This window comes from Buteo buteo, chromosome 12, assembly GCF_964188355.1.
Source record: "Buteo buteo chromosome 12, bButBut1.hap1.1, whole genome shotgun sequence".
NCBI classification, from domain to species: domain Eukaryota; kingdom Metazoa; phylum Chordata; class Aves; order Accipitriformes; family Accipitridae; genus Buteo; species Buteo buteo.
In genome coordinates this window covers 6,743,513-6,866,888 of record NC_134182.1, presented here as the reverse complement: position 1 = coordinate 6,866,888, position 123,376 = coordinate 6,743,513, and the positions used below count along the sequence as shown (strand labels likewise).

Here is a 123,376-nt window from a genome sequence, read left to right as displayed (position 1 = left end):
TAAATGGAGTAGCTTGTCACAGAGAAAACTAATGCTAGACAAAATGTGATCACATCCTTTTGATGCCAAGCAGTTCATAGCTATCTACTAAAAATCAAGGAAGACTTGTCTTGGAGCATCCAGAACCATAAAAATATAAACGGTGAGCAACTGAGACTTAACTGAATTGAGATGTCACTTCTGTCTACTTGATAACAACCTTATTAAACTTGCTATAAATGTATTTCAGTATAATTAACTACTTGTTTTGTCCTGTACTTCAGAATTCTGTTTCATGCATCAGTCAACAATGCTGCAACCACCTACACAAAAAGGTAATTAGGCTGATTTTTTTTTTTTTTAATAACTTACAATTGAAGTATTGATAAGGAACTAAATTTTCTCTTCCTTAGCTATATTAGAAAAACAAATCTAGAGATTTTGGTACTCAAATGAAATATTGAGCTCTTCTCTTAAAAGAGAACTGGGGTGAGGAATATCCCAGTTTAACTGACAATGCAGTTAAACTGTCCACGGCAGAAGAATTCATAACGGAAGATGGGATCAGGAATCTGCAGGTGCCAACATTTAAGTGTGCAGAGGTATACCTGCAGGTTAAGGATAAACTTTGCCTCTGAGACTGTTGGTTGTGATGGTTGTGGTCCTAGAGATGCCATGTGAATCCTGTTAGTGATTAGCTGTCTGTGTCTTATTGATACCAGGTCTTGTCTTGGTTTTATTCCTGAGGAATCTTAGGGTATTACTTCTCTGCTCCTTGTTTGTTTTTTCAAGCATGATAGATTTTCATTCTTCAGACTTTTCCACTGTTTTGCTGAGCAAATAACTTAATCTCTAGCTTTCTCACCCCCTGCCCTGAGTGCACTATCTTTTTGTCTTTACTGTGCAGCAGCATGAAAATAAGAGCAATTAAATCATCAGCTTTTGTTAAGAACTGCTTTTTTAAAATTGCCAGAATAGTCAGGTGCCAGTCCAATTTTGGATGGATCTTCTACTTGATGCTGTTTAATGTTAATGGAGGAAGGGGAGTGTAAAAGGTGACCTTACTTTTTTTTTTTTTTTTATGCTGAGAGTTTAGTTATTTGGGGTTATATGGTTGGGTTTTTTCCCAGCAGATTTTGGAAGCTATCTGTCTAAATATTGTTGGCATAACTCATCCAGAGTTGACAGTTCACTTGCACCTGGGAGCTTCTCAAAGACAGGCTTTGCAATACAGAAAGAGCAAAACAAAAAGGTGGGGATTGGTGTTAATACAAAAGCTGCAGAGGAGGAACAACAAGACCATCTACAGTTCCTGTTTAATCAGCTTTTTTCCTTGTGTAGTAGCATTCCTGCAAAAACGTTTTTGGGAAGTGGTGGAGGGACAGAAGGGCTACATAGCACTGGAGATCCACAGTTAGGGCACACGTGGATTGTTAGAGAAGGTGGGATACAGCGTGTTATTTAGAGTTAAGTTTTAAGCTGCTTATGTTGTGATGCTGGCGCTCCCTTCGGTCACTTCAGGATTACAGGTTCCTGCTCCCTCGGGTGAAGAAGAGTGGACAAAATAGTTCTGATCCAGTTACATGCAGTGGTGTAGTTTAAAAATAACTGAAGAAATGTGTTTTGCTCAATGCCATTTCCCCATTTCGCACATTGCCACGTGTCCGTCGTGCTGTTTGGAGTGAGCAGTAACCGCTGGTGGCCCTGTTAGCTGTCTGCATATGCAGGTTTGGGCATCAGCTAAGAAGAAAATCAGCCTGTAGTCCAAAGTCTGCAGGCATTTACTGAGTAGGTATTGCAGCTTGTCTTAGTCTCCTGGGCTGCTTCCTCTGGAGCTGACAGGTGGGGAAATGAGTCATGGGGGGAATTAGCTGACCTACAGGATGGCAATCTACTACATTTTATTGTTTTTGGGTGTCCTGAATGTTCTTCTGATAAAACAAGGGGTGCTCCTCTCAGAACTGTATATGCCTGCTTGTTGGGTGAGATCGTTTTTGAGGAAACTATTGACAAACAAATACTAATGGATTTAAAGTGACTTAAGGGTTTGTTGTTGGTTGGTTTGGGTTTTTTTGTTGTTGTTTTTTAGAGGAGCACAATTTTCCTCAGCCAGTTTTGCAAGCACTGTTTAAAGTGTTACAAGATTCTTAGTATCTACAGTTGCCGTACGTCAAAGAAATTGTAATATTTAAAAATGTAAATTTCTATGAAATTGTGGTGTTTGGGAGTTGTAGGGAAAGGGAATACCATCAAACTTGAATGTGGGCTAATTTAACAGTGACAGAAAAAGAAATCTGCTTAAGTCACATGTGCTGTGTTCTCTGCAAAAAGAAATGGTTTACACACACGAGAGAGATGTAATAATGTTTTAAAGCATTCTCATTCTGTGGAAGAAGTGGCTTCAGGTTCCTGTTTCACATCTGAAAAAGAAGTAGGCTGAACTTTACTTTCGAAAATAGTTTACCTTTTTTTCCCCATAACAATTATGCTATTTCCTGGCCAATTCAGTTGTGTCTGAGATTTTGAATACTAGAAACAAGTTGTGGTCATGTGGACATCCTCCTGGGGAGGAGTTTAACTGTACTGGGTGGAGGGATGGATGTGACGTGGCTCCTTACTTGTTAGTGACAAACATACTCAAAAGTTGAACATCTGTTTAAGGCATATCTTTGCATGTATGTCCACACTTCAATTTCTGAATTATTTTGTGAAGCCCTTTATAAGGGGTATGTGATAAGCTGTTTTTTAGGTCTTTGTTGTAGACTTGTAGTGTTAACAGCTGTATTTACTTGGTGTTTTCTGGAGTAGATACAAAACCTTATTTTTTCTTAAGTTGGGTGCTTTGTATTAGCAACACAAAAAGCAAGCTTGCCTACCCGAGTCAAAAATTAATGTGCTGGGAGATAACTTCAGACACAAGATCAGTCTCTCTCATGTGGCTGTATCAAATTCAGCTGGTATTTATTGAGAGCTTGACTAAAGTTGAGCTTAAACCCAGCATTTCAGATTTTGTTTAGAAAAGTAACTTGCTCAATATGAAGTAACTAATATTACTGTACCTGTGTTTAAGTGATGCATGGGTGAGCTGGGTTCATCCAGCCCTTTATCCCATCTGGCAGCAGTCTGTCCAGGGACCAGGTTCATTAATGCCTGCTCTGTGACAGGTTGTAGCACCTACCTGAAATTAGTAATGCCATTTTGTTCAGGATGGAGAATAAGTGCAACTATTTCTGTTAAAATAACTGCTCACTAACAGTCTTTTACACTGGTGAATTTTTGGGATGCATTTTGTAATTTGGGATTGCTGTCCCAGGATGTGCATTCTTGCCCTATGGCTTTCATGGGGTTTTGTGACCACTTAGTGATTTGAATCCACTTTTTGATGTGACTAACCAGTGTGTTTCACACACATACTTCCTGTACCGCTGGTTTTGGTCAATTAGCCAAATAATTTGACTCAGCATATCCCCGTGATCTGAAGCGACAGAGCAGGCAGGAGACTAGGACTATCCATTTCCCTAGCAGTATACAGTTTAGGTTCAGTTTCACAATCTGCTTAATCCAAATTTACACCTGTGCTACCATTCTAATACCAGCTTTTCCTGCCTCACTTGCCTGTCTTGAGACTGTGATGGGTTACTTCAGTTTATCTTCTGGAGCTTAATTTTGAATTCAAGGTTTAATGAAGTACAGGCAGTGTTCAGATTGAAGATGTTGATTGCATTGTTTACTGCAATTTTGTTTCTTACTATAGCAAACACACACATGCAACTTTTCTTGGTCTTCATAATGAGTAAGGAGTTAAAAACACTTTTCATATTACTTGGCTTCAAAGGCTTGAATTCAGAGGAGGAATTCTAGTGTCAGGAGAGTTTTTCCTGGGTCCAGATCACCCTGTTTATATTGAGGAGCTGTTGGCTCAGCTTTTACTTGTGTATTATTCCCATCACCATGTATAATGAGTCATCCTCAGTGATGAGATTTTTTTTTTGCACTAAGTGGATGTTGCAGACTTGTTTATGGCAGGTTTGCCTACAAACAGGCAAGTATTTTGCTGAACAAAAAGCCACTGTTTATGTATTACTATTTTTTTTTTTAATCTGAGAAGGCTTTGTTATCTTCTGACCTGGGTAATACGATGCCAAAAAAACTAGCTCAGTGTGTGAAAAACACTACATCTATCAATAGCAGAATTAAAAAGGGGCTGTTATGACTGCATAGGCTGATCTGCTTAATGTAAACTACTGAATTTTATCAAATGGTACCTAATCCAGTTCATATTGTCTTTTTTAATTTAAAACATATGATGCTTAGCAGTGCACGTAGCAGAGGCTAAAGACTTGCTATAAAAGACTGTGTGCAGCAAAAACCTCTAGGGAATGCAAAGGGACTGTCTGGTTTCTGTTTGGGACAGCTACTGTCACATAGTTGAGGCAAGAAATCTCTCTCAGAAAAACCCCACAAACTGTAAGAATTTATTACTTTTTACATATGTTTTGGAAGGGTGCCTCAGCACATCATGAGTCCTCTTTTGAGCATTATATTTTAAGTAGTGATTGCCTGGTTGGGGGAGCAGACCCCCCCTTTTTGCCTGGTCTTATATGGTTGGACAGCTCTTACTCAAAATGCATCTCTCCCCTGCTATCCGGATGAGAATAAAGTAAGTTGAGCCAGAAGAGTTCTGGTGTATGGGCAAGTATCTACTCCAAAGGAGATGAGTTGGTGATATTTCAGGGGCTACAAATGGAAAAGAAGGATTGAGGAGGGACATGCAGGTAAGGACGTGTCTTTTTCTTCCCTTGCCCTTGTAGCTGGATTTCTCACTTCTCACTGGACAGAAGTTGTGACCTATTTTGGAGGGACTTTCTGTATAGAAAGTTGGTTTCTGGATATTGTCCCAGAGGCAGCTGTTTTATCTGTTTGTTTGTGGGGGTTTTTTTCTGATTCATACCACCCCTTCCCATCTTCCTGGCCCATGTGTGGGGGTAGTAATAATAAAAAAAAACAAAAAAAAAAAACAAACACCAACAACCCACAAAAAACCACCACCAACAACAAATCTGATCCTTGTAGGAGATAGGTACCACCTTTTCTTTATCCAAGAATTTTCCATATATGCCTGGCAGTGAATACTTCTGAATAAAGGGGGAAGGACAGCATGAATTGTAGCTGTAAGAGTGAGGGGCTTTTTGGTTGCCTCCTGCCTGTCATGCCTGGGAATACTACCTGTTACATGATCACAACTAAATAAATATACAAGAAATGATTTATTTAAAATGGAGAGTATTGTCTAATTGTGAGAAATGGCTGCAAAATGCTGAGGCTTAGGAATGCTCTCAGTTGCAGCATGCCTAGATGGAAGCCACCTGCTTTTTCCTTGATGGTGGTGCTTACTCTCCCTGTGCAGCAGGAACACTGATGATCCAGAGACTGGGGTAAAATCCCACAAGAGATGAGGTTGGGGTCAAAGGAAGGTACGGTATGCGCTCTCCAAATCAGCATCTCAGTCGCTCTTGAGTAGGAAATAAGCCTAGATTTCTGTCCATCTCTCTTGATAACACATTTGTAGGCTTACATGTAGCTTGTGGTTTGAGACGTGCGCACGTATTCTCTGCTGTGTTGTCCCCTGCCGACAGCATCCCCTTCATCTACTTGTGTAGGCACGCCATTACACACAGCAGGATCTCTAACAGCAGGGATGCTTTATGTTACTAGAAGCTCCTGTGAAGTCAAGAAAGATGTAAGAAAAAAAATCAACAACCTGAAAAAGAAAAAAATCCAAACATCCCTACAGCTCTGGAAACCACTTGTGTCTCTTGACGGTGTTAGGACTGAGCGTTCTTGTCCCCCTACCCCGAGAGGAGCCTGTCCTTCCCTCATTGCATGATGTTGGTGTTTATGCTGTTGCGTGGAAGTGTCCTAAGTAAAACCCGACTGGAAAACGTCTATTGCGTATACATCCTGCAGTGACTGTGAGCTGAATCCATATGCCTCAGTGATAAATGTTAACCCTTGGTTTTGCCCCCGGCACCCTTTGCTCATGAACAATTAGGCTAGTTTATCCCCTCTCCTTCCAACCTAGATTTGTGAAAGATTTTTGCGAGTTCAACCACTTTTGAGTTTTCCTTAGCGGAAAGTTGCTGAGGAGTATCATTATCTCTTCTGCCTTTACCTTGCGGGCTGCTTTGAGGAGACGGCAGGCTGAGATGCCGGCAGGTGAGAGACGCTCCGTTCTTTCCTCCGTACCGGAGGAGGAGGCGGGCTGAAGAAATGGTATTTATGGTCCTGCTCAGGCCTCCTGTCTAAATGCATCACTGCCTGGCAGCTGAGCCCCTGTCAAGCAGCCCGTGGGTGGGAAGGCTGCCAGGTGAACACATGGGCACGGATGCTGGCCGGGAGGAGCACGAGCAAGAACTGTGGAGGGCAGGATGGGCATCCCAGCTGGGCGCATCCCCGGGACCAGTTACCGCTGAGGAGCTGCGTGTCCCTACATCTAGAGGCTGGAGTGACTTCAAACGGTCTCCGTGCCGGCTAATTCGGGGCACGGGAGAGTTGCCAGGCCGAGGCGTGCGTAGCCCCGAGACCCGAGGCTTCGGCTCGGCCGCGGAGCGGGTAGGGAGTTGGCAGCGGCGACGCGACTTTCCGCGTGCTTTGCCCGGAGGGGCTGTCTCCGCGGGCGGGTGGATGATGGCTTTTTCTTTGTGCCTCCGTCCATCTGCACCCCGCTGAGGCTGAGGGCAGGGGAAGATGTGCAGAGGAGGGGGGACCTCCACGGCAGGTCCTGGGACCTGGGCTGGGGGGGGAAGCTCAGGTGTTTCCCGAGACACGTGGCACCAACCGAGGGACGGCGTTACGTGATGTGCGGACCTGGAATAGTTGTTGTTGGCTCCCTCCAGCCCCCTTCTTCAGGTCTACGTGTGCAAAAAATGAGCAAAAGCCTTTTTCTTTGCCTGAGTTGTTGAGGAAGAGAAATGCTTTAAATTGATGGGTACTTTCCCTTGTTCTGAAGTTATGGAGCTGGCTCTTTGATATAACTGCCAGCTCTGCTGCGCAGCTCAGACGTAGTGAAGTTAAGAGATGTTTTCTGCCTGGTGTCAGCTTGAAGCCTCGCAGACACCGAATCCCTCTAGAGGAGGGCACATCTGTTCAGGAATCTGATCTCATTTCTGCCTTATACATTCTCCAACTAAATGGACCATTTGCTTTCATGAAAGTAATTGCTTTGAATGCTGTGGAAAAAAGAAGCCAAAGCCACAGACAGTATCTAACCTCGCTAGTGTTTATTCAATAAATTAATAAAATAAACACTAATAGGGTAGCATTCAAGTTCACAACAGTGCCGTAATCTATTTTTAAGCCGCCGTGGCTATTGGTAGCAGAGCACACCACGCAGCAGCCGCTATCCGTAATGTAAAAAATCTGACTATGGGCGCAGATAGCGGTTATAGTGCACCCATGAGCATCGTGGAGCCGGGGCGTAACAGCTCCATAGAAACACATCTGTTCCCTGCCACGCTGATGGGGAGCTGCTCTGGTTCCGTTGCCTGCTGCTGCCGGCGCTGAATTTGTCCCCCTGGTCTTAGTTACCTGAGCTGCAGGAGATCCTGTAAAATACGATGCTAATACCGGGGGGCCGTTGACCTTGGCACCTTGTTCCTGAAGCTGCTCTGACCTTCCTCCTGCCTGGCTGTTGTCAATACGACTTGTGTGCTCTCTCTACAAATAAGCAAGCCGTAATTACATTCTTGCTGTAACGCTTCTTCCCTTCCCTGCTACATCACCCTGCCCGTCTCTGCCACAGCCGTAGCCTTCCTCCTCCCTACCCGCCGTAAAACAGCAATTCTGCTGCACACCCTGTCTGAAAGGAGCAGCGGGTACATCCTTCCTCTTGCACAGACTCCGTTACCTTCCTCTCCTGCCACCGCATCCACCCGGTTCCCGGCCTTTCGATGCAAGATGGCCTTTCGTGTGGCAGGGAAGATATGCTTTATTTCTGCGGGTACCACAGCTGCTGCAGGGACTTGGCTGGCTAAGGCCATGTCCTCTAAAGCTGGCGGCATCCTTCCCTCATAGTACTCGATTCCCCTCACCTTCTGACTTTGGCATGAGGTTGGGCAGATGCTTTTTTATATGCTTAAATAATAATATACATTATTTACCATAAGTATATAATAATAATATATTATTAATTATATATTATATATAAATAATAAATGTTCTTTAAGCATATGTTTATTGTAACTATATTATTATGAATAATATATTATTTTATATAATTATACATGCGTGCATATATAAAATATATAATAATGTTATTATTTAAGCATATGAGGTTGGGCAGATGCTTTTTATATGCTTAAATAATAATATATTATTTATTATAAATATATATTTAGGCATATTAAAAAGCATCTCCTCAACCTCATACCAAAGTCACAAGGTGAGAGAAGTTGAGTACTATGATGGAAGGCTGCTGTTAGCTTTATATGTCTATATATCTTTTTTTTTTTCCCCCTGGAGGGCTGGTAAAGGTAGGTTGCCTTAGGTTTATTTGCTAATGTTGCTTTTTCTGTATTTTTGTTTTAAGAAGCAGCAGAAGTTAAGTGGATTCTTCAGAAAGAAGAGACATTTTTACAGACATACAGCTATTCAAATGGCCCTAACAAAACCGTGGAGCTCATCGCTATTACTCAGGCCGCAGCCAGCGGGGGCCAGCCCAGGCACTTTCTTTAGGGGGTGTGATGTGCTGCAAGGCAGAGAAGTCTGATTTCTCTCCCTCTCGTGCATGTACCTGCTCTCTCCTGCCCTCTCCTCACCTCCTCCGAAGCTGCCTTTGCAGTTTTGAGGCGGATGCGACGCAGTCCTGACGATGACCTCTTCCTTGGGTATCTTTCATGAGATGCTAGAGAACGCATTTTCATTTCCCTATCGGCCTGCCATCCCGCTGAGATTCCAGCACGTGCTCTGCAGAGCAGCTCAGAGTCAAGGTGTTTGCCTTGCAGGTTCCAGCTTGCGGAGACGGTGCGCGAGGGAGGTGAGGAATGGGGTACGGTAACGCTGGTGGCAGAGCACGTCTCCAGTTTCAGCAGGTCTCCCGGGTTCGTTTGCTGTCGTGCAAAGATGTGGTGTCTCCTCGTGCCAGCAAAGGTTTTGCTGGGTGGTTCTGGATTTTACTGCCAGATGGATGAAGATGGCTCTAGCTGGGGACCAGGAGGTCTTCCAGCTTGAGGAATATGCGTATCCATCCCCAAGCTGGAGCTTGTGTGAGGAGTTGTGGGGGAACCTCGGGTGTTTCTTGAGACACATAGAACCAACCCGAGGACTCCATGTCTCCCTCCCATTCCATGTCCCTGCCCAATACACGTGAGGGGAAGGCAGTGCTGTCAGTTTAAACTGTTAAACCCACACAAAGGGTCTTTGTCACATGAAAAATGGTAAAAATTAGGAGGAAAAAGTGATTTTGTTCTGGGCTTCCAGAAACATACAACACCAAGCTAAAGCGACCTCCTCAATACTTGACCAGTGGAAGAGCCTTGTCCCCAGCCAGCCTGGCTAAGGTGGTACCAGTAAAACCGAGAGGTCACCCTCGATGTAAGATGCGTGTGCTTGCTGTGAGGTCCAGCCGAACCCAGTCCTGCCCCCATTTCTGCTTTGCTGAGGGCATGTCTGCAGTCAGCTTTGCCCCGGGGCTGTGGGGTCACAGCAAATGGTCCCTCCAACACCCTCCCAGCGCCCACCCCAGCACCCTTTTGCCAAGCAGCCGGGTGATGGCTGCTCCTGTGGGCTGGCCCAGAGAACGGCTTGTGGAGCTCTCAGTCCAGCAACAACTGCAGGAGACCAAGGCAAGGCCACCCATGGCTTGCACAGCATCAAAACATCACCTACCGGGTACTGGGAAATAGTGGGAGAGGGATGGTGCGGGCTGTGTTTGTGATTCCTGAGCTCTGAAATCCTGTTTTACCACTCATTTTTTCTGTATATCTCTCTCCTCACCACATCCGTACTGCTTTTCTTCCCGAGAACAGCTTAGGCAGCCTCTGCCAGGAGGGAGAAATATTGGATGCCTTCTGGAGCTTGCTTTTAAGCAAGGTAAACAGGGAGCAGACAAGGTCCACAGTAAGCCATTTGGCACCACGTAGAACTGCCTTTATTTAGCACCACGGTGCTTCTGTCATCTTCAGGATGTAGCCTGGCACTAATCGCTTCTCCGGTTGGATTAATTATGATACATTGGTCCCAAGATGCTGCTGCTTTTATACCAGTAATGTGACGATTCACACAGTACCTGTTGCTACATCCCATGGGTGCTGGGAGCTGCTGGTCCAAGGTGCCAAATCTCAGCTCCTGAGTAAAACTTAGTAGGATGCTGAGCCATAGCTTTGGGGTGCAGGCAGCCAAAATAAAATTAAACAAGCCTCTACCCATCAGTACTTATACAATGCCACGGTTGTGACTAGTGCTTCACAGGTTGAGGAAGAGTATGTTGGAAGCATTTCTGTATCAAATAAACCCAGACCCAAGTACAACAAACCACAGGGTGGAGCAGGGAGATGCAAACAAGCAGAAGATGAGGACTGGGGATGAACTGCCCTGAGATGCAGTCAGCAGTGGGGAGACAGACACCCAAACTCACGCTCTGAGCCCAGGAGCAGGCTTTCCCTTCCCAGTCTTGCCCTGAGAATGACTTTCTCAACAGCTTTGGGCAAATTACATCACTTCTGGACTTCCCTTTTCTCTCCTAAAAATGAAGTTGCTGCTTTTGTGCCTTTGCAGCGGTGCTGGGAGGACTGTTACTGTTTGCAATGTGCTCCAAAGAGCCACCAACCGCTATGTGAGATTTACCCTGGAGATGAGGGGGTTAGCCCCCAAAACACACCCTCCTCCTATTACAAGTCCTGTGAAAGCTGGAATAGATGCTCCGCTGTTGGCAGAGCAGGAATTCAGGTGGGACCGTAGAGGAGGTCTCTCCTGGGCAGCTCAGAGAGGAGCACACTCTTGCTGATGGAAATCTGCTTTCAGCAACGTCGCTGAACTCCCTGCTGCTTTAAATGCTAGCCTAGATGTTAATAATGATATTATTACACTGCTGAACAGATTCGAACAGCGGGAAATACACCCACCTTATTTAAAGGCAGCTAAATAAGCATATTTTATTTAATAAAGTGTCATAAAGCTCTTTTGGCATTAGACCTGTCCTCAATGTCACCCCTGTTGGTTCCTGTGCCTATGCTGGGTATAGGGTTGTGCGGTGCTGACGTCAGCAGCCAAAATTTTTTTTTTAATGAGGAACCAACATCTTTGGCTGAGGATTTTGGCTCCACTTTGTGCGTGCAATCAGCCAGTGACGGTTGAAGATTATGACATTAAAAATATATTTTTTTAACTACAGTTAATTGATTCTCATGGGAAATTAGTATGCAATGGGCCATTTACTCTCTATTTATCTCCACACTTTGCTAAACGAACTCAGCACTGCTCTCTGCTACTGTATCTCCAGTCTGATCGGTGAATCTCCTCGTACCTCGGTGATGCCGGGCTCTGATTTTGGAAGACAGGCTAATCCCAGCTGGGGCAGGCAGCAGCCACCCAGCTCTGTGGATGCCACTGGAGGACAAACGCTGCCGAATGGTTTCATGGAGGCTGTGCCGTACCCTGCATCCCCATATTTCTTACTGCTGCTTTCCTTTTCCTGCCCCACTGCAGCTCCGTCTGGGAAGCCGGAGCCATGTGCGTGTCTCCAGGCTATACATCAAAACTAGGCTTTCTGTGACCGTGGCTCTGCAATAAACAAGGAGGAGAGCATGTCCCTGCTTGACTGGTACGTTAAGCAGATGTTCAGTATCTAGACCTCATTTCAGGCAGGCAGAAAAGAGAAGGAAGGAGAAGAGGATGATTTTTCTCTCCTTCCTAACAGCCAATGATGCCCTTGCAAACCTTCTGCGTTTGCGACGCCAGCCTGCAAATTCGGCGTTAACAGCTGTTCTTGAGCTGCTGGTTGGATTGCAGAGATGCTACCTCCCAGGATATTTGAGCGTGTGTGAAGCTGGCTCCAGCTGCAGAGATGGAAAGGGCTAAAAGGATGCTTTAGAACCACTGAAGAAATGCTGAAAGAATATGCTGGAAGCTTGGGGGTTATTGGACTGTGTCACATCTGAGCTGACTGCTTTAACTCTCCTTCGAGCTAGACTCCTTTATATTTATTTCTTACAGAAGCAGCTCAATTTTTCATAACTTCCCTGTGTGAAAGGCTTATTACTATCTGTTGTTGTTATTATTCTCCAAGGTTACACAGCATCTCTGTGGTAGAAATGCAGCCTGAAGAATGACCTGAGCCATCTTGGCTCTTGGTCCTGTTTTTGCATCCATCCAGACACCTTTGTCCTCACCCACAGTCAGCAGCAACGGGGAAATGTCCCAATGGCAGAGAGATGTAATAAGCGTTATTAATATAACAGGGATTTCTAGGCACAAAGCAAGAGCTAATTGATGTGTAAATGTGAGCTAGTTAATTGGGGAGACTATAAATACCACTCTACCTGGGCTGGACACAGTTAAGATGCTGTGGCTTGCTCTGTTTCATCTGGGTGAGGAGCAGAGCGGGAGGTTCCCATCCCTGTGCTCCAGCTAAGAGGTCAGCCTTCCCCTTGCCGGGTTAATCACCCCCTTCCCACCTTCATCTATGCAAACAGTTGTTAAAATAACCCCTCGTGTTCCTATTTAATTTGTTTTAAATGCACAAATGACTTCGATGTAGGTACAAGAAAGACAGCAGTCAAAATTAACACTGATGGCTACTTGGAGAGCAGAGCATCCGTGCAGCAGGCTGGTAAATTCTGAGTATTTCGTGGAAGAAAATGGAAGGGCAGTGGTGCCCTTTTCAAGCTGCTCCAGAATAAATCCATCACTGAGCAGAAGTGCTTTAATCCGCATGCTTCATAAGGAAAAATTTCCTTTCAGCAGCAGCACAATGGTCACCGCAATGGGATGCTCGTAGTAAAAACCATCTCAGGGCTGCGCCAGGCACAGGCTGCGTTTCACAGGATGCCGTGGGAGAGACAGTCACCAGGCTGGTTTCCTCCGCTCGGACACTGAAAAAATCAGAGCATCAGTTGTGGAGACAATGGTGGAAGCTGTTTTGGGTAAATGCTTCAACTTCCCACCATATTAAAGGGTTTCTCCTACACTAAGGTTTCTCCTACACTAAGGTTTCTCCTTTGTCCTACGTCCACACGGAATAGTGTCACTGGATCCAGGCAATGAGGCGATGCGACTTCACTGGGCATGAGGGACTGAGTTCGGACCCCACTGAAGGAGGCAATGGCTCTCGTGGCTTCCACTTGTCCCCCCCTCTCTGCATTTCAGGAAAGAATAAACATTTTACAAGTTGAGGAAGAAGGAAAAGAAAAAAAAAACCAAAAACCTTTTAGATTATTATGCTAGAGTAGTTGAAAACTGCTCCTGCCCATTATGCAACTATTCCCGGAGCAGTGATACCGAGGAATTTAGCAAGGAGTTGAAATCAGCTATTTGGTGTGCACAGGGGCAGTTTGGGCAGTTTTCTATTCTTTTATCAATAAGGCAAAAAGAATTGGGGGTGAAGGACTCACGTGGGAGGAAAGCTGCCCGGGGTGCAGAGTCAATTCAGAGAGGTAGAGTGCCTGTGCACAGGACAAAAAGTGATTTAACAGAACACAGGGCTCCATTTCCAAAAATGTGGAATACCTCGAGCCCGGGGGGAGGTTTTCACAGGAGCTCGCCCCTTTGGCAGTGCTTCTGAGGGCAGCGGCCATCCCAGCACCCGCCTGGCCGGGCTCCGGCTGCCGTGGTGCCAGGCAGCGAGAGACAGCGATGGCCATTGCGCCTTTGCCAGAGCACCCAGCGCTGATCGCTTGCCCGGAGAAACCAGCAACCGGGGCTGAAAAGGAGGAGGTGAAGGGAAGGGGAGGCGATTTTGGGTAGTGGGGGGAGAAACCGAGGGTGTTTGCTCAGCAGATGTGCTGAGGCTGCCCGGCACAGTGAAAGCTGGATCCCTTCCTTCCTCTGAGCCGGTCTCATCAAATGAAAACAAGAGGCCAGAGGCTGAGGTTTATGGCTGGTATGTCTGAAACAAATCAAAGAAAGAATATTTGGCTTGCCTGAGCATGGCAGGGAGCATGCCAAGTCTTTCATGTGGGAGCACGGCCGAGGTGTTGCTGTGTGCTGGGTCGGGGGTGGCAGGTCCTGATGGGCAGGGACTGATGGCGGCAGCAAGGGACGGGCCAGGAATCACAGATATTGGACCAGAGTTTAAAAAAAAAAAGAATAAACTATATAGCTCAGTGAGACAGGGTTGGGAAAGGAAGGCTGGATGTCACCCCAGGGGGCTGCGGTCCCCTTTAGGGACCTCCAGTTGCACTGTGCTGCTTGTGTCCTGCCTTCCCAGCCCCTTCCCCGTCCCACCTCCCTCCTGCGGCAGAAGTTGGTTATATAAAAGGGCAGGATTTCGGAGACGAGATGAAAATGGTCTTTTATCTCCTTCCATCTGTGTTTTCTCGTTCAGTTGTCTGCCTGACTTTCTAAGTCAGAATTTAGCACCTATCACCTCTCCCTCCCACCCTCCTAATTTCCCTGCCTTGTGATTTGGGTTTTCCCTTGGCATTTTCCTTCACAGGCAGGGACGGCACTGCAGCCTGATCCCGCTGTGCTGGGCCAGCTTTGGGATGGAGATGGGTACGGGGCTGGAGGAAAACATCTCTCCTCATCTCTCCTTGGGCAAGGTGCTAGAGGAGCAGCAGAAACTCCTGCACGAGCTGAACCAGACAGAAAGAAGCATTGCCATCTCTATTTTAGGATTTTGTGCTGCTGCTCCTGGCCATCCCATCCAAATACATCCCTTTAATGGATGTCACCCGGGAGGAAGCACATACATTCTCCTGTGAGAGGGTGCCTGTGCCCATAAGCCTGTTTCCCCAACACTATAAATCGGTCCTATAAAAGATGTTACCTCTCCCTGCCTCTCCTTAATAACTAGGTGCTGTGGCTGTAACAACACTTGGCTGCCATCCTATTTTTCACCAGGACTCCAGTCCCCTCTCTTTTTTTCCTCCTGGGTACTGAACAGCTCTAAGCAAAACCAGGAGTTCAGCATCCCAGCACCCCAGCCCCAGTGGCAGCTGCTGGGTAGGGCAGGAGTGGTTGGGCACATGGATGTGGACAGAGGGGTCTGGTGAGGATGTTTTGGGAAGAGGTGGGAGGCTGGGCACAGGGGGGAGGGCAGCAGCGATGGAGCCACATGAATATTTGGGAGGCGGATGCGGATGGGGATGGCTCAGGTGTGTTATCGTGTGGTCCAGCGCAGCCCTCCTTGGACCTGGCTCTGCACTCACATGGGTATAACCGCTGTGTTTTTTTAAATTCTCCCTCCTGGGAGAATCTCTCTGTCACCATGCCACGGTGCCCTGTGGGGAGCCCAGCCCTGAGACAGGAGCTGCGGTGGGACGATACGGGCTCGTCCTTGGGGACTCAGCATTCCTTCTGTGTGAGGAGCATCTTCGCTGCCCTCATTAAGCAAAGGCAATCAGTGCCTGCCTGGTGGCAGGTGCTGCCCTGTGCCAAACCCTCCTGACAGTGCAAATCTCAGGGAGAGACGGAGCAGCAAGGGCACTCGGCTGGTGCTGGGGCAGCCCATCTCCTTCCCATTCCAGCCCCTGTGCGCCTGTGGAGAGCACCACAGACCCTGCTGATGGCCCCGGCAACTCAGAAGGGGAGGGGAAAGGGCGACTTTCAGTTTTATTTAAAAACAGTAAATCCCTGCCTCCCCCCCCTCAAGTGACCAAGCAGGGAAGTGCTCATCTGCACCCAGTTTCCTCCCATCCAGCACCACTGGGACCAGTAGCAGAGTCAGGTCCTCTCTGCATGGCAGGCACCCAAGTAGTGGTACCTGCCAGGTCTTCACGTAGCTGCTACGTCGGGCTGCTCCTCTTCCTTGCACATGTGCACGGGGAATGTAGCAACCAAATTGCATCTGAAAGTTCATGTTTCCAGATGTCTTTTCCCCGAGGACCTTAGAGCCCTTTCATTGAACACTAAAGATGCAGCATGTGCTTCTTTAAAAATAGGTGTAATCCTTGGATGCACAGCATTTAAGCAGAGTACAATGTGGTTGCTGAAAATCTGTTCAAACCCAGTATCAGGGCATTATATATTACAATAATTAAGGTTTAAAATAAATCCTTAGAGGTTACTTTTACAGCGGAAACCTTGAGGTATCCTTCACTGGGTAAAGCCTTGGGAGGGACTTTCAGTCGTGGTTCACCTCTTCTTGGCTCATGCTTATGCATGGCTGGGTGCCTTAGGGGTAACGTGGGGTGGCTATATGCTACCAAGGATTCATATTTCTGGGGTCCATCGCATCTTCATACCTAGAAACGGGACTTAAACATGTTGATCCTCTTTGCTGTTCATTGCGTGAAGGAAAAGGGGAACATTTAAAAGGCAACAAATCTTATCAGCTCCCAGTTGGCGTGTCCTGGCCAACAGGTTGAGCAAAACCAAGCGGCTGAAACGTCGGCTCTCTCACTTGAGCCTAGATTTTTTACAGAAGATCCCACCCTCTTGCCATACATTCACTCCCTCTCAGCTAAGCTGTGAATGTGAGACTCTCCTGCTGCAAAGCTGCACTAAGTTGCCATCAAGAGCAGCCTCCTTGCTTTATGCTATTATGGTAAAGCATGGCCAAGTAGTTGCATGATGGCAGTTTTAATGAGCTAGTGTTCTGACGATGCATATAATTTTGTCATCTTCCTGACAAATTAATGCTTAAAAAAAAAAAACCAACTTTTTAACTAGCTAAAACGTTAACCATTATTGCCCCAGGGCTTATTAATATTTTGGTGTACAGTAGCAACACTGGAATAATGCCAGGAAGTTGTAGGTATTAATGCTTCTTTGCCTGTCAGGGTATTTAAGTCTTAGGTGTGGGATGTGGGTGATTTAAATAATTCCCATAGATTCATCAGCTTCCCTTGTCACATGTATGGGGACAGGAGAAATCACACGTACAAGCGTGCTTAACGAATGAGCTGTCTAATGAAGCGCTTTCGTCTACAGGCATTAATCGTCTACTGTCAAACAGATCAGGGAAAAAAAAACCCCAGGCATAATGCCATGTCAAAGTTTTGTACTGTGTCCCGCTGTCTTTCAGGACGGCAGCTGGTCCCACCCCTCATGGGAGAGGTGCTCCCAACATCACATCAGTGTTCAATGCTTTCAGCCACCAGCGAAACGTAAGGGTCCTGAGTAAAGCAAACCTGGTTAGCGGGAAGCTGGTGAATAACAGGAATAATGTAAAGAAAAAAACCATTATAGAGTCTGATAGATGGAGGCTTATTTAACAAATCCCAAATAAATGCTTAATTTAGCAGCCTTGAGCAGTGGATTGCCAGCCACACAAACCAGAAGAAACTCAAAATAAATAGCCCCCCAAATGAGGAGAAATTTAATATAGGAACAAAACAGTCACAATTTTTCATAGTTTCATGTACTAAACAGAGGCTTTCAAAAAGATGCTCTGACAACACACCTTTTCAATATGTAATGGTCAAATATTTGCAATGCCAGACCCTGCCTCTGCAGCAGGGCTCGCCAGCCGCCGGCACTGCCTGCAGCCAGGAAACCAATGTGCCGGGCAGAGCTGCTTCCTAACAGCACAGGTAAACCCCAACATTTCCATGGAAGCAGGAAAAACGCTGCCTATGATTTGCCCACAACCTGTGCATGGGTCAGCAGTGCTTTTGGGACGTGCAGAATGTCACCTGGTGCTGTTGGATGGGGGGAACCACCATCCAGCTCCTCCCCGCTTGCTGCAAGCAATTCAGAAGCATCTCGTGGGGCTCCAGCCTTTTTGCCCCTTGGGTTGGGACCGAGTTATTTATCCATGCATGGTATCTATGTTTGTCATTCCCAAATCCAGGGCTTGACAGGTCAGGTGGGATTTTTACCGTGGATGTGGGCTGTGAGTTTCCATCTATTTCCCTGTGCTTTAACCTATTTCCCTGGAGGCTGTTTGGGGCCCCAGCCCTGCTCAGCCCTGGCTGGGCATCTCTCCCATCAATGTTTCCTGGCTCCCCACGTGCGGGAAGTGGTTTTGGGGGATGTTGCGGAAATTCTTTGTCTCCACTTCCTATTTCTTTTCCTGCTCGCCTCCCCCAGCCAGGCGTGTGCGCTGCCGGCTCGGACGGCCCTGTGCGCCTTGTTTTGGTCCATATCTGGTCATTTATACTTTATAAAAGATGGAAAGGACTGGGGTTTTTTTAATAGCTGGTTTTAGACTGGGCAATACCCCGTGCGCTCGGGTATGCCCAGGCGCTGGTGTGGCTGTCCCTGGTGAAGCACGGCAGCTTTCGGTCAGGCTGCTCCGTCCTTCCCAGAGATCAGGGTGGCCCATGCTCTGCAAAATATCCTCCCCTTTGGGTGGCAGGGGTGCGGCGTGGGTTTGGGTGCAGGCTGAGGGCCTGACTCCTTCTTCTACATGGCGAAATGGCTTTATTCCCACAAATAATGGGAGGTGGCACGCTGCCAGCGCTGCCAAAATCCTGTCCGTTTCTGACAGCATTGTGGCTTTTCCGCCGGTTTTCTTTGTTTGGGATTAAAAGATCAATCATAAAAAATAAAAGAAATAAAATAACTTTCTGGACTAGCTGGTGCTCTAGAAACACCCCCAAGTGGCATGTGGTGAGCATGAGCCACAAAGAAAAGGCTGTGGCCAACATTTTCCCACCGTGACCTGTTTTTGGCAGCTGCCTGCCCTGCTTGACCTGACTTACATGATAAGCACTATGCCTTAGTGAGCCAAAAAATAAAAAGCCTTGAAAGCTGGTATCCCTCGGTGTCTCAAATGAACCTTTAAAACCGGTGGGAACTTCTTGAGCTGTTGACTCCTGTGTCGCGGGTGCAGGTCGAGGTCTCTGCTCGCCCCCACCGAGGGAAGATGCTCACCCCGCAGCCCCAGGAGGGACCCTCTTTCCCTCACCCTGGCTAGAGCTGAGGCTGCTCCCGGTTTCCTTCTCCTGCCGTAAAAAGAAATGACAATATGGTTTTAGGGTCGGGATTTTTTTAAGCACAAAACTCCTGGGGAAACGCGAGGTTTGTTTCCATGAGCTGCAGTGCCAGCCGCTGCTGAGAGGGCAGCAGCTTCCCGAGTTTGCTCAATAGGCACTTAAGCAGAGTAAGAGCAAGTTCCCCTGCTGGTAAGGCAGCCTTTAAAGCAAATTTCTTTCTTACTGCTTAAGGTAAGGAAGGGACTTAATTTTCCTCCTGCAGATAACCCCCCCTTGCCCGCGCTCTGGGCCGCAGGCATCGCGCTCGCCATGTGCCTCTATTGCCTTACCAGCAGCTCCTGCTGACAGCTCTGGCTCAGGGATGGGGTGGGATGGGATGGAGTGGGGTGGGTGGGACAGATATATCTGAAATCCATGGCTTTGCCTTGTCAATTTTAATGAAAGAAAGGAATTCCTTTTTCTTTTGCCTAGAAGAAGCTGCCGTGGGAGCAGAAAGCCAGCAGCTATTCCTGGGCACTCGTATTCTCGAAGGGGGAAAGGGCTGGAACTAAACTGCGTGTTAGGCAGTAATCATAATGGAAAGTGGATTTCTGCTATGCAGAATGCAGCTGTGCAGGGAGGAGGCCAGTGGCCATGCTTGCCTTGACAGCGATCAGGTAAGTGTGGCTCTGGGCTGGGAAAAGATGGGCACGTACATCGGTCCCACCCCATGAAGCTGGGAGCGTGGCACCAAGCTGCGGCCTCGGTGCAGTCCATCGGGTACGACCTGCCTGCTGCTTTGTGGGCAAAATGTTACAATTCACTGGGAACCTGCTTGGGAATAAAGTAAAATATTTATGGAAAGTAGGCAATATCAAGAGGGATGTGTTTGGCAGCCTGATGGCATGGAGCACTTTTTGTTTTTTATGGCTTATAATCCAGTAGTTACCGTACTGTGGTAGGAGAGATGCTAATGCTGCTGTGCACCATGAAGCCACCTGAACTTGTGTGTGAACAGAAATGGGGTGGTCTCATGGCAAAGGGGTCTCACTGTGGCTTGGTGAACCCTGGGCAAGCTCTGCTCCGTGTCTCATCCCCTTCATCAGTGCCATGGAAATGCTGATGCCCCTGGGGGTTGCTAGGCTTGGTATCATTTTGGAGCTTCAAAGTCTTCGGCTGGATTATTATACTTTTTTCTAAGCATTTAGCCAGTACCTGAAGCTTTGACGGTTATCTAGTTTAGGTCAGAAATCAATGAGGCTGAGCCTTTCCGTAAGCCACAAGGAGCCCATGGGCAGATGAGCACCAGGCATCTGCCTTTGCTGGTGGTCTTTCCCATTTCTGTGCTCTGTGTACTGCACCAGGGAAAAACGGGGGGTATTACAGAGGAATTAATTAGGATGGATAAACTTCGCAGCAACAGGCGTGGACACAGGCAATTTGGTAACTTCTCCCAACCACAGCTTCCCACGGGCTGTGTAGGACTCCTGTTCCTCCTGCCATGCCTCTGCGGCCAACAGCGGGATGGAAGCAGGGATGGCCAATACTTACCTGCTGCCCCTGGGCAAGTCCCACCTGGAGTCCGAAATATAATTTACAAATCCAAATTCTTTAACTATAGCCCCATCTAATGGTACGATCCCAGCCACTCCCTGTACAACCCTGGTGTTTGGGTGGGTGCGAATCCTCCTCCGGAGTTGGGAGTTTCCCGCTGTCGTGGTGTGCCAGCGGCATTGCTGGGCCAAATCCAGCCTGCCAAATGTTTCTGGTGGGGGACGCAGCACCTCGGGGGCTGCTACTGTCACCACGCTTGGGCATGCTGGGGGCTCTGGCTGTACCCCAGTATGGTTTTTCCCCATTTTTCTCTCCCTCTCTCCCTTTTTACTGGCGTAAAAAAATCAGCAGCACCTGCGGCCTCTTTGGTGAGGCATGCTGGGCTCCGGCTCCTGCCGCCGGAGTTCCTGCCGCCAGGCTCGGCTCGGGAGCCGACGCGCGTGGCTGTTGGGAGCAGCAGGATTTGTGCTGCGGGAGCCTTGTGCCGGCTCTCCCCGAAGGGTCCTCCGAGGTCGTCTTCTGTGCCCAGGCTGGTGTCTGGCACATCTTCTGATGGATGCTCATACCGGAGCGATGCAGAGCTGAGGGTATGAGCAGCTTGATGCTGCCACTGCTCCCGCACAAGCCGTGGGGAAGGCGCGGGGTGCCCGGCAGGGTGGGCATTAGGTGCTCCTGCGTGCATGTAAGCAGCGCTGCCATTAATGGAAAGCATTTAAGGGAAAGCCCTGCCACCCCTTCTCTGGAAGGTCCCCTGCATGCACATCAGCAGCAGCCCCGTGGGACACGCCGTCCTGTCCCCAACACATGCCCTGGCTGCCGGGGGGGCCGGGGCACTGCTTGCATCCCAGGCAGAGCTGAGGGGGGCTCGGCTGCCTCCCAGCCCTTTCCAGTAAGGAAAATGGGCAGGAAACCCATGGAGTGGGCCCCAGGGCATAAAGCCCGTATAGCCACCAGCTTCCCCGGGGTTGCCTGCTCCTGGACCGAACCGCTGTAGCCATGCGGAGCTACGCACTAATGTCCTAATAGTAACAGAAAGTTCAGTTTAATTGAATTTAAGCTCTACCTAGGGTTAAGGTATGAAAGGCCGTGAGAACTGAGGGCAGTGGTGCTTGTTTTGCAAGGTCTGTCTGCTGCCTAGAGGACAGGGTCCTGCATCTGCTTCGTGCCTTGCTGGCTGAAGCATCCCTCTCCCCCACTTCTGCAGGCTGGGGTATGGTGATGGTGGTACTGGTGCTGGGTATGGGGGTGCTGGTAGGGACTGCCCTGAGCCCATGGTGAGTGTTACTGTGGCCTTTGGAGAACAGTTTACTTGCTGTTTTGGGTTTGGTGGGGTGGGGTTTTGTTTGTTTGTTTGTTTGTTTTTGCAGCTGCATTTGCAGCTATCTTCAAATGTCAGTGGTGGCTGAAACCCAACCCCTGCAGCCAGATGCGGCTGACCTTGTCATCCAGAACCAAATTGTGCTGTTACAATGATCTAAAAGCAGGCTGGAAAGCCCGGCTGCTCTGCTGCATCTGCCCAGGGGAAGAGGAGGGTGGGCGAGAGGTGTCCTGCTGCCCTCCACGACAGTGGAGGGATGCTTTAGCTGTGTTAGCCTCACGTCTCAAGGGGTGTGCTGGCCCGGTGCATGCATCCACAGCCCCCCTGTATGTTACCTGGCCTGCCTGGGTAAGTTCATTAAGGACTTGGGCTGCTAACGGTGTGGAGATGGCAAATACTGAGGCTGGATGCCCAACAGGCACCCAGCTGCTGGGCTGCAGCTCCCCTCCCTAAAAACCACTGCAGGGTTGCAGCCAGGAGTGGTGTTTTTCCAAACCTGGCTGAGAGAAATGCTCCTACTGCTGGGCAAAGCAGCTCCTCTGTGAGAGAGGAGGTTTTCTACACCACTTCCAGTTGTGGTGGGTTTTTCCCTTCCCGCCACCACTTTCTCCACGCATGAGGTTGTGCCCTGATGTCCTGTGTGACACGGTCCCCCGAGACCCTCGTGCTGGCTGAGTCTGAGCAGGGATGGTGGTGTTGGGGCTCTCGGAGAGCCCTGGGGACGTGTGGGCACTGGGAGGGAGGTGGCATCCTCAGGCATCATTGGGCAACATCCCTTTGGCTCTGGACCATGCACCACGGTGAGAGCGAGCACCGTCTCTCCCACAGCCCGACCCCAGCTCTGAGTTCCTTGCTAGCCCCCAAAAGCACAGAAATACGGCATCGTGGCCGCTGCAAGCCCCACCAGTGAGGCTGGGGAGGGAAACCTGGCACAGCTCCCAGTGGGCTGGCTGGTTTCAGGGGGGAGCAGAAAGCAGCTCTTTGTGGGGTCCCTTCTGCTGGGAGAGGGAACTCACCGCCCCAGCCCCCTTGTTTATCCAGCACCGGCGGGCTGGCTACAAAAGACTACCTGTAAAAATTAGTTTTGGCACAAGCATCCCGGTGAGCGCCTTTGCCAAGGAAAAATATTGTCGACGGGCTCTAGGAAAACAGCGTTACTCATCTGGGGGGAAAATAACCAAGCCAGGTTGAGCAACCTGCATGGATATATTCGGCACAGCTTTACCTCCGACTGGCAGTGGGACACCTGCAAAAGGATGGTGCTTTTCCTTGGTGCTACCCCATGCCACCCAGCTTGCCTCGCCTCGGGTTGGTGCAGGTTAAGGGCGGGTGGGGGGGACATTTGTGGGATGTAGGTGGCTGGGGCAGGGGGTGATTTTATCCTGGGGTGCTGGAGGTGTTCCCGGTGCTCTGCTGTGCCAGGGCAAAGCCCAGCCCCTGGGTGCTGGCGGGGGGCAGCTGAGCTTGGCAATGGGAATGGCTGAAACTGGCATTAAAACATTTCCCACCCTGTTCTTCCCATCACCAGGCCTGCACTGAAGTCACTTCCCCGTGCGTAAGAAGCAATACAAGGCTTAATGACTTTTTTTTTTTTAGACATTAAAAACCTCTGTTCTCTGCAAACCAGAACCAAATTTTACAAGCATCACGTAAAGCTCTGCTAGTTGCTCCGCACTCGCTCTGCAATCTTGTTTGACTATCCTGATGCAGGCTGCAAATAACTTCCTGGTGTTTTACAGCATGTGTCAAAGATAAGAGCTTGAGAAATCGGATTCCAGTTAGTAAGTGACTGTTGAAGCCCGCCGATACAAACCACAGCTGCACTGCAAAGGACAGAAAGACCTTGCGCGGCTTATATCAGCTTGCAGACCCCTTTTTCTTCCCTGGCTGGAGCCACCCGTTGGCTCTGAGCACCCGCAGAGTGCCAGCTGAGACACAAAGACTGTTTTGCTTCATCTGATATAAAACCTGGCAACGAGGAGGAACGGGGTTCATCTCCCATAAAGCTGAAGTGCCCCTGCCTTGAATATCAATACTAATCCAAATGGTTTAACATACTTCTTTAAGCCAATCTGACCTTGTTTCAACGAAACACCTTTGAAAGCCCTTTGATGTGCAACAGGCAGGTCTCAGATGAGCGGTATTTGGGGGAAGATTTGGGATACCGTTTCATGCTTTGCTTAAACTTCCAGTACGTGGAGCTGGTTGTAGCTGCAGTGTGAGGTTAGAAGTTTTATTTTTTAAGCAATGGACCCAGAAGTACATAGCTCACGTTTGTAACCTGTCCTATCAAACCAGCTGTCAGCACAAACACCACCAGCACACCTGAGCCCAATGCAAGCAACCAACGTGTAGTGCAGGGACTTGCACAGCTCTGTGACAAATCTCTGTCCACCAGCACACGGTAAAGCAAAGACCCAAGCCCAAAAGTTTTCCTTTTTGTGCACTGCCTCCTTGTACAGCGAGCAGGAGTGAAAGCACAGACAGGCTGGCTCCTGCCACTGAGCTCGGTCTGCAAAGCAGCTAACAGCAGGAGCTGGGCTTATTAATTTGAACTGTGTTTTGGGGGGAAGGTGGAATGGGGGAGATCAGAGCAGAAATAGCCAGGAAGTAGCAGCTTGCAAGAGAGAAACCGTAATTTCCACAAATCATGCATTTTAACTGGGGTTTTGCTCTAGCTGGCACCTTTGCGCCGTGCCACGTGTATGGAAGGTGCTGGCCCAGACCCCGCAGTGCGCAGATGCGGCAGCCAAACACGGCGGAGGAGCTCAAGGAAGGGCAGAACCTATGGGACCCGAACCCAGAGGACAGGAACGCAAGTCAAACAGGCTGGGAAGGATTAGAGGTCTCAAGCAGGCTTCTTCCAGCTTCCCCTTACAGTCTTTTCACTACAAATGCAGCCAAGGGTGGAAAGAAGATGGGGATTGCAGGCTCTAGTGCTAGAAAGAAGAGAGCATCAAGCTGTCAGAAAGCAGCCTTCACATTGCTTTTTCAGATTAATAAGGCTAACAACCGCCCTGAGCTGCTACTCAGCCTGGAGAAGTGGCTAGCACTGGGGTGAAGGATGGCTACTTTGCTTCGTGGTACTTCAACAGGTCTATGCAGCCTACTTTCACAATTTCTAAAGCAACTGCATAAATAGGAGGAGGTTAAATGGCTAAACTACCCCTTAGACCTCCTTTGACAGCAGACAACTGATTTGTATGACCCTGCCCATTACAGTTACCTCAAAGGGTGCACCCAGCTGCTCTAAATCACACAGTATTTCATCTGTGACTTATAAAGCAAAGTCCAAGGCAGAAAGTGCTAAAAGCCAAGGGGTGGGAAAGGACAGCAAAGAGGATAGGCAAGGATAATTTTGTAGAGCAGCCAAGCAGCTTAATTGGCAAAGTTGTTTCAATTGCACTGCTTATCCTTCTGGGACAACAGAGTCAAGGAAGACCTTGCCATGGTATCTCCCATGCAACTACCTCAAAGAAGAGGCTGCACAAGCAACATCCACATTGACGGTGCTTCTGAAAACAATGTCATTTCTAACAACAGTTTGTCCCTGAGATTATTTAGCTTTTCTCAAAGGACCAGTATATTTGGAACAGAGCTTTGTCAGCCTCTTTATGTTGCATCACCAAGATTTATTGCCAGTGACTCAGTTCATTTCAGAGAATGTTTATGATAACTCTCTTGTGGAAAAGAGCTGCCTTAAGTGAGTGCTTCACTTTTAATTGGAAAAATGGGAATTTATACATGCATGAAACAGGTAAAATAAGTCCAGCTGGGTTAGCCTTGGTGCTGTAATTACTTTGGTTTTCAATGCACTTGCACATTTCACAAGAAACTAGGTTGTAGCATACCCAGACTATATGGCACACTGAACTTCTCAGCACCTTGCATTTAACAGCACAACACTTGTTTTTTTCTCACTAAAGAGACTTCTGCTCCCTAGATGAGATCTGGAAGCTCCAGCTTGAGAGGCTGCTGTCTATGGGGGCAGATGGGGCAAACAGGACCTGGACCACAGATCAAACTAGTGCAAAACCCACTTCTGGCCTCAGCTCCAGGATAAACCACTTACTAGTAGTGGGTAAGCAGCAAAGGGTGATTTTGGCCAACAGAAACCTTAGCATAACTTGCCTTTGTGCCTCTAGGTTCTCGCTTTTCTTCTTGTTCAGTCTAAACCGCGCATGGTCCTGCTGTCTCTTGCCCTTCGGGCCAAGGACTTTTCAGGACAATGCAGCCAGCTCCTACTGCCCCTTGGGGCTGGGTTCATTAAGCCACAGGGGGAAGGGTAGGCACTTTTCTCCTAGGCAGAAAATAGCTTACAAGTTTTAGCTGCCCACATCCAATCCTTTCTGGTGCCCTTTCAAAAACAAAAGCGATTATGCTGTTCAAGCTGGGCTCTTCCGATATTGAGAGATGGCCTCATCCAGTGAGCTAGCGACACTTCTCCTGCAGAGCCTTTGGCCCAAGTGATGTGGCTGCTAAGACCACAATGTTAGCATGGTACTGAATTTTTAAAAGTGAGAGGGAAAATGACAAGCTTATCTTAGCTGAATAGCCATACACAGCAATGCCAAGGTTTCCAAATTAATAAAAAGCCAACAGCATTACAGATAAATGTATTTTAATTAGGATTAAATACTATCTCAAGGTATCTTGAAATCGCACTTGTACTGTACTAATCAACAGCCAGAGGCAATAAAAAAAGTCTGAAAACGTAGAAGTTCTAACATCCAACACATGACAGTAAGTGCTGCCATTTAAAGCAACAAACACCGCTCCCAAGAACAGATATTCTTAGAGGAAGAAGTCGTAACATTTTTTGTATGGACAAAAAAAATTTAAAATTGAAGACCGGAAGAAATATATTAGTGCCTGCCTTTTTAAAAGTTTTTTTACATTAAATACAGTTTTCTTTAAAAGCAAGGTACTTTCTAAATTCATGGTTTATATACTGTATGTACACAAAAGCAGAACATTGTACAGTGTTTTTGGATAAAGCAGCACTAACTAGCTATAAGCTGGTACGGTGTTGCTGAACCAAACGCAAGATGACAAGTTAAGCACTCTAGGAGAAATATCTCCATGGTTGGTATGAGAAAAGTAAAGTATCATGTATGTACAAACTGATTATTCAAACAAATCCCACAAACTCGACATCATTTGCCGTAGAACTGTACATGCTGCAGCTAATCAATGGAAGTCTTACTGCAAGAACTGATCCGAGAGACCCAAAGTAACCATTTTCTTTCGGTAACATAGTGCATTACCCATGCAGAGAGCACTTACGCAAGTCGTCATTGCAACGCATCACCCCTGGGGTGCAGGGCTCCAAGGAGAGCAGATTCTTACTGCAGCCTCAAGTCAAGCAGCCACCTGCATTTTTCCACTATACAAAATATGAAATGCCCCAACCAAACCATATGAAATTGAGATTAAAGCTACATTATTAAGTATGTGCACTCTGGCTTTCTGCAGACACTTACAGATTAAAGCAGAAAGTCTGCACCCAAATATCACCAGTTCATACTAAAATGGACTGGCAGCGATTTCCATAATTAGTGCAGCATTAACTCCTATACTTTATCAAAGTGACTTACTGTTCTTCAGACGCGCAACATGCTTATTCAGGTTTTACAAAAAAAACCAAACCAGAACGTTGTGCAGAAAACTGGTTTCAGGTTTGTAGATATATATCTTTTTTTTTTTAAAGTCTACCCCCCATTAAAAACCCACAAAACTTAGAAACAGTTTGTGCCCTGGTTCAAAGTCAATTCCCTCAAAAAATGACTTTTTTTTTTTATTCTAGGGTTAGCACCGGGGCAGAGTGATTAATGTTATTCTTGTTACATATACTTTTAATCATCATTCAGTTTACATCTTCAGAAGAGGTTATTTGCTGTACTTTCAGGATACTGTTCATCCTTGTCTTAACCACTACACTGGTTTAAAGAACTGAATGTTTCTTCTTTGATGAGGACAGAAGTGAGACAACTTGTTTCTAAACTGCATCAACTTAAAGTTTCAAGTTTTAATGGTGTACAAATCTGACATTCAATTACAGTTAAGAGAAACTTGCTACACAGCAAACTGCATCCAAATCTATCAGTTATTGATGGGACCTTTAAATTAACCGTTAACAAGTTATTCAAAGCATCCAGACCTGGAAACATCAGATCACCCAGCCAGTGAGCCAGCAACTCCCTCCCCCTTTTTCATGAGGCTTTAACAAATGCAACTGATGTGACCTTAGCACTGGAGCCAATGACTTCCATTGGTTAACTCCAATACCCAAAAGGGCTAGGGAGATCCTGTGTTAAGCCCAATGCAATATGCATTAGTGTCACGGAGCAGGAAGATCCCAGTGTCTACTTGTTAAAGTTCACACAAACCATACAGATACAGACAGGATAAAACACAGACTCAAAAGGATCCATTATGCTTGAAGAAAATTCCAAATAAAATGACATCTTCTGCACAGCCCAGCCTCAGACACAGCCACACCTTTATCTAGTATAATAAACTCTGTAGTAAACTGTTTTTGACCTCCATAGAGAGTAGGAGTTGTCAAATTTAAGAAGATAAACTCCTCTCCCTGGGTACTGGTGGCTGCCAGCATACACTTCTTCGTGACAGTCTCGTCTGTACACAGGCACTATTTCATCTAGCTGAGGCTTGTTGGCATTCTTTTTGGCTTTTTCTTCACTGCTAGTATTTTCTGTGAGGGGGGAAAAAAAAAGGTGTCAGTTAACATGGGTGGATGCTTTACAACAGAAAGTCAGACTGATCTGTAGTGGACAAGCCACTCTTTGTTAGTTTAGAAATCAGATGGGTCAAAGGGGTTCATACCAAGGCCATGGCCAAAACATTCAAAAGCAGGAGGAACAGTAAGCATGCTCACTTTATCATGAATTTTACAGTTTGATATTAAAACTCACCACACCCATCTCCCCAGCACAGCTGGGTCAGTTTGTAGAAATGCCAAGCTGTAGTTTTCATAGACATTACCTCACATTGACTGCTACTGATCTGACATACTACTACCAATTACTTAGTAGTAATATCCAGAAGGCCACTGCTTCCTATGTCAGAGCAGTTCCTTCTAAGCAAATCACATGCTCATTTCAAAATATTTTTTTCTGATGGTATGCTAGACTCCCCTGTAGGTAAAAGGCTGTGACCTGTGCCCTGGCCACTATCAGGAATTGCTCTTTTAAGCTGTTTTGCTGAAACCTTAAGGAAACTTCCTCCCTAGAAACAGTTCACGAACAGCAGGGAAGGATTCTTCTTAAGGTTTTCAGCATGCAGATCCACTATGCTCTATTATGGGACAGGTTTCAATCTAGCTTACTGAATAGCTGAACTGGACAAGAGGGCACACTAAGGAGTAAGCAAAACTTAGGAAAAGGATTTCCCCACCCTCAACTGCTTTAACCAATCTGTGACCAAATCAGGTCACTGAAGTTACTTTCAGAATTGCACTTCCTATCCAAAATTGAAGACAAGATTCCAGCTAGATTGAAGTTGGGGGAACTAGGAAGTTACACTAGACAGTCAGTTGGGTTTTCCCCCATGGCAAGCTCCGCAGGGCTGGCAGTTTATTCAAATAAGCATGCTTACCTTCCTCTTCATCCTCATCATCACTGGATTCGCTGACATGCACACTGACCGCAGTATTAGGGGAGTCTGTCCATTCAAAATACACCCCAAAACCAATGTCATAATTGTCTGTAGCAAACTCCCAAAAGAGGTAAGACCCCTCTTCATGAGTTGGTACTCTAACTGTAACCACTTCTCCTCGGCCCACTGTGATTACAGAGTCTGCATCCTGCCGGATTTTTTCCTTGAAGTCTTTTATCTGGGGTCTTGTCCACATTGATGGGGCAGCTATCACTGGAACAGAATCTGGAGAGACGGGAGGAAATAGTCCAGTTAAGCTTTGTTTCAGTTATTTATGCTGCATACTTAAGTGTGCCTTAGAGGCAACTTAGGATCACAAGCATCAGAGTTGCTTCCAAGTGATTTCCCCGCCCCCCCCCCCCCCCCCGCTTTTTTTTTTTTTTTTTAATTGATGTCATGGTTTAACCCCAGCTGGTAACCAAGCACCACACAGCTGCTAACTCACTCCCCCCCACTCAGGGGGATGGGGGAGAGAATTGGAAGGAAAAAGGTAAAACTTGTGGGTTGAGATAAGAACAGTTTAATGGAACAGAAAGGAAGAAACTAATAATGATAATAACAACAAAATTACAATAATAATAATAATTAATAATAAAAGGTCTTGGAATATACAAAACAAGTGATGCACAATGCAATTGCTCACCACCTGCTGACTGATGCCCAGTTAGTTCCCAAGCAGCGATCCCTCCCAGGCCACGTCCCCCCAGTTTATATACTGGGCATGACATCACATAATAAGGAACACCCCTTTGGCCAGTTTGGGTCAGCTGTCCTGGCTGTGTCCCCTCCCAACTTCTTGTGCCCCTCCAGCCTTCTTGCTGGCTGGGCATGAGAAGCTGAAAAATCCTTAACTCAGTATGAACACTTACCAAGAACTGAAAACATCAGTGTGTTATCAACATTCTTCTCATACTGAACCCAAAACATAACACTATAGCAGCTACTAGAAAGAAAATTAACTCTATTCCAGCTGAAACCAGGACAACTGAAGAAACATCTTTTCAGTTGAAAATTGCATGAAATGCAGTGCAAGTTTAGATGTAACACTGCACACTTAAATCCTACCAGTTCACCCATCCGCCACATTTAAATCAACAGTGCTTATGCAAAAAAGACTCAGAAGACAGATGTACTGCTACAGTACTAATGGGGTTACGTTGCACAGAAGGCTTCACTAAAAGGACCTTTAATGCAATAGAACCAGAGGATGTGGATTTGTCTAGAAATTGTCAAATATTGACTAAAATAACTGAACACCTCATTACGCAGAGAGGGACCGTGCTAGTGTTGGTTCCATACTGGCATCCAAACAAGTCTTTGGAGGACTACTGATTGTGGATGAAAGTATAAAGGTAACACCCTGAACACCAGCGATGACAGAGCTGCTGGGAGGCTACTTTTCCTGCTCCACTTCCTAGAAGCAGTCTGAGGAAGGTGGGAAATGTGAGGGGACAGCAGTCTGGACTGCACATAGGACAGCGCTAAGCCACAGGTAGAGCAGCATTCAGGGAGAGTAAGAGGAATTTGGCTTTATTTTAATCTGCAGGCTCAATCACTCAGTTTTGACCCGAGTTTAAATAAGATTGAACATATTTCCACGCAGAACAGCTTTCTGCTAGAACTTTTATGCTTCTTTCCTTCAAGTCAAGAGTGAAAGGAGGTTCTGGATCCCATCCACTTTACCTGAAATGCTTTTGCTGCTTCCTCTTTCCCTCCCCAAAAGGTGAGTTTTGTCCATGCAATACTGTTCTCCCTTGAGAGAAACTGGACCCAGGAATCAAACCTAGCTCTTGCATAGCCCAATAAGGCCAAGCAAAGAGCCATAGTAAACATACTTAAGACATCTGAACCCTAAGAAAGGCTTTTGCTATTTACTTTTAATTAAGGGATGTAGCTAGACCTACCTTTTGGTCCATTCTCCAGTGCTTCTTCCAAAGCCTCTGGATCCAGCTCTTTTTCAGGGCTGTCTGCATGTGCGCTGGCCTGCCCATTAATAGATGGGGTGTCCCCTGGGGCAGGTGCATTCACCTTCGATGCAGTAGTCAGAGGTGACCCTGTTGCTGCCACAACCGCCTCCTGCTGTTTCTGTAAGGCTGCCTAAAATGACAGAAATTAAGTCAAGTAAACCCAAAACCTCCCAAGATGTCTCCCTCTTCCAGCAGAAGGTATAAAGACACTTTAAAGAAAAAAAATCTCCCCCTGCACCCCATGAGGCAGCTTGACACAAAAGACCAGAACACGCCACACATTAACCAGTGAGAATTACATATAGTAAGTATCAGGGGAAGTGAAGTAACTTTGTCTAGGCTGCTGAAGACAACCTGAACAAAAAGATTCAACTTTCAAGTTAAGTAGGGCACACACAATAAACTCTTGCACTTCAATACGAAGTTTTGTGTTTCAATAATTCCTATAACATTTCTTTCAAAACTGAAATTAATGACTTGTTAGCTGTTTTTTACCAGTGGGCTGAAAGGGTTCTAGCCTGAGCTCATCCAGGTCTAAAAAGAGCTGGAAGTATTTAAGGTCTATTAAGTATCTGTCAATTTGTGAGTTAACTGCCTCAACAGGGTTCTCTACCAAATCCACGATGCCCAACAAAGGCAGTTATTTAATATGAAAGCAGGAAGCATAAGATCCACAAGGACTGCGAGTGGTCAGGGAAAAGAATTATTAAAGCTCAGAGGTGCTGCTTTTAGAACATGACTTATATACGTTGAAACTCTTTAGATAGAATTTATCATGCTGTCCCTGTGCAAAGGATTAAATACAGCTAAAACGAGATTATACAAGGTAAGAACCACCCTTTTGGATTTAAGCAGGATGCATTACCCTTTTTAGCTTCAGGGCTTAGTCCTCTACGCCTAGTTATCAGTACAGAGAGATTACATATACTTTTTTGTTGGGACAGGGAAAAGGTACAACTGACAGTACCATTCTTTAAAGAATAACCTAATAAGCACATGATTTTGATGAATGAATAGAATATAGGTATCCTGAAAGAGTATAGTCAAACATTAGTTAGATTTCAAATTTGAGCAATTGTACAGATGCTGCCCAGATCCACTTTCTACTACAGCAGTTCTATGCACTGAGACAATGTAAAGTGGTGAGAATTTTTCTAGAAAACTATTGCATACAGCCTTTCCAAAATTAATTGTATCACAAGCTGATCTGTAAGCAAGCATAATTTTAGCTCTATTACATGCTTCTTTTTCATCCTTTCCTCTACAAGAGTTGTCCAAGTAGAGATTTGAAAGATAAGCTTCATTGCCTGGCAGACTTCTTATTTTGTAAGCCACTATAAAGGAAAGTCTGTTTTGCCCAGGTCTCAGAGGGCATTAGTCTTCTGTACATACAAATCAGACAACCATGATTGAAAGGAGCAGAGCTGATAGCACTGAAGAAATTGGCAGCACCATCTCTGACACCTCAGTCTCAAGGGAGTAGTATCAATTACAGAAGGCATCAAGGACAAGACAGATGAGGCTATAGCTTTTGCTTACCATTATGGCACGAAAGCATTGGTACCAAGGTGTCATTAAGTTTTGAGAGTAACTATAACAGTGCAGGAAGCCTCTGACTTTCCTATACCACTTCAACTCCATCGAATCATGGTTTGGCTTGGAAGGGACCTTTAAAGATCATCTAGTCCAAACACCCTGCCATGGGCAGGGACATCTTTCACTAGATCAGGCCGCTCAAAGCTCCATCCAACCTGACCTTGAACACTTCCAATGATGGGGCATCCACAACTTCTCTGGGCAACCTGATCCAGTGTCTGACCACCCTCATTGTAAAAAAATGTTTTCCTTATGTCCAGTGTAAACCTACACTCTGATTAAAACCATTGCCCCTTGTCCTGTCGCTACAGACCCTCGTAAAAACGTCTTACTCCATCTTTCTTATAAAGCTCCTTTACACGTTGAAAAGCTGCAATAAGGTCTCCCCAGAGCCTTCTCTTCTCCAGGCTGAACCACCCCAAATCTCTCAGCTTTTCTTCATGGGGAAAGTCTTCCAGCCCTCTGATCATTTTTGTGGCCCTCCTCTGGACCATCTCTAACAGGTCCGTATCTTTCTGGTACTGGGGACCGCAGAGCTGGATACACGACTCCAGGTGGGATCTCATGAGAGCTGAGTAGAGGGGGAGAATCACCTCCCTCCCTCAACCTTCTGGCCATACTTCTTTTTATGCAGCCCAGGATATGGTTGGCTTTCTGGGCTGCAAGATCCCACTGCCAGCTCATATCCAGTTTTTCATCCACCAGTATCCCCAAGTCCATCTCTGCAGGGCTGCCCTCCATCCATTCCTCCCCCAGTCTGTACTGATATTGGAGACTGCCCCAACCCAGGTGCAGGACCTTGCACTTGGCCTTGTTGAACAACATGAGGTTCACATGGGCCACATGGGTTCCTTCCTTGGACAGTTCTTTGCTGAGGGCATCAGCCTCATCAAAATACAAATGACTTAACAGGAAATTAGTTACTGAATTTTAAGTCTTTAGCTCAGGAGCAACAGACCTCAGGCTGGCAGTTATAGGCCATTTAAGGTTCAGGTCCTGCCCAGAGAGGTCAGATGTACTACAGTCTGAAGTCTGGCTTACATCTGTTTAAGACAGTTACAGATGAACATCCTTGAACTTTAAAATCGCTTGAGATGTGAATCCAACACATTTGCCAGAGATGCAAGATTCCTCTAAACAGAGAGGTAGCCTTTCAAGCCCAGGCACAAAACCCTTGCAAAGAAGTAATGTACTACTGCCACCCATTGTTACCAGAAATATGAAAGTCTGTCCTCCCACCCAAATCACGAGCAGTCTATTGGAGGCAAGCAACTTAACTAGATACTGATGTCAGACAATAGATGCAAAAGAAGAGAGAAATCAGTAGTGCTCAAGTTGACAGGGAGGAGCAATCTCAAACCCATTAGTGATGTGCTTGTGCTGCATGCATGTTCAGCTGGAAACACACAGCTGACCAAAGCCTGCTGCTCTGCACAGATCTTCAGGTGCGATATCTACGTGGAGAGTCACTTGAATAGGTTTGTTCATGCTCATATGCCCTGGTACATATGCCCATTAAATTACACACACAATAGATGCTGCAGCAGAGCACTTCACATTTCATCTCCAAGAATATCGAACCAAGTCATTAGTAAAGGCTGCTTAGAATTTTCTTAACTAACAGCTGCTTCAGAAAACTACTCGAAAAGATTAAATAAAGGGGCTTTGGTGTTTGAATCTGAAGCAGCATTAGTCACTAGGACACTATCTTTCCTTGTAGCAATTATCTTTTCAAGGAGATAATGGCAGACATGTTAACAACTCCCAGAGACACAAAAATCTAAGTTTCTCAGCTGGTCGGCCATACCTGTTGCTGTGCAAGCTGGACTTGATACAACTGCTGCATGTATTGTTGATAATGCTGTTCCTGGAGCTGCCGAATTAGGATCTGCTGCTGTTCATAGTTGCCCGGATACTGCTGGGCTGCATACTGCTGGAACTGAATGGCAGTCTGGGAGTTCAGTGCTGCCATTATCTGTTGCCTAGATTGGTGGGAGGAGAGTATAAAGATTACAAGCAGCTGAGGGTATTGGGGAAATCCCTGTACTTAAGTGGTTTAAGTGGCCTCAAAGACAGTTAATTCAACTCCTGCAAAAACCAATTAAAACAAATCTACATAATAGAGCAGAGCCCAGAGGTAATGCAAATGTGAATTTTGCCTAAAAAATACGCTGAGAATATAAAGAAGGGAGCAACAATTTCTACCCAATGTTTGAAAATATCAAATGTTAAAAAACACAAGAGCTCTTAGATAATTCTCAATCTGTAGTCTGATAAAGAGATAGGGCTGGAAAAATGCGTGACTAAATTTCTCAAACAAGCAAGGGAAAAAACCCACACTTGGTTCCTCCGGAAAACATGCAGAAACCATCCTTCTAGCAGCCCTTCTACAAATATTGGTCAGAATAAACTTGCTGTGGTACAGCACACCAATGCTTTTTGGTAAATCTAAGCAGAACACGCCACATTACTATCTTAATTTCCCAGGACAGTATGCAAACAAATATGAAAAGCATGACTGGCTGTGGCCTAATTCAGGAATGAAAAAAATGCTGTCAAATAGGGCATCTCCACCTCCAGTAAACTCAACTGCTGAAACTTCAGGAGGAACACATACGTTACTTATGCACAGGCTCAGCTGTTCTCCCTCCAAAGGGCTAACAGAAACTGTATATTAAAACTACTAGCTAGATCCAGGGTTTGTCTCACATGTTATGTCCATCAGTGACCAACTATCAATGCTTCAGAGGAAGAAAGAATTGTCACACAAATGCAGGAGTAATTCTTTCCTTCCCACTCTTCTTCCTTCTCCAAAAATCATCCTCTAAAAGCTCCAGTATTAGACTGGTTTAATATACTAAAAAGGGCAAGATTTCCTACTCTTCAGTGAACTATGACCAGTTTAGATACATGTGGCCTGTATATAGGTATCCATGTTCCTTTTCTGCCTAAACTCTTCATCTCTGTAAGCTGCTACAACCACTTAATTCACAACTGTTATTCATGTGAAAAAAAAATCTCTTAATTTCAAGGCATGCCACACTTCTTGTTACTTAACACTAAGTAACATTTTTTATTGTATTCTCAATTCCATTTACATCTGTGTTTTACATCCCTCTGGCTCGCACCACATTAAACAAACAGCAAAACTTGTGGATTAGTTATTTGGTCCCTTCTTAAAACCACTACACAGCAAGCACAGGATCTGCTTCAGAGACACCCTCTGTGAAGACATTTTTATTATGGAAAATGGTTGCTGACTGATGTGGAACAGCTCTGATGATCTACTATTCTCTTAAATATTATGTGTGCAAAGCTAGATCCATGTTTTCAGCATCTGGATGTGATGGGAACGATGAAATATAACTAGAGCTATATATTCTAAGGAAACAATTTAATTCAGGCTACAAACAGAGGTTAAGTGCATTTGAATGTAAATTTTGTATTCCTTTTAGAAAGGTGGTAAGATCCAGAGATTGCCAGTGTACAAATGAGATCTGCAGACACTTCCTAGAAAGGGAGCACCTTTAAGGAGGTAGTGTTAGACTACCAAGTTAGAAAATTTCAGCCATGGATTCAAAACACCCCACTGAACTGCAGTTCAAAGGAGAGTTATCCTTTTTTCAAGGCTCCATCTTCTGTGAAAGTATAGAAACTTTCAAGTCACAGTTTGAACAACACTTTCAGCTGGACACTTAACACTCCTCAGTTGAGTGCAGCATTAATCATTTAAGAAGCAGAGCCACAAGTTTTCATGAGGTACAGCCCTTGAACCCCAAACCCTCCAGAGCATCTCTTTAAACGAAGCCTCTCTAGCACTTTCATCTAAGGCAGCTGCATACAATAACACGTTAGGATAGTTATTCTCTGCAAACTGTGTCCCTCAACTAAGGATGCAAATGTCACTGCTAGACTTGAGTACTCTGAACTTCAGATATTCAATTCTAGCATAACTTTTTAAACAGTTAAGATACAATTGTCTCAAGTGCAAGGCAGTTATTTTCTTTGACATGTTGTTTGTTTCAGCTACTCACTTTTGTTGTTCCATCCGAAGTCGTTCCTCCTCTATTCTCCTCCTCTCTTCTTCTTCCCTTCTCAGTCTTTCCTCCTCTTCTCGCCTACGCTTTTCTTCTTCTTTTTGTAAACGCTCACGCTCCTCCTCTTCACGCCGCCTTCGTTCTTCCTCTTCTCTTCTGCAACATCCACTCAATAAGCTATTTCAGCATTCCTACAATCCTAGGATGAGTTATTTTCAACATGCTGTAACCTGCCTTTGGCCTCCCCAATAAGGCTTTTTGTTTGGTATCATCTCCTCCCACTTAAATTGGCCTGAAGTGTCTTATTGGACACAAGAAGAAAAACGTATTTAGTTTTACTGGACTCTGCAGTATGACAAGTGTAAATTCTGTACTATAATTTGATATTTGTTCTAACCTGTTAATATACTATCTGTAGCAGAGAGCAGTAGAAAAAATTACCTGGAAACTTTAAACACATCTTCCAAGTTTTAACATATGTTCAGTAATTACATGGATACTATAGTTTAATAATCACATGACATGTAAATGATAGTAGAAGATAGCCTTTGTCAAGTTGCTAACCCATACTAAGGTTAGCACCTGATAATTTCATGGTCTGCATACACTTAGTCCACAGACATATCAGGGCAGACATTTTATGAAGCGTGTATTTCTTAAGATGACAGTATTAGCAAAATTTTAAAAACTCCTTATATTCTAGGTGTCTTTACCTCAGAAACAATCATCCATTACTGGCAAAGTAAAAAGGCTTAAAGAGATCAAATGGTACCACAGCCAGCTAAACTTCAAAACATTTCTCTTCCCAAGACAACTTCAACCTAAGCTAGCTGTGACACTGTCCATAGGTCAAGAGTTATACACTCAATATACTCCAACACCAAAGGACTCAAACATTACCTTTTCTTTTCTTGTTCCTCTTTCTCTATCTTGTGGGAAGTGACATACGTTGAAAACAAGTGGCAGCACCTATTCAGGAGCTTAACAAATTCTGTCATAGCTTTTTGCTTTGACATGTTTCCAAGGGCAGCCCATTCCTTCCTGAGAGAGAGAAATCAGCTGAAATAACAGAAGACTCAACTCTTCTCAAGTCAGTAGTGAACTCCGAGAACTCCAAGAAAACAAAAAAATCGGGAGACCAGGGACCAAACTTTATCATATGCAGTTTCAGAGAGTTAACAACTTTTTCCCAAAGACAGTACAGTGCTCTCTTCTGCCTGCACCAGAAGAGCTCTTTCAAACAGACATAACTGAGTGCTGATATGATACCACATATATACCATTGACCCTACTTAGAATTCTGAACTACGTCCAAAAAACTTCCCAGCTACAAATGAACCCGAAATATTTTTGCCCTTCTTCCACTCTAGTTTGTAGAAAAAATTGCATACATTTTCCTGAATGAACAAACATGGTAACAACCATGCTTCAGTTAGTTGGATGCAACAGCCTGGTTCTTCCCGAAGGAAAGCTACATCCATCTGGGCAAAAGCAGTGCACTGGGTCCAACTCTGAGAAGCCAGTGCTGTGTTGCACATTGCCTTCACACTAGAAATAGCAACAATGAACATTAGAAGGACAGCCTGAACTCCAAGCAATACAAGAGACATGCCTGAGACTGCCCAGATCTCAAAAATTTACTCAGTTTGAATGTATCAGGTAACTGATTTCAGAAGTTATCTTTGGTATTAGCAAAGGCTATGGTGAATGCTGCTACCACTGGCAAAAGGCCTGGCCTGCTGTAACCCTGGTGTGAAATTAGGATGAAACGTGGGCCTGCACATTAATGCACAGCTAACCAAGTTTTAAACTGCTATGAGAAACTGGACTGTTGGCACAGCAGCTTTTCCTAATGTGTTTGAAAAAAATCCCAATAATCTTCCGTTAGCTCCTTTACTGACCTGTGACTCAGATTTCTAAGATTTATTTGAAGAGGCCACTCTCACTTTCCACTACCATACACACACATCAAGGCAACCCACATACTTGTCGTCTTATTGCAGAAATTGGATGATGTTATCTTCAGACAGGAAATGCAGAGTTAAGACCAACAAGAGCACCAGCCCTTTTACCTTCTATCATTCCCCAGTACATCAAAGAATCCAACTTCAGGGCAAGTGTCAGGGTTGTAAGGTCCCAGCAGAACCTGCTTGTGCAGCGCCACAAGTTTGAGTTTTTCTTCATATGTTGGATGAAAGGCTTTGCCATCTTTTTCTGTAGAAAAAGAAAATTTCACTGTGGTGATTAATTGATTAAGCACAGGACAGCAAAGAGCATTTTGTACAACCACTACCATGACTTCCTCCATAAAAAAGGAATAAGATAGGTAAGTTGCAAAAGGTTAGATAAATCAGTTCTGTTCAAATAGAATATAGATCTGTCCAGGAGAAACACATCTACTTCAGCTGCTGAAACTTAACTGTGAAGTGTTTTTCATCATACCATCTAAAGTCAATCTTAGCTAGTAAGTTATCACATAAATATTTATGTTAATTAGTTGAACATCATACCATATGGATCTCTATTTCCGAAATATTTAAAAACCTTAACTTGAATTGAAATGTGTCTGCCAAGTCTATTATAGCATGGATAGGAAGGCTTTTCCACAAAGATAGATGTGATGTTAACTTTATAGACTGCTCTCCTTTCAAGCTCTTCACATTGATCAAAGCAGAACAAGCAAGGTTTAAGGCAAAGAAAACTGCAGAGAGGAAAAATTGGAATTAAGGGAGTTTTCCTTGAGGGAATTTGATTGCTGCACTTTGCCAAGGCAGCTGGAATAACCCCTCACAATGAAAGTCTTAGCAGTGACTCCATCAGCACCAACATGCACAGAGAGCTCTGGCCATGAGACGCAGGCAGCATAAGCCTGAACATAATCAGAATTCCAATGGCTCCACACCAACACCTTTTGAAGTGGTCCTGGTTAGATCCCACCATGCTTTTACTGGTAAAAGGAGACTTGCATTGATTTAAAATGATATATGAATTAGTCAGCTAGGACTTACCTCAGCACATTCAAACTGTCAAAACAAATCAAAGAAACAGGTACCGCTATATGTAATTAGACTGCTCATTAAGAAAAGACCTTTTTCTTGAACAGGAAAACAAATAAATAAGCATCATCTCCTTTTGGAAGGGCTGAAATAAGAAAGCTATTACCAGAGGTAAACAATAGTCATTTCACATGACTGTACTACTAACTGCTCTCCATATAGTCAGGAACTGCAGGCAGAGCTGCTGCTCATTTCCAGCTCTCCTTTGGAGCAAGTTGTTTACAGCCCCAAACTGAACAGTCCCATTCACACCCAAATTTTAGGGCTGACATCTACGTATTGCGAAATTACTCGGCTGAAGCTTGTGAACAGAGTTATTAACAGGAAAAGAAGCAAATCTCAGAACAAAAGAGGAAGGGAAATACCTCTTCTATGACTTATTGAGAAACTCAGAGCAAATACTTCTGAAAATTGGAAACAACCCCAGAGGAAAAGTGTTTGCAGGTCACAGCAAGAAGCTATATTTTTGACACAGTAAGTTCAGCATATTACTGGACTTACTCAGTTAAAACATCACAATGAATCACTACGTGCATGCCTTGTTTTGAAGCCAGAATCAAAGAATTAGGAGGGTAAACATTTAATTACTTATTATCCATTCCTAGAGGTCCACTTCCCTCTTCCAGAATCTCAAGTATTCGCTCTTCTCCCAGTGTCGAATGTTACAGCAAATATAGCTTCCAGCTTCAAAAACCAGAAGCCTTTCTCCACAAAAATATCTATTTCCAAAAATACCTGGTGGGGTGAAGGGGGGGATATAAAGACTGAACCAGGGCCTACTCAGTGGTATCCAGTGAAAGGACAAGAGGCAGCAGACACAAGCTGAAATATAGGAAATTCCACTTAAGCATAAGAGATGGCTTTTTTTTAAACTGTGAGAGTGATCAAGCACTGAACAGGTTGCCCAGAGAGCTTTTGACCTCTCCATCCTTAGAGATATTCAAAACCCAAATGGACACAGTCCTGAGAAGCCTGCTCTGAACAGAAGGGCTAAACTTGACAATCCCCAGAAGTCCCTTCCCACCCCAACAGGTCCGTGATCCTTAAGAGAGGCAAATCACCACGTCCTGGTAAGCTCTCTCCCTGCGTATCAGGTCTCCTGCTCTCAGGTCACCCAAAGAGCCCTTCGGCTTCTCCTCAATTCTTCACACTTCACATTTAACTCAGAATTTGCTTATTAAGTAGCAAGCACTTCCATTAGCCTCAATAAACAGCATGCACTTTGAAATCCTACTTAATATCCTGGGGCAGCATGCTTAAAAGCAAGTCAATTGATAAGGGTACTATACTGAAATTTTGCCAGGCTTCTAAGTGAAGTATGCTTCTCAAGGGGGTCCCTATGGCATAGTTTACCTTGCACAACCTGTATACCTACAGTTGTCTGCCAAAACCCATAGCTATTTGCTGTACTAGACTCCCACTTAAGCCAGCTATCAACAACAGTATTTGAACTCACTCCTGAATAGGGTTAGAGAGGAAAAAAACATGGTTTCCCATGCTATAAACAGCACATCTGCATTTTCGCAGAACAGAGAAGTCAGACCTCAAGCCCTACCTATCAAGAGAAGCCAAAATCTGCATTTACAAAGAATGGTGACCCAAGGGAAGAAGAATAAACAAGCTAAATAGAAGAGGAAAACAGACAGATGAGAAAAACAGGAGACAGGCACTCAGTGACTTGTAGATAATGCAGATTAGAAGCAAAGTCTCAGCAAAATATTTGGAGCCAGTCAAGAGAGTGAAGTTGTATACTAGCTATTTTTCATTTGAATTCTTCAGCACGAACTACACTGTATAGTTATCCAAAAGATTTGGAACTGTTGCCATTAAACTGAACCAGAAGACCCAAAGCCATCTGCAGAGCCAAATATGCCAACAAAAAGCATTAGTGAGTCCAGACAAGTAGAAGTGCCAAATTTATTCAAGCATCCGTGAACGTACCATTTAAGTAGGTATTACCCACATATCTAACACAGCTGTCAGGAAGCTGAAGAACATCAAAGAGCTCTAGGGAACACACTGAGAAATACAAAGGATGCGCACAGCAGTAGTACAGCAACTATACAACTCTCCCTGTGCCACTGGTATGCCTGACCCAACAGGGCCAGAGAAAGGCTCAGCTTTCTTACAGAAGATTAGGGGACTTCTTTCCTGGCAATACTTCAAACCATCATTCACTTGAAAAGGCAATTTCTCAAGTCAACTAAACTCTCCCCTTAAGCAGCAGCCACTAACAGATCAAACTCAAGTAGCGATTAAGGGTATGATTAGATTAAGGGTATGGTTACAGGAACCAGGCAGGCTATGGACCTATGATGCTTCAGGCATTCTGCAGTAAGGGCCCATACATACACCTGTACTTCACCAATGACATGAAGTAGTTCACCCAGAACACGGAGAAACACTGGCTCCCACTTACTGCAAGCTCAGACCTCCGTGATGTGTGCCATGAAACCACAACACACTGTTACTGTGTTGTCACCCCTGAAAGGGAAATCCGTGCATACCTAATATCAGCTCTTCACACTACTGCTCTCCTTGACAGTGGCTACTTTGTTTAGATGCCCACAAAACTGAGATCCATTGAGGGCAACTCAGTTGAATACTCCAGAAAACCAATACTTAAACACCAACGACCCTCCTTGTGCTACAGGTAATTAACTGTATGCTTGAAGACCACTGTTTGTGTCGGCATGCAAACACAACAGAGCATTGAAGCTACAACTAGTAATGAAAAGCAGATAAGAGGCTTATGTCACTATGTGGCACTGTACCATTGACATGAATTGGTATAAACCCATAAATTTAGACTCAAGGGAGTTTAAGAAATATGCTTAAGAGACTGCATCATGCAAGACACTGTTACTCCTATGTGACTTCAGATTTTTCCCCCTGTAAGAAACATGGCACAACATGCTGCAGCTTCCACTCCAACTTCACCTACTGCACTCACTCTAAATGCCTAATTCCCATGGGATACCATTCAGTTGAGTCATCTAGAAGAAGCTAGAAAACAGTTTGTGAAGTGCAATTCTTCACCTCATAGCTTTTAAAAGCAGAAGCCACATGTTAATGCTATTCATTTGCAAAGTTTTAATGAGCAAGACGAAAACTGAGAAGCATGAGAACTGAATCGCTGCCTGCAGATCCCAGTACACACTCACACTCCTAATTCTCTCCTGAAGATGTTTTGCATGAACAGAAGAGTTACCAACTGGCCCTTCCAATTAAACATGATCAAAGCTCAACTTCACATCAAACGTAGATACGTTATAGGGGGTTTTCATATTCTTGAAAACAAGAGCCCACTTAACTTATGAATTACAATCATGCCATCAAATTAGCCCTGAAAAAAAAAAAAAGATAAGGCCAAACAATTAATTTAGAATGATGTATTGCTGAGTTTGAAGATGCATTCTTGTTAGGATAAGAGGAAGTAACTTGGAGCAGTCAAACAAAATTAGAGTATTTAACATACCAGGAGAGCTTTTAGATACCAAAATGATATGGTTTGTATACTGTCTACTCAGACGAGCTGCACTGAAAATCACTTTAGACAGTGCATGAACGCTTCAGGGACTGTCATTTATTGAAGGTTGGGTCCAATGGTATTTCAATGACAGGATGTTGAAAACCAAAGCCAGGTTGATACTGGAAGAGATTTGCTGGCAGAGGTATGCAAGCCACCCCCTCCTACTGCAGGAGAGAGCTTACACCTTAAACAAGTTACCTTCACTGGCGTAGCTCGTACCAGCTCAACAAGCAGAATAAGCAGTCTGAGACACTTCTACTCTGCCAGCTGCCCCAGGGCACATAATTACAGACAGTCCAAGAGACAAAGAAACATACCCATTTCAGTAACATGGCTGTGTTCTCCACTGTACACTGTATCCAGCACAGCAGAGCAGCTTCTTAATGACAGCCAAAATGCTAGTCGACCTGAACTAGGCTCGACAGAGCAGTAAGGGAAAGAGTGCTTATTGTAAGGAAGGCTCTTGTTTCCCACAGAAAAATGGACTGGAACACTATTAACCACCTATTTTCTATGCCTCTTATTCTGAAAAGCTTTCTTCAGAAGCCATTATGGATGCTAAAAAAAAGCTAGCACACATCTCCTGCACAGCCTAAGGCCTGACAGTTAAAGTGACCCAGGGTCAAGCATTTTAGATCTGCTTCTGTCTTTATCAGAGACAGAATAAAGTAGCTTCTGAGTCTCTCTAATATCCTAGCCTTGTTTCAGTTGTGTTTTTCACATTGTTTATATGCACTCCCACCCTGTCTTGTCTTTGAGCAATTCTGTTACATGCAATATGCCACCACAGACAAGTGTTAGCAGTCACTGTAATAAGCAAATCTGAAGTATTTTGATCAGATTCAACTTTTCTAGGAAGTAAGTACATCATGAGTTACAACCAGACAACTCAGTCTGCACACTGATGCAGAAAAAAAGCTGCTTAACTAGCGACTGCTGCTTACCCTTTGACCTCGCATGGGGACTCCTCTAGCATCCTGACCGAGCTCCTTTCATCCCAATCACCATAGTCAACCCAGATACCATCACTCTCGCAAACAAGTGCTGCCCTCGGTTGCTTCTTTGTTCCACAGTAGCTGTGTGAGTAGGTAATGTCATATACTGAGGCATCAATGCCAACTAGCTTTAAGAAAGCTTTTCAAAGACGCCCCCCATCTCCAAATCAGTATAGTATTTAGAAGAATGATCAGAAACAAGATCTCTACATTGACCTATTAACACAGGTCAACCTTCAGATCCCTCATATGTTGCTTCTTGAAAGAAAGGAGGAATCCATATTTGTTCCTTGGCACCTACAAGGCTGCTAAAAAAGCATGCCCACTCCCACAGTTGTTTTGACAGTGGATGCATGAAAATAATTTGGAAACAAGACCAATTATTTTCGGAGCCATACCGATATAGAACAAGCTGGCAGAATCAGTAATCCAAGTATTACAAGCTCCTGTAACTCACTATAACTTCTATAAAAATCCTCATGTTATGTCACTTTCAGCAAAAAACTACAGATGAAAATAGGAACAAAGACTTCATGTGACTTATTCCAGCCGTAAGGATAGAGGAACAAGGTCTTCATTTGGAAAGTCTGACAGCTCCATACAATGTGGAAAATTTTCCTCTTATGAGCAAAACCATGCATTACAAGAAATTGCAGAGGGTTAAAAAAGGAGCAGCAGTAAGTTAAACATGTTGAAATTAAGCTTTTATTAAAAGGAAGGCAACAAAAAACCCACTGTTGAGACAACACAACACAAGGAACTGGAACCTAGATACAAGTAACACTCTGCTGACTTTTTACCATCCAAGAGGACATAAAGGTAGAACATAAATTTCATTAAAACCTGAGATATAATAGACATAGGGTAGCAATAATGTAGATAAGCTCATTCTCAGCGTGCAATTTTTGTGTAATTTTGTGTAATATAGGTTCTAGTAGAATATTAAACTCAAGACAAAATAATACCACATTTGACTGAGGCAAGGAATTTGCTGCTGCAGAGACATTTATTTCTGCATCACGTTTTAAGAACAAAAGCTCATTAAACCAAACCAGAACTCTTTCAAGCAGCTTGTTTTACAGAAAGGAGAAAGAGACAGAAGTTACAATGCTTCCACAACCTGAAACACCATTGCAGCAGTTTGGCGGGGGGGGGGGGGGGGGGGGGGGGGGGGGGAAATCAATCAATACCCTTATGATTCTTACAGCTTTAAAAAAAAAAAAGTATCTTTGTATGTTAGCATGCTAACAAAAAAATTGCTCTGTGGAAGGGGATCGGAACAGGGTCAAAGAACCAGAGCTCGAGAAAACTGCTTAGAGCCTTACAAGCTCCTAACAACTATCAGGGTGCACGTCAGACAAAGCGAAGAAAACAAACAACTTTGTCCTTCCAGCACAGTCTCCACCTGCCAGTATGCTTGCCCTTGGAAGAGGCAGCTTTCCTGGGGGGTCATCTAACAACTGACTGCCACAAGATTGACCTTTTGAAGTAGAGTTGTATCTTCCCTAGCCAAGGCATGTCGCTAGACCCCCTGCTCTGTGCCCCATGTTAAGCAGCAGCAGCCACCTGAAAGCCAACAGAGCAACAGATTGCTGCGAGGTGCTCAAATGCTGTAGCGCAATGTAATGCTACAGCGAATGCAGCTCTTCCTCCAAAACCACGTAGTCGATTTCCTCCTCTTGAGGAAAGCAAGCGTGGCAAGGTACCTCCGGCTTCATGCAGAAACAAACTTTGCTACAGGGGATCCCAAGACAAACGCTCCAGGTCTACACCCTGGGTATTTCATGGCTCCCTTGCACAGCTGCCAGCTGGAGTCATGACGGCACACGAAGCGGCAAAGCCAGACTTGAAGTTAGCATCCTGTGGAGACGGCACGACATCTCACGCCAGTATCCGGGCTGTCAGCAGACTCGACAACACTCAAAGAGAGCGCTCCTCGCCTACGTTTGCAAGGTTTTTTCTTCGCATGCCACAAGCAGGAATTTTTTTTATCTTATTTTTTTTCCTCCCGTTTTAGGTCGGCTGGTGCAAACCCTCAGAAATGCCTTCCCGGCCCGGCACAGCGGGCACACCACGGCCCGGGGCAACCTGCCGGCTCTTCCCCGGTCCCCCACCTCAGCTCACCTCTCGCACCAGGAAAACCGCGTCCCCATGAGCCACCTCCAACCGCCGTGACACGATGCTCGCCCCGGCACACCGATACCCCCCCCCGGGGGCCGCGCCGGCACCGCCCCCCCCCCAACTTACCCCGTGGCTCTCGGGGGATCCGGGGCTCCGCCTGCGCCCCGGAGCTCGCCTCGGCGGGGAGGCGGACGGTGCCTGGGGCTTCCCGGGACGCGGCGGCTCCCGCCTCGTCGCCCCGGTCCCGGCGGCGGGTGGGCGGGGGGGGCTGTTTGCGAGCCACGTCGCCGGGCGGCCTCACCTTTGAAGAAGCGCAGCGCCAGTCCGTACAGCTCCTCCAGCGCGAAGCCCCAGCGCCGCTCCGGGCTCAGCGCCGCCTCCTCCGACGCCGCCTCACCGCCGGCCTCCGCCTGGCCCGGGGAGCCGGGGCCCGCTCGGCTCCTCCCCGCCGCGGGTTCCCCCTGCCCCGGCCGCGCTTCACAGTGCGGCACCTCGGCGTTGGGGCTCAGCGTCAGCCCGTCCACCGAGACCTCGAGCCGGTCCGAGCTCAGCACCACCGCCATCCTCCTCCCGCCGCCGCCTCCACCCGCCCTCCGCCTCCTGCTCCGCTGCGGCGGCCACGTCCCGACTTCCTGTCCCCTCCGACCCGGAATTTCCGGCCCCGCCCCCGCCGCTCGCCAACGGCCGCCCCCGCCGCCCCGCCCATTTCGCCAACGGCCGCCCCCCCCCCCCCGGCCCCGCCCCTTCCCCAACGGCCGGCGGCGCGCGTGGCGGCGGTGCGTTCCTCGCCTCAGGGCTGGCGCCCGCCGAGTCCCGCTCGCCTGACGGCGGTGGCCGCTGGGGCCCCTGAGGTGCCTCGCAGCCCCCGCTCTTCCCTCCCTGCCGGGGTCTAGGGGCTTAACACCCGCCCCGGGGCGGTCTGCCCCAGCCCCTCGGGGATGGGGCTGAAAATAAACTCGCCCCCTGCCCCCCCGGGACCGGAGGTAGGGCAGCGCTGGCAGGGCCGGGGGAGCTGCCCCGAGGCAGCAGGGCTGCTTGCACCTGAAACGTTCGGGCTGCCTGCCCCTGATCGCAGGGCCTCCTCCGCCGCGGCCCTCAAGTGCCAGGGTGCGGGAGGTTACGTTAGTGTGTGTGTGGGGGGGGAGCTGCCGGTGAAGGCTCTGCGGGCGCTTTTTGGTTGCTTTGCAGAAGGGAGCAATGATTTTTCGGCAGCTTTACGTCACAGATTGAAAGCCTTTTGCTCCAGCTGGAAGGTGGTGTGGGGTCTGCCACCTACCTCTCTTAACTCCTCTCAGGAAACGTGCTTCAGGCCTCACACGGGAGAGGAAAGAAATGAGCCAGAGGAAAAAAAAAAGAGTACAAGGGAATTACTTCTTCAAGAGCTGTATCTGCAATTAGCTCACCCCCTTGTGACCATGAAACACGGTTCACAACAATACTATTATCGTGTGCTACGCAAGGGGAGAGCGTCGCTCCCACATACATCTAAGGAGGTTTATTCCCAGTGCAAGCAATCCTCCTCACAGGATTTCAGGAAAGACTGCGTTAGCATGAAGTGCTTTTGGTCACGTTTCTCACCCAGAGACGCAGGCTGCACGCCTGGAAAGTGGGGCATCCCTGTCTGGCGGTGCATGAAGCTGATGCAAAGGAAGAGAACCGCACAGCTCTGCAACCTCCTGAAACTCAGGGGTGCGTGTGGGAGTCCCCTCTGTCCCCAGCGCTTTGCCCATTTCTGCGGCTATCCCCTGAAGCCGGTCACACTGCCTAGGAGTTTATCTACCATTCAAAGTAGCTTTAGATCCATCTGCTGATCTCTCAGGAATGCTGAAGGGATTTTATTGTCACATTTATGAAGTGCTTTGAAGCCTTTGGGCGAAAGGGAGAAGAAATGTAAAGCTCTAATTTAAAGTACTTAATTTCCGGTTAGTATTTCTTGAGAGAGTGAATGCCACGCAGGGCACTGTTTACTACAAACGGGGCAGAATTTGATTCAGATGATTAGTCATCTAAGCTTCAAAAGAAATTTTACAACCAATTGGAAATCCTTTGTAGTTTCTTCACTAGCGTCTTGGGTTTGGTTGTTTTGATTGAGGATCGAATGTAACACCCTATTGTTTGCTTTTTCCTGCCAAAGACTGCAGAACAAGTGTGTACTGTCCTCTTTTGGCAGTTGGAGCTCTCCAGGGCACACAGTTCTCCATACTGATATTCTGGTGTTATCTCACGGACCAGACTAACAGCAGAACAGATGATTTTATCTCCTCATACAAGCCTGCACCCTGCTTTACAAGTCTGTCACTTCAGCATCAGATCCAACTTCACTTTAAGATTTGTTTTTTCATTTATAAAGTCACTTGTATTAAAATGTCTGTTTTCAAAGTTTTGATCTGACACATTTCCTGCTTGGCTTGAGGAGTTTATGCTTCATAAATATTTTCTTATGGCATCGATTCTACAGTTTAACCATAGTTACATTAATCTTAAAGTTTGTGCTTTAAGAAACTCTGAATTCTTTATCCTAAAATGCATCCTTAGAGTAAAAGAAACTGAGGTTCTGACTGATCCCTACTGGATTTGCTATGTTTCACCCAAATGGAAGAAAATATTTACTTCATTTTATATACTAGCAAAACCAGAGGTGTCTCTGCTTCCTGGTAGGAGGCTGGCCCAAAACCAGGCAGCCCTTAGTTTGCCTATGTGTTTAGAGGCCAAGCTAAATCCAAGATGCTCCCCAAGCATCTTGCTTGACAAGCTGATTTTGGGAATAATTACAGAAAACTGATTTGTCTCCTGACAGGCTCTCTCCCATAGCAAATGTTTGGTACGTTTAGCAAATGTGAGACAACTCCTCTCTTCTTGTGCCAGCTTTGCTATACCATGCAACAGGCATGCGAGCTGGCGCCAGCAGAGCAGGTTTCTCCACGAAGCGCAACGTAGTCTCTTGGAGAGGTCCCAGCTGGAGAGTCGAAGCAAGATGTGTCTGGTAGCGCTGCGTCCGACCGAGGCATGGCCAAGGCACAGTGCTGTAGCCTGGTTTGCCTCTTGTTTGGAGAGCCACCAGGCAATGCTGAGCTGCCCTTAGTGGCTCTCTGCCTGCCTTTCCCATAGCAGAGCTGTCTGGTGAGCATGGAATGGACATGTTACATCAACTCTCCTCTCTTTCATGGTGCTGCCAAGTCAGATTTGTAAATACAGAAACTTGCTGTTACACTGCAGTGTCAGTAAATGCTGTGATGTGCAACTGGTGGACACGTTGAGTGCATGAACACATATAGGAAGGGGAATAGCTGTGAGATGATAGATTAGAAAAAAAAATGGGTGTTCAAAGTTTGAGAGGAGTCAGGAAGTCCTGGTCTGACATAATGTAATAACAAACGACGAAATATTTTTCCAGAAGAAAATTTTGATTTTACAGAGATGGTTATTTGAGCTACAGTGTGGAATCCTGGCTCGTCTGGTATAAAATAGAGATTTACCCAGAGCTACGTGTCCAGGCAGCCATGGGGCCCTGAGCACATCCTCCCCGCTGCTGGAGGTCTGGCTGCTGGGGCTCAGGGCCCGCTCGCAGCCATGGGGAGCGCTCCCAGGCAGTGAGGCGGGGAGGCCACCACCAGCACTGAGCCCTGGCCTTCGGGAGCTGGTTCAGCTGAGGCTGTTGTCCTTGGCCCCCGACTGAGCTATGGCTATGGGCCCCCAGATCCTCCCCTGCACCCCGACCCGCTGGCTCGCACTCCCGGCCCCTTTGGCTCCCCGGCCTTGAGGGAGCAGCCGGCCCTGGCTGTTTGCTGGCATGCAGCCAGTATGACTTCTAACACCTTCAGTGAATTGCTTGTGAATCCTGTAAATGAAGAAGTATCTCCCAACTGATTATGACAAAGAGTTCCCAGTAGTTCATATATTTGAGAAAAACCTTAGCTTAATTCACAGATAAGATGAAAATGCTAATTTCAGCCAGTAAATTATTCATTTATTTCTTGTAACAGCTGGTTCTGCATAGGAAAAGAAACACAGAAGAAATACAAGTCCCAGAGAGGTAGTCTAGTCCAGCAACAGTGCCCTCCACTAAGAAATGTAGACCTAGAAACTTTATACAGAATAAATCAATTATTTAATTCAAGCTGGTGAATGTTTTAACGTTTAAAAATACCAACCTACTCACTGCAATTATACAGTGAACCATTAAAACATTCATAGAGCAGTAGTCTCACTTAAACAAACAGCTCTTCTACTCTTCCTGGTGTTTGCAGGTACCAGACTGTCAGCCCTTCCTCCCAGGCACCCATGGGTGAAACCCGTGGGCTTCCTGCGGCGGAGGCTGTCCTTTGGAGGAGTTCCACTTGCACAGTGGTGGCTAACAGAGGAAGGAGCCCTACTTTGTAAGATGTGGCCTAATGCAGTGTTTGCTACAGCAATGGCTGCTAAATATTTGATTATCTCAAATGAACACCACCGAGCAGCTGGGTCTGGCACTGTGCTATGGGCTCAGAAATGCAAATCGTTCACTATGAAAATACTGTTATCAGCTTCTCAGGAATGGCTACATTAAATAAACCAGGTGTGAACATCACTCCCAGCCCTAGCGTTATCGTACCAGCCCAGAGCTCCTGCAGCTGCGAGAGAGGAAAGTGGACTGCCTGGAAGAAAAGGCTATGTGTATCTCTGGGAGAGTGACCAGGTTAATGGAAGGATTAAATTCCCCAAGGTTTGGCAATTGTGAGTAGTAACAGGATTTACCTTTTTCCAGAACATGACAGTTCTGTTCCTCTTTTTACTGTCTTCATTTTGCATTCATGAGAGTTGTACTGGCTGAACAGACCTGGACCAGAAGGAAGAAAGTGTTCAAGTTCTTTTACTTTAAATTACAGGCTTTCTCTTTGTCTGTCTGCCTTTCCTTAAAGGACAGATACAAGCTGTTTGGTTAGGAGCTAATCTTACACTCTAAAACCACCCATGGAGGCACTGTTACAGCGTAGTGGACTCCCAGCTCTGCTAGCAACACAAAGGAAAACAAATTTGATTTGTGCTTATGTCTCTACATTGCTCTGGCTGATATAATCTAGACTAAAGAGTATATGTAAATATTTTTGTTTTCCCCTTATAGTTCTGTTGCTCAGTCATTTTATAGAAATTGATTTTTATTTTTTTTGGAAGCCTGTTGGAAAATATCTTTGTTCCAGGAGCTACAGTGAATCTGCCAGTGTTGCCCATTTTGGTGACCACTCAACCTCATCTACCACCAAGCTGCTTTTTTGTGGCTGCTTATTGGTTTTCCTGAAGTTTAGGAGCCCAGGGTGACCTTACTGTATGTTTGACAGGCAGCGGATCTTCTCAGTAACTCTTTAGATGTTCCATACACATTAAATTCAAGGATCACACTCCAACCATTTGTGCATGCACAGTAAATTGGGTTTGGATCTACTGGGATTGGCAGATCTGGGACAGCAAAGTGTGTAATGGCACCACAGGATTCATTGAGAGAAAATTCTCTCAAGTCATTTAAATCTGTCCTTTTTCATTACTGCTTGTTTATTCAAATGTCATATGTCTGTGGAGAAAAATAAGCCAACTCAAGATTTTATGTTTCTACTTTTCGGTTAAGCAAGAGAGCACTTTGAATCCACTTCTGCAAGACCCCCACCACGGTCTCCTCTGGACTGAATGGAGTCAGTTTTCCTAAGAAGTAATGAAAGCTCCAAAAACAGAGAGAGAGAAGGAAAAAAAAAAGAGAAAGGTAATTTTCCAAGTAGAAGCCTGTATGCAATTTCCGAGTAGAAACCCGTATGCTATTTGGGTTGATGCCTGAAAATAACCACAATTCCATTTTATTTTTCCTTCAAGAGGTCTCCTTTAAAGCATGGTCTAATCTTGCCTGGCACCCAAGAGCAAACAGTGCCGTTTGCTTCACGTCCCGTTGGACAACGCTGAAAGACGGCAGTACAGTTGCAATTTTGCAAACTACTTCAGTCCCTTCTGGGACCCGTTTACAGTGGGGTAGATAATAGTTGTCTCTGCTTTGAAGCTAACACCTTTCACTGCGCTGCTGCCTTGCATTTCTGTAGTAATTTATGGTGACATTCACACTGACTTCTCTAAATTATTACACGAAGTGCAGAGTAACAGTTAATCGGATGTAGGGTCTGGCAATACCTTTTTAGCTGCATCAGCAAACACTGCTGAAATTGGGTTTATTGACAGAGTGCTAGAGCGACTCCTGAGGAAACATACACGTACTAAAGTCCATCTTCCCTAAATGTTCCCACGTTGACAGACAGCAAACATCCCATAGCATGGATGCAGTTATACCAGCTACAGGTGATCATAAAGGAACAGTTCAGTCTAATAAAATAAGTGATACCAGTTTAATTTTCTTATGCTGATATGATTGCATCTGCAGCAGTGTAACTGTGTACACAATCACGCCTTTTACAGGCACATGAGCTGGGAGAAGTAGTACAGCACTGTTATCAAGAAGTCTTTGCTAAACAAGATAGGGCCGGGAATTTGAGCACTTCCTGAATTTAACCAACTCCTCTAATAAAGTGATTTTACAGAAGAGAGAACATGAAAATTGATGCAATTAGCAATCGCGTTTTTGGCTATCTGCCCAGAAAAAACTGTGAATCAACAGGCAGATGAATGATTTCCATCCATGTAAATTCAGAGCACCTATGGATGCTCTTTTAAAACACTTCCAGAAGCAAGTGGTAACTCTGGGTCAGGGTCTGACCCCAACTAGCACGTGTCCTCAAAGGGGACAGAGATGTCACACCCCTGCCCCTGAGCTCTGATGTTCCAGACACATCCTCCTCTGCACTGTGCTACGTACCAGCTTCTTCCCTCCAGCGTCCTTTCCTTCTGGCTTTATTCACAAATGAACTGTATCTACCTTTGGGCCCCCAATGGCATGGGAAATGATAGGCAGAGAAGGGATTTCTTTGCAAAACTGTTTGCTGACTGTCCTGCCTGTCTCTTGCGAAGAGCAAGTCTATGTGTGCAACACGTGGCACTAGTCATGTCACTCCTTCCATTCAGCAAGCAGAAGGATAACATACATTTCAAAAGCATATGTTAAACCTGTCCCTCTTCATCTAATTATCAGATGCACTCTTCTTTAATGGAGAGCGTGCAGCTGGTTTCCATCTGCTCAGCAACAGCTCACTTTTTTATGTTGTTGTTTGGGGTTTTTTTTCCTGCTTTGGGTTAAATTGAGAATGAGGTTTCATGAAATGGCTGCTGTCAGAGGGAGCCGCCCTGGTCTGCTCCCTGCCACACGCCACACAGCATCCTTGTTGCCAGCTCTTAGGCTTGTTGGACCTCTCAGCAATCCAGCAATCCCCTTCACCTTATCAAGCAGGGAGAAGACTATTTGCTTCCTAGGTTGGTTCTCTGATGGCTTAAAGAGCAGGCCTGATTCACCAAAGGGTCAGGAAAGCACTGGCAGCAGCAGGAATGCACTGCTGGGAGCAGGGAAGGGAAGATGGGAGCAGGTTGTCCTTTCAGGAGGCAGCTTGCGGTTAGGGCCATGAATGAGCTAATGCCAAATAGCGGTGGTCGCACTCCACTGCTGCTCCCAGCTGCGTTCTCCTGCCCTTTCTCTTGTGCTGAATCTAGCAACAGAGTGGCTTCAGGGTGAGTTGATTCAGCTGGCGGATCTGGCTGAAAACTACTCATTTTTATGGCACGGTTAGTTTGCCGCTGTTATCAGCCAGATGAACAGATTCGCCCTGTGGCCATACAGCCACTAGACGCAATATAAGGAAAGCAGCGCAAACAGGAAGCACAGGCAGCAACTAGCTTGTAGATCAGCTCAGCTGTAATACCAAACTGCACCCTAAGAAGTAGCCACACCAATCCAGCCACCCTGCTGTTCCTGCAATAGTCACATCACTAGATAGTTTGCTTCCCTACCTGTGCTCTTCTGCTCTAATGACCATCTTTTCAGTGCGGGAAGTGTATTTTTATCTCCCTTATTCCATGTGAGTAGAATTGCACTTCAGCAGGCAATTTCAACCTCTTCTGATTTGTGGACTGCTAGTGGAGAGGCAGATCCTGCACAGTGGGACTAAATCTATTGACTTCCATTCCTTTGTGGCTTTTGTGGACCTTGGAAGTCGTTCACAGTGGCAACAACAGTAGACTGAAATCTACTGCGCAGCAGAACTGCTGAGAATCACAAGTCCCATCAGACTGGCGATAGTGTTTTGACATAATTTTCTTCTCTTTTTTTTTTTTTCTTTCTCATCAAGGATAATAAAATCAGAACAGACTATGGTGTGCGAGGCTGGTGAACAAAGATGGAAACTTTGAGCTAAAACCTCCTCCCTCTGTTTTCCTAATGGACAGCACAGGACAAATTACTGAGACAAGACTTCCCATTCTCTTTATCTGTGAGTAGGCTGTCCTCAAAGGAGATAAGCAGTAACATCCTTTCTTATAAAAGTAATGCAAGTTCCTTTGTTGCAGGACAGAGTCATAAATCTATGTTTGTGTATGGGCTGCACTAGTAACTGTGCCTTTTCTTGGCTTGCAGATGTTCCTCTTGGAGAGACTGTGGCTCCTCTCCCCATCACTGCAGAAGGCTGTGTTATGGTACGATGGGGTTTCGGTGGCCATACTGGCTCGCAGTGAAATGCAGCCTCCTTCCTTTTATCCCAACCTCTCTCTCTCTTTTTAAACTGGCTTTATTCCCAGATCTCCTTCACAGCCCAGCCCCATAAACAATTGAGTCACTACAATTGTCAGGGTGAAGGGCTGCAAGGAGAGGAGTGTGAATGAGAGAGGTGGCAAAGGGAGTGGCAGGCAGCACCTCCTTTAAGCTGCCAAACCCTCATTTTTCATCAAGCCAGAGCTCAAGACTGGCACATTTAGTACATCCATAATCTGACCCAGCCTCTTTGGCTTAAAATGTCTACAGTTTATTTACATACCTTCTGGTCCCTATCTTGCTGATTGATGCTTGAGATGAATTGCTGCTGAACAGGTCATATGTTTTTTCTCTTAAATATAGGGAGACGTGAATCCTCTTCCTTTCACATGCTTTGCTGCAAGATAATGAAATCCTTGAATGAGGAGGGGAACGACATATTAACATATAATTTAAAGTAGTCATGGAGTCATCCACTGGGGACCACATCATGCATCTCATGTAAAACAGGGTCCGGGATGGCTGGCATGTGAGGGAGTTTCATCAAGGAAAAACAGGGCACGAGTTCTCAAAGGAAGAGCTTATCCAAGGTGGTTACGTCTTACCAGCCAGATTTCTGAACCGTATTCCCAGGAGAGAGGTATCTGAATGCCTGATTCAGTAGTGATGCGCTCCTACACACCAGTCCTAAAATAGCAGAGGTTAACAACACTCAAAATGTCAGCACTAGGCCCCCGAGATAAAACGCTATCATGATGAAAGGAGCAATTCTCTTGCTTCCTTCCGTCTGCAGAATCTGTATAAGCTGGCCTCCACTTAAGGAGCCTTCCCAGTGCAATTATGTGAGTTAAGAGCTGGGTCTTTTGCTGACATAGTTATGCTGATAAAAGCCCTCGTTTAGATGTAGCTATACAGACAAAGGCAGGAAGAGTGCATCTTTAACCTCACTGAGATCCAGCAAAAAAACCCCTATCTCTAGTATAGACAAGCCCTTAGGTTCAAAAATATGTGAATGTAATATCTCCTTTTGTGTGTTGCTTTTATTACAGGCCTCCGTAGAGTGCCCGTCATTGTAATTGTTGAGCAGCCTTTATATAACAGCAAAACAACAATATTTTTCCAGCTAGAGAACAGGCTCTGATATTCACAACAGCAACTGACATTTCTTTCTAGATCAAAACCTGGGGAAGGAAATTCCTTGCCAGATGGAGTCCCAAACATCACTAGCTGTGTGCCCAGCACCTCCCAGTAACCTGTTAGCCATGACAGACAGCCGGTTCTTGCTAAACCTCTCTATTCAAAAAGAGGGCAGTAGCAATCTTTGCTGGTTGAACCTTATTGCTATGGTGCGAAATGCCACATTCAGGTCAGTGGGTATTCCTTCTGACCCCCTCACTACATTTTGCGTGCAAAATGTAATTGCCTCACTGTTGATTACTTTAACAGAATAATCCAGTCCCCAGGCTTTAGTGGCCATGTCAGGAAGGGGCTGGTCCTGATTAGGACTCCCGAATTCCACAAAAATAAGTAAGAGAATATCCAATACAACTGGTTTGATGAAAATAATACTAATTTAGAGGCAAGTAATTTAATGCACTACAAAATATCTCATAATTTTTTATCTTTTTAACAGTCACCTAGGAGTCAGGAGAAAAATCCTTCAGGAGGACTAGAAAGCCCTGAAGATCCAAAGAAGAAAATGTCTCTAACCACATGTGAAAGAAACAAGATGTCAGCTTTGGCATCACGTTCATTGCAAAAGGATCCAAGTTTTCAATTAATTTTCTTTTTTTAAAGAGCTTGTTTTTCCTCGACTTGTAAAATATATTAGAGGGAAAACATCTGTTTTGAAAGAAAAGTCCTTTTTTTCCCCCAGTGACACATTGCAAGATCTTGCCTTCTAATGCCTTGCAGGAGTTAGTTTGATGATTCCAACACCCTAAAGCTCCAAGACTCTACAAAGAGGTAGTGAAAGGATTAAATAAATTACTTGGTCACTGTGGAAAATCATAGCCAGGGAGTCAGAACACCAGGAGCCTGAGGTTTCTATGGCTATTGTACGAGACAGACAGCTTCATCTTGTCACCCCTGTAGGATTGCAGTACTGTTTTCTTTTCTTCTTTGAACAAATGGGCTCATGGCCACCGATTTACCCGTCTCACTTCTAGAAGTGTGGAAGCCACTTAGTTGTCGCAAAGCCTCAGACAAAGGTAGACAAAAGCTTTGCAAAAAGTCTCAGCCATCCTTATTTAGAATGGAGGCTGCCTGATAGCTAAAGAACTGAGCTCTTAGTTATCAAGGGGTATAGTACAATCCTAAATAATCTGCAGACTATTAGAGGACAAATAAAGGCTCTGGCTGGGAAGTTATTGAGTGAATGTTCAAGGATTTCCAGTATCCTGTTTCCTAGGTGCTATTAAAAACCCACAACCTTAAATTCCACAGCAACTCAGCTCCCCCTGTGATACCTTTATGTATGCATGGCTGGACGCAAAAAATTTGCCAGCTCTTACCTGACAGCATATTGCTACACGCTGTAGCATGTAAATTCATCTCTGTCTGTTGACACAATTCACCCTTCTTCAGCATCACTTTATTTAAACAACCATACGGTGTTTGTTCGCGTGTGTATTTGTACGTAGAAGAGCCTAGCTCCCCCAGTCAGCTGCTCATCCTGCTAATGCTGCTCATGCTGCAGCAGTGAACAGCCCGAGCGCCCTGGCAAATTGGGGGAACCCGAGGGGTTTCCAGAGAGCCGGCAGGGAAGGATGGGCCTGCACCCGCAGCACCGTCGCCTGGGCACCGATGGTGCTCCCTCCCAAGCTTCCCGTGTGACTGGAGGCCGCTCGCTTTCATTTCTGGGTGCCTCTCATTTCCTCACGGATGAAACATCCCTGCTCGGGAGCTGGGTGCAGCCAGCGCTCAGAGACACGGCCGAGCCCGTCCTGCGGTGTGCGCGTTTGCCTGATGCCAAGTCATTCCTCACATTGCCTAACTGCCCCGTCACCTTTGGTAACAGTCGTGTTTGGCAGCCCACCATTTCCTCGCAGGCTGGTGACCTCACCGCTGCTTCAAACCTGTGTCAGAGAAGTTTACCCGTCACTTAGGAACAGGCCGTTCTTCACCCACGCTACAAAGGCCCTGTCTGCACTACAAAACAAACAAAATCAACCTGCCTACAACACCGCGGCCACTTTGGACTGCTTAGTCTTGTCAAGGACGCAGAAAGGACCTGGAGCTCGCGCTGATCTGCTCGGCTCTGCGAGGCAGGAGGGTGCTGTTCCTCAGCCCGGCTGCTCCCCATGACAGACCCCGCCGAGTCAGGGCTCAGCCCAGCGGGACTTCAGGCAACCACTGCAGCTAACTGGGCACTCGTGAGATTTTTTTTCTGTCCTTTTTATGTAGCTGTCGCTTCCTGGACTCATATTGTTTGAGCTCTCTCATTTTGTTGCAGAGAATTGAATTGCATGGACCGCTGGTAATGTCAGCTCACCAAACGGCAGGCCTGGTGACTAAAGGAAAAGGACGGGAAGGGGGAAAGCACAACGAGAACAGCCAGGCTCCCCTTCTTGCCCTGCCACTCACTGGCTTTTGCATAACTGCGGGCAGGCCGCTCAGCCGTCCCATGTTTTAGTAAAACAGAGACAGCACTGGAAAATGTATCAAGATCCTCGACGGAAGGAATTCCACAGAGTGAAATGCGGGGATTATTCCTAAATGTTTCTTGTTCAGATTTTAGAGAAGAATTTGCTTTACTGCACCATCCATAGTTTCAGGGCTGTCCTTAACAGAGACCCAGCCGAGACCCCATCTCCAGTACTGTAACGGTGTGTAGTGCTAGCACAATTCCACAGTCATTCACTTCTCTCTGTTCACTCGAGATTAATAAATCACATTTTCTTAAACAGCCCTGCTTTTATGGGAAATTTTGGCCTGGTTAGTGTGTTTTCAAATATATGTAGCCACATCCAGTTAAGGACAAAAATAGGTTTCATATATTGAATAATATATTGCTGGACTTGCCCCATGCAAGAGCTCGGCTTATAAATATGTGAACAACACCCAGCAAAACCACCCAAAGGAAAGGTTTGCTGCTCTGTTGTCACTATGTAGGGATCACTGATAGCACATAGTCAAGTGCTAGGTAAAAGTCAGGCTACATTGCAAAGCCAGATAAAATTACCTTTCTGTTAACAAACTGTGTAAAATTACCCAGTTTGTCTAACCTTGAATTCCTCCTGGTTTCTGGGGAGTTTACGTCCCAAATTCCTTGAACTATATAATAAGATGATTGCTGTAATATTTTATTTTGGTTGTGTGCACATGAAATAGGACGGACTGGTAATACACCAGAGACTGTGTAGAGCAGCAGCTGTTACACTTTCAAAGAGCATTACTGATCTTTTTATAGTTGGCTGCAGTTGACATCACGTCTAAATAGAGTCTCGCTCTAAAATATGTTCCACCTAGCCTATGCAACCTTAAAACCACGCATTGCTGGGAAGAGAGAGGGTCACAGGAAGCAGTGCAATGCCAGCACGGAAGTAAAAGCCTGGGGATGTTTTTTTCTTCTTTTTCCTGCATCCATTAGAAATGCTCTTGAAAGCCTTCTTCAGGAAAAGCAGCTGCCTCTGGAGAAGAATGACAGGGTGAAACCTCTCATCTCGGGACCCAGCGTTCAAAGCTGGCCCAGGTCAGCAGTGACTGACGACTGAAGTGATAGCTCTCTTAGTGCCTCGCAGACGACTGTCCAGACCAAAAGAGGCTAAGTGCTTTTACGCTGTTACCACTGGTGCCACCGTGATGCTGCTGCAACCTGGGTAAAAGTAGCTGTGCAGTAAAAATCATTGGTGAGGAGCACCACACACCCAAGCCCCTTTATGGACCGGACCAGCAGCTTTCAGAGTTTTCAGGATAGTGCTTTGCACCATACTCACTATTAAGAAAATAACAAAGCTGAGTTTGGGGAAGCTTATCCAGGACTCCAGGATATTGAGAATAACAGTCGCCGAGGGTGGCATCTGCTGTGGCACAGACCTCCTGAATGAAACCTCTACATTGCTTTAAATCCTCGCAGCATGGTGCACCACTGCCCTGAGGACCTTCTGCAGTAGCACGAGGGAGAACAGTTTCGGAACAAGTCCCATAAACCTGAAGACGGGGACTCACCACACTGATTTGGAGCAACTACTGCCTGTCCTCTGCCATCTCTGTAGCTAACACAAAGGGATTAGGTACTAAGGAAAGAGTTTGGGCTAGGATGGCCCTCCACACTGCAATGCTCCATGAACTCACCTGGGCTACTATAGCACATAAAAAGCCACATACTTCCCCTGCCTGCTAGAGAGATATGGGTTGAGATATATGATGTGCTTCTTCCCTATGCCTGCCTGGCATTTCTGCCCAGCTAGCAACGATGGCAGCCCATGGAGCTGAAATCACACATACTAATCAAGTATTTTTCCTCAAAGTATCCAAATTGTTGCCCTGGTTCCTTCCAGGCTCCCTTTTCTCATTTCATCATCACATCTGTCAGCTGACAACAGACGTGATAATACAATGATAGGAGCAGCCGCTATGACTGCTGTGTGTAAGTGGTTCTCTTCCATGTGGAATATTCAGAAGACACTTTTGGTTCAATTTCTTTCAAGGGTGCTGCTCAGGGGACTGCCCATGTAATACAAGACATGCAAACTGGGGTACAATAAAATAGGGGAGGCTGAAACTCTGCCAAATAAAGGTTTAGCGCAGAGGTTTTACCAGTGCTGATTGTATGAGGTCTAGCCCCCAAAACTTCTAAATCCACCTGTGCTTGTGCGTATCTGAATATCTATACTACTATATTGCTGGACATAGTCCATGTGAATGGCCTGGGTTTCCTGATGTACCTTTCACAGCTTTACATGCGCTGCACCTCCCCTCTGAGTCTGTGACTGAAGATCATTTGGTTTTCAACTATGGTTTCTTCTGAGATCCTAAAAGACCTCACGGGGAAATGTCAATGTCTTACTCTTTCCCTGACCTGCTCTGTTTCATCTTGCAGGGAGCCACCACCGTCCTGGCAAGAAGTCCATTTAAAAGGCCAAGCCAGGGATGTATAGCCTACCTTCACCAGGAAAGGCTGCAAAATGTGAGGAGATGGTGCATCACCATGGTCTGAGAGCCTTCCCCAGACATTGGTTAGGTGGCGTGCCAAAAACGTCATGGCTAAGAGTTACTGGTACAGCCCCTTTCACAATCTGCCACTGTTTACTGTCTCAAGGGTGTGATGGCACAATTTGACCTTAAAACTGCATGGACACAAGCCTCCTCTATGCTGGAAAATGCATCATCCTCATAGCCAAGTGCATCGGCACGTACCCAGCACAGCAGCCAGGAATGATCAGCACTGCCTTCCCCCTTCCAAAATGTCAAACGAATTTCTGCTTAAACCTGTGACACCGGCAACCACAGAAGTCCTCTCCAGCCTCACCCCGAGGTTGTTGCTGCCCTCTTTATGCTGTGCTCCCACCTGGCACTACACGAGGGGACCAGCGGAGAGTGTCACACCGTCTCCTCACCAAGGCACACGCAGCCCATGTACTTCATGCAGGGCAACTGAGAGCAGTGCCCTACAGCATCCCCACAACGTTACCAGTGCTGCCCTCTGCTCTTCTGCGCTGTAATAAAAACGCAGTTCTAACAGCAAAATCTCTGTTTTAACAAGCACTGCTTATTTTCTTCAGGAAGGAGGCGGAAAATAACACTTTGCTATATAGCAGCAGCCATACTAGGAGTATTTTGCTAATGTAGTCCACCAAGAAATAGGTCTAATGGGGGCATTTCCTCACCAAAAAAGTGCCAGCCAAAGCAGGTACATCCCTTGCTTATTTCTGCTGTGCCTACTAGAGGCACTGCTAGCAAACGTATTTTCCACTTAGCTTTCCCCTTCCTATTCATGCCACGCTCAATGGTCAATTCCCAAATGGCCCAAACTTCACCCAGAAAAAAAAATTGCAATTATCTAAACTATGGCTATTCTGCAAGTGCTCCAAAGAGCACTTCATGACTCCTTTTCCTCATGATTTCTGCATGCATACATGGAGAAAACCAGGAACCCTGACCCACAGATATAGATAGGATTTCACAGGAGTGGCTCTCCTTTTGTTGTGAAGAAAAAGTGAATAACTCTTTCCTGCTGTGTGATGTGGTCCACAGTTTCTGCATCTGCTGAAAACACTGGCAAGAGTTTGAGAACTGACCCTGGGAAATGTGGACAGAGAAAAGAGGTCAGGCAGACCTGCAATGACCGGGTCTTCTGCAGCTCTTTGTGCATATGAATTTTACATGGTCCTAAGTAAAATTCCCATCTGAAACCAGCTTTTCCACTTTGGTTAGCCAAAGGAATCTGGTGAAGCTGCATTGCTGCAAGATTAGATTAAAGCCTGGAGAGCAGGAAGCAGGCACAGATCCTGCTCTGGAACAGGGATCTTCTAGGAACAATCCTGTGTGCCTTCACCAGCGTGCCATGCACCTTCCCTTCAGCAACAGTGCCACAGGCAAGTTACAGTGGCATTTGATGTATATGTTTGGACAGCCCAGACTTGGCTATATGCTGTTAATGGCAACTTGCTGCTACAGAAAGCTGAAATGCAAAGACCTCTTTGAGATGAAGGAGGTCAGCGCTCACATACATTCTGGACACTTTGTTAGGGTGAAGAAAGAGTGCAATATACAGGGGTTTGCTTGTGTGGGCACCTGTGTGGCTCCTCACATCTCACAGCTAGAAATTATCCTTGTCCCTCAAGCAGGAGCCTGCTCCATGCAGCCAGTGGAAAGATCACCATTTGCCTAAAGAGATGCAAAATCAAGCTCTGTGGACAAGGAGGATCAGACTTCTCAGTGTCAGCAGGTTCCCTGTTTCTCCTGGACTGCTCTATACATGCCAGGACTCCTGCTGCCTTATCTGATAAGAAATACAAAACACGGAGGAAGGACAGTTCAACCAAGAGAGATTAATCAAAGGAAACTCCTTATCTTCTCACTTCTGCCCTTTGAAGACCCCAACTTTTTCTATCCCGGCAAGATTTGAAAGAAATACAGCCTCTTTGAAATGCTAGAAAACCATGGATGCTGCTATGCTGGCACTGACCAAGACACACAATGTAGAACACCCAGGTGATGCTGTGATTGACGTGATATTGTGCCCAGTTTTGCAGTTTCCAGCCACCATCATAAAGACTTTGTCTACAGTCGTGCTTCAGGCATGGACAATGAGCCTGAAAGTAGTAACAAGAGGATAGCAGTGGTGGAACTGCAAATAGAAACTTACACTTCAACACCCCTGCACCCTTTTTTGATCACTCAGCCTTGCAGCAAACTCTCGCCACTCCTTTATACCTTCTCTTACCTCAAAGACCTTAAGACAGCCTCCCAGATGTGAAGATATGACAGCAAAAGAGGAAAAACGTGGTTGCCTAAAGATATGGGGGGATGGTTAAAATGGCAGTAGAGAGCTGCTGCGATCACTGCCGCCTGGAGTCACTCTCGATCTGGGATTGCAGTTGTCTCATTTGGAGTAATAAATGTATTTGCTCTTTGGCATGTGTCCAGCAGCACGGAGAAACTTCCAGGGGGCGGGGAAGAAAAGCTGTCAAGGAGAAAAGTCTTAAATCCCCCAAGTAATATGTGTAAGACAAGCTTGGTCAAATGCAAAAGAGAGGGGAAAGAATCAAGAGGACTAAAAGATAGTGGAGAAAGAGATAAAAGTACCAATAAAAGGAAAGAGAGGAAGACCTGTAGACAACAAAGGAGAGGATTAGACTAAGGAGGTGACAAGGGTGCACCCTTGACAAACGGGGTCAAAGTCAAATAGAAAAAAAACCCTGCCAGAAATAAAAGCAGAGAAGCTGAGCTTCAATAATAGGAGAAGAAAAACAGCTGTCATATAAAATAGGGACAAGAGAACAAGAGGCAGTTTCAAGGTCCGGGGCAAGAGCTGCCTGAGCAGGGCAGCCCGGGGGGCACCGGTCCTGGGTGGAGGGCAGGGACGTGCCCTAGAAAGCGTTGTTTGTGGAGAGGAGTGAGGCAACATGCAGGACAGTATCGGATGGCTTATCTGGGATGGTTGAGGAAGGAGGATGGGATAGTGGGGGAGGAAGATGGAGATACTTTTCTATGCAAATGAGTGGAGCTTCTGTGTGAGTCAGACACTAGAATACTGTGCCGTGGGCTTACGAAAATCAGGATAACATGCAAAAATAATGCCTACTGGGTTCATTGCATGGTATTTTCTTTCTTCTTCTTTTCTTCAGTTTGATTTTAAATAGCAAAGAAATATGAGTCAATTCATGCATGGAAGATAATTACTTCATCAAATGGCATAGTAACCACTGCACTCCCCAGCTACAATCACCTGAAACTGCTGATTTAATGATCAACTGCAAATCCCCAACTCAGGTGGAACTTCCCACCTTCCATCTACATGTTAAAGCTGAAAATCTTCCAAACTGTACAGAGGCCTGAATATCTTTGAAATTAAATACCCCAGAAAAAAATGCTAGAGCAAAATGGCTTTGTTGCAAATGCTGTGATACACAAGACACCAACAGTCCCTTGTCTCCAAAACTAACCAGAAAAGAAGATGGGAAACAGAATGAATGGTAAGACTGAAGCCAGAGCACCGGCCTTGGCACGTGTTTAAGCAGCAGCAGGGAAGCGCAGGGGAGCCAGCTGAAGAAATCTCCAGTCAATACCACTCAGAGAGGGAAGACTTGTGGGGTTTAATAGCACCAGAGCAGCCAGGGGCAGAGAAAGCTGGTGGATCTGTGTTCGTATGGGAACGGGCATCTGACCTTACCGGGAAACTTCTGGTTCTATGTATTGCCTTCTGGTTTGAACCACTGGAGCAAAAATTGCTTCATATTTGGATCCTTTCCTCAATAACCTTCAACAAAAGAAAGAAGAAAAAAGTTAAATTCTCATAAAAACGTATTAATTTCAGCAGCTTGCACGCTCGGACAGATACCAAACACTGCAGGACAGAAACAGAGAATCTTATGACTGTCATTTTGCTATGTCGGGATAGAAGGAAGACCTTGCTGCATGCAGGGGGTGATGATAAGGGTTTAGGAGTTTGCCAAGAAAAGGTACAAAACAATGCCTTAGCACTGCTTGCTAAGGCCAAGGAGCCTGAAAAAGGAAGAGAGAGGACTGTGTGGAGCTTTTCTTTCTGTTATCCAGTGCTATTAAAAGAGGATGTGGCCTCTCTGCTATGTATCACCCTGCCTTCCCCTGCCAGCCCTGCTATGGGTGCCTATTCTGGCTGCACCCTGGAAGGCTGCCTCTCCTAAGTAAGTGCTGTATGAAAAGGAAGTAAACAGGGTCCTGTCTTTTTCCTTACCTCTTCCATTCTTACCTTCTTCTTTGGTTTTGGGTTTTTTTTGTTCATCTGCAGAGATAGAGTTTTTTCCTTTGCTTGTACAGTGAATTAATTAAACATTACCGGGAGCTCAGATGACCCAGTAATTTTATATATACAACTACCTGCATCAACAGTTGTTATAAAATGCTTCATTAAGGAAAGTATCTCTAAGAATGGGGTATGACCTTGTTAAGGGCATGCAAGTAAGCAAAGCAACATGATGAGCTCTATTAAATAGATGCTTTAGGTTCTCTCACGGTACCACATGCTATAAAATCAGGGAGGGCACAGAGATAAATTGCAACAAGGAATTGTTTAAGCCTAAGGCTTGCTGCCACAGCAATCTTTGTGGGACTGCCCACTCACTGCAGAAGCAACAGTGCGAGTCAGGTACACACATCCTGCCATTCTCAGGGCATCTCAAAACTCAAAGGCGGGCTGAGGTTTAACAGTGTCTAAATTCAACCGCAAATATCACCTGCCCTTTCAAGCAGCTTCTCCTGTCCCCAGTAGCTTCCTCCCTATTGCCCTTTCCTTTCCCTCTTCCCACCCTCACCATTTGCTCTTATCTGCCTCCCACTCCCAAATCCTTGATCTTCCTCTCCCTCTGAAGGTAGGGAGCCAGCTGCCAGCCATCAGACATACTCTGCTCTTGCCCCTTTGCTACATCTGGGTCCCCTCTGAACCTGGACGTCTCACCCCAAATCTGTTCCTGTTGGGATTTAGCAAATGCAGCCCCTTGATCTTTTCATATGCATTTGCTAGATTCTTACGCCTCCCTCATGGCCGCTTTCTTCAAGGCTTTCTGGGTGTCTGAAGCTCTTATCAAGTCCTCGGAACAGAATACACGAATGGCACCACCAGGTCTTGAAGTCACGTCTCACACCTCTCAGGAAATGGCTTACCCCACCAAGTCACATCCCCCTCCTAAGCACACGGCTGAAGTCACAAGACACCATTAGTTCCTTGTTGCCAAAACCAAAGAGAGACAGCAGTTTAATTTTCAAAGGAAAATAGATCATGCATATATAGATGTAATCAGATCCTAGCCAAACGAGACAGTCATCTTTCAGAGAGAAAACAACCACTTGTCACATCGCATTTATTTTAACCCCGTGGAAGACCTGTGCATAAAGCTATTGGACAAGACTGGCCCTTTACTTTGTGATCTGCAATAACTGGTGGCACTGCAGCTGGGCTGGGCTGCACAAGCAGTGTCCTGCATTGGGGACTGATGTCACCAGGCTCTGACATCATTCTGGTTCTCCAACGTGATGGGCTCCATCATATATTTCTTAGCCGTAGGTACAAAAGCCCTGAAAGGGCTTCAGCCCGGCCCCTTGGTCACTATTTGGGATGCTGCGGCCACACCGCTGTGGGTCCTGCTGTCAGCCAAATGACAGGGACAGCACCGCTCTCCCTTTCACTCCCCAGCGCCCAGGCGCCTGCTGGCTACCGGGACAGCCTGGGGACAGCCTGCAGCGTGGCCGAGTCACGCTTCCGACCTTCCGACTGGATCCACCTCACTGTCTCACAGCTGGAGGCGAGCCTGAGGGTCAGAGACAAACCCAGCCATTTCGGCTTTACAGACGGTGAAGCTGAGGCACAGGAGTCAGCATTCTGCTTGGGACCACGCAATAGCGGCATCCTCAGCCTGCGGCGCTTTTCAGACAAGTCACTGTACTGATCACACCCGCCACACGCGTGCCGTGGGAACGGCACGGCCCTAAGTGTGAGCGTGCCATCGTCCATCCTTCCGAGAGGCAGGAGGAGTCCTCTACATCAAATACGCTTCCTGGGCTGACGAGGAAGGCAAAACCCCTTTTCTCTGTAGGGTGCTGGTCCCTGTCTTCAGACGGGCTGGGATCTGTTCCGGGACTCCCCTAGGAGCAGCGGATGATGTGCGGGGTGAGGCAGTGAGGACGTCCTCAGCACCCTGCCAGGGCCCTGGCGAGGAGGAGCTCTCAGGGACACAGCTCAACAGCCAAGGTAGACAGGCAGCTCAGCTCTCTCAAGAATACGCTTCAAGATCTGCAAACTATGCCAAAGTGAGGACTATACGCAGCCCACCTTCTCGAGCTCTTCCTTGTTATAGCCATGAGGGCTAAAAACATAAATCCTATGAAATGACAACTTTAAATTAAAAACATGACATCACTGTGAGATCTCAGAACTCTACCGAAAAGCCTGGGTGTGCCTCAATATATAGATCTTGGGGTATGTACATTGGGAAGACCTGATAAACCTCTAAAAGCATTCGGAGGCTGTAAAGAGCTTTGTCACAGCAAGTAGAAGCAATTGGAGGGAAATTAGGTATTCATCTAAAGATTTCCTCTTAGGCAGAATGAAAAAAAACTCAAAACCTAAGCCTAGTGTGCATTAATGATTTTTGCTATCAGGGCCCTGCTAGAGAAGCTGGAAATTATACAGCATTTTCATGCCAGCAGAAGCTCTGGAGCAGATGTAGTTATGTATGCAACCATAAAAATGTGTCTGGTCTACAATTAATTCTATTTGTGAGATAGTTCTACAGGCATGGCTTCTTCAATATAGCTTAAACTTAAGCTAAGTCTTAACAGCAAAAATGTGGTTTTGTCTTAAACTTCCTCTTAGTTAATGAAATCAGGTTTGTGTGACCTTGGTTCTTTCTTTGGTCAGTCTCCTAATATAAGCTTTTGAACCTGTTGGCCAGTTTCAGTTAAAGCAGATGTGGAAATTGAGATCTCCAAGATACCAAGTCTGTGCAAGTTTAGTCAGGGAGACAAGAAATCGCTAAATTTGCACTACTAAAAGCTTCAGTCCTGGGTTTAGACACCACAGAATTCATGTTAAAGACAGCCACCAAAAAGAAAAAAATAATAAGCTTTGCTGGAATGAAAAAATACCGTGCAAGAGCTGTCTCCCTGCAGAGTCTTAGAAGGAACAAAGTGATGTGACAAGCCAGAAGAGTTTGAACACAGCTGTCCTGGTTTCAGCTGGGATAGAGTTAATTTTCTTTCTAGTAGCTGCTATAGTGTTATGTTTTGGGTTCAGTATGAGAAGAATGTTGATAACACACTGATGTTTTCAGTTGTTGCTAAGTAGTGTTCATACTGAGTCAAGGATTTTTCAGCTTCTCATGCCCAGCCAGCAAGAAGGCTGGAGGGGCACAAGAAGTTCAGAGGGCACACAGCCAGGAGACCTGACCCAAACTGGCCAAAGGGTCCATGTGATGTCATGCCCAGTATGTAAACTGGGGGGAGTTGGCCTGAGGGGGGATCGCTGCTTGGGAATTAGCTGGGCATTGGTCAGCAGGTGGTGAGCAATTGCATCGTGCATCACTTGTTTTGTATATTCCAATCCTTTTATTAGTATTGCCATTTTATTATTATCATTATTAGTGTCTTCCTTTATGTTCTATTAAACCATTCTTATCTCAACCCACAAGTTTTACCTTTTTCTTCCCGATTCTCTCCCCCATTCCACTGGGTGAGGGGGAAGTGAGTGAGTGGCTGTGTGGTACTTAGTTGTTGGCTGGGGTTAAACCACGACAACAGCAAAGGCTGTTCTAGCGGTTACAAACCACTGCATGGCAAAACCCATCGTGTCTCATCCCCTCCAGGACTGAGCAGCAGAACTGCTCACGTGCATTAGTTATCTAAAGGGGTGCGTTTGTTTTGGCAGCGAAGACACGACTGTATGTCACACTGCCGCCTACTCTTGCCATGTGTTCTGGGATGCTTCCCAAGCCCCAGCTCCTCAAGTCACGTAAGGCAGGATCTTAATCTGCACTTTCAAAAGATGACTTTGTGGCCCTCAACAGCCTGAGGGAACCTCCCCAGCTTGATACGCAAAAGGCTGAAAAGCCAGCAGGCCAGCAAACCTTGCACAGGGCCCATCTCCCCCTTCTTCTCCAAAATCCCAGTGTTTTGGTGCCTGTCTTATCCTTGCTGGACTCTTGGAGCTGGCAGCGGTGACACGATAGCGTGTTCTCCACCTGAAGCTTAAAACCATGTTTTCATTGCAGGTACAGGTGCATTTCATATTGTGAGAGTCTCCTGGACACAGGTACCTCGCTGCAGAGGTGCTCCCAGCATGGACAAAAGCATAAGGAGTTTCTCTCTTGACAAATATAGTGAAGATCAATGTAATCAGCCTCTGAAGCAGGCTGTAATCTCTGTTATCTACACAAGGCAGTCTGCTCTTCCCTTAGAGATAGCTATCTCAATTTTAGTCATCTTAATTTCAAAAAGCAAGCCACTTCTAGACACATGTCATAGCTTCTGCATCTCGAGGGAAGAAGTAAAATCCCCCTTTGTGCCTAGACAGGACAGGAATAAAAGCAAGTATGCAGAACAGGGAGGGACAAAAGTCTGAATTCCTTCCTAAATGCTGCCAGCCCTTACCTAGGTATAACTCCATGCAGATGCTGGCACCTGCAAGGCATTGGAAACCTCCTTGTCAGACTACAAGGGGCACAGCAGGATGCAAAACTTCTTGTTGGGGAAACGAAGCTCCGCTGAATCCAGACACAGTGCTTTTTTCTTGCTGCAGGAGGCACACTGCAGTACCGCACAGGCATTGCTTTTAGCACATCGGTGGGATGACACTCTGTGGGAGCTGCAGAGAGGTGTGCCAGCGTTGGGAGGGGAGAGAACTGGCAGAAGAAAGCAAAGAGCTGTCTTTCGTGCCATCCTGCTTGCCTAGGAGGAGGCAAAAGCCTCCTACTCTGATCTCCACCTGACTACGCACTCCTTTACAATTACAGCACTGTCCCCCTTGCCTTTCTTCAACCTTAGACCCCTTTCAAACCAAGCCAATACAGAAGGGTGGCCACCAGGATCCCACAGAGGAAATTAGCGTGTAATGCTTTAAGCAACAGGAAATACGATTCCTGGGCTCTGGTCTTGCCCTGGAATTGCTCTGTTTTTGCATCCAGCACATACCACTGGTACACAGAAGAAGACTCATCACCAAGATATATCAACGTGCTGGTATTAGCCAGCCAGCCCACAAAAGGAAACTGAGGCAGAGAGAGTGGAAGTAAACAGAGGTCAGCACCGAAGGTGTGCAGCCAGGCAGCGCAGCCAGGCCTGCCTGCAGCCACTCATGGGTAAACGCCAGGAACGTCTGCTGGAAAATGCAATTCTCTGCAGACGGGTAATTCAGTGACTGAGCGTGAACCCCATACCCCGTGTGTGTAATTCTGGGCTGCATTAAGGGCACGGACCATTTTGCCCACATGATTCAGTTGCAGTGGCATGGGTGTACCTTGCCCATTTTACAGAGCTGCAGAATACAGGCTTCCGATTCCGTGTCGCAGAATGAGCGTGTCAACCTGCGTGTACAAAGCTCCTATACAATATCTGTTGCAACGAAGTTTAGTATGTAGAAGTTATTTTTCTTCCACTGTAACAAAGTAGACTTTTTTTTTGTTTTTTTTCTCCTGTGGTTTATAAATGTTATATGTGTGTCTCTTAATGAAAGCTTTCAGGCCTGGGAAACATCTCCATTCATTTCCCCATCAGGGGAAGCATGTTAGCTGCTGTTACAAGATAGCTACGGAACACCTCTGGTACCGTAAAGTACAAGGTAACTGAGAAGGCTTTTGGCCTGAAGGATGTCACAGCAGTCAGAGATCAAAGAGTCAGCCCATTTCCAGATTTATGAGTTGGGAATAGGTCTATTAGCTCCCAGTACTCGCTCTTGCCTGAGTATGTATTCAGTATGCATTGATAAAGCAGTCATCTTAATGGGAAGTCTGACTCTGAAAACCACCACGCTCCCGGGCAGTCTGTCTCAGGTTTGTCCTCCTCCAGCTCAGCATCAGATCCAGGTGGCGGCAGTCCTAGCAGCACCCCCAGACGGGATCCCCTCATTTCCCTCCTGCTCCACCTTGCAGTGCCCTCTCGCTTGTACGGCCATCCCAGGGGCTGCCGGTGACCCACGGGCAGGGAATCCCAGATCTGGAGAAAAAAACTTCTGCTGTTACCGTACAGTTAACTTGGATTAGTTCCCTGATCACGCTGTGTGGACTCACACACAGATTAGCAACCCACTCAGCTAAAGGGAAAGCAGCAGGATGGGGATGAACAGCGGGGGCCTGCGGTGCCACCAGCTACTTGAGCCTGGGCTGCAGCTGCTGAAAGAAAAACACGTGTACATGTGTGAAGAAACACATTTCCCTGAAAAAGCTGCTCTGTCTGGCGTACTTAATCCACCTTCACCAAATCCTAGAAACTAAAGTCAATATCCCTATAAGGGCATAACTCAAAGCAGGATTAAATCCTTCAGAAACCTAAAGGATGTCACATCTCTATTCTGCATTACACAAGAAAGAAACCTCTGCTTGTATTTTTCAGCACATATTATTTGATGTAAAATAGAGTAAAATACTTATCATGTAAATGTAATATGGAGTAATTCCCTTTTGTTGCCACCTGTGGCATCTTCTAAATCTGCACAGAATCTGCAGAGTAATTCAACCCTCCCTAAGTCTTTTATTAAAAACCTAAAATAATGCTGCCCATGCTTTCTGGATCACCACTCAGCTGTGCCCTTTGTCACCACCATGCCCTCTCGTTACAGAGCTAATTGAGAACGCTGTACAAGTCTCATGTTTCTGACCGCCGTCTGCAGACTACAGGCCACGATTTCAGGAACAAACGACCTAGAAACTTCATTAACGAGAGCACCCGGATTGCTACACGTGTAAAAGCACAGAGGTACAAACACTTTAGGAACAAAACTTTGAAAAATGGCTTTTAACGATCAAAGCACCGTTCTTTCGTAGGAGACGGTCCTGTAAAGCAGAATGGGGGCAAACCCATTTTGAAGTGCTTTGGCGATGGTCAGGCATAGAGCCTTGTTGGAGCGTGCAGGTAACGTTTCGGCGTGAGACTCTCTCCAGCTGGGAACCAGTTATCGCAGAAGTGCCTGGGCTGCGCGAGCGGGAGCGCGCAGGCATTCACGAGTGGGTGGAAAAGGCGATGACACCAGCGTCTGTCTCTGCCCGGTCTGAGCTGCTGGGGCTCCCCAGGTGGATCTAACTCGCACCCTGAAAAGAAGAGAGATGTTTTTGCAGCAGCGGCAGCAGGCGCAGCAGGAGGCCGCAGGCCGGGCGCGCAGCTGGCAGCGGAGCGCTGCAAACACAGCAGCCGCGGCTGCGGGAAGGGATTAACTTTTGTTTACTTTGAGTCTCACACTAGGCGAGATCCCTCCCTCGCCAAAGCGGACAGCTGCTGGAAAACACCCTCCTCCACGCCGGCGGCGGCAGGGAGGGAGCCAACTCCGTAACCGTATCGGCCCAGATGTTGTATCGGAAATAACCCAGATGTGGGACCGGGACCGGGCCCGGGCCCTACCCGCGGCGCCAGCCTCCCGGCGCCGGCTCGTTTTGCCCACTCGAGGCGGCCGCCGCCCGTGTTCCCCGCAGGGAGCCGAGGGCCGCCGGCCGTCGTCACCCACCCCCTCGGGCACGCGTGGGGCTGCGGTGCCCCGGCCGCCGCCGAGACCTCGGGGCCGGGCGAGGCGGGGGACGCCCCGAGCCGGCACCCCACCGGCAGAGCCCGGGGTGCGGGGCCCGGCGGGGTGCCCGGACCTCGGCGCCCCCCCCCTTCCCCGCGGGGCCGTGCCGCTCCCCCCCGCCGAACCCCCGCCCCCCGCCGAGCCCCCTCCCCGGCTATAAAGGGCGGCGGGACGGCCCGGGCCCCCTCCTGGCCCGCTGAACCATGGCCGCGCTGCGCTTCGGGGAGCCCCCGGCGGAGCCGCCCGCCTTCCCCGCAGGCAGGTGGGCGGGGGGCGGCGGGCCCGGCCCGGCCTCGCCCGCCCTCAGGGCGCTTCCCCCGGCGGGCCGGGCCGCGGGGGCGGCGGAGCCGTCGGAGGGGGCGCCGGCGGCCTCGCAGCGTCGGAAGCGGACCAGCTTCACGGCGGCGCAGCTGGAGACGCTGGAGCTGGTCTTCCAGGACACCATGTACCCCGACATCTACCTGCGGGAGAAGCTGGCCGACGCCACGCAGATCCCCGAGTCCCGCATCCAGGTGAGGGGCGCCGGCCGCGCCGCTCCGCTCCGCTCCGGGGCCGCCCTTCACCGCCGCCCTCTGTCTCTCTCTCCCCAGGTCTGGTTCCAGAACCGGCGCGCCAAGTCCCGCCGCCAGCGGGGACCGCCCCGGCCCGGCCCCGCCGCCCCCCCGGCCGCCGAGCCGCCGCCGCCGCCGGGCTTCCCACCGCCCCGCTTCGCCGCCCTGCGCGCCCCGGAGCGGCCCCGCCGCGTCCTCCCCGGCCTGGCCCAGATCGTCCGGATCAAGGAGGAGGGCTCGGTCCCCTACGAGTGGCCGCCGACCGCCGCCTTCCCCCCCGGTCCCGGCTTCGAGGGCTTCCCGCCCAGCCAGCCCGGCGGGGCCGAGGCCGCCTCCGTGGCGGGGCCGGCGGCGGCCGTGGGGAGCGCGGCCGGTCCCTACCCGCCGGGCCGCGCCTTCTGCGGGCAGTACTCGCCGGTGTCGGACGCCGAGGACACCAGCGGCTACTCGGAGTCGGGCTCGGAGTGGGAGGAGAACGCCCTCGGCGCCTTCCGAGCCCTCTGAGCGCCGACCCCGGGGACGGGGACGGGACCCCCCGGCCTGGGTGCGAAGTCCTGCCCCGCCAAACGCCGTCCCGGGGTCCGCGGCTCCGGCGGGTACCGTGCTACCTCACCCCTGCTCTGCGACTGTTGCACTTTATCCGGTAGTAACTGATTTTACCTATTTATTTAAGGAAGATAGGGGTCGGCTCCGTCAGCGGAGGGCATCTTTTTACACGGTATTCAAAGATTTCCGTGAGCCTGTTTTGTGTTCCTATTTAACCTTCTCTAGCCAAAAAGCTAACCAAATCCACTGTGTTTTGGGGGTGGGGGCTGGCCTTAGAAAGGTAGAAGAGTGGGGATGGCCTGTCGGGATTTTTTGACCGAGGGGGGGGAAAAGTAAAAATAAAGGTTTACGTTTTTGCTCTACTTATGTGTGTACCTGGGGCACAGACAAGGTTTCTTACCTCGGCCGCCGGTGTGGGGCAGAGAACAGAGGTGGCAGATATCCCAGCTGCAGGTTCTCTTCCCAGGTCCTGGAGAGCCAATGCTGCAGTTCAGGTGTGAATAAGGGAGCTCGGGGGCCTGAAGGAAAGGTTACAAAAATGCCTTAAACCTTCTCTGTCAGTATTTGCTTTAGATCCGCTTTAAGCAACCACCCCCATTCCGTAATGAAAATGCAAATTTACGGCCTAAGTAATACAAAACCCAAACCTTCAAATCATTGTCTTGCTCAGACAAAAGCCTCGACTCCGCCACTTAAGCCAAGGTTAATGTTAAACTACAGAAAAGTAGGAGTATTTTGTGAACCCTCTAAAGGCGCTTTAGCTTTGAATTTGAATGCTAGGGACTACACAGAAGCTGTTTGCATGATGGGTAGCAGGCTGAATGGCTCTGCACTGAGAACACCAGAAGCAGTAGTAACAGAAGCCTCTCCTGTAATTCAGTCAATTTATTAAGGAAGGATATAGTACTATATAAGTATTTTGAGGATAGGGCCAATTCTTCCTGCCTACAAAGCTGTGCTTCAGAGCAAGGTGTAAGACTCCAGTTCTGGAAGAGCACCTGAATGCCATGAGGCTCTCATGGTTTAGAAGCACAGAAGTAGTCACCCGGGTACTGGTGGCAGAAATACCCTGTATTGGAAATCACGCCCCACAAAAAAAGGTTACCAATGCACAAAATCCCTCAGTGTCACCCCATAACATACCTGTGCTTGCAAGATCTGGGATAGCTGAACTGTGGTTGAACTGCAAGCATGTAAGGCTAAGTGGCATAGCAGGACTGCTGATTAATATTCTCCTGTCAAAAACCAGAGCTTGTCCTTGGGGGGAAAACAAACAAACAAACAAACAAAAAAAACCAAACCCCAACCAAACACACATGAAGCAAAAACCAACCAACCAACCCAAGTCAGATGCTGTCTGCCCCAAGTGGACTTGGGTTATGTTAGGCGTCAGGAAGACCTCAGAAGTACTTACAGGAGGAGACAGAAAATGAGACAATTATTTCTTGGGGTGCAGGGTAAATTGGTTTCTTAGAGTCAGTAAACTTCAAACTAACTTAAGTGTTCTACTCCTGCAGACTTAAGTTACAGTAGTTGTAGTGAGTTCTTGAGATTCCTACTACGCTTAGGCCACATTCAGCAGCAATGGTCATATCTGTTACTGTATTTCACCAAAACACAACACCATTAACTCTGACCCAACGTACTGGCAACTGAGGGGAAACGCAGCCTCTTGAAGACAAGCAGCGTGTATATTCATTCCCGTTGCCCATGAGTGTTAGCCAAATGACATGTGAAAGTACATGGATACTTTTATCACAAATTATCTCTCTTCCTGTTATGTTACATTACCTTGCAATGATTAAAAAAAACACTTCAACACAAAACACGTTGGAAAGAGCACATTTAAGAATCCACATGTAAAAAACCACCATACCTATGGAATCAGAGTTAAGATTGGAGCGTGATTGTGATTACAATGTATTCTGTATCCAGTAAGAAATGAGTTTATCATGAAAAGCAGGTTCCCAAATCCTCTTTGCTGAATACCATTCTTGGTAGCGGTATCTACCCGCGTCTACAACGTCTCTCTCCCTCAGTTTGGGGTGCTTGCTATCAACAGGGCACAGTTAGCCTCTGTGACTGCCTGGTGTTTTGTATCGGGAAGTCCTGTTCCCGAAAAGCATTCAATGCATATGCTTAACTCGTCAGTATGCGAGCAGAGTCCTGACAGAGCCGTAAGGGAGTACGGAGGTTCGTACCGTAAGCCAGTGGGCTGCTGCTGGAAAAGGCGGTCCTTGCTGTTCCCTTGTGCTAGCACGGGCGCCCACCGCCCCTGGCAGCGAGCGAGCTCAGTGTGCTATGCAGGCGGAAAACTCGACAAGAAGGGTAAACTGTTCAGCAGCACAGCTCCCCGAACTGGCATGCTAGCGGGTTTTATGAGCAGCAGATGACAAGAACAGGGGTGCGAGGAGACGGTTCCTTTTTCCTGAGTTAACTGTTAGTTACTGTCAGACTAAACCTATGTGCCTTAAGTTAGGCTTTGGCACCTTTCTCTGTTTAAATGAAAGGGGTGGTGGGAGCGGACCTTTCTGTCTTCTTTACCAGACAGATGGTAACACCACAAAACAATGGGTAACGTAATTACAAAAGCAATTGCAGGGACCACTGCAATGTTCTAATGCATTATTAGAGGTAAATTTCCATGGGTAACTCGGCAAAATTAGTGTTTAGCATTATTTTGTAATATCACTTGTAAAGTTTCTAAATACCTTTTAAAACAGCTATTCACCGTGTCCACATAACATTTCATTTTCAGCAATTAACTTCTCTTAAAAAAATGACCTGAGACCATCTGCAAAAAAGTTTGCATTTTTGTGAAATATATCAACTCTCATAGGTCAATTTATTCAGTGTTACAAATTTCATTGAGAATAAAAGATTTATGCATTTCTCTTAATTAACAGAACAAGTTTAGCTAAATATAAACTCTGCACTAAAGTTTTGCAGTGGCACAATACCAACACAGAATACAGAAGCATCTTTAAACTATACAAAATTTTAAAATTGAAAATAATCCTGTTTACATATTCTTTATACATTAACATATAAAAGACCTCATTTAATGAGGCATCTAAAAGAATCAAAAACATCTCTACAGCTATCTCTGAAAATTTGTATCTGGAAACAATTCATTACACAGAAGCTTTACAAGACTATTTAAACAAACCAATACACACTTTTTACAAGATTAACATTCCAAAAGGTACTCATAGGCAGGTTGTCACTTTTACCCCACTGGTTATCTTTAATTATAAAAATCTTCATATTTATATATGTTGGGTATTGTTGGATAACCAGTAATCTAATTTAAAAGTTGTGCAAAACAAACAAAAAATTTGGAAAAACAGTATGTTTAACCAGTCATTTATATAAAATACCAACTAAAACACTTCTTTTGCCCCGTGTGAAGGGAAAAAGCCATAACCAATCTCCTTCCAAAAAGTTACCAGTGACATTTTTATATTCCTTCATTAGACTCCTTCTATAAGTTATGATAAATTAAAAAGTTCCAACGAGACACTGACTGATCGACAGACCTGCCCAACATCCTCAAGTTTACAGCTTCTCTTTGCTGTCTGTATCCTGCTGCTGCTTCTTTAGCTCAGGAACACTCAGCCTGCGTTGTCACCACGCTACCTGAAGGCTGAAATGGCAACCCTCCACACCTACACAGAAGTGTAGCTTTACATAACAAAGACCTGCCATGTGGCTACTAACGTGAGCCATTTCCTCTTCATCACTTCTAACATACCAGGAGAGCCAACAGCAAGGTGTGCAGAATTAATCTGAGCTTTTAAAAACTAAGTTCAAATTATATGAAAGTATGTTTTCAAGTTTATTATAATAAATGCAATTACTAAGAGATTACCAGTTAGCAAAACTACTGTATGTGAATAACAAATGGAGAAATCTAATGTAATGCTGGCCAGTAATGCTGGTTTTCTTAAGAAGCAGATATAATATATTTAAAAGGGTCCTTTCTGAGAGGTTTTCTTTTCCCTTATCTTCTGGCAGTTAGGATATTTGGTGAAGCCTATATAAAGGAAGAGGATTTTCCAGAACTACTTGCTGTACACTTGAAAAAGTTTTCAGTCTCTGTTGGTGTTATTAGCTGCAAAAGCATGTAAATTTCCCATCTGGCTCAGACCACTTTGAATATGTGCAACATGGATCTCAACATTGTTCTGAAAACAGCTACAGGAAGAAAAGAAGAAAAAAAGTAACATTTTTTAAGAGTTGGGTTTTTTTTTTAAGTAAAACTCATATTTAAGAGCTGTGTCTGAATATTTCTACAGTGAAAATAAAGGTACAAACATAGCCAATGCAAAAATTCAGATGACTCAGTAGTACATACCAATGCAACTTGATAGAGACATATGTAAGAATAACATTTGCAGAAACAGCTGCATGAAATCAAGAGTTACTGACTCAGGTACTTCAAAGAAGACTTTTAACACGACCAGAGTTAATGAAATAAAAATATTATGAAAAGATGCTAAAATGCCCCAAATAAATACAGTGAAATGGAAACATCACCCTCTTCGCAGTGTACATCACCTTTAGTTGAATCCATTCCAACGTGCAATTTGCAGTGTTGATTATAGAGAAGTTTCACTAATGCTTGGGGTTTATTTTTGTTTTTGCTAATGAAAAAATGCTATACACCAGCATTTCTCAATAATTATTTTTAAATTAAAAGGCCATCCTACTACCTTTGCCAAAAAAAGAAAAAAAAAAAAAAGAAGAGAAAAAGAAATTCATATGTGCAGCCTCCCATTATTATGTAGCAATAGGAGCATGGAGGGTATAAGGAAATACGCAGCATTTAGGCATATTTTCTAAATTATGTAATTTAGCAGCATTACAATTATTTAAAAAATCCTGGTCACAAATTGCTGGAGGCTGCAGTGTACTCCAGACAAGTATCACCACATTCTCGCCATCACCACATTCTTGCCATTTTTATAATCCTTCCTCAGGCACCTGCTTGTGACAACTGTTGAAAAATGGCCCATCTAGACTAGATGGGCCTTTGATCTGGCACAATACGTGTGTTTTTTGGTTTAAAATATTGCTGATGGAAGCTGGTCAGAAGCTATAATTGTCTCTATGCCAGCTTTTGATATTTACGTACAAGAGGTTGAATAACTATGCAAAAAGAACACCAAAATCATACTGTTCTGTGGTTTAAAGAACTTATATTTACTAGTGGGACTTCAAAGTCTGAAAATGTTCCACAATAACTTATTAGCCGTCATAAACGACTGAAGAGCAAGAAAGTCTAGTTGTTGCTGCATCAATGTAGCACTTACTTTGTTCTTCTCTCTTTTTTTTTTTTTTTTTCTTTTAAGATCAGGTTACTTCACTGATAGGTTCAAACAGAAAACTCCTAGTTTCACACTCCCTTTATGAAGTCCCATTTTAAATGGGACCATTCATTCCTATAAGTAAAAGTTACCAGATTAAAACCCTTAATTATAATCAATGTTCATCTCCAAAATACAGTAAGAATTGCTTGCTGGCACAAAACGTGTAATTAAGAATTAAATATTCAAAAAGTAATACCTGATATTTGAGGAGTCTATTGAATTCTTAATGTCATTTAATGAATCTGTTAGTGATTTAAATTCAAAGGAATTGAGATCACCTCCTTCTGCTAGACACTGTAGGAGAAGAAAACAAAAAAATGTTCTTACAGTTCAGCACAAAGAAACTGACAGAGCTTTAATACTACGTATTTTATTGTAGAAACTATTTTTTGCAAACATTTTACCTTAATTTGCAGTAATATTGCTGTAAGTCTAGAGATAAGATCAGTTAAATTTTCACTCTCAACACAAAGCTGTCCTGTTGTCAAGGAATTTGCTTGCCTGACGATCTCCTGAGCCTCCTCTTCACACCTACGCCTCAGATCTGTTGGCTGGTCGGCAGGCTGGAGGCCTTGGTCAGGAGCAAGCTGCATAGATATAACGAAGAGAAATTAAGAATAAAGACCTCCTTTGCATTTAGTGTATGTGTGAAATGACAGATGATTTCAAAGAGAGTTCACAGGTACACAGTACACAGTATTTTTTCTTCATTTATGTACATGTATGTCTATTTCAAAACCGGCCACTGGCATCAGCAAAAGTGTCTGCTTTCTGGTAAAAGAAACAGAGACAGACAGATAAAGGGAGAGACAGAGAGAGAAGGAATCCAATGCAGCTACTACTAGTTTCACTTCAAAGTGACCCCCACCTACACCCTATTCCCAGAAAATTCTAATTTTTTTTGTACTTAGGTTAAGCAAAGCCAACAGGTATATACAGATTCCAGCAAAATCTTACCTCATAACAATACTGTTGAACTTTATGCAAAACTTTATTTAAGTCTTTGTTTAGTTGTTCTAGATCTAGGACAATAGTTGCATATCTCCTCTGAAACTCAATGCCTATTGGCATAGAATAGGATTTCTGTGGAAAAGACAAAGGATATTAAAGTTAATGCAATACTGTACATTTATATCTTTTGAATTCATCAAAAGGAATTTTCACTTGAAAATAATACTGACATATTTGGAATCCCAGTGTTTAATAGAAAAATGTTAACATACAAAATATTAAAACACAGTATCACTATTTAAAACTCCAAGTGACAACTGTGTAATAACTACCATGCTTTCATTCTCTTCATAAAGTGCTATGACAATCTGTGGTGGGAAACGCTACAGAAGATGACTGTGGTCTGACCTGCTTATTTCTCCAGTAGTTGGGTATGGCTTCTCTCTACTGTATGAACAGAAAACTATCCTGTCAATAGGAGAGCAGTATAGGACAATATGGCCACGACCACCTCTGCTGCAGGATGGGAGGCACAGTTGTCTAGTAAGTTAGTGGTCACTTGAGGATGACTCAGTGCTACGTACCTTCTGTTACAGCTAACAGTTCTGCCAAAAAATAAGGTTACTAGAGCTTATATTTGGTAACGTAAGTGTTTTGGGTAAGCACAATTCTCCACAGAAATAAATACCAGAATACAGTACTTTTTTCTTACACTGTTTTCAGAATGTGTCTTGACACTGTTTGGGTGATATTTATGAAACTGAAACAAAACATACAATATATTATAAAATTTCCTCCACAAATGGCCTTTTGCAAGATAAGCTGGATCCATTTCCACTGCTTCTCAGCCACAAATCTGAGATACAGGTCCCTCATATGTTTAAATCTGTAGCTATAGAATTTACAGCAGAAGATAAAGCAAATTGCAAAGTCAAGAGCCTTCATCAGAAGGATCCAGGTCAAAAACTCAAAATCAAGGTTTCCATTATCAGTTCAGTTCAAAGTTCCCCATTAAAGTTAATCACTGAAATAATCTGCGGGGATTTACAAATCTGAATATCAGATTAACAGGGCTTTAAACTAACACCATAACTTCAGAATTCACCTAAGAGCAAACTGGAAACCAGCATAAATTTGACATACTTCCTCCAGCTCTAGAATGTAAGGAAAAAATTGTAACTTTCTGACCTTCTTCAGTGACCAGCCCACCTAAAGCTCCAGGTTAGCTGTGAAAGCTGCACACAATTGTGAATTCCCCATCAGAGAGGAAAAGCTGCATGCTAGTGATGATAAAAGAAATATTTCTCAGCACCAGGACTATTTCTGATCCAGGAGCAATCCAAGATCTGGAAACACTGACAAACAGCTGAACTGGCAGACAAAAGATGGATGGCTTTCAGTAGATGGAAGCAGATAACACCTCTCTCACTGAGCATGCTTCTCTGGAACAACCAGCATCACCCTTACCTTGTCTTTATCACAGGTCAAGTGAAAAAATGAACTAGCCATCCTTTTTATTTAGATTTGTTTATCCAAATGGCTATCAGAAGTGTGTTCACTGTTTTATGTATATGGTAACTTGTTCATAGCCTGCAACCAAGATGAGTATAGTGATGTCAAGATGCTTAACTTTTAATAAGCTGTCCTTTCAGAAAAATTAAATAGAAAATGTGCAGTTGCACATATTTAACAGCTGCTCTGAAGGCATCCCCTGTTTCATGTAAATTCATTATTATTGCCAGATAACAATGGACTACATTCAGCACCAGTTCTGATTTTGGTCAGTTCTGTTTATTTCTATATTGGATCAGTCATTAAAAAAAAAAGGTTTCCATGAAAGGATTGCTTTAAACCAAACAGTGGTGTTACTCTAACAATTATCAAATCACAATTGTATGAATTATTATCGAAGTCTGACAATTAAACTATACCTGAACAAACTCAAAGGATTCTATTTTATTAATGTTCAGGTATGTTCTTGATGTTCAAGTGGATTGGTACCGAAACAAGATTCTTGTTCAGAGAAAATACGTTTTAAAAGAGAAACAACATATACTCAGTAACACAAACGTAGATGGGATTGCCAAGGGACAAAGAAGGTTAGAAGACAGCCTAAGAATATGGCCCAATAGAAAGGTATCATGTCCTCTATTTTTATCAGGACAGCCTTGAACAGTAACGGAGGTTGCATTATGATTGCTGGTTTAAAAAGGAAACAGCACAAGGAAGAATTTCAAAGGTATCTCAAAGTCCTTATCTAGGCTACAACTGAACTAAAATACATCAAATTTAATGTTTATTTCTAAACCCTCTTCCTCCCCATTGCTTTTTTGCTCTTTCAATTTTGTGGAATAAGAACATCAAGGAAAATAACAATACAGTTAATTTATGACTTAGTAGCCAAGTGACATGTTAATATCTGGATTTTTTGTCAGAGAAAGGCTACTGTCATTTCTATGGATTTCTTTATCTATGCAAAAATACTAATATCTCAGTAAAAACAGGAAGTTTTTTAGTTTGTTTTAAGAAGAGTTGGTAATTTTTCAGTATCTGTTACAGGTTGCAATAGTATGTTTTAATCTTGATTCTTTTTGCATCTATTTTAATTATTAATAGGCAAAATTAAAAGAGAAAACATTTGTTGCACAGGAAAAAATAACAGTGACTGAAATGATAACGCAGTTTTGAAGAGCAGCATCACAGCACAAAAGAAGAAAATTACAGAGATGTGGGGATGGGGCAGTAGGAAGCAGAACAACAGAATGCACATGCACACATTATCACTGAAGGGACAAAGACAGAAATTGTACCACAATAAATAAAATCCTTCAACATTCAAATATTTTACATGGGAAAAAAATCAGCTTTTTGGTTTCAAGAAATAAAAAGGACTCCTCTTCCTCTCCACAAACCTTTAGCCTTCTGTCTGTACGTTGTAGAGACAACTGTCTGAATGGACGCTAGCAGAAGGTTGAGACTGATAGCTTTCCACTTTCAAGTTGATTGATAGCCATGGCTGGTAGAAGAGGCACTCTTATCATTTTGATTTACTGACTGATGATTAGATAAAGCCTAGCAAGAAAAAATATTCTGCTGCTGCTAATTATGCTGTAGCTGCTCTGGTACTGTGATTTTAAATGCTGGTTAAGGGCACTCAGAGCTTTATATAGAAAAACTCTGAACTGAGTTATTGTTTTAGCCAGAAAGCTAAATAAATAAGTACCTACCATCCACAAAATAAAATTACGATGTCTTACCATATAAACTTGTACCCGAGATTCTCAAAATACATAGTATTTCCTTACTTCATGTGTCAAGTGACATAGGCTATCTTGATGTTAACATTAATCAGTTTCCAAAGCATAATGCTTTCAAAGGAGAATCATATTTGAAACAACCGACCTCTCTGACTTGTCTTTAAAAAAATAATCAAAAAATCTCACGTTATAGAAAGTGATAAAATACAGATTTTATCTAGACTCTAGTTTTAATTGTATCTATTTGCATTAGCTGTTAAAGCATATCCTGTTTTAAGAACTGAAGAGAACATTCTCACCAGCTTTTCTGCTTCTGTATTCATCTCTCTCAATTGTTTGATGTGTTCCTTCTTGATCATAAGGATTTTCGATAACCTGGTCTAAAACAAAGGAACTATTTTTAGAATGAATAGGTCCTTAAGCAGTTTTGAAATGCCATAGAAAATCAAGATAATAAAATGTGTGTTTCTTTCATAATTTTAAAATACATTTCTCAGTTGTTCATCAAGTTAAGATGCAGAAATAAAAATTAATTAAAATTAAATGGTGGATTTTCCAGAGATTTTTAAAGCATTTTCAAGTGCTCTAGATTGGAGAATGCTAAAATCCATCAGCCCAAATTCTCTATAGTAAGACTAATATAATTTATGACCAGCTAGAGACTGAAGAACCTCCTTTTTTTGCAGCCTGAAGGGAAGCGAAGGGTGTTATCATCATGTAGTACAATTAATATCACTCACCTTACCATACCTTTTTTCACACAGTTCTCAGCTGTGTCCTCGACTGAGCACTAGCCCTTTGTGTATACTCCTGCAGTAAAACCTGGTATACAGGTTGGATCTATTTTATACAGAATAACTCTGGGCTTTCCATTTCCCTCTTTCATAATGGGAATCCCCTGTTTCTGCTGCCCTTGGGACCTAGCAGGCTGAGGTAGAAATCACTGGGAATGCTCTCAACACACACATCACTCCTAAAACTATTCATACTCTCTAGGGCCCCGAGAGAAATCCTAGCTCCACTACAACCAGAAACAGTTTTATTACTGATGTAAACAGAGCCAAGATTTCAGGTTTTATAAATTTCAAAGGGGTTAACAGCATCCTAGTAGTGGAATGTGGGACTGGAGAAATAGGAACACCTAGTTCAACACACATCTGCTTATATATAATCGTCTTTGTTGATTTTCAAGTTCAGTCTTAATGCAGCCAGGTTTCTCGCCCTCCCAAATCCTAATGGAAAATTGTTCCAGGACTTCTTTCAGCTAGTTATGAATCTTCTTGGAATTTCCATGTTAAATGCATTCTTGTTTACTTCATAGTAATTTGTTCTGCCAAAGCTGTTTTTCAGCTAAATATAGGCTCTCCCTCCTTGTATTTATCCCTGTTTATTCAGAGACAGTAAAAGCATCTCTCCACTGTTCTTTCACTAAACTAATCACAACCCGAGCCTTTCCAGTCTCCTCTCCCATAAAAGGTTCTTCATCTCCTAAACTTTTGTGACCCTTTCTGTATCTTTTTTCCATTCACTGTCATCTTTCCTGACTGTGAGCAACAGAAAGCCTGTGCCAGTATTCCAAATAACAGACCTATAAACTAGACCTGTAAAACAGCATCAATACTTCTCATTCTACCACAAATACTTTGCCAGATGCATCCTATGAACAGATGGCAAGCCATGGTCAGATGCACAGAGGCAATACTGCATAGGTTATCGCTCTTCCAATTCTAGCTGCTCATTTCTGTCCTTGTGCTGTTCCCCAATGCCTGTGCTGAACAGCACTTGCATTTTTGCAGCTACATGAAGAACTCAGTCAAGGAACTGATAATGACAAAACAATTAATTCAGAAAACACGAGAAAAAAGTTTTAAAATTGTTACTTGTGAGCTGGATTATCTCTCTGATCTAGTTTCTAACACACCACACAAATGCTCATGTTGGCAAAAAAATACCTGGGAGGAAAGAAAGCACTGTACACTATCTGCCACTGCTGCCAAAAAGTTACTCGTCAAGCTCTGCTGTTGTCATCATCCGGCAACTGCCTAACATGTCCAAGTCCTCCTCCTTCATGAAGCTGGTGCGTGTCCATCTTAATGCAGAATATATTATTTGTCCCCAAAACTTGCAAGGTATTTGGTGCTTAATATCTACTTTGATGTCCAGACATATTCGAGGATGCAGGGCTCTAGTACTCCAGTTCATGAGCTTGGACTTTATATTCATCCTATTCCCAGATACACTTCAGAGATCAAGACAAACTGATTCTTTCTACAAGAAACTCTGACTTGTCAATGTATCTATGATGTCTACCAACTTTTTCTCATTGGCACATTTTATTAAACAGAATTCCATTTTCATTTGCCAGTATCAGCAGTGGATGCTTTAAGTCAGTTCAGCCCTATTTTCCTTGAGAAATTCTTGCCTAACAGCTCTATTTTCAGCATAACTCATCCTGTTTACTGTTATAATTTATAGTTCTCATTAAACTGGAAATGAGTTTTTAGTACAATGCTTTTCCACATTAAAAGAGATGAAGGAACAACCCAACCAGTATGTTTAGATTCATACTTTAGATTTCATTTTTTAGTCAAAAGAATATTTGTAAGAACACAAGCATTTCAAAGTAAAGTGTGCAATAACTTACTATGAAATATTTTCAAAATTTTTGTAAGCAGAAAATAGTAAAAAATCCAGCATCCATTTTCAGATTTTTCCTCCTGCATTTAAGTTGAGAAGATCACTCCTTTTCCACAGCAATGAGGAAGACACCAATTCATTTCCTGAACGTGCTGCATTAACATACTCCCTCTACTGGACATGCAGCAACCCTGCAAACAATCTGTATTGTCCTAGATTGTTTCCTTCCCAATCTAATTTTTTTCCTCAAAACAAAACAAGAAGGCCGGGGGGGGAAGCTGTAGCTGAGTGCTTGGAAAAACATCCTCCAAATTTTAATACTGACTACAATGTAAGAATGTAATCTATCAATTTTAACCAACAGTATAGCCTATGAAATATTTAAGGATACATCACATATTGCATGTAAGCATGAAAGACTTTTAAAAAAATTATTACTGTTACTAACATTGTTGACTTTATTCTTCATATCATAATGTTAATTTTCGAGCCATTCTTCTCCTAATATGCATATGTTTGTCCACAGTGAAAACCAGAAAGAATAGCAGTCTCTGATGCCAAAATACAAACACGTATAAATTAACATAAAGATTTAGAAAAACCAAGACTCACCAGTGCAGAACTATGATTAAAATAGTTGTTACAAGTCCCAATGTTTGCTTATAACTGCAAGTTATACACAATGAGAATATCCCTAACATTTATTTGTCAGTGTCTGCACATGATTTTGGCTACATTTCCTTTCATTCCAAATTAATTTCAGAACCTGTAAAAGAGAACTAAGGAGCTGGGTTTGAAACCTTATTCAAGGTGCACTGCATTTTTTCTGTTTTGTCCAAAATAAAGTTTTCCCATGAAATTATTTATTCATGGTATCATAAATAATTGCCTGGCAATAGTTCTCCAGAAAGTTTTCTTTGAATCAAACATTTTCTGATAATTTACTTCCTGAATCACCATTAAATCAGAATCAGGGCTTTGACTTTTTTACTGTACCAGTGTATAAGAAAGGCTAGAACATCTTTAATGGCTACCTTTAACATAAAAATACATCTGGACTGGTGAATGCAGTGCAATCAATAATCAGTATTCACCAGTCTCATGTATTTCACAACACCAAATTTCAGTAGCATCCTTAAACTTCAATAAAAAAGTTGATGCTTAAAATGCTAGGCTTAAAAATAACGCACAGTCCTTCAATAAATGCTTTTTAAGCCTCACGATTCTTTATCAGAAAACTGGATAAAGTTGCTCACATAAACAAATGCCAAAAGCTGTGGCTTGATTTTGTTCAAAATCTTTTGACAGTCTGCAAGCCAAAATACATACTAATGCAGTATCTTTGTAAAATGCCACCATTTATAATACAAGCAAAAGGCCTATACTTTTAAAACTTAGCTTTCCTTATAATGAGTAATAATATACCACCAAATGTGACTAAGAAACCACACTTTTTCACATTTAAAATACACAAACAGTATCATAAACAAATCAACTTGACACACTAAATAGTTGTAAAGCTCAATACCCCTTTAGTTAAAGTCCTGGTTTTGTCTGGGATGGAGTTAATTCTCTTTCTAGTAGCTGGTACAATGCTGTGTTTTGGATGTAGTGCAAGACTAATGTTGATGGCAACAACTAAAACATCAGTGTGTTAAGTAGTGCTTATCCTAAGTCAAGGATTTTTCAGTTTCCCATGCTCTGCCAGGTACGCAGGAAGCTGGGAGGGAGCACAGCCAGGACAGCTGACCCTAGGCAAAGGGATATTCCATACCATAGAATATCATGCTCAGTATATAAACTGGGAGAGTTGGCCAGGAGGGGCCAATCGCTGCTTGGAGACTGTCTGGGCATCAGTCAGTGGGTGGTGAGCAATTAAATTGTGCATCATTTGTGTTTCTTGGGTTTTATTCCTCTCGCTTTTTGTTATCTTCCTTTTCATTACAATTATTATTATATTTCAATTTTAAAGCTGTTCTTATCTCAACTGATGAGTTTTAATTTTTTTTTTTTTTTCCCCATGATTCTCCTCCCCATCCCACTGGGGGCAGAGAGTGAGCGAATGGATGCATGGTGCTTAGTTGCTGTCTGGGAGTAAACCACAACAGCTACCCAGTTTCATTGATCGTACTCAGTGACTCAAGTAGGAGGATAGCTGCAGATACAGTTTAGCAGCATAAACAAAGACTGTACCTTTTGTGTATTTCACTTCTTAACATAATTAATCTTATAGCAACTACAACTATTTTACATTTTCTTAGCTAAGCTAGATGCCAAGCCACCTTTTTCAAAATCAGCTTCATACAATAAGTTTCCCCTAAAAAAATGAATAGATCATTCTGTCAAATAAAATTCATTATGTGGAATGGCCAAGATCTTAGCGTCTCCTGTGAGCCACAGACAAAACTTGATTCTTTTGACCAATTACATACACTTCAAAATTTGAGAAGTTGTGCTGGTTTTGGCTGGGGTAGAGTTAATTTTCTTCACAGTAGCTAGTATGGGGTTATGTTTTGGATCTGTGCTGGAAACAGTGTTGATAACACAGGGATGTTTTCGTTATTGCTGAGCAGCTCTTACCCAGAACCCAGGCCTTTTCTGCTTCTCACCCCACCCCACCAGCAAGGAGGCTGGGGGGGCACAAGGAGTTGGGAGGGGACACAGCCGGGACAGCTGACCCCAACTGACCCGAGGGATATCCCAGACCATACAATGTCATGCTCAGCAGATAAAGCTGGGGGAAGAAGAAGGAAGGGGGGGATGTTTGGAGTGATGGCGTTTGTCTTCCCAAGTCACGGTTAGGTGTGATGGAGCCCTGCTTTCCTGGAGATGGCTGAACACCTGCCTGCCCAGGGGAAGTGGTGAAGGAATTCCTTGTTTTGCTTTGCTTGCGCACACGGCTTTTGCTTTACCTATTAAACTGTATTTGTCTCAACCCATGAGTTGTTTTCTCACCTTTACCCTTCTGATTCTCTCCCCCATCCCACTGTAAGGGAAGTGAGCAAGCAGCTGTGTGAGGCTTAGTTGCCAGCTGGGATTAAACCACAACAGAAGTATTTAGCAATATTATTTCTCAGTTCTTAATATTTTAAACACAGGTTATTCTGATCTCCTTTAGAATGTTCAAAACAGCTTTCATTGTTAAAGAATTCAATCACAGATCTTAAGCTAAGCCAATATGATCAATTACATTCTTCCATCATCCTCAAGAGTAACTTGCTTCGATGAGTTTTGATATTCAATGAATCTCAGCTTCCTAACATTACTTGTCCGTGCTCTTCTGAACTGGTGTACAAAAATCACTGATGAATTATTTCATAAAGATGAAGACAAAAACCAGTTTTCTTTCTATAACATGTATGTTTGCTTTCAGGGAAAAGAGAGCTTCTTTTCTTCTCCAAGAGGGCAGGACATTACATAACATAAAATGCAATATTATACAATATATGATAATGCACATGGACAAATGTTCTTTGCATAATGCAAATATATTTTAAATAAAAAAAAGCCTTAACACAGTACAAAGTTTGCAGGTAGAAATAATATCTTTTTTTAGACCAAGTGATAGAGCTGGGAAAAATAAGACACACTTTTGGAGAAATAAGCCCCTTCTGCAGTCTGAAGAACAGCATATTTCAAAGCTTATGAACAAGTCAGAAAATTAAGAAGGGGTGGTAGCAGGGATAAAAACAAATATTATTAATTTGTTTTCAAAAGTTAATTTGGATATCATAATATCTGTCATAAATCAACAGAAGGTCATTTAACTGCAGAAGAATTGGCAGAATAAACACAAAAGGACAATACACAACAAAATTAAGAGTTACAGTTAACACTTACCACTTGAATCAGGAATTCTACTGGAAAACCTCCTAGTGTTTCACTATCTGTGCCTGAAATTTTGTTTTTCCACGAAGATTGTCCTAATAAAGGATCACTGTCCTATACAAGAAAGAACATTTAATTTAACAGTTTATTTTTAGAGAGATTTGCTAAAATTTTTATCTTGCTGAATAACCTCAGAAGATTAATCTCAAAAACTGTTTAAAGTGACAGCTTCAGTGATTCATATTACATGAAAAAAGTAACTTACTGTAATTGGAGACTGGAGTGAAGGTGTATAATGCAATCGGGGAGGGGTCATAAAGAACCTTGAAGGCCGTTGTTTCTGTCCAAAGGCAGCAATTGGCATGGTTTCATGAGGCTCGTTACTCTAAGACAGGAAAAGGAAGGATATACTTCGGCTGTCAGATTAATTAATTTTACAACCTTTTGCAATACATAATTTATTTCTGGAGTCTGGACTAGCCATGCCCACCCACCCCCCAACCCAACAACGTTAAAAGATTAACATTTTGCTTTTGGGCTAGCAGAAGCTTCAAAATCATATTCCATTGCTAGAGTTTTCGACGTGTTATGGCATCACATCAAATAAAACCTGCAAGAGTATTTCCAAAAATTCTATTGGCAAGCTGCAGACAAATCATGACTGAACAGGAGTTCAGCAGAGGCTCCAAACTCAGATCATGACAGACACTAGACAAATTATAGGCCCTTAAGTAGATTCAACACTACACAAGATACAAAAGAACATGAGGTTCTCTGAAAAGATTGCAGTCTAGGTCAGACTATTTGGCAGGAACAATTCCTGGAGCTCATAAATTGGTACAAAACCCCATGAGCTAGGAAATAATCCCAAATTGTTTGACCAAAGCAACAGCCCCACAGGTAGCTTCATTACCATAAGAAGTTTCAAAATGAGGTTCAATCAACTGCTAATACTTGCTTGCAACTACCACAGGCCTTTCCAAACTTTGGCAAATTACAAAGAGTCGTTTTCTTCAACATTTTCTGGAAATCCTGCCAGGATCCCATAGCAGCATTTTCTTTGGGATCTTACACTACTCATGATATGTCTTCATATTAAAATCAGGCTATTATAATAACCTATAATAGTAGGTCTAGTAAATTATTCCAGCCTGAGTTGTTATGTTTTTATCATAGAGAGTTATCATGTTCTATAGAACCATAAACAGTAGAAGCTCATTCCCCTGCAATTTCTCATGCATCTGCTATGCTTGTATGAGAATACCACCTGGATGTAATATTTCAAATTTTCTTCTTTTTGATTAAAGCATACAACCATACAACTGTAGATTTTTTAATTTTATTTTTTTATTACAGCTATTTTAAGAATGTGTTATTAATACTTACAAGAACTTCATAATCTGGGACTGTGTGTGTTCCAAGACCTGCCCTGTCAAAAGTGACTCTGTATGTAGCATTAAGAGTGTCTACAGCGTCTATTTGTCCAGTGAATAGTCCATCATGGACACCTCGCAAACGTGCTTAAAAAAAAACCAAACAAAAAGAACAATAAACCAAACATTATAATGTTCTGATATCATTGAGAAAAATTGACTTAATACATCTTTTACAAGTAACCCTTTACATGTATATTTAAAACCCACAGATTAAATGGAAAAAAAAAAAAGTAAACCTGGAAAAATAATAGTATGCAACAGAAATATGACCCAACTTTTTGTCAAATTTGTCTTTGCAAGTCAAGTATTTCCCAAATCTAATCCTTAGCACTACATTTATGTCTAAATAAAACACTATTCAATACCCAATATCTTCTGACAGACAGATTTAGCAGGCAAAAGTCAATTTCCAGATGATTTTGCATACCATTTCTCTTTGATCACTTCCACTGATGACTGCATATTTAGCAAAAGACAATGAGGAATGCAGCTCAAGGATACAGCTCTAGGAGAGTGAGGAGAGGCAATGTGCATGCCTGCTCTTCAGCAAGAATTAAGGGCAGTTTTGCTGAAGTATGCAAAAAGCAATGAACAGTAGTGGCTTGAGTGGGAGATACCATGCTTAAGTGAAAAGCATCTGGATCACAAACAGACAGGATGGAGGAATTCAAGTTTTTATAAGATTAGACAAAACTTCTGGAATGTTTTTAACAACAATCCTTCCTCAGTTATGTCTAAGTTTTTTCAGTAAGGCAATGTCATGTTTGGTATACATGTCCAACTACACCTCAATGTCAATCGTGTATCTGTTTCAAAACACATAGTTTTATATTTATGGAAGAATAAAGCTCTAGTTTTATATTAGGTTAGATTTTAAACTTTCAGACAGCACTCAGCTCTTTGCATTTAAGCATCTCTCTCTCCAAGATTTGTTACGTATACTGGACACAAGCCCCCTGCCCCCGCAAAAAAAACCCTGCAATTTGAATAGCAGAAATACTAAACCATACTAAGTTTGCACCTCAAAACCATATCCTGTTTTAGAAATACTAGCTAATCCTCACAAGCACCTTCTCAATAAGCTAACAATAAAACCATATAATTTTTGATGTTTTAAATTTATTTTAACTATGTGCACCAAGTATATTATGGTTTATTAAAATCTTTGCAAAACACCTGGCTGTTTTTTTGTTTGTTTGTTTTTAAGAAATTACCTGTTACTTTTGTTCCTATTACAAGCGGTAATGGAATTTCTTCTGGAAGATCTTTGAACTGTGAAATATCTGCAACTTTCCGCTGCTGCAAAAGTCTTATTTTCTGCCGCTTCTGTTTTAACGCTGATCTCTCTTCCTCAAAGAATGCAGATGAACACCTATAATACAATTAGGTAGAACTACACTTAAGTTCAGCACTGAAAACATACATATGTGAAGACACATCAACTAAATAGGCACAGTTTACAAATCAGTCAGGGAAAATGAAAAAGCTTGGGGTAAAGTGTTCAAGAGAAAAGGATTTTGTTGAATGGATTTAGACAGTCCTACTCCCCAGAATTATCACTCCTAAAATAACAATTTATTTAAAAATAATATTCAGGAATGCTAGCTGTTGGCATTAGTGTATCTGAAGAGTACAACTTTTTAGAACTTTTTCTGCTTATAGGGATCCACCTGGTGTCAAAACAAAGCTAAAGCAGGTCCCACATCCAGTCTACTCTGAATACCAGTTCAATGCATGTAAGGAGGACTTACTGTGAGGACCCTGGCTGCCATCACTTACTGATACATGATCACATGTGGTCATCAGCTCAACTAAACTAACTTAGTATGAAAGTGCACCACACACAGAATATAAAAGGGCACTTCTCTGTCTCATCTCCTTGTATCTGTGCAGAATACAACTTAGCCATAAAATCTCTATTATGCAGATGAATTGTTCTGAGATCGATCATAGTAAAAGTACAAATTTCTTTGAACTTACACTATTGAGTAAAATCAGATAGTCTCTAGCAGTCCCCTCCTCCATTTGGGGGGGGGGGGAGTCTTAAAATGTAATCTAAAAGATGGAAAACTTACTCCTATGGCCTTTAATTGGTTTTATTTGTTCCCACTTTTAACCTACTGAATAGGCATGATGCATGAGGGAGATACTGAAGCATAAAGACATTAAGGACTCAATCCCATCTCTCATTCCTTATTAAAAAGAAGTTTTATTGTTCTTGTGTCAATGAAAAAAGTAATTTAAAAAAGGAGTACAGATGCTATTGTAGGTCTGCTTAATTGCAGAAGCAGTTATTTATCAAATAATTTACTACCTTTGTTAATTGCTTTACTGCAGTCAACTGCAATTTAAACATTCTCTGTGGAACCTACCCAGTTATATATTGATTACTGATCAGTAAAATGTCCTATTGTACAAGACTATTTTAGAAAACATTGATAAATCCTCCACTGGTTCCCCCTTTTACACTGCAAATTATTTTCTGTTTTAAATCCCTTCAAGATATTCCTCAGTTATTTCTCTCTTACTCAGTACTGAGCAGTCAGCTCCTATTTCCAAGTCTGCTTCTACTACTCTCTTATTATATGCCAAAATGAACATTCTTATGTTTTCTTCTGTATATCCCTCACTCAGAGTTCCACAAAGCCATTTCACTATTCTCCAAAATTTCTCTTCCTTGCAATGTGTATGAAAAGATCATAAGAACTAAGCTGCCAGGATGCTGAGACCACTTTCTTTCATGCTGACTGGCAGTTTCACACTTGTTTGTCTATATGCATACACCACTTGCCTTTTACCTTATACATGGTTTATAAGTTATATACGGCATAGACTATCTGTTTTGTCCAGTCTGTACACTGTTAACACAACGAGACCTTAGTCCTAAGCAAGACATAAAACAAAAAAAAAAACCAAAAAAAAGAACAGGAAAGAGCAGAAGCTGTGACGTACTTCTGTCAGGTACATGCAATAATGCACTGCACTGAAGGTTCCCTTACTAGGCTTTCCAATCACTGTCACCAAGGAAGTTGTCACTAGTCTTTGTATAGCCTAGAAACTGTGTTGTAGATTGAGCAACTGTAGGTGCATGTCCCACTCACCAGTTTATCACTGAAGAGCAAAACATGTTTACGTGGAGTTGTGTACTGCCTAATGATCCTCATTAGGAATTCAAAATATCTGGAAAGGGATATGGCAGAGAAAGAGTGATGGTGGTTGGGAGATTTATGCAAAGTTTAGTTGGATATTCTCATTTAAAGATGCTATTTGCTTCATATTTACTACTGGGGAGGAACAAGTGTGAAGAAATGTTTGCCATGGGCTATGAACATGAAGTAGCAAAATGCTGGTCAGAGTTTTCAATTTCATTGAGGAGAACAGACTGACTAAGCACAGCAAGACAAAAAAAGAAGGGGAAAAAAAAAAAAAGGCAACATAGACTTTAATATTAGTCCTTCTAATTGTGTCCAGGGTCTTGCATCAGGAATATCAGGTATCACCTGATGTTCTTTGACCCGTGCTCTTAGAAATACAAATTCAAATGCTGATATACTAATCACTGACCTTGGAAGGTCCCTATAACAGGAACTACTGTTTTACTGATAGCTCAGATGTTCTTAAAAAGTCTCTGTTCTGAATGCTGTAGGTCATGGATGTAGAAAGTATTTGCAACATATTTCTGGCTTCTGTTAAAGGAAATCTCCAACCCCAAGTCCCCCAAATGTATTTAATAAAGGTTATCCAATCTTCGTGCCATTCCTATGAAAAAATGAAAATTAAAACTATGATACAGATCACTTTGGAACCTCATTAGTTTTCTGTTGAGACTTTTTAAGAGGTTGAATATTCTTCTCAGTTTCTACCTTGGTCATGAGAATTTGAACTAACAGAGGAATCATCACTATCATATAGTGGCAGGACAAACATATCTGAGCTTAATTCATATCCATTGCTATTTCACAACCCCAGTTAAGCTTACACAGAGTACACAAGACTAACTATTACCTCTTCCTTTTCTTGGAGCATATCTTTCCCCACAGTCTACTGGAATCTTACAAGCTTTGCAGGCTCCCATGAAGAATACTGTTGTGCCAATCAACCACACTATTGATGGTGTGATAGGACATTCAAAGTAGCAGCAGAAATAAGAAGATATTACAATATATTTAAAACAAAATTAAAAAAAAAGATGACAACCACGTGCACAGCTATCGCACAGAGACACTATTATCCTCTGCCACCAACACTGTGGATGCAAAATCTCTTATTTCTCTAATTTCCTCATGGGGAGGTATCAGTATTGACATGGTATTTAGCTTACTTGCATATGAGGACAGACAGAAGAAATTTCTAACAGAATAGTAATGTAAAAAAACTTTGCTCTGGAGGTAGATGAAAATTATCTTGAAAAAGCATTCAAACTATTTAGAACAATTCAAAATCTTTTAAACTAAGGCCAAAGACCACTCTGGACATCTTGAAAAAGACTACCAATAAATGGTTTTTTTTAAATTATTAAAGAAATGACAAGCAAACAGGAATGCTTATTTTGTGTTGATAAAAAGCAAGAACTTGTAGTTTTGGTTAACAAACAAAATGAGACTCTATATCCAGTCATATACTTGTACTTCAGAATTCAGATAAAACAATTTCCTACCCATTTAGACCTGTGGTTCCTTAGGCATGAGTCTCTCTTTTTAAAAAACTAACCGTATAATAGCTTAACAAAAACCTCAAACCAACAACACTTCCCCCTGCCAAAAAAAAAAAAAAAAAAAAAAGAAAGTTTTGTCAATGGTCCAACAGACCACTGAATGAGGCAAGCTGATCTTTTATAGCGGTACCCACTTTGGGCAAAAGTCAAATGAATAAGTGATGATTGAACCTCCAAATACACCATTCCCCTCTCAGTGGGAAGTATGATGATAGAGGAACAAGAAGCTGTTTCAGTTAAGCTCAAATGATATGAACACCTTTCCAAGAGGAACTATTTTTAAGCTGGCTCTGCTGCTTTCCCTTGACTGGCAATTTTTAGTTATGTAAAGCTGTTTATAGGTACAGGAGATTAAATAGCCTCCATCAGACAAAATACAATCTGACTCAGTACAGCAATCTAGGAAATGGATTCAGTGCTTTAGTGTTTGTATTTTCATAAATAAACCAATCTTTTATTTTTGCAACACTACTTTCACTTTTTTCTCCTGATCTTACACAATGACAGGATGGTTGAGTTTGGGAGGGACTTCTGGAGGTCATCTGCTCCAACCCCTCCAGCACAGTCACCTACAGGAGGCTGCCCAGGACCACATCCCGACAGCCTTTGAGTACCTTTAAGGATGGAGATTCTACCACCTCTCTGGGCAACCTGTGCAAGTGCTCAGTCACCCTCAGAGTAAAAAGTGTTTCCTTATGTTAAGGCTGAACCTCCTGTGTTTCAGCTTGTGCCCCTTGCCTCCTGTCCTATCTACAGACAACACTGAGAAAAGCCTGACCTCGTCTTCTCTATGCCTTCTCTTCAGATATTTATACACAGACATGAGATCCTCCCTGAGCCTTCTCTTCTCTAGAGGCTAAATTGTATAGGTTCTGTGAAAAGGCTGAACTGAATCAGTGGGTTTAAGAACTAAGAATTCTAAATTAGAGAAAAAACTATGCCCTTCATTAAATTCTGGCTCCTTTGCTACAACGTACAGTATTTTATGGGTGACTTCTCCTCTCTCTGTGTTGGCAGCCAAGCCAGGAAAAGTTGAGGATCTATAAAATGGTTTAAAAAATAATAAAATAAATGAGATGAAAATGTGCACTTGTTTTCCCCAAGAAGAGCTAGTTATAGCCAGAAAAAAAGCCTTGGTGAAAAATTGGCCTGTCTTCCATGCCAGAAAGCACTGCAGCATAGAAGATACAGATACAGTAATTTCAACATATCCTAGCTAAGACACTCAGTTTTCTGGAGTGGGAAGAGAACATTTCAAGTATAGGCTCATAAGAACTACATTGACTGGACACATGCATATAAGGAATAGGGTGGGGGAGGAAAGCGGGGTGTGTGCTCAGAGAACACCTTTTCAATAAAATATTTTTCTGCTCTCAGCTATTATTTTGCTTTACTACCTGCATGCACAATTATTTTAGAAGGAACAATTCCAGTAACATCAAAACTACATGTAGTTATTAATTGGAAAGAAAGAAAGAAAAAAAAAATTACCTCCGTGGTTTTCCCATTAATCGTCTGATTTTCCCCCACTCTACTCTTGTCAATTTTCTGGTTTTCAAATTTGGAAAAGATTCTTTCAGGCATACACAGAAGTCATTATCTCCTTCAAATAGTGGTCTGTTGAAACATAATTGGTCCTCCGTTAACTACACTTAGTAAACTTTTGTCATGAGATTCCAAAAAATGTCCATCATAAGAAATACATTGAAAACAAAAAGTATAAATTAGTCATATAAACAAGACACTCCTATTTAAAGGACAAATTTAACCTGAAATAAATTCAACAGAAAACAAAGACAGGAAGTTTCCAGGACTGCTGTTCTATTTGAGCCTTACTATCAGGCATGTTTAAAAATGTTCCTCTCTCTTGTTACTACAGGGAAACACATGTATTCATCCTGCTTTGTAATGTATAGAAAAGCACCAAATGAAACTTCAGCAAAGCCAATGCAATGTCATGAGGATCCTGCAACACACTGAAGGAAACCATAAAGATATGGTGAGGTATCGCAAATAAAGGAAGGGACAACATGATGCTGAGAAACAGAAAGGCAGTACCTTTTTCATAAATTCATGCAATTATAACCCAGATTCTCAACAGAGGGTTCCAAAATACAGAAAATTGAGCCAACTTGTCATTCTCTACAGCTATACAGGTAAGACTTTTACTGTATCATACCATGACTCCATGATGAAGCAGAGGATCAGTATTATAGAAGTGACAGTTCAGAGAACCTACCTACACAACTTATGAATTTCTCTTTGATACTATGACCTGTCTGTACCTCTAGGTTTTATGACTGCCTTTTACTTTGTAGTACCACATCCTTCTTGAGCTGAAGAGACAAGGGAGCAGCAATGGATATGCCCATCTAATAGCAGGTTAATCATTAAAGACTATGTGCAACTGAAATAGATCTCACCTGGTGAGAACAAAAGAATAACTGCATCCTAGATAAAGCCACATTTCTCCACTCTCTTCAGGGTGCTGGGGTTTAGAGGGGAATATCCCCAAGCACAGAACAAGGAAGATCTTGGAAGCAACACCACTTTCAAGTGAGTGTATGGGGTGGTGGGAGAGAGGAAAGGAGCATGGAGATAAGGAGACTCAGGCAAGAATGGAAGGGAATATTTTTGCAGTAGAAGGTTCTGCAGCTGTGGCATGAAGTGTAAAGGAAACCACAAAGAATGATCAATGAGGTTCATGAAACAGACAAGGAAGTGTATAAAAGAGTTTTATTTTATCCAGATTCACTGTTGCTAACATAAGAGATCTGTGTAAAGAACAACTGTTTTGCCTTTTTTGGAGAAAGAGGATCTGTATTTGATTGTTTTTACTATCACTTGTCCCTAAGCAGGCAAACTGTAAACCCACAGCATCCACAAGACTGGAAGCTCTGGGAAATGGTGTAAGCAAGCTACAGCAGCATCTGGTTCTGAGGGCCTATTATCACTGTAGTAGTAAGTAGCTCTTTAGAAGTCCCTGCGTGTCAGAAGCCAATGGGATTGTACAGAAAACAGTCCTCTGCAGCAGCTTAGCGAGAATCCAACTGAAACAGTTTCAATAATCTAATAACCACAGATGATAGTTGTAGAGATTAAAATATTTCAAAAACTTATAGTAGACATGGCATTTAAAGTGATGATTTCAATTTTGGATGAGACAATTAGATTCAAATATTTTGAGACGTGTACAGTGAGCCATATTTTGTTAGTTGACAGATCTATGCTTTAAACTTTTTTAAGCTTCTCATTAAGTCTAGATTATATCACTCAAAACAACATACATCAAAGTTTTTCTTCTAAAGATATGTAGTTTTTAGTAAACTACGTTATAAGATCTTAACATGATCATATGTTACTAGCATTACAAACATTGATAACTATCAAAGAGGTTTTCAGAATTACCTGCTGAACTCAAATTCTAGTCTACTGATAGACCTAAAGTTCCACAGACAATTATTTCAAAATAAACTAAAAGTTCTTGGACTGTTGTAAAAATCATAATTTTAAATGTCACATTTTAAATTACTACTAGGAATAAGTAGGGTTTGGGTTCTTTGTTTTGTTGTTTGGGGTTTTTTTCCAAAAAAAGAGAAAGAAAAAAAAGGGCAGGTAAAGTCTACTTCTTTCAAAGGAATTAAATCCTACAGATGATGAATTTAGAACTAACTAAAATGGACATGTAATTTTTCTACTTGTGATGAACATACCCTAAAACATTTTTCTGTTGCTATGACTGCCTTCTCAGTTACAGAAAACAGCCACAGCCATCATGATTAAAAGAGGAAGGAAAAACAGTAATTATTTTGTTTTGAATAAATTCTGGAAAAGAATGCTTTTTAACTCTGAAACCATTCTTTAGAATATTAAATACTAGAGTTTCATCTATTAGTCAATCAGTGTAGATTTTAAGATTCCATTCATCAATAAAGAGTTTTACATTTTAGAATTTTTAGTATTTCATTATTAGGGATTAAACTAAAATAGTTCTTTTAAACTATTCACACCACCTTGCTAGTGGTGTTAAGAGAACAAGTGCCAAAGACTCTGAAGCACAAATTGCAGAAACAGTCTAGGAGATCCAAGAAGGATGCTGATATCTAGACAACAGCTGAATAGTCACAACCCGGAGCTCTGTTAGTGATCACAGTAAAAACAGGATGATGGGGAAGAAATTTATGAAATCAACATTTATGCCTTTTAGGGAAGCAGTATGTTATGAAGAAGCAGTCTCCTTCCTATCCCCCGTGTGTAACACTGATCCAAGGGTTCAAAAAAGTCTAAATGTTCTGATAACTTCATGCTAAAAACATTATGAATAAAATCTTGTATCTGGTAGAAGCAGAGGTGATAAAAAGAAAATTATTTCCATAAAGGAAGACTACCCAAGGAACTACCCAAGTAGGTTGCTCATTATAAAAAAGAGAAAAAAACCCAACAAAACAATGAAGTAATTTTCAATAACTAATAATTTAAGAATAAACTTTGGAGTATCTAACCAATATATGGAAATTTGCAACTCAATTTCAGAAAATGACTTGTTTCTATAGTAATAAGAGATAATTATATAAAACAAACATACTTATCTATATTTGAATAGAACCATTCGTATATGCACCACTTGTGAGCTTTGGGAAGTTTGAGCAGGTTACGAAGCCGTAAACCAATCTTCTGTGATGCTTTCTTGTCTGGTGTTGGCATTGTTGTATTAAACTTCTAGGTAGTAAAATAAAGGAAACAGTTAAAGACAGTCTAACATTCTTCAATATTCAAATAATTAAACTAGATTTTCCTGATAAAAGTTTGCACATTAAAAATTGTTACATTTTAATCGCACATAGTGTTTCATGACAATTTTTTTGTTGCAGATCTATAACAATCTGTACTGCATTATATCAGCAATGCAATCAAACATAACAGATGGCAAACTTTAGCAGGATCAATACAACAAATTATCTCTATACAAAGCTCTTCTAACAGAAACATTTTCCAACACTGAAACTACATTATTGGTAACAATAGCATGGCACTAAAGTACACACAGATTTCAAAAGTTTGAGGCACCACTGAACACTGTCTCAAGTGAACATACGTGATGTTGCAGCTCAGATCCAGCAACACCAACTGCCTCATTTACACTAGTGCTTCTACTCTTGCTAACTCTTCTTAAACTGAGAATGAAGCTAGCACAGGAACGTAATACAGCCAAAGCTTTGAGCAGAGTGTCTGCTTTTTAGAAAACTGCAAGAGAAGAGAAGCTAGCATGGACATAAGCAATCAAGTTTTAACTACATTTGAAAGCTATTTTATAAATTGCAGAAAATACACTGTCTTAGATTGCATGCATAATACATAGACCTGAATTTAAACAAGACCGTAGAAAAATAATTCCGTAATTTTGTTCCAGGGATGACTGTCTTAACTGACAGAAAGAAAAACTTATTTGCAAAAAATAACAGCTTTTTGAGAATATTAGTTTAACTGGGTCCTGATGCCATAATCAGTTGTTATCCTTCCCCAAATGCTCAAAAGTATTTTGACCTTTAGTACCAGCAATAACAGGATAAAGCATAAAGTAGGCACCTTGCTGGCTCCTGCTGCACTTAACCACTACCTTCTGGATACAGGTCCCCTTTCTCCCACTGGAACTCTAGGAAACAAAGCCTAGCAGGACAGCAAGATCTGTGAGCTACAGCAGCTGCAGTCCCTCACAAAGGTTTATCTAGCAAACACTTCACCTCCTGAACCAGACATTTAAGTACAAACCAACTGGGCTTACAACATTATCCAGGCTTTTCTACTGTTAAGAAATCATGGTAATGAATAGAGATAAATGTCATGGTCCTCATCTCCAACAAAATCGACCCAGCAAAATGGCAACTGCAAAGTCTTCCCCATTCAGCGCTGCACAGTACAGTTCAGATGGCAAGTAAGACCAGTATTCAAATAGTACTTTTTCAGTGTGGGAAATTCAGGCTCATAAGGTGACGGTACAGAAAAGTGATTTGGATGACAAAGGTACTAGAGAGCCAATTCTTTGAGACTAAGAGATGTTGCCCTGTCTAACATAGCAAATAAAGGCTGAGAGAAATTATAGCTGCTCTTTCATGCTATATCAAGGAGTAGACAGTCAAGTGGAGGAGTAGAAAAACAAGCTGTTTGAATTGGAGGATATTATCATTACAGGATCAAGAAGGTATAGATGGCCATGAATACATTTAGGCTACAAATCTAGAGCAAGTTCCTAAATGTTGGAATACATTAAGTTCTACAGCAGCCTTCTAAATGATGTACTCAGTGCAAGAAACCTAGTCAGTTTTTAACTGAAACTGAATAAATTTATGCAGACTACAGGACACGATTGTTTGCGGAAGCAAGATGGGCAACTAGGCTGGAATCCTTTCTAACTCTGTATGCTTATGTCCAGGATCAAAAAGAACAGGTACTCCCATAAACAAAGTGAGGAACCCAGCTGTGAGGAAGAAAAATATAGATCTGTTTTGACTTGTGGCTTACTCCTAGCAACAGCTTTCCTCACAAGAATATTCATAAACTGATAATGCAACTTGAAAAGCAAATGTATTCTAATTTTCAACTAACACAGATAGGCTTGTTCCCCTTTTTGGTAAAAATATCTGCATACATGTAGGTACCTGTGGAACCATCGCAACCTTCTGATTTCTTTTGGGTGACCTTGTGTTTATTTGTCTGTCATCTTCTTCACAGAAGAGTCGACTCCGTTTTGAATTTCTGAAGGGCTGCATGTATCAAAATTAAGAATGAATGACAAGAAAAAAATATTTTGATTTCTCTGTTCATGCACAGAATTCACAGTGAGAGAAATGGAATGTCTTTTCTCTTGCCACCTATTAGTTTTAAGGCACATGGTACACAATAAATAGTGCCTCCTAGCAGTTAGAGGTCTAAGGGCTGAGAGAAGAGAAGAAGGAATTTAAGATTCCAGGCTTTCCAATGCTAACTATAACCCATTACTATACTGCTGGCCCAGTTCCACGGAAGTATTTAGAACTTAACTCCCACTTGTTTCCAGAGGAGTTAGGTGTCTAAACACTTGTGTATCTAAGCTTAAAATAGTCATTGCTTTGCTTATAAGCACATCTGTTAAACAGTTTGTTCTGAATTTTGGGTCAAAAAAAACGTTTATTCAAACAGCGTATTTGTTTTGGTGTGTTCTCAGTAAAAACATTAGCTGGATATAATTTTTTTGCAAGGACTTCTTATGAGTCTAAAAGTGTTGTGGGTTTGTTGTTTAACTCATCGAAAGTGCCTACACTGCAAAATGCTTGGAAGCTGAAGTCTGAAGAAACTAAAGCTTGAATAAATTATGTAAAAATATCAAAAGAGAAGAATTTAGAGTTTATGCTAACTAAAATTTACTTGTGTGCTAAGATGTTATAGCTCAAAGAGAATTAGAGGCTGATTGAAAACAAGAAACCACATTGCAAATACGTGTCATGAAAAAATTACTACCATTGAGATATTCCTCAACACTTTACCCTATGACAAAAAACTTGTGCTTTCAATGAGGACAAAAGAGTAACCTATGACAGGCTGCTAGTGCTGAAAGCAAGCAGCTTTTCCTTCCATGAAGACTTTGTGGCCCAGCACAGGAGCCAGCCACAACTGAAATGTGTCTCCTTTGCAGACCCCCAAGACTGCACCCTGTAGCATTCCTTGTGCTTCAAACTATTTACAAAAGGGATGAGTAAAGGCAGAACAAATGCAGATTTCACTTCTTTCAGTATAGATGGTGAAAGTGCTACAAACTGATACTGGTATGAAATCTATAACACTCACAATGTGAAGAATACTGATGACAAAGATAAGACCTTAATAGGAGTCAGAAACAAAATAAATCAACAAATAGTGAAATAAAACTTCACTAATAAGCATTTACACTTAAGAAAGACATTTAATAATTGTGACTGATTAAATTAATCAGTGGTAGCAAAAAAACCCCTGTCTATCCCATGCCATGAGAACAGCTGGAGCTTTCCCAGGGAAACGTGCCTTTCTTACTCTAAATTATATATATTTTATAAATGTAACTACACAAGTGTATTTAAGTAACAGTAGTGCCCTGTACGTGCTAGACACCTAAGCACATTCAGCACACAGAAGAAAACATCCATTCCTTGTAGATGTTACAAACCAGGAAAGAGACACACACTGAACAGAGGAACTACATATTGGCAAGGTAACCAAATGGTGCCCACATCATAATAACATAGTAATTAGTTTATTGTATTGTTATGGATGTTGTTTTTCTCTCTTCACCTAGATCCACTGAGTTCTTTTCTTCACATCTTCCAATTCACTAAACCTTAAGAACAATCTTGAATTTCAATTACAATGTCTTTACGTTCTTTATAACATCTCTGCTGTCCTTGACAAACCATCACCTTAAAAAAGAAAGGTCAGAACTATTCTAACTTTTGGGCAAGAAAACAAACCCACAATCCTGTTCCAACAATAAAAACTCTTACATTGCAGAAGTCCAGGACTTTGTAATCACAGCATTCTGCCCACAGGACGAAGAGCCAGGTTCCTTTGAATATTTGCAATTATATTTTAGACTTCATATTTGAGATGCTGGTTCCAGGACAAAATTTTTCTCCCAAATGTCTATATAATTCTTCTTGATTTTATGACACCATACCACATGAAAGCATGTGCCAACACAGGAACACAAATGCTAAAACAATCTAGACAAAACTTAAGAGTTCCTTCAACCTTATGCTAAGGCTATGATCCATATCAAGAGAACTGTTTTACAATGCTCAACAGAAGCTGCCAAATTCTATTCCAAGGACCTATCCAAAATAAGAGTGTTTCATCAGTCTGGATTGCCAGTGCCTCACACGAGAATAAAATAACAAGCGTCACAAAGAGGTATCATCCACGTTAGCTAAGTAGGTCAGGCATTTTTGGAAAGATTTTTCAACCAACAGTACAACATATCTGCAAAACTTCCAGTGTTCAGGGAACTCGAACTAGTACAGAAGACTACATCACATCTCAGCAACATGGGCCCACTGTTAACACATTGGGCTGTCCTCTGATCTTTCTCCCAGGTTTCTACAGAATACTAAGCTATATTCAAAGTTTCACTGCTTATTTTTAATACCTACAGCCAGCATACCTACAGATTGACAAAGTTTTTGTACAAACGTTATGGCTATTGACTTTGGTTCTTTAGCACATGCGATCTTCTAAGTTACCAGTAAGGCTTGTTTCTGTGAGAAGATGAGCATTCCTGAGAACAGCTGAAAGCTGTGACATGAACTCCTGCAGGAACTAAGGGCCATCACAAAGTTCTGGTCACTGTCTGGAACTGCATTTTGTAGACCTTATGTTCTCTAGCATAAACACATAGCAACATGTGTATATATATCTGAGTGAATCCTACCAAAATAAAAACCTTCTCTGTGTAAGTTTCTCTCTACAGGGAGAAGGATCACACAATGAGCCACATATGACAGATGTTAGTCACATTTCTTAATGCACTACTGGATGCCACTCAGATATTTTGATTATGTGCAGAGCAGGGAAGTGTAACAGTTTTCAAACATAATGTTCATTTATTGGAAGGGAAACAGTTCACAAAAAGTAATGATTTGAACAAAAAACAGGTGTTAGTTGGTAAGTTGGTCACAATTACTGTAGAAGGCAGCACCAGAAGAGTATGGGAGAAAGATCTGCCTAGCAATTGAGACAGTATTTCATATACTCTTCAGCGTGTAGTAAAAAGAGCACACAGTATTACTGACGTAGACAAACAAGGCACTGGGTGTAATATAGCTGGTGGCAAAACCAAACCAAAATCACATAATTCAGTAAGGTAGAGGAGGTTAAGAATAGTCAAGAAAAGCTTGAATGTGACACGACGGGGAAAGAAACAATGGAGTATTTAAAAAAGAGAGAGGGAAATGGTCAACCCAAACACCAGACACATGCCCTTGGAGGCTGCAGGCTCACTACCTTTCATTCCCCCACCCCAAGGTTGTTCTTTAAGGTAAGGGCAGAATACTACATGACATTTCACTGACATTCCTTTAATTTTAATAAAATCTGCCCCCCAGAAGGCACAATGGTGGAAGTGCATTATAACATTTTCCCTTCCTTTTCTTTATGCATCAGTTCTGAGCCATAATTAGAAGTGAGATACTTCATGAGATAAAACAAATGGTTGATCCGAAATGGCAATTCCTAAGTTCAAGGTGGTAGATACAGTACAAACATTTCACACAGCACTTGCTTTACAAAAAAGAGAGAAAATGATTACGAGCTACCTTGAACAAGGTCAACAATTTAATTTGTTTGACTATTCATTTATAAAATATGTTTTCATCTCATATTCAGACTGTGCAGACTGCTTGTGAAGGGCATAGTTTAACATTTTGAAATTATGAAACTATAAAACTCAGCCAAATTTTTTGATCCTTAAATTTGATTCACTTTATGGTATTTTACCAATCCTGAAGTTGTCTTTTTATTGCTTCTTACCATTTCCACTGCAGAACCAGCATTCTTGCTTTTCCAAAGGGGTGTTTTCTGCAGAGAATTATACTTTTCATTCCACGAACTGGATAAACTTCCCTCTGTTGTGAAGAAATCACGTCATTAATATACATATATATATATATGTATGTATGTTTTAACATAACTACTATCCAAAAGCTAGTATAACATCATCAACTACTAATATATTTTTGTTACTTGCAACAGCTTCTTTGGATTCACCTACAAATTAATTTTAGATTTCAATATTTTTATTAAATTGTTCTGAACACTAATTAAAAAAATAATTGAAAAACATTTTCAGTACAAGGAGAAACATGAACAAAACACTTTTTACTCCTGACAATATTTAGATTTCTTGATACCTCCTTTGCTGGAGTCAGTTACTTCCACTGCTGGGTTGACACACACGTAGACAGCTGTACTGTGGCTGTAACTGAAACCTGGAGAAGGTAAAGCTTGACAAGACCTAGCCACCTTCTGGTTCTAAAAAATGATTAAGTGGGTGCACACCAACAAGTAAATCAAATTTTATTGAAACAAACATCTAATAGTTACAACATATTCAACAGACCATGCCTTCTTCCTTGCATAATAGAAGCCTTGTAATATATAAAGAAACTTTTGTTGTTGGGCAGATTATAAGTATTCAAGATTTGTATGACTGTTCATGAAGACAATTTCAAAGAAGATAGAAGAAACACATTTTTGATTTAGCCCACAACTTGCTGACAGAAAACACAACAAGACTGTGAAATTCCTTCCTAATGTACAGGTCTCACTAAGAATCCTTCTCCTATCTCATCCTCAAAAGAGGAAAGATTACCTCAATCTTCTCATCAAACCTGATGCCTAGACAGTACTTAGGAAGAAAAAACACATTTCAGGAATTTCACCCAGAAGAGCAGTGTCTAAATACACCACCACATACGTAGTTTCAACCACCAAGGAACATTAGTCTACAGAAGTAACAAATATCCACAATAAACCCCATATTTCAACAAAAAACCTTCTTTGGTGTTTGTAGGAACATATTTAGCTAACGGTCACAAGAGCATCCCAGACGCCTTTAGAATGTTCCTACAGGTGTTATTTTCTTGAACTTTTTGAAGCCAGAAACTAAGTACACCTTAAAGTCAGATTGGGTACAAGTAAATAACACATTAATTTCTTACCTTTCAAGCTCACAAGTGCTTTTGCTGAAGAACCTGCAATACATCAAAAAGTCCACATAAATCATAAGTTATTTCAAACCATACAACCTATGCAGAATCTACTAATTCTTAATTAATTCTTAGGCAGAACGTGGAATTTAATATTAAATCTTTCACAGCTGAGTGAGTGAACCCAGTGCACCCTTCATGGCACCAAGTATAGCATTATATGTTTATTACCCAATAAATCTTGAAAGCATATTCATGTTTTGTTTTTTCCTTTAGTTTCACATCTACAAAACAGCTTCAGATGCCAAGCACTTTTGTTTAGCACAGCAAATTCTGAACAAGCTTTATGTCCAAACTACATACTTCCATGCGGCTGCTTGTTTGATGTAGTTGCAAATATATTACACAACTGACAAGGAAACTGTAATGAACGCTTCTTTTTTTTTAATTTAAAAAATTATTTCTACCAATTCAAAATTCTTCAACGCCAAAAATTTCTGTGAAAGCAGTAGTTTATGCTCTCTAAGCTTGGTTCTCTAAGTAGGAAGATGGACAGTTAGTTACCCCCTGGTGAAACCTCTTTACTTGGAAAGGCAGCAGATTCAGATACTATAAATGCAGATGGGACCCTTAGTTTGCTTGAACTGTTCAAACTGTGTAGCACATCCATCAAAATTTCACTGCTCCCCTTCCACTGCATCTGTAGGACCTCTGCAGCGCTTCCAGGTCAGGAAGGACAAAACTGGGCCTGACTACAGCCTTCAAGCTCCGAAATTTTCAAATATCTCTCTAAGAATCGAGCTGTTTGAAGCAACTACATTAGCAGAGGGGAAAGATACTTCTGCATGACAATGCTTCCACACATTCATGCTTTTCTCTCAAATCAATTTTATCTTTCCAGTTACGTTCCAGTGTTGCAACCACTCCTTCTTGCGTTGCATGATCTTCTCCCTCTCACCTTCCCCACACTCTTCTTCAGCTTCTCTCTGGAACAGCTGTTCCAAGAACATTTCTGACTCCAAAGGTCTAGAAATTCCTTTTCTTGTGGCTGCCCTGTATCTAGGTCCTAACCCCACTAACTTCACAGTGCCAGAGATCCTTGCCTCTAAGAGGGTACATTCCAGGGAATATCACAGTGCCAAAAAATGAATTATTGTCCCCTTCCAGGAGAACAGAGCATTTTGGTCTGGGGTGGACTGTTGAAAAGAATACAGGTGCAGCAATGGCAAAAAACCCCCTACATTCCTTATTTTTTCATCATACTATTGTTTGCTGCCATCTTATTATGCCACGTGTTAAAAAAAGTTCAATAAAAAAAGGAAAAAAAGTTTCTATTCTTTTTAAAAAAAACTAAAAAAAAAAAAAAAAAGAAAAAGTTTAAGATATGAAATGGAACTATTTTGACTCACTGGTGGTTTAGAGGGCCTCCAGCCCAGTATCTCCCGAGCTGTTCAAATCTACAACAGGTAACACATATGGGATTAGATGTCAAAAACAAGGCGACAAACCTGGGCTATACTGGTGCCCTTCTTGCACATTTCTTTTCCGATATATCACCTTTGTTGGGTTGGAGACCTAACAGTGACTGGTACAGGAACATGCTTCTATGATGATTAGATTCACAGCAAATTCAGCTCTTGTAACTAAGCTGTATGTTAAAGGTATCACAGGATTAAAGCCTTTTTTTTTTTTTTTTTTAGTTTAGTACTAATAATCAGATACTGTACACCATGCTTGCATAAATGCACAGGTACCCTGCTGTCAACCACGAATGCAGTCCTGAACACTAACAGTAAGAACAGTGAAGTACTAGTGTCCCCCCCAAATTTACATAAGGGATGGTGGGAAATGTGTGCAGGCATTAATAAGTACAAACAGTTTAAGAACATGGGAAAGTACACGTCCTTGGTGATGGAGAGGCAGAAGCAGTGTCATCATGACTGTCAAATGGAGGAGATGCTGGCTTTTCAGAATGGAACACTATTCTGAAAGATCTCAGGCACTTCATCTGTAAGACCGAACATACAATCATTTTCCTCTTTTTCTGATCATCTTGCTCACAGGAATCAAGTTCAATCAATTCAGTCAAGGGTGAGTATGTCAACAATGGAAACGAAACAACTCAGCAAGAGGCAGCAAAGCTTTATATGGGGGGTGGTGTCAATCTCATAGCTGAATTGCCTGAGATCCTTTGCTAACCATCAAACTCAGATGCTTCACCTGTGAGACTGATGATGGGTCAGCAGAGCAGGGCATTAGATGACTGGCATCAGAAACAACAGGTAGAGAAGTGATGGACAGCAGAATGTTACCGCGCTACCTTGTAGCTTTATAAGATTACCACTCAAAACAGCATTAGTTGCCAGGGACTTTTCAACATGGGATAGTTAATCTTCAACAGATGCATGCTAGAATAAGGCTGCTCATTTGTTTTCACTTAACCTGCAACTAAAGTAATGTAACTGGAAAAGGGCATCTTTATTTAGGAATACAAGTGTTCAAATAAGAAATTCCTGATCTAGGCAAGTTCAAAGTTAAACTAAACTATTTTAAATAACAAGTTGCAGAAAATTATTAACACTAACACTTCTGTAGACTAAAGCATGTAGGATATCAAAATGACAATGGAGATGTCCATAAGCTTAATTTTACCTTAAATGCAACAATATGATACATGGGTTTTCTTGTCAAGTTCTTCTGTATTGATTTAGGGGCTATCTGCAACACCACCAAACTTCAAGGAATACGGTACATCTCCCTGCAGTTTCCATTTAGTTTGGTACATAGTACTAGGGCCACAAAACCAGAAACTAGGATGATCTTCTAAGCAATAATATGTTACAATAAAAACCAACCAACATTTAATACAGATAAAAGCATTTCAGAAACTATAAAAATTGTAAAGTGATTTGGGATAGATGAAGTTTATTAAAACTATCCAAAGTTTTAGTTTAAATAATTATTAGATTTATAATATCCCAGCCTCACATTAAATGCCAGTAATTTTGTATGCTCCTGTCCTGAATAACAAATACATAATCATAGACAGTCTTTTTAACCAGCATTTTAATTACAAACATAGAGATTCAAGTAGAATATACCCACATGCTTGAATGTAAATACCTATTATGACAATGACAGATTTCATTTCTACAAACATCAAACACTTAAAAAACAAATGGGTGGAAAGGAAGAAATAAGGCCTATGCATCATTTAGGGTATTAGAACCAAAATCTACTTCCAACTCCTCCAGGTTCAGAAGATCATGGAGGTGACTTTCTTAATACTGAGAGTAAAAAAACCTCAACCTAGGGAGGAAGTACAGCTAGCTCACCACAGCAGCGTCTCAGGAATTAGAATGCCTGCTTTCAGTAGCCCTACACTGGCACACTATTCCAGTGCAAACTGTACGATTGGCTTAGTCTTGTCTTAGTATCATATTGAGTATTGCTTTGCATATGTTGTTAGTAAATTAATTACTTGAACACAGTGTTCACACTTGACTAAGTTTGAAAAATTAGGAAAGGATTCAGAACAGAGCTAGGAGAAACATTTGAAGATCTAAAAACATGCCTTAATGCGAGAAAGTCAAGACACTCCAATCTTGTTCTTCCCAAAGAAGGTCAAGATCTGCACTGATCACAAGTATCTACAAAGGAAGATAATTCAGACAGTAAATAGCTCTGCAGCCTTTTTTTTTACAAGGAAAGGCATAACTAGATCTATTTATCAGAAAAAGACATTGGATAAGTTTAGGTTAGCAATGAAAGCAAAGCTCAACAGATTTTATGTAACTATACTAAGAAAGGGCATGTCGAGCTCCCTATCATTCAAAAATCTTTAAACCAAGTTTACATCTATTTTTAAAGAGAAAACTACAGCTAAAAAGGAAGCATGGAATCGATGCACAGAAAATCCAAACACAAGTATCCCAGCATGCTTAATGAAGAATGTAAGATGATTATAATGGCCTTTTCTGGCCCTAAAAAAAAAATATCTGTAAAATATGTGCACCACAGAAGTGCAGTAAAAATAACTGTGCTAGATTATGAAGCATTTAATAGTATGATAACAGGAAGCTCATTAGTAACTAAGAGTCAGGAATGAGCGTATATACGTGTTTTATAATACTTGCAAGAAGTGATTTTCAGGAAATCCATGTAAAGCCGAATTAAAAAAAAAAAACAAAAACAAACTAACAACATTAAAATAACCTCAAGTCAGCCAAGTCTAGCACGATCAGGACCCTGATGTTTTCACGCTAGGCTAGCTAGAAACCCGACCGGCTTCAGCAGCTGCCAGTGTGGGGTCCGGCGGATGGACAGCTCCCCGAGTCCTGAACGGCCGCGGCCGCCAGGAATCGTTCCTCAAGCCCCAACCTCCTCCTCTGAGCACAAGGGAGCACGTACAGAGGATTACCATGAGGGGAACCTAAAAAACGTCCTCTAACTGCTCTACAAGCACTATGGACAGACTTAAAAAGGAACTCCAACAGCTCGCCCTCCAAAAAGTATTTCTGATTTGGAGATAGGCTTTGACGCATGGGAAAAAAGCACAAAAGCTTTTCTCCTTTTCAAAAAATTAAAGTTGGGTTTAAGTTTAAAAACAAGCATCTATTGCCTCCCCTCATTTGAAAATACCATAACTGAACACAAGAGGTGGAGTATGACTGCAATTCAATATGGGCAGTTGTGGATGCCATGATGTGTGTTTTCAGTAATAACATAGAAGCAAAGCAGTTGAAATACAGCTTCTCAACAGTTGATCTTAAAATTTAAACAAGAACACAGACAAGCACACTACATTTGTGAAAGTGTTTTCAGATTTTTTTATAATGAATTCATAACAGCTGATTACAGTTTTGAAAATAAAGGTTACAAGTAACCACAGGGATGTGTCATAGCTACTGATTTTACTAATGTGTGGGCACAAAGGGGCATATCTAAATCAATATAGAAAATTCTAGGATCCAGATAAACAATTACATAATGTAAAACCTTTCCTCTCCAGATCATTACATGTCTTTTGTCTAAATTCTGCACAGGTGAGCAGTTATTTTAACACTGGTTGCATGACTACCTCAAAAACCTATGTAATTAAACTACATCACTGACACTAAAAATGGTGTGACAGAGGAAACTCATGAAGAAGGGAAAAACATGAGCTTTTATTATAGATTGAGTCATTAACCCTCTGAGAGATCATTCATCTACACAAGCATGGCACAAGTTGTTTCAGCAGAGGAAGCATCTCAAACGATTAGCCACTAAAAGGATAGCTTGTTCAGGAAAGCTTAGAAAGTAAAAAGCACGCATCAGAGGAAAAAGTGGCTTTGGGTAGCTTTTAAGCTCCCCATAAACTTTGGCCTTGTTGAAGAGATAAATAAATAAATAAATGAACAATAACTTTTTGTTTCAAGCATGAATCTATTTCCCTCATGTTATGAGCCCACTAATAAACTGACATTTGTATGTTTTCAAATCCTAACATAACTACTGGAAGTCAGTTCTTCAGCCATGTGAACCCTTTTACAGGATTTGTGCAGATGATAATGACAATACCAAAGCCCTCTTCTTGAAACACTGCATTCTCATGATGGACAATACGCCGATACCATGGTAACATACAATTTTAAAGGTATGCAGCACAAACGATCCCCAAATTATTAGCTGTGGGTACTATTTCGCAGCCACAAAACTAATCTTGGGCCTTCTCCCAAATGCTGTGATCTCATATAGTTCTGCTGATTTTTTTGCCTCAAATGTCCAGAGCACAGTGGTGCTAGGCCCCTTGGGACCGGAAAACAAAAGCAGCAAGAGGTGTGCCACATCCCTCCTCCAGCTATCCAGGAAAGCGTCAGAGCACAGCAACTGGCTATGCAGGGGCAGGATGCCTGTGAACCACAGCATAAGGTTGTGCTGAGGGTAAAGACAACGATTTCTGTATGAAGTGCCGCCCTTATGCTGCAGCCTCCATCCATGGGATAAAAGGCCATGCAGAAAGATTCTTGTCGTCCTTCCCTTCTTCTGCCTGTCCTAAAACACAAGCCCCTAGAAACAGTACCAGAGATGTCTACCAATGTATGGTATTCGGCAATACACTACTGTCTTCAGTATTTGTACTGCAAAAGGCTAACACTTTGACACCCATCGCTACTACAGTCTGGCTTCTTTCTCTGATTCACCTGCCACTTGTTGGTGTTTGCCTACATAGAACACAGAAACACTGCACTCTGCAGTAGCTCGGTGGTTTACTCCTGGCAGCTACCCCGTACTGATGATCATTTAGTTAGCTAAGCATGCTTTCACTTCTATCAAAAATGGCATCTCACTCTCACTTTTACAGAGCTGATTCCAGGTGTCCTCCTTGTTCAGACTCACTTGTGCGAAAGAATGCACCAAGACACAGCTTTGCCTATGCTGTTGTCTGCCAAGCTCTGCCTCTACCGTGACTAGGACAGTCTTCTAGTCACATTTGCACGTGTTGTCTGTTTTATCAAAGTCTCACCTCAGCTTTACTGTGCGTACTTTATAACTGAGTAATTCACAAATAAGATTGCTATTACTAGTAGCAAGAGGCAGGCCAGCATTATGTACACTCCAATGCAATCAACTGTTTTCCTCTTCTGAGACAGAGAGAAACAGCCACCTGGTTTGCAGCAGTAAAACTGCCCACCATTTACCTCCACTGCAAAATTCCCAGGAGATTAGAGGGGGAAAAAACATGCATTGACTAAAATTAGTCACTTGTCACCAACTCAAGAGTCTACAGAAACAAATTTTGTCTCCAAAATACAAATCCAATTATTTGCATTGAAAGTACTTCTGCAATCTGCATCTCTAATATTCTGGAATTTTTCAGCTAGAGGATTTGCCACACAATTGTTCTTTCTTCACAGCACTTTTCTCCATCCCAGGTTACTATACCCCTCTGCCCTGGCAGCACTAGTAAGAAAAGGCCTCAACTACAAGAAACGCATGTAAACTTAGGCACTGCCATCTTCCTTCATTTTTTAGGTTGTCAGTGTGAACTCCCTTATCCTTTTCAAAAGGACAGAATGTCAGCTTTAGAGAAGAACGTAACTTTAGAGAAATAGTAACTTTAGCAGATAAAATTAAGCACATATTATGAGAGACAACTATGTGCATTACATTCATCTCCCTCCTGGGTTAAGGAATATTCACCACCCAGCTGCATTACAGAACTTGCCAGAGGGCAAGTAGGTGCTATCAGAATACTCTGGGACAAACTCCACTTAATCATATTTCCAATCTGAAAGTGAAATTGCATAGCTCTTACCACACTGCAAAATTTCAGTTTTCTTGTCACCGAGTATGCTGTGTTTACTTATAATTCTTTTTATGTGAAAACTCAGTTATGGTCCACTACCTTACTATAAACTGCGCTGGAGAAAATTCATAGGGATGATACATGAATCTGAAAGTCTGTTAGTCATGAACGATTCTAACTTTTTTAGGAACTTATTTTTACACCACTATGGAAGATTCCAAAAACAATTTTGTAATGCTTACTGTTATTATCCCTTACAAATTAAGTTGCAGACTGAAAGCTCCATGAAGTCAGTGTTAAATCAGTCAGGACTAAGTTTACATCTTCATTTTAAGTATAGGACTGGAAATGAAAGAACTATGTGTGGCAACAGTTACGGTGTAATTTGAAAACATCCAGTTCACCAAAATTGGAAAGAATAGGAATGGAAGCACAAAGCAAACACTCTTTGAAACTTTCGCGTTTCTAGCAGTTCACCAACAGTAGAGAAAACACAAAGCTCCCTATTTGATGAAAAACCAAAACATCGCCTACTTGCACCAAACTTGGGTAAATACAAACCTTAGGGGCAAGGTCAGCACAGCAGAAGCCTATTTCCTTCACAAACACACACACTGTGTGTGTGCTTCACCTGCCAAGCAGATACCATAACAATGACACTGCTGGCAAGGGTCTGCAGTATAGCAGAATCCTAAGTGAAACTGAATCACACACACTCTATCCTAGTATCTGTTACAGGTGAAGTAACAGACCTGTTAAATCTTCCTGATGCCACTGTAGGCAACATAAAGGTGGCAGAGACGAAAAATTTCTTTTTCGTACTTTACGTTAACACGTGTCGCCTTCCCTGCAAGGTGGGGAAGGCAAAGGGAGGAACAGTAACTTACACACTGTCCATTCTAGTGAAGTGGGAAAGTTGATTCAATAAGCAATAAAACATTGCTAATTATTAATTACAGTTGTCTCAGTTGGTCTACGACTTATATTAATCAGACTCTAATGTGGTGCAGCGTACATGACTGAACTGTACCAAATTGAGAGTGTCAGTTCTATCCTTAATTTACGATGATCCTTCATAAGTCTGTTCAGTTAACACAATGACACTGGCCGTGTAGGCATATTAACCAATTTTTCTCCTGACAATTGTTGGAGTTGTAACAAAGACCCACACAGAGCAGTCAGAAGCAAGATTTCAACTCTGAGTCGCCTCTCTGAGAATCTTCTGATATAGAAATAATTGGTATGTTCATGAACTTGCACGGTGATGCACAAAACAGTGTCACCAAAAATATAAGTCTACCCTGTTGTGTGCACGTTCACTGAACTACTAAATGCCCTAGTTTTAGCTTGGCATGTACTTACAGTTTTTAAGAAGACCTAGCAAGACAGCACATAGACACATTTTATGTTGAATAATTTCCTCTTCTATAACGCTCAAGTACCTCACCCATGAATCCATATATTCGGCGACATGTGTATCTTTTTCATCTATACCTCAGTTTTTACCTAATCCTCACGTGCGCTGAAAACGGCATCCGCAGAAACCCTATGTAGATGTGTAGGTCTGTACGTATGTAAGCATATATTTCCATACTGCCTTCCTATACGACTAGCTTTCACCTACTGACACACAATACAGGGTGTTTGAGCTCTTCCCTCTGCATTTATCAGTGCCCCCTAGATGCAATGTGCCTGCCCTAACCCCCCCCCCAGTCCTTCAGAGGTGCTCACGCAGTACACAGCAGGTGCTATGTATACCCAAGCCCTCCTGCCCCCCTCGGACGACAGAAGGGACGGGAGCACCGGGCTGCCCACCCCTTCCCCGGGCAGGACGCTCCTTCCCCCGCACTGCCCTCACCCCCGCAGGCAGGGCAGGCTGTCAGGTGTGCCCCGCACACTCACGCCCTCCCCTCCCCGCCCGGCTCCCGGTCCCCGCACCCGGCCCGCCCGCCCGGCAGGTGACGCCCGGCCGGCCCCGCCGCCTCACCCCGGCGGGGCGGGGCGGCGCGGAAGCGGGGGGCCCAGCCCCAGCACCCCCGAGGGCAACGGGGGTCGCAACCTCGGCAGGGAGCTCCTCGCCCGCTGCCCTCCCCGCGCCACCGGCTGGGCCGGGGCCTCGCCCGGGAGGGGCGGCGGCGGCGGGGCGACGGCGGCGGGGGGGGGTGGAAGGGGGGGGGGGGAGCCGGGCCGGCCCGGTTGCCAGGGAGGAGGCTCGGGCTCCGGCCCCGCACAGCGCCCACGACGAGAGGGAGGGAGGCGGGCCGGCGGCGGGGCGCGGCGCGGGTGTCCCGCCGGGGGAGGGAGGCGGGGGCGAGGGGGCGGCGGTGCCGTGAGGGCGGCGGCGGCGGGGGCACGGGTCGCTACTCACTCTCGTCAGGCAGCTGATCGAGCTCCGCCATCTTGAACGAGCCGCGCCGCTTTTTCAAAGGCTGCCTGGCGCGGTGCATTCTGGGGGAGGAGACGGGGCCTTGCGCGAGGCGGCGCTGCCGCGCGGGGACGGCGCTGGCGGGCCAGGCGCGCGGCGGGCGCGTGCGCGCGGGCAAGGCGGAGGCGGGGGCGGGGAAGGGGCGTTCGCCGCCCTGAGGGAGCCGAGGGCTGAGGGGAAGGGGCGGCGGGGGGCCGGCTGGTCACCCCGCGCTCCGCCGGGGCGATCGTGGAGGGGAAGGGGGCTCTGCGCCCCGGTCCGCTTTGGTGCGAGGGAGAGGGGGGGGACGGACGGCGTCCGTCTGTGACTGAAACCGTACAGTCCCCGCCGCCGGCCTCCTGGATGGTGGCAGGATGAGGGAGAGCGGGCCAGGGGCGGTTCGGGGAGGGGGGAGGCTGTCACTCGGTCCAAAGGGTCACCCTAACGTCACCGTGCTAGCTTTGTGTCTTCAAACAATCCCTGTATTATATCCGTCTTCCTTCATTAAATAATAATTTTTTGCTAAACTGTACTTATTTTCCTTGTCTCTGCTTTTCACTGTTAGCCGTCCTGTGCCTAACCTAAATGATGGCGAAGGTGAGACTTCAGGAGGACTAATTGATAAGCATAAAAGCCCCGGCATAATCAGCCCTGGCCCCTTAGCCACGGTCTGCGTGAAGAGTTGACTGAAATGCTCACGGAGGCCAAGGCCTGAAGGTCAAGGTCTCACTTGTTCTCACCCAGCTCGAGGGAGAGAGCCAACAAACCACTGACAGCGGATAGTTGTTGCCTAACAAACTCCTTGTCTTGGTCTGCCCTCTAATGCAGTCCCCAACCATCACAGCTGAAAGCTCTCTGCAAGCAGCATAGAGAGTTTCCTTACCTAGTTCCCTTAGGTCTCTGCGCCACAGCGAATTTTAAAGCTATTACCATAAACCACAAGCACCTTAAGTGCTTGTGGACCTGACTCTTCACATGCACTGGGCTTTGACAACAGTACCTACTGCTACTTATACCAACCAAAATGCCTTTTATTTTATATATATATATGAAAATGCATATTGAAGCTCAAAATAAATTAACATTATATCTCAGTCAAGGCTAAGTCAGTGTCGCATCTTAAGCATTTATTGCCAACAGCATGATGGTGTAATGCAAAATGGATGCTATGCCTGTTTGCTTTTAAAGAGATGCAATCTAGGTGAAACCAAAGATTCTGCAAAACACAGAAAATGTATACCTTGGGACATGGAATAGAGTTTTTAATTTGTGTTCTTAATTTGCTAATGAACTCAGATGACTAGGCAGTGTAGCGGGTTGAGAGGGGCAGGATATAGGTCATGCTATTAAACAATTTTTAAAAATAAAAATAAAAATCAATGCTGCCCTTGTGCTTAAGAGGAAAAAAGTGAGTTTCTAAGAGAAGAAACAAACTGAGTAAAATCATTTAGAAATTTCCCCCAGGGCTTTCTATGTACATTGCAGCACAGCTTAAAAAAAAAAAAAAAAAAAAAAAGGTAAAAGAGAAGACAAAGGCTAGCAGGCATTACCACCCCCTTTTCCAGGTCATTCTGAAGTGCTGTTAAAACAGCCTTCCTTCCCCTTAGCCCCCAAAGGGCTGAAGACAGTTCAGCAAGAACTCTCCATACTGCACAGCACAAAACAAAGCAACTACAGCAGAGAGATGCAAAGCAGCACAGGCATAATGCGCTAAATAAACTAATAACAAAAAGCAACAAAATAGTAATCTGTGCTCTTTCAAAGGCAAAAACTACACATTAAACCCTGTACAATTTTCCCCTTTAATAAAACACCTCCACCACCCAAAAGGCCTGACATGGACCAGACCTTCCAGGCTCAGGTAAACAAGAGTGTGTTAACACCATTACTCTTTCTGTATTTCAGCTTGGCTCCCCTTGTTCCAAGGGTTGTGTGTTAATGCTCAACTGAGAGGCGACACTGAGACTTCCACAGTTGACAGAAGACGCTGACCACCAGCGAGATTTCTACTCCTGTGCTTTGTAAACCTGGTCATCAGGTCTCGCTGTGCTGAAAGCAGCGGTTGCCCAGCACCACCCTGATGCTAGACCTTTCACCCAAGGAAGGGATTTTCAGGGGAGCCAAGAAAAAACTTCTACAACACAATCGCATTTTGCAACAGTCCTCAGAGCCTGAATTTCTAGAAGGGAAAGGAAAGAGGAAAAAAAGAAACGAAAAAATCCCCAAGGCCTTTCAGGGCTTCTTCGTACATTGTGATAAAACTAGAAAACAGATGAAAGAGCTAAATTTCCCCCCACCCCCAACACCTCCTGCCGATCATCTTAAAAATTACCAGGTCAGAAGGCAGAATTCATCTCCCAACAGCATGATGCTGGGTATTCCTTCATTTCATTCCAACTGCTGCATTTGAAAAATATTTAGCAGAAGCTATTACCATTCACTGTGCTGAAAGGGTAACGATCAACACTGTATTATGAGGATTCCTACCATAAAAGACTTTTTACATCTTGGCCTTTTATGAATGCTGCAGCATCCCTATATTCTGGTTCTTCATTTCTCCTGTGCATGCCGTTTCCAAGTCACACAAATGCAACCCTGTTTGACAAAGCGGTGTTTGACACAGCCAGTGCCATTTGACTGTATGCAGACAAACACACAATGCTTTCAGTGCATCCTTTTACTATTCTGGCAAATTTGCGGTTTACACTTGGGTGATGGGGAAATGACACAATTATTCTGATAGACAGGCATGGTGACCGAGAACATCATTGCTAACAACCTGCCATTAGGTACTGCTGACTCACCTGCCTTGCACAGATGGAGGGAGATCTTTAAACTGGCTTCACTCATGCCATTCGCTTTCCCAGAGGGTCATGTTAGGCAACCGCTCTTAACGGTGTGCGCCAAAACGCTGCAGAAAGCACTCCCATGCTCCCATTTCGCCTTAATTACTGCAGATGATATTAAGACATGGGTTACACCACCTACTAATCAATGCATTCAGAGTAGTGGCAGCACAGTGCAGGTAGTGGTACATCCTGGGGACAGGAGACGGCTAGGGTGTCATTTTCTCACCTCCCCTAGGCAGGCACTGGTAGCAGGAAGAAAAGCACAGGCAGCTGGCAGAAGAGTGTGCTCTTCTGTCACTGATGTTCTTGTGAAGTCTGAGTCCTGCTGCATTAATACATTATGAAATTAGAATTTGTTACAAGGGGGCGGGAGCAGCAGTAGTTTCCCCTTTGAGTTGTTGGGAAGCCATTCCTTCTTCTCACCTTCAGACTGTACTCGAGTATCTCACTTTCTGTGAAAGTGACCCCCAAAGCCCACTGGCTCACATGCTACTTTCACACTGGAATGAATGAAAACCAGCAAGTCATCTTGACTGGGACCTACATCTGCACTTCTTCTCATAGGTGCCACTGCATCTCCAAAATGATAATTTCTGGAGAAGTAGCCTGGCATTTATTTGAAAATAAAAGTACACACAAGCTCTTGGTCAGATGCATGTACTACATGATAGTGGAAACTATTTTTTTAAGGGCATAACAGGAGTGACAGTCTAACGGACTAAGTTAGGGGCCTCACCTCATATATAAAAGCCATTTAAGCAAAATACTAAGTGGGATGCAAGTTGGCCACAAAAACACTTCAGCAGAAAATTATGTCCCCAGAACTCACAGAGGGAGGTCTGGAACAGTCTTCCAGAAAGCAAGCTGAAGCAAAGACCTCTGGAGTTAAAAACACTGCATGACTCATTTAAGAACATGAGTACAACCCTTTACGATATTGAGAAAGTTTGATGTACCCAGAGATCTTTTTCACATATAAATTATTTGGCGTTTTTTTTTTTTTTCCCCTCTGACTATAAACAGAAGGGGGGGAGGGGGCACGGATTTCATTGAAGGCTGTACCAACTGATTTAAAAATTGTTTTATGGCTAAAGTACCAGGCTGGGTGACCTGTGCTGTATTTTTTTCTCAGTCACTTCTTTCCTGCATGACCTTGGGCAAGACACAAACAGTTTACACTGACTGCCAATCAGTAGGCCTAGGCTGGCTTCCTTCAGTTTACCCAGATCATATAAACTGCATGGACTATCTTAACATTTGCGAGCCATTGTACAACAGAGCCTCCAGCCATGCTAAATAAAGATAAAATGGTTAAATATTTATAAATTGCTGCTTTTTGTAGCTTAACATTTAGATCAGCAGTCATTCCTCATCATTCCTCAACATCCCTCCTCTGAAAAAAGCAGAAGATGTCATGGGACCTAATGTCTTGACAACTCATTCCTTTCAAGTAGTTTTGACAGAAATGGGACTACCTATTCATCCAGCTCTGCTTCGTGCACATACTCCAAAAGTAATGCCTCCAGTGGTTGTCACCGCGCTGCTCTTCTCAGCCTGGCCCCAGGGAGAGGCTGTCTATGCTGGGTCGCAGCGGTACCAGCACCTGCTTTCAGCAGAAGCAGGTCCACTTTGCAGTTGGACAAGCTGGCAGCAGAAGCAGCGCCTGAATTCACATTAGATTTCACTGCAGGGCAGTCAAAGCAGGGCTCTCCTATGATCCCCAAAGGGCACCTGCTGCCTCCTCAGAAAGTCCTGTCCCATTTTATTCTTTTACTGCTGTATTTGCGAGGTTAGAGACAGCTTGGGATACACTTGCTTGTGCTGCAATTACAACTGAGTACTACATACACATCGTAAAGCACTCCCTGCGCTGCTTGGGTTGGAGCAAAAGGAAACTTTGAGCCACCTGTGGTACAGGTGATAGAGGGAACATCAAAAGCATCTACCTTTAATTCCTGGTCCCAAACTGAACTGTAAGCTGTTTGTGCCACCCCCCCCCCCCCCCGCAAAAAACCCCCAAACCCAAACATCTATCTCACAACTAAACTGAGTGAGTTCTCGTGTTCTCTTCCAGGGACTGACAAGATTATACTTAAGTGACTGACCAAAAGTTTCTGTTGGAAGCAAAACAATGATTAGCCACTGGTTAAGCTACTGAAGAACCAGGAGACAAGGGCTACTCTCTTCACTTCCTCTCAAAATCCATTAGCACCAACCTCAGTCGATTCTCTTGCGTTGAACTGTCAAGCCATGTGACTTACCCAGTCCTTCCACATTTCCTTCTCTCCCCGACAACAGCTTTGTTTTCTGGCTACCACTCCTCACCCTCCTCTCCTTCAGGGGTCCTGGAAACAGCTGCAGCGTGAGCTACCACTTTGGCTTCAAACTCCTTTTTCAAAAGGTATTGGGACATGACAATGTTTTAGAAAACA

At 43.6% G+C, this 123,376-nt stretch overlaps 3 protein-coding genes and 2 long non-coding RNA genes across 8 annotated transcripts; 1 reads left to right on the top strand and 4 right to left on the bottom strand.

Moving 5' to 3' along the window:
* Window positions 1-26,462: 26,462 nt before the first annotated feature.
* On the bottom strand, window positions 26,463-47,472 carry ACBD3 (acyl-CoA binding domain containing 3). The gene is made up of 8 exons (XM_075042526.1): window positions 47,150-47,472; window positions 39,217-39,358; window positions 38,045-38,185; window positions 37,142-37,300; window positions 34,915-35,089; window positions 31,449-31,641; window positions 29,485-29,769; window positions 26,463-28,582 (listed from the first exon to the last, which is right to left on the bottom strand). Exons 1-8 carry the CDS (start codon window positions 47,409-47,411, stop codon window positions 28,371-28,373), a joined length of 1,569 nt encoding a protein of 522 aa, XP_074898627.1. The 5' UTR covers window positions 47,412-47,472; the 3' UTR covers window positions 26,463-28,370.
* A 3,336-nt stretch (window positions 47,473-50,808) lies between these two features.
* Window positions 50,809-65,409, bottom strand: LOC142037555 (uncharacterized). The gene is made up of 3 exons (XR_012652401.1): window positions 65,331-65,409; window positions 55,776-55,889; window positions 50,809-51,664 (listed from the first exon to the last, which is right to left on the bottom strand). It is a non-coding gene; the product is annotated as an uncharacterized LOC142037555 (long non-coding RNA).
* A 5,913-nt stretch (window positions 65,410-71,322) lies between these two features.
* On the bottom strand, window positions 71,323-73,996 carry LOC142037874 (uncharacterized). Its single transcript, XR_012652459.1, has 3 exons — window positions 73,862-73,996; window positions 71,933-72,930; window positions 71,323-71,839 (listed from the first exon to the last, which is right to left on the bottom strand). It is a non-coding gene; the product is annotated as an uncharacterized LOC142037874 (long non-coding RNA).
* MIXL1 (Mix paired-like homeobox) lies at window positions 72,959-74,598 on the top strand. The gene is made up of 2 exons (XM_075042525.1): window positions 72,959-73,912; window positions 73,991-74,598. The coding sequence occupies exons 1-2, from the start codon at window positions 73,604-73,606 to the stop codon at window positions 74,453-74,455; spliced, it is 774 nt and encodes a 257-aa protein (XP_074898626.1). The 5' UTR covers window positions 72,959-73,603; the 3' UTR covers window positions 74,456-74,598.
* Window positions 74,599-77,020: 2,422 nt separating this feature from the next.
* LIN9 (lin-9 DREAM MuvB core complex component) lies at window positions 77,021-118,167 on the bottom strand. 4 transcript variants are annotated; one of them, XM_075042523.1, is made up of 16 exons: window positions 118,060-118,130; window positions 111,975-112,050; window positions 108,413-108,445; window positions 107,223-107,317; window positions 103,349-103,453; window positions 101,278-101,411; window positions 98,184-98,309; window positions 93,193-93,350; window positions 91,929-92,062; window positions 90,808-90,927; window positions 90,555-90,656; window positions 84,377-84,457; window positions 80,827-80,952; window positions 80,274-80,456; window positions 80,066-80,163; window positions 77,024-78,694 (listed from the first exon to the last, which is right to left on the bottom strand). In XM_075042523.1, exons 4-16 carry the CDS (start codon window positions 107,223-107,225, stop codon window positions 78,589-78,591), a joined length of 1,476 nt encoding a protein of 491 aa, XP_074898624.1. In that variant the 5' UTR covers window positions 107,226-107,317; window positions 108,413-108,445; window positions 111,975-112,050; window positions 118,060-118,130; the 3' UTR covers window positions 77,024-78,588. The 4 variants fall into 4 exon arrangements, with proteins under 4 accessions (XP_074898623.1, XP_074898622.1, XP_074898625.1 ...); XM_075042521.1 differs by lacking the exon at window positions 111,975-112,050 and having other exon boundaries at window positions 77,022-78,694; window positions 118,060-118,167; XM_075042524.1 differs by lacking the exon at window positions 103,349-103,453 and having other exon boundaries at window positions 77,023-78,694.
* Between the last annotated feature and the right edge of the window lie 5,209 nt (window positions 118,168-123,376).

Excerpts from the sequence above, each read along its gene's own strand:
- ACBD3 (XM_075042526.1), bottom strand. The coding sequence starts at position 47,411 with ATGGCGGTGGTGCTGAGCTCGGACCGGCTCGAGGTCTCGGTGGACGGG. Across the intron at positions 38,186-39,216 it reads GTACTGGGGAATGATAGAAG|GAAGGAATGGGCTGCCCTTG; the intron begins GTAAAAGGGCTG and ends TCTCTCTCTCAG. Across the intron at positions 28,583-29,484 it reads TGATGAGGATGAAGAGGAAG|AAAATACTAGCAGTGAAGAA; the intron begins GTAAGCATGCTT and ends CCCCCCTCACAG.
- MIXL1 (XM_075042525.1), top strand. The coding sequence starts at position 73,604 with ATGGCCGCGCTGCGCTTCGGGGAGCCCCCGGCGGAGCCGCCCGCCTTC. Across the intron at positions 73,913-73,990 it reads TCCCCGAGTCCCGCATCCAG|GTCTGGTTCCAGAACCGGCG; the intron begins GTGAGGGGCGCC and ends CTCTCTCCCCAG.
- LIN9 (XM_075042521.1), bottom strand. The coding sequence starts at position 118,138 with ATGCACCGCGCCAGGCAGCCTTTGAAAAAGCGGCGCGGCTCGTTCAAG. Across the intron at positions 98,310-101,277 it reads TTCTATTCAAATATAGATAA|ACCACTATTTGAAGGAGATA; the intron begins GTATGTTTGTTT and ends ATGTTTCAACAG. Across the intron at positions 93,351-98,183 it reads TTAATGGGAAAACCACGGAG|GTGTTCATCTGCATTCTTTG; the intron begins GTAATTTTTTTT and ends ATTGTATTATAG.